At 35.0% G+C, this 144,179-nt stretch overlaps 3 protein-coding genes across 3 annotated transcripts in view; 2 read left to right on the plus strand and 1 right to left on the minus strand.

The window, feature by feature from the left end:
* Positions 1–41,234: 41,234 nt before the first annotated feature.
* On the plus strand, positions 41,235–117,068 carry LOC139864318 (uncharacterized). The gene is made up of 2 exons (XM_071852896.1): positions 41,235–42,205; positions 116,990–117,068. The coding sequence occupies exons 1-2, from the start codon at positions 41,235–41,237 to the stop codon at positions 117,066–117,068; spliced, it is 1,050 nt and encodes a 349-aa protein (XP_071708997.1).
* A 22,837-nt stretch (positions 117,069–139,905) lies between these two features.
* LOC139864873 (transcription factor bHLH10-like) lies at positions 139,906–141,511 on the plus strand. Its single transcript, XM_071853437.1, has 3 exons — positions 139,906–140,508; positions 140,841–141,293; positions 141,410–141,511. Exons 1-3 carry the CDS (start codon positions 139,906–139,908, stop codon positions 141,509–141,511), a joined length of 1,158 nt encoding a protein of 385 aa, XP_071709538.1.
* Positions 141,512–142,690: 1,179 nt separating this feature from the next.
* Positions 142,691–144,179, minus strand: part of LOC139861257 (protein transport protein SEC23 C-like) — a 6,190-nt gene continuing 4,701 nt past the window's right edge. The window contains exons 10-12 of the mRNA XM_071849587.1: positions 144,090–144,179; positions 143,004–143,108; positions 142,691–142,917 (exon numbers count right to left, since the gene is read on the minus strand). The exon at positions 144,090–144,179 is cut by the window's right edge and continues 174 nt beyond it. Coding sequence (XP_071705688.1) covers positions 142,774–142,917; positions 143,004–143,108; positions 144,090–144,179 — 339 coding nt within the window. The 3' untranslated portion in view covers positions 142,691–142,773. The remainder of the gene's footprint in view (positions 142,918–143,003; positions 143,109–144,089) is intronic.

The following is a 144,179-nucleotide window of genomic DNA, read 5'->3' on the forward strand; positions in this document are numbered from 1 at the left end:
ATAGGAATAGTGAGAATAATGGAACAGAAGAGTTTAATTTATAATGGAAATATCAGACAGAGTAATCAAGGCAGATCACCGTATTTAATTATAGAGATCTTAATTTCTTTACTCGCCGAAGAATCAAATCTTTTAGATTTCGAAGATTTTCTTTAAATCCCTTGAATTCCAGAATTCAACCCTGACTCTGTCAAAAGTTAAGATGAATCTTTACTTTCCTATTTCACTCTTTGGTGATAGCATCATTCGCACTCTTCGAATAATCGAATTATTTTTATCCATATTACTCAATGATGATAAAACTCAAATTATCAACTCATATTCATCATGAAAACATTTTTATTGTTAGCCATGACCACCTCACTCAAATTTCGGGACGAAATTTCTTTAACGGGTAGGTACTGTGACGACCCGGATATTTCCGACCAAATTTAAACTTAATCTTTATATGATTTTGACACGATAAGCAAAGTCTGTAATGTTAAGTCCCAAAAGAATTTAAACTGTATTCATGTAATCATTTGAACCTCGACCAAATCCCGACGATTCACGAATAATTATTTGTAAATAAATATGTATATATTATATAACTATAAATATAAGAATATATAATATTTTGATTAGATAAAGTATACTTTAAACCATTAGAATTTAAAATGTAAAATAACAGTTAGAGTAATTAAGTAATGTTAATAGATATAAATATGTACATGTTAATATATAATATATAATTAATAATAAATGATAATAAATTTAATTATAAGATAAATTAGTCATTATATTAATATTATTAGTACTTTCAATATTAAATACTTGTATTATTAAAATTATTATTTAAAATAGATGACTTATAAGAAATGAAAATGAATATAGGTTTATATACCAATGTATATATGTATATATATTTTTATATATGTATATATATATATATATATATATATATATATATATATATATATATATATATATATATATATATATATATATATATATATATATACACATTGTGATATTATCATTATTAATAATATTATCATCAATAATAATGTAAATATTATTATAATTAGTATAGTATTATTATTATCATTAATAATATTAATATATTTATAGCTAGTATTATTATTATATATTATCATTAAGAACCATTATTATTAAATATTATCATTATTATTATTATTATAAAAATAATACAATTTAGTAACATTATCATTAATAATATCATTATAAACATTATTATAACTATTATTATTATTATTATTCTAAATATTAATATTATTATGACAATTGTTATTTCAGTATTATTAAATTATTATTTCAGTATTATTATTAATGATTAATAATAGGATTATTAGTATTAATATCACTTTTATATAAAAATAAATCATAAAAAAAACCCAATTCTGTTAAACTTAGCTGTCAAGACATTTTATAAATTGTTATATATCTGTAAACTAGTACGATTGGATTCCTAATCTGTTCCATTAGCAAACAATTAAAGTTAAAAGTCGAATATTTTTTCAATCATCCTTCTGACAGAATAAATTTTATGTCACGTCAATTCAACTACAAAACAAGCTTAAATGAACCTGATTACATTATTTGAACTCCATTATATTTTATAAGTCTGTATTTTAATTCAATCAGTGAAAATAAAACAGAAAAGAGAAAAGAAGAGTCACGACACCCTGTTGTTCAACTTTTTCACAAAAATTCGAATTCGATATCAATTGCAGAAACTAAAAATGTAGAGTGGTTAGGAATCGTGTCTTTAAAATATCTGCAAAGTTTCGAGTTCCAATTTTTGATATTGAATTCCAATTTTTGAGTCAAAGTTTTAAGAGTAAAAAGTCAAACTATGTTCTTCATTTAAATTTGAATTTTGTATTACGAATTAAGTGAAATTGAAGTTTGATAAAGATTATAGGAAAGTTTTAAAACATTTTTCGTGTAGGAAGCTTGAGCTAAATCATTCTAAAAATTCAAAAGCGAATTTTTTTTAAAACCTATAACAGCGACGAGCTGGAGCTGTTGCTGTCCTCTTTTATTTTTTTCTATCAAATTAATCACGAATAGGTGTTTATGTGTTGCATATAAACTCCTAAAATCGATTTTCGCATTTACTAGTAAGATTAAATGGATTTGTGGTTTGACTTGATATTGATGATGATGAAGAAGAAGATAAGACTCGGTTATGGGTTAAATAAACTTTGGGTATAAACTACAACAGAAAATTGAGAACAGATGAATGGTTGTGGGTGTTTAGGGTTAAGCGGGAGGTCATGAGTTCGAGTCTGGGTGGATGCATTTTTTTTTAGAAACTGTTTTAAAGGTAGATTTCATTTTTAAAGTTTATTATTATTATTATTATTATTGTTATTATAATAACTGATAATACAACAAGTATTAAAATTGTTATGGTTATTATTATTATTGTTATAATTATTATCAATTGTATTATCATTAATTTGATTGTTATTATTATTAGTAGCATTATTAATTAACACTTATTATTAGCATGATTATTACTACTAAATATTATTATTATTGTTACTAGTATTGTTATTATTAGTATTATTACTACTACTATTATTATTAAGGATTATCATTATTTCTATTATCATCATTGATTCATTGATATTATGAACATTATTAATATTATCATTATTATTAAAATCAATATTTTTAGAAGTATCGTTATCATTAATCAAACTAGGAGTATTATCATTACCGTTAACTCTAATATAAGTATTATAATCACATGTAGGATTGTTATTATTATTATTATTATTATTATTATTATTATTATTATTATTATTATTATTATTATTATCATTATTATGAAAGTAATATAAATTATTATCATTTTCGTAAATATTAGTATTAATATCTTTTTCTAAATAATAGAAGTGTTAATATTGACATAAATAATAATATTATCACTAGTATTATTATGTAAGTGCTAAAATCATTATCATGACTATCATTAACAGTAAAATCAATATTATTACAAGTATTATTATTAATATCACTATTATTATTACTATGATTTTTATTAAAATTATCATTATAAGTAATGATACCTATAGATATGAATATAATATATATATATATATATATATATATATATATATATATATATATATATATATATATATATATATACAATTATTATATAAATATTCATAGAAAACAAATTAGGTATTTTTTATATATATGTATATATAACTATATAAATAATAATCATTTTCAAACATATATACAAATTAAATAAATAATACATAAAGTTATAATATATGAAATTGTTCGATTACGATTATATGTATTAATGAATATATAAATGATATAGGTTCGTGAATCCGAGGCCAACCCTGCACTTGTTCAATGACGTTATATGTATTTTTACTACAAAATACAGTATTGTGAGTTTCATTTTCCTTTTTACCCTTTATATTTTTGGGCTGAGAATACATGCGTAATTTTTATAAATGTTTTATGAAATAGACACAAGTAATCGAAACTACATTATATGGTTGAATGATCGAAGCCGAATATGCCCCTTTTTGCTTGGTAACCTAAGAATTAGTAAACCGCATCTACTAATTGACGCGAATCCTAAAGATAGATCTATTGGGCCTAACGAACCCTATCCAAAGTACCGGATGCTTTAGTACTTCGCTGTTGTTTATATCATATCCGAAGGATTTCCCGGAATGATAGGGGATATTCTTATATGCATCTTGTTAATGTCGGTTACCAGGTGTTCAATCCATATGAATGATATTTTTGTCTCTATGCATGGGACGTATATTTATGAGAACTGAAAATGAAAATATTGTGGTCTATTAAAATGATGGAAATGATTATTTATGTTAAACTAATGAACTCACCAACCTTTTGGTTGACACTTTAAAGTATGTTTATTCTCAGGTACGAAAGAAATCTTCTGCTGTACATTTGCTCATTTTAGAGATATTACTTGGAGTCATTCATGACATATTTCAAAAGACGTTGCATTCGAGTCGTTGAGTTCATCAAGATTATTATTAAGTCCTTGATAGTTTGATATATTATGAAATGTGATGCATGCCTGTCAACTTTTGATGTAAATGAAAGTTTGTCTTTTAAAAACGAATGCAATGTTTGTAAAATGTGTCATATAGAGGTCAAGTACCTCGTGATGTAATCAACTATAGTGAATCATTTATAATCGATATGGACTTCGTTCAGATGGATTAGGACGGGTCATGAAATTGCTACCCCATGGGAGGAATTCAAAGGGGCCCTGATTGAGGAATATTGTCCTAGGACCGAGATCCAGAAGATGGAGATTGAGTTTATGCAGTTAAAGGTTGTGGGAAACAATCTCGATGGTTACAATCGTAGGTATTTGGAACTAGCCCTGATGTGTCCTACCATGGTTACCCCAGAGTTCAAGCGTATGGAAGATATTTGTGGGGACTTCCTAAGTCCATTAAGGGAAATGTCACCTCGTCTAAGCCACCTAATGTCCCGGAGGCAATGCGCATGGCGCATACTTTAATGAACCAAATCAACATCGATGAACCAGAAAAGGCTAAGCCCGAAGCGGGTAGTAGTGAAAAGTGCAAGTGGGACAACAACAACAAAGGGAGAGCCTATGATCAAAACCCAGCGAAGCGACATGAGGGTTTCAAAGGAAACAACAACTGTGGGAACCCCAACCTGAACACTGGCTCAAACCCCAACTACAAGGGTACTCTACCACAGTGCAAGAGGTGCTACAAGCACCATACCGGGTACTGTAACGTTGTTTGTGAAAAATGTAAAAAGACCGGGCATATTGGCAGGGACTGCAAGATCACCACCATGACTGGGAAGCCAAACACCAATGGACTGAGAAAGTGTTATGAATGCGGACAAACGGGCCACTTCAGAAATGAGTGTCCCAACAAGCGAAAGGACGGCGGACCACCGCGTGGATGAGCTTTCAATGTTAATGCAAGGGATGCTCGTGAGAACCCCGACTTGGTGATAGGTATATTCACTATCAACAATCTATTAGCTTCTGTCCTATTTGATACTGGTGCCGATAGAAGTTATGTATGTAGACACTTTTGCGATAAGATAAATTGGTCGTTAGTTCCTTTAAAGGAGAGTATGATTGTAGAGGTAGCCAATGGAAAACTTGAGAAAGTTTACCATATTAGTCGAGGAGCCATTATCAACATAGCTGGTGTGGATTTCGAGATTGACTTGATACCCATTAAGTTAGGAAGCTTTGATGTTATTGTCGGTATGGACTGGTTGACCAAGATAAGGGCTGACATTATTTGTGGAGATAAAGCTCTTCGTATACCACACGGGGACGGCGAGCCACTGATCATTTACGGAGAGAGATGTACCTCGAAGCTGAACCTCATTAGTTGCGTGAAAGCACAAAAGATCATGAAGAAGGGACGTCTTGCTGTTCTAGCACATGTGAAAACATTAGAAACCGAGGTGAAGAGTGTGAACGATGTTCGAATCGTGAACGAATTTTCCGATGTATTTCCAGAGGAATTGCCTGGATTACCGCCACCGAGAGCAGTAGAGTTTCAGATCAACTTAGTGCCAGGAGCTGCACCTGTAGCTCACGCACCTTATCGACTCGCACCTTCTGAAATGCAAGAGTTGCAGAGTCAATTACAAGAACTGCTAGACCGTGGATTCATCCAACCAAGTTTCTCGCCTTGGGGCGCACCTGTTTTATTTGTGAAGAAGAAGGACGGATCATTCCGCATATGTATCGACTATCGTGAACTCAACAAATTGACGATCAAGAATCAGTATCCTCTTCCCCAAATTGACGATCTTTTTGATCAACTACAAGGATCGAGTGTTTACTCTAAGATCGATTTACGATCCGGTTATCACCAGTTGAGGGTGAAAGAGAGAGATGTGATGAAGACTGCATTCAGAACTCGTTATGGTCATTATGAGTTTCTCATGATGCCATTCGGTTTAACCAACGCACCTGCCATGTTCATGGATCTCATGAATCGTGTCTGCAAGCCATACCTGGATAAGTTCGTTATCGTCTTCATAGATGATATCCTCATCTACTCCAAGAGTGAAGAAGAGCATGAGCAACATCTTCGATTAGTGCTTGAACTCTTGAGACAAGAACAACTTTACGCCAAATTCTCCAAGTGTGAATTTTGGTTGAAGGAAGTCCAATTTCTGGGTCATGTTGTGAGCGACCAGGGTATCAAAGTTGATCCCGCCAAGATTGAAGCTATCAGCAAGTGGGAAACCTCCACTACTCCGACTCACATTCGCCAATTTCTAGGTCTCGCCGGTTACTACCGAAGATTTATTGAAGGTTTCTCTCTGATTGCGCGTCCTTTGACCGCGCTGACTCACAAGGGGAAGAAGTTCATTTGGGAACCCGCACACGAATCAGCATTCCAAACTTTGAAGAAGAAGTTAACCACCGCACCTATCTTATCTCTTCTTGAAGGCAATGACGATTTCGTCATTTATTGCGATGCTTCGAAAAGTGGTTTTGGTTGTGTACTGATACAAAGATCAAAGGTTATTGCCTATGCTTCTCGTCAACTGAAGATTCATGAAGGAAACTACACTACTCACGATCTCGAACTTGGAGCCGTTGTCTTTGCACTCAAATTGTGGAGACACTATCTTTATGGAACTAAGAGCACTATTTTCACCGATCACAAAAGCCTCCAGCACATCTTTGATCAGAAACAACTGAATATGAGACAACGTCGATGGATCAAGACGCTGAACGACTATGATTGTGAACCTCGTTATCATCCTGGTAAGGCAAATGTTGTAGCCGATGCCTTGAGCCGAAAGGAGAGGATGACACCTCTTCGTGTTCGGGCACTGAACATCACCATTTATTCGAATCTCAACAGCCAGATCAGAGTAGCCCAAGATGAGGCTCTCAAGGAGGAGAATATATCTCATGAACATTTGAACATTCTCGTCTCTCGATTCGAGGTTAAGGAGTCTGGACTCCGATGCTATGCCGGAATAATTTGGGTACCTCTTTATGGAGATCTACGGAACCTTATACTAGATGAAGCCCACAAGTCGAGATATTCGATTCATCCTGGAGCGGGCAAAATGTACCACGATCTTAAGGAACAGTATTGGTGGCCCAATCTTAAGAAGGACGCCGCAACTTATGTTGGTAAGTGTTTGACTTGTTCGAAAGTTAAGGCCGAACATCAGAGGCCCTCTGGATTGCTTCAACGACCGGAAATCCCACAATGGAAGTGGGAAAGGATCACAATAGATTTCATCACCAAGCTACCAAAGACGGTGGGCGGATACGATACCATCTGGGTTATCGTTGACCGTCTTACCAAATCTGCACACTTCTTAGCGATGAAGGAAACGGATACGATTGAGAGACTTGCTCAACTATACATCAAAGAGGTTGTATCTTGGCATGGTGTACCTTTGTCGATCATCTCAGATCGCGATCCCCGTTTTGCTTCTAGATTTTGGCATTCTTTGCAAGAAGCCATGGGAACTCGTCTCGACATGAGTACTGCTTATCACCCACAGACCGACGGGCAAAGTGAACGAACGATTCAGACCTTGGAAGACATGTTGCGTGCATGTGTTATTGATTTCGGAAAGGCCTAGGAAAGGCATTTGCCATTCGCCAAATTTTCTTACAACAACAGTTATCACTCGAGTATTAATGCCACCCCTTTTGAAGCGTTGTATGGCCGCAAGTGCCGATCTCTTATTTTTTGGGCCGAGGTAGGCGAAAAGCAAATCACCGGACCCGAGGTAGTCCATGAAACAACAGAGAAGATTGCCCAGATTCAAGCTAGACTTAAAACGGCCCATGATCGTCAGAAGAGTTATGCCGATCTTAAACGTAAAGACTTTGAATTCAACGTGGGCGACCGTGTAATGTTGAAGGTTACACCTTGTAAATGTGTGATCCGTTTTGGAAAATGTGGAAAGTTAAACCCGCGATATATTGGTCCTTTTGAAATCTTGGAACGTGTTGGACCCGTTGCTTACCGTTTGGATCTTCCAACTCAATTGACCTCAGTTCATCCTACCTTCCACGTGTCAAACTTGAAGAAGTGCCTTGCTGCACCCAAACTTGTCATACCACTGGAAGAACTTACAATTGATGACAAACTCCACTTTGTGGAAGAACTTGTCGAGATTATGGACCGTGAGGTCAAAACTTTGAAACACAACAAGATTCCGATCGTCCGAGTTTCAATGAAATGCCAAACGAGGACCTGAGTTTACCTGGGAGCGAGAGGATCAAATGATGCAGAAGTATCCTCACCTTTTCCCAACTCCTCCATCTACCCCAGCTTAAAATTTCGGGACGAAATTTTCTTTAACAGGTGGGTAATGTAACGACCCTGGTTTTTCCAACGTTTAATTAATAATATTTATTATTAATACTTGTGTTCTAACGAATGTATTTTATTACATTTACTTGTCACCATGATTGACTTTTAATTGCCCGACACGTCTTTGTGACACACGAACTTTTCACGAATAATATTCCGGATATTATTTGCGTTCATGATTAAGTTTTATTAATCATTTTTATTTAACAAAGGTTACTAGTTAATTACTTGGGCTTTGTTGGATTAATTTGTTAATTACTTGAACTTGGGCTTTTATTATTTGATATGGACTTAGAAGCCCACCCTACTTATCTTAATGGATTAATTTAGGAGCCCTTTTGTTGTAAGTAGTCCATTAAGACTTAACTAGTTAGTTAGTGTCATGTGAAGACTAGTTACTTGTTCTATTACAACACTTTCCCATAACAACTCACTTTATTACTACTTTGAGCCAAATACATGCATATAACTTGTGGACTTTTCCCTCCCCCCCTTTTCTTTTGAAACCGTCGGCCTAGAGGGTCTTGGAGGGTGGTTTTGTTTTCAATTTTTGTTCACTTAATTACTTGTATTCCATCTCATTTCTTCACACACACAAACTTGCATTTTCCTCTCAACTTTCTCTCATTTCTTCTCTCTCAAATATTGTAAGTAACATGAGCTTCTTTTCTTCTTGTCCAAAACCGAATATATACATATACATCATCATCATTTGTTGTTTTGTTACTTGTTCTTATTGTTGATTAATTTCTTGTTCTTTTGTTATTATTATATACTTACTAGTAGTTAAGAATCAAACTCTCTAGTTTGTTCTTCATTTTATCTTGTTCATACAAGAACAAAACTTTCTAGTTTATGTTCTACACTTAATGTTTTAAAAGATTGTAAGTTCATGAGTTATAATCATACTTGTGTTCATGATGTAAACTTAAAGTTTACTTTCTTAAGGATCAAAGCTTAGGCTTGAATCTTTCCAAGTATGAACAACCAAGAACTTATTACTTGTAGATTTAACTTACTTCTTCATTTTATGTACTTTAAAGTTGTAATTTGGTCAAGTATTACTAGTTAATCTTGATCTCATATTTCTTGAACTAAAGTTAACTTTATAATTTCAAGAACATGGAAGTATAACTTTCTAGTTATAACTTCACATACTTATGAAAGATCTAAGTTTCTATAGCTTATGGTCTACTTATTTTGTCATAATCAAGAGCTCATAAGCTTACATACACTTTACAAGATGAAAATCTAAGTTTCATAACTTATGGTTTCATTAAAGTAAAGATTCAAGTGTTATGACTTAGGATTTAACTTAGTAACTTTAGATCTAGACTTTTGGGTCTTGGATCTTCAAGATCTAACTAAGAACTATGTTCTACAACTTAAGATCTTGATTAGTTAGTTTACTTTCAAGTTTGTAGCTAAATATTACTTTTAGAGTTCATGTATGTGTCGGATCTAAGATCTTGATGTAACTTTGGTTCATCAAACTACTTGCAACACTTAATTGAGTTGTGCTACTTATCTTAGACTTACACTTGTGTTATGATGGTCAAAACTTGGTAAATATGATGTAAACACATCAACGAGTTGTACACTTGAAGCTATATGCATCAAGGATGAGAACCGTGATGAACATCAAGCACCAAGAACCCACCGGAACACACTGTTTACTGTTTTATGGAACTGATAAGAATACCTGGGCTACTTTAAAGTTGATTTTCAGTTAGCTATGTTCGAGTAGATAATTTTTCGTTTAAGACTCGTCTTAATCCGAGTTACGGTTTAGGATCTATGGCCCTCCGAACGTCACTATGTCCTTTTAACGTTGTGCTGAAAATTCTGACCTACTCGCACTTAAACCGTCGCCATGGTCAAACGAAGACTAGTTTGGTTCTGGAATTTTTACAACAACTAAGGGACTCATATACGGAACCATGGCTACTGGTCTCACCTTATTTCAGTAGGTATAGAGGCCGTGGTGACTGATCGAAGTCAGCCTTTGTTTTAAACTCTTTTCTAGAATGAAACATACTTTATACTTTTGTTTGATGATGAATGATGATGACCCTTAAGACCTAATTTACATACATTTAAACCTATTGGGACGATTTACTGACTTAGTAATATTTGACCTAGGTTGAGGACTTTCCGGACCTACATACTTGCTTACTTCCCGACTCAACTTTACTACTACTTTTCCACTGTGAGTTATAGCATCCCTTTTTACTTTAACTATTTTGGGAACTGAGAATACATGCGCATTTTACATTTTACATACTAGGCACGAGTACTTAAACTTTATATATGTGTGGTTTATACAACGGCATAAACTTTCCCCTTAGCTCGGTAACGTTTAGTCATTAGTTTTTGAACCGGTGAACGCGAATCTTAGATATGGATCCATAGGGTTTGACATCCCCACTCGGGCTAGTAGCACTAGCATTTAACGGGTGTTTAATACTTCGTAAACATACGCACTTGCCAAGTGTACTTTCAGGGGGTTATAAACGTTAAGTTAGTTACCAAGTGCCCACGGTTAAACATATACTTTACATACTATTTTGAAACGCTTGTTGAAGCACTGAAATCTCGTGGCCTACTTACATTACTGTTATACTTAAACTATAGCTCACCAACCTTTGTGTTGACATTTTTAAGCATGTTTTTCTCAGGTGCTTAAGGTTACTTGCTTCCGCTGTTGTACTAGTCATGCCTTATAGACTTCCGCTGTGCTTACTAGAGACGTCACCGCATGAAACATATTATCTTGCATTCAAACTATGTCACCTTTTGAAACAATGATTTGTAATGACCATTGGGTCACGTACTATTACTAATTGCTTCTGTTCATTGAAGCATACTTTTGTTGTAAGATATTTGATGTCGGTTAAGACATCACCTTTATTCATGAATGAAAACTTCTTTTGAAACCGCATATAGTATTTGACCTTGTAATGATCCTGTTGTTGATGATTCGTACACGATGGTTTTGTACGGGGCATCACATCAATGTTCAAAATATATGTGTATCAATAAAAAGAATGAAAAATATTAAATAAGAAATGTGGAACATGGAAAAATCTGAAGTCCATTTTAAGACTTTGACGAGTAACAATGCCAAACCGAAGTGGTGGAATGCCGGACCTCTCAAAATGGAACTTTGAAAAAAATGTGATGGATTACCAATGCTCCTAGTGCTCTATGAATTTACCCTATTTTATATACACTTTTAGTTTTAGTATATTTTAGTGACTATAGAAAGAGTAAACAGTCTTTCTCTTCTTCTTTCATTACCATTGTTGTTACTTCATTGTAGGGAGACTGCAGTCACCAGTTCCACCTTGTGTCGTTGCTTCTTTGGTTCTCTGACTCCTTTATTGTTCCTTTATTTTGTTACGTTAGGTGTTGATAGTTGTGGGAGATCAAGGGTTCAAGGGTGTATTTTTCGGAGACCCCTGTTATGTTTTCCTACGCCTAGCTCCAGCTGAGATTCTCGATGTTCATTTGTTGTGGTTATTATCCAGTGTGTGGAAGTGGAATCGTTGTTTATGAGTATATGGGTGATTCCATTTTTGAGTCCAAGTGGTTTGCGGTATGTTCGAGACTTCGGTTATGTGGGTCATTTGGTGTTAGTTGTATTAGGAAGCTCGAGAGTGTTGGATGACATTTCTTGATGAAGCTCGATTTTGAGGCGGCTTCATTTTGGTTAATGCTTGTCTTCGATGTGTCAGCAATTGTTCAAGATTGTTCACGATTTCTGTTTTTTTGTTCAATATGTGCTGTATTTGCGCTTTGTGTGTATTGTTGCATTAGTTTTGTTTCTTAATGATCATGATTCTTTAAATCATGCTTGTGTATTACTTTAGTTGAAAGAAAATGTAGTTTGATCAAGTAGATAGTAAGATCTATTTTATATTTAAGCAATATAGTTTAATCTACATTCTCTAACTTCTAAGATTATTGTATCTGCTTTTATTTAATTTACCTTTTTTAGATTTTTTTTGTTCCGCTAGTCCCTATATTATGCCTCATGTTGCTAATAGAGTCTCTCGGGCTTAATTTTGCCTTTAGAATTATTTGTTTCTAAAATATTTGTAAACAACATTCTTCTGTCTAAATTTCGTTAAACATTTCTGTTAACTCTTGACACGTGCATTGCATGTGAGGGTAAAATCGTTTTTTTACTCTTTTTTCTTACTTGTCTTCTGACTTCTCCCTCTTCCCCAAATAAACATCGCCATCGCCGTTTACTTTCATACGAGTAATAAATAACTAAACTCCATTACAGCTTCCGCTTCTCCATCTCTTAATAAATAGTCTTGATTTTAAAAATACATATTCAGTTTCACAACTACATTAATACATATGTATATGAAGGTTGAACTGCTTCATCAACGTCATCATATCATATTCAAGTTCATCTTCAGAATCTAACCAAAAATACATTATGTTTGATGTAGGTTTGATGAAAAGGTGAAGGTTTTGAGGAACGGGTGAAGGTTTTGACGAAACAACATCCTTTAATAAGGTGATGGTTTTTAGCAACAAGTAGTATCTGATTTGTTTTTTAGATTTTCAAGAATTCGATTTTTGTTAATCACTGCCGTCATCTCCTTCGGTTATTTGTAGTCATGATGTTTAATTAGGTTTTTGTTAGGTATTCATCTGATGTTGCAATTAGGTATATGAAGTTTAGTTACACTTCTTTTATTTAAATATGCTGATATGATATGATGATATGATGAAGTTAAAAATAAATTAAATTAAAAAATAAATAAATTAAAAATAAAAATAATACTAAATTAAGTTAAAACAAAAGTATTTATAAATTTAAAATATAAATTTTTTTGCGCCGGTGATATCTCGCTTTTAGTGAAGAAAGAAGTAAAATGATAAATTTACCCTCACATGTAAGGTAAATGTTTAGGGTTAACGAACATTTTTAACAAAATTTAGACGGAGGGATGCTGATTGCAAATTTTTAAAAAACAAAAATTTTTAAATGCAAAAAAAATGGGGTATAATCAGTGTTGCAAAAGTCGACTGTCTTGGCCGACGCGTCAGCTGACGCGTCATTTTTTAGGCATGGTCGATGCTTCATTGCTAAAAAGTCGGTCAAAGGTTAAACGTCGGTCAAATTCGGAAAAAGTCGGTCAAAGTCGGTTAATTTTTTTTATTTTTTTTGTAATATTGTTAATAATTGTTAATTGTTCATGTTTATTGTAAATATACTTTATATTTTAAGATTCGATTTATATAATATTATATATAAATAAATATATATTAAAACTATTTTGTAAAGTCAACAGTAGTCAATACCCGTTGCGTCACCGTTGCGTCACCGTTTCGTCCGACGCGTCGTTTTTTAGGCATAGCTGACGCGTCCTCGACTCTCGTATTTTACAACCTTAGGTATAATACACCCTATTACCACTTTTTCAAAAAAAATACGGAGTATATAAAGATTATCCCTAATTCCCTAATATAGATATAAACTAGTAGAGGAGCCCTCGCTCCGCGTCGGGACTCCGTTTCGGATATAATTTGTTGTGTTTGGTTCGTAAAATTATTTCGTGTTTAACGGTTATGTCGGTTAAACCTATATTAAGTCGTACGAAAATTTAAAGGCGGTTAAAAATTTAGGTGGATTTGTTGGGGAGTTTTATGAAAAATAAAGAAGTTACGATTTGGCCCTTGAACTTTAACTTTAGACCTCTATGAAGTTTACATTTTTTACCCCTACGAATTTATATTTGGCGCCCTAAAGTTTATAATGGTTCTCAATGTTTAGTGTGGTGTCATTTTTTGCACGACGTATAAGCATGGGGAAGAACTATTCATAAAGCCTTTATCTTTTAGAGATGTAGAGAATAATATATATATATATATATATATATATATATATATATATATATATATATATATATATATATATATATATATATATAATGAGTTACGTAGTTAATTTATAACAATAAAAAAAGTTAAACAATAATAAAGTGAAAAATTATGTGGTTGATTTAATAATAATAATGATAATAATAATAATAATAATAATAATAATAATAATAATAATAATAATAATAATAATAATAATAATGAATAGTTGTTAGTAAAAATTATGGGGTCGATTTATAATGAATGAGAAGTGTAATGGTTAAAGTATAAAATGTGAAAACTATGTGGTAAATTTGTAAAAGCTATAAAGTTAAGTGTTATAAAGGGCGGGATTGAATTGTGAAAACATAAAAAGTTTGAGGGGTGTTTGTGAAACTATTGAGGGCAACTATTCATTTGCTCTATATCATTTAGATAAAAATAGTGTTCGAACCCTCGCTTCGCGTCGGGGTTCGGTTTTCAATGTATTATATTGCGTTTAGTTTGTAAAATTATTTCGTGGCTAACGATGATATCGTTGAAGTGCAACTCGAGTCGAACTAAAAGGTATAATCCGTGAAAGATTTAAATGTTATTTTAAATTAACAATATATGCACATCTCCGCGTTTCACTATGGAATTGTCGATTCTTAAAAATATAACGCAAAATCGACGTGTATGAAAAGTACCTCAAATATTTAGCGTTTTTTAAAAAAGCGTCTGTATTGCGTATAGTTAGTGACAGTGTGCTCCTAAAATTATTTCGAGTTTAACGATGGTGTCAGAAAAATTTAACTCGTTGCGAGCGAGAAGATATGACCCGTTGAATATTTGGGTGGAGTTTATTTAAAATTTTTTTTTTATGAAAATGAGTATTTGACACCATACCCCCTGTTTGGGGGATCGATTTTAATATTTGAACAAACTATGGGGCCTTTTTTTAAAAAAAAAAGGTGGAAAAGGGAGAAAAAAAGTGAAAGGATGAAAGCGCCCCTAGTGACTATTAATCGTTTTTGTTTATTAGGTAGTATATAAAGTATGTGGTCGATTTATAATTAATGAGAAGTTTAATGATTAAAGTATAAAATGTTAAAAGTTTGTGGTAAGTTTATAAAAAACATAAAGTTAACGATTGTATATTTTGGGGCTAAAATGTAAGTAAGTTAAAGATTGGGGGTAGTTTGTGAAACTTGTGAGGTTTACTATTCACTTTAGCTATGCCTTTTAGATATGATGATATATAGATATAACTAGTTGTGGCGCCCTCGCGATGCAGCGGAAGAACGTTAGCTAAATTCGATTATGAAAAGTAAAAAAAAAAAAATAGAAGCAAATGACATAAACTGAAATGGGTAAAAAAAAACTCAAAGTAAAAAAAAAAAATCAAATAATAACAATAACATAACAATAACAATTATATTAATAGTAGCAACATTAACGATTTGTAATAAGTGAAAAGTTATGTGGTTGATTCTTAGTAAATGGAATGTTATGTGTTTGATTTCTAATAAACGTAAAGTTAAACTATAATAATGGTTGTGGTTGAATTACGGAAGATTGAAAGTTTGTTGTAAAATTATAGAAACCATAAAGTTCACTATCTATAAGGTCTTACATTTTAGTATATAGGTATAATTATGTGGTCGATTTATAATGAATGAGAGGTTTTATGGTTAAAGTATAAAATGTGAAAATTTTGTGGTAACTTTATAAAAGCTATAAAGTTAACTATTATAAACGGCGTGGTTGAATTTAAAAAAAAAAAAAATTGTTGTAAGTTTGCGAACCTTATGAAGTTCACTATTCATTTCTCTTATGTCTTTTAGGTATATAGAGTAATAATAGTAATGATGATGATGATAATAATAATAATAATAATAATAATAATAATAAAAAAAAAAATAATAATAATAATAATAATAATAATAATAATAATAATAATAATAATAATAATAATAATAATAATAATAATAAATGGTTATTAGATATGAAAAATTATGTGATCGATTTATAATGAATGAGAAGTTTAATGGTTAACTTATAAAATGAGAAAAGTTTGTGGTAAGTTTAATGATGATAATAATAATAATAATAATAATAATAATAATAATAATAATAATAATAATAATAATAATAATAATAAATGGTTATTAGATAGGAAAAATTATGTGATTGATTTATAATGAATGAGAAGTTTAATGGTTAACTTATAAAATGAGAAAAGTTTGTGGTAAGTTTAAAAAAACTATAAACTTAAATATTAGAAAGAGTGTGTGTGAATTATAATTGTAAAAAAATAAAAAGTTTGGAGTAAGTTTGTGAAAATTATAAAAGTTACTAGTTGTGGAGCCCTCGCTTCGTGCCGGGGGCTCCGTTTTGAATGCGAGTTAAAAAAAAGTCTTGATTTATTTTGTAAAAAAGAATTTTTTCGACATAACATTGAAGGGTTGTTCCTTTTCTGAAAGTTGCTTCTTTTAGCGTTCGAGTTTAATTTTTAAAAAAAAAAGTTAGTAAAGTGGGGGTTCGATTTGTATTTTAATAAAAGTTAGTGGGTTAAGTTTGTGAAATTTGAAAAAAATTTACGTATAAAGTGGGGGTTCGATTTGTATTTTAATAAAAGTTAGGGGGTTAAGTTTGTGAAAATTGAATATTAGTAAAAAAAAAATTAGTAAAGTGGGGGTTCGATTTGCATTTTAATAAAAGGTAGGGGGTTAAGCTTGTGAAATTTGGGAAAAAATATACTTATAAAGTGGGGGTTCTAGATGTATTTTAATGAAAGTTAGGGGGTTAAGTTTGTGGAAATTGAAAAAGGAATAGTACTATTCATTTCCCCTTTACCTTTTATATGTAGGTATATAATAAAATAATAAGGAGTAATATGTCACAACCCAACAACTTTGTGGCCCAACCCACTAAGATTATAACCCAAATCATGGAAGGCCCAAGAAGCATATGGAAGATATCTAGAATTCTCTCCTTGATTCTTCCATGAAATGGTATGGAAACTCCATAGATATTTCTAGGTCATGAAATTTCTAGTACTTAGATCATATCCATTGATTTAGTTTAATCATAGCCATCCATTTTGATGTAAGAGTAGTATAAATAGGGGTGGCCTCATTTAGCACACCACACTTCAAATCTCAAACATTCTCTCTTGTAAAGCATTCTCAAGCAATATAAGTATTTTCTTCAATTTCACTTGTTCTATAATATTATCTCTTTTGGTTACTTGAATCATTATAAGGTCCGAGTAAGGCTGACTTAGTAAAGACTAAGTGCCGCACGTGAGCTTATCGAAATAAGTCCGTGACATTTGGTATCAGAGCAAGGTCGATTCAAGGAGATGGCAACCGAGACCGAGAAGAATGTGAGCGCAACAAGTGGTGTGATGGGTGATAAGACTCATGGACGGGTAGAGACTCGCCAAGGAGCCAAGAAGAACTGAGGTACGTCCAAAGACTTTGTCGCAAACTTGGACAAAACGATCATGGATGTAGAGACATCCATGGACGACGTGAAAGCAAAGGTCGAAGATGTCCACCAACGTTTGGATGGTTTGGACGGGGACTTTGACGAATTGAAAGATGATTGCAAGAGTGCAATCAACGTGCTAGACGTTGACATGCGACGTGAGATCCATGACTTAAGGGGTATGCTCATGGGTGAGATTACGAAGTTGCGAGGCGAAATGGAGGGGGAGGTCTCCACTATTCACCAACGCCTCGTGGATTTACAAACCAACATGAACTCTTGTTTGAGATTCATGGCTAGTGGGGGTGGCAACACTGGATGCAATGCTCTGAAGGTGGACGTTCCCAAGCCGTCACCGTTCGTGGGGAAGCGGGAAGCCCGAGCGGTTGATGATTTTATATGGGAGATGGAACAATACTTGGAGGGAGTCAACATAGTGGATGATGCAATGAAGATCAAGACGGCAACCCTTTACCTCAAGGATACTGCAGCGTTATGGTGGCGGCGTCGATATGGAGATATCGAGAAAGGTACGGTTACTATTGATACTTGGGATGATTTCCTTACCGAACTTAAGAATCAATTCTACCCCAAGAATGCTCAAAAGGATGCGATGAGTTGTCTACGTAAATTACATCATTCCGGGACGATCCGGGAGTATATTAAAGAATTCACGAACCTTAGCCTGGAGGTCTCAGATATTCCCGATGATATTCTCCTCTTCTATTTTCTCGATGGTTTGCAACCTTGGGCTAAAATGGAGTTGGAGAGACGAGGAGTCCAAGACCTTGCCACCGCAATTGCTCAAGCGGAGGCACTAGTTAACCATGCTAATAGGAAAGATTCGTTCAAGTCAAAAGATAAGAAGGTGAGCCATGAGAAAGGTGGGGGAGATAAGCCAGCCCAATCAAGGAATGATAATACACGTAAACCACCAACCGGGAATAACAAGAGCATAAAAACTTCTTACAAGGATGATGGATGTTTCATATGTGATGGACCGCATAGAGCCCGAGATTGTCCGAAGAAAGCTAGCCTTCATGCTATGGAAGCTCAAAAGGCGGGTTGTCAGGATGAGGATGTGTGCATGGGATCGATGCAAATACTCAACGCTATCAAGGCCAAGATGGAGGTACCCAAAGTAATGGCTAAAGGACTCCAATTCGTGGAAGTTTATGTTCGAGGAAACCGGGTACGAGCTTTGGTAGATACGGGAGCTACTCATAACTTTGTCTCCACCGAGGAAGCTAAGAGATTGGGGATTAAAGAGATAAAGGAGGGCGGAATGATGAAGACGGTGAATGCGAATGCTAAACCGATTAGTGGAGTGATAAAGATGTGCAAGTGAAGATTGGAGAATGGGAAGGAACGATTGATCTATCGGTCGTGCTTATAGACGACTTCAAGTTAGTACTTGGGATGGAGTTCCTAGATAAGGTACGCGGTTTCCCTATACCGTTCACTAACTCACTGTGTATCTTGGATGGTGAGAAGACTTGTATGGTGTCAACCAAACGTGGAAGCAAGAGTGCATCCAAGTCACTTTCGGCCATGCAATTCAAGAAGGGGTACAACAAGAATGAGACATGCTATTTAGCGGCAGCAAAGCAAGAGATGGTAGAAGATAAGGGAACACTAGAGGTACCCAAGGAAATTGAGAAGGTCCTTGATGAGTTCAAGGATGTCATGCCCAAGGAGTTACCAAAGAAGTTACCACCTAGGAGGGAGGTTGACCATGTGATCGAGTTGGAGCCGGGATCAAAACCACCTTCCAAAGCCCCATACCTAATGCCACCACCCGAGTTGGAGGAGTTGCGAAGACAACTTAAGGAGTTGCTGGATGCGGGATACATCCGACCGTCAAAATCCCCGTATGGTGCTCCGGTGCTATTTCAAAGAAAGAAGGATGGGTCCTTGCGGATGTGTATAGATTACCGGTGTAGTGACCCGAACTTTTCCATGTTTATATATATTAATTGAGATTGATATTTACATGATTAAATGTTTCCAACATGTTAAGCAATCAAACTTGTTAAGACTTGATTAATTGAAATAGGTTTCATATAGACAATTGACCACCCAAGTTGACCGGTGATTCGCGAACGTTAAAACTTGTAAAAACTATATGATGACATATATATGGATATATATATAGTTAACATGATATTATGATAAGTAAACATATCATTAAGTATATTAACAATGAACTACATATGTAAAAACAAGACTATTAACTTAATGATTTTTAAACGAGACATATATGTAACGATTATCGTTGTAAAGACATTTAATGTATATATATCATATTAAGAGATATTCATACATGATAATATCATGATAATATAATAATTTAAAATCTCATTTGATATTATAAACATTGGGTTAACAACATTTAACAAGATCGTTAACCTAAAGGTTTCAAAACAACACTTACATGTAACGACTAACGATGACTTAACGACTCAGTTAAAATGTATATACATGTAGTGTTTTAATATGTATTTATACACTTTTGAAAGACTTCAATACAATTATCAAAATACTTCTACTTAACAAAAATGCTTACAATTACATCCTCGTTCAGTTTCATCAACAATTCTACTCGTATGCACCCGTATTCGTACTCGTACAATACACAACTTTTAGATGTATGTACTATTGGTCTATACACTCCAATGATCAGCTCTTAGCAGCCCATGTGAGTCACCTAACACATGTGGGAACCATCATTTGGCAACTAGCATGAAATATCTCATAAAATTACAAAAATATGAGTAATCATTCATGACTTATTTACATGAAAACAAAATTACATATCCTTTATATCTAATCCATACACCAACGACCAAAAACACCTACAAACACTTTCATTCTTCAATTTTCTTCATCTAATTGATCTCTCTCAAGTTCTATCTTCAAGTTCTAAGTGTTCTTCATATATTTTACAAGTTCTAGTTACATAAAATCAAGAATACTTTCAAGTTTGCTAGCTCACTTCCAATCTTGTAAGGTGATCATCCAACCTCAAGAAATCTTTTTTTCTTACAGTAGGTTATCATTCTTATACAAGGTAATAATCATATTCAAACTTTGGTTCAATTTCTATAACTATAACAATCTTATTTCAAGTGATGATCTTACTTGAACTTGTTTTCGTGTCATGATTCTGCTTCAAGAACTTCGAGCCATCCAAGGATCCGTTGAAGCTAGATCTATTTTTCTCTTTTCCAGTAGGTTTATCCAAGGAACTTAAGGTAGTAATGATGTTCATAACATCATTCGATTCATACATATAAAGCTATCTTATTCGAAGGTTTAAACTTGTAATCACTAGAACATAGTTTAGTTAATTCTAAACTTGTTCGCAAACAAAAGTTAATCCTTCTAACTTGACTTTTAAAATCAACTAAACACATGTTCTATATCTATATGATATGCTAACTTAATGATTTAAAACCTGGAAACACGAAAAACACCGTAAAACCGGATTTACGCCGTCGTAGTAACACCGCGGGCTGTTTTGGGTTAGTTAATTAAAAACTATGATAAACTTTGATTTAAAAGTTGTTATTCTGAGAAAATGATTTTTACTATGAACATGAAACTATATCCAAAAATTATGGTTAAACTCAAAGTGGAAGTATGTTTTCTAAAATGGTCATCTAGACGTCGTTCTTTCGACTTAAATGACTACCTTTACAAAAACGACTTGTAACTTATTTTTCCGACTATAAACCTATACTTTTTCTGTTTAGATTCATAAAATAGAGTTCAATATGAAACCATAGCAATTTGATTCACTCAAAACGGATTTAAAATGAAGAAGTTATGGGTAAAACAAGATTGGATAATTTTTCTCATTTTAGCTACGTGAAAATTGGTAACAAATCTATTCCAACCATAACTTAATCAACTTGTATTGTATATTATGTAATCTTGAGATACCGTAGACACGTATACAATGTTTCGACCTATCATGTCGACACATCTATATATATTTCGGAACAACCATAGACACTCTATATGTGAATGTTGGAGTTAGCTATACAGGGTTGAGGTTGATTCCAAAATATATATAGTTTGAGTTGTGATAAATACTGAGATACGTATACACTGGGTCGTGGATTGATTCAAGATAATATTTATCGATTTATTTCTGTACATCTAACTGTGGACAACTAGTTGTAGGTTACTAACGAGGACAGCTGACTTAATAAACTTAAAACATCAAAATATATTAAAAGTGTTGTAAATATATTTTGAACATACTTTGATATATACGTATATATTGTTATAGGTTCGTGAATCAACCAGTGGCCAAGTCTTACTTCCCGACGAAGTAAAAATCTGTGAAAGTGAGTTATAGTCCCACTTTTAAAATCTAATATTTTTGGGATGAGAATACATGCAGGTTTTATAAATGATTTACAAAATAGACACAAGTACGTGAAACTACATTCTATGGTTGAATTATCGAAATCGAATATGCCCCTTTTTATTAAGTCTGGTAATCTAAGAATTAGGGAACAGACACCCTAATTGACGCGAATCCTAAAGATAGATCTATTGGGCTTAACAAACCCCATCCAAAGTACCGGATGCTTTAGTACTTCGAAATTTATATCATATCCGAAGGGTGTCCCGGAATGATGGGGATATTCTTATATATGCATCTTGTTAATGTCGGTTACCAGGTGTTCACCATATGAATGATTTTTATCTCTATGTATGGGATGTGTATTGAAATATGAAATCTTGTGGTCTATTGTTACGATTTGATATATATAGGTTAAACCTATAACTCACCAACATTTTTGTTGACGTTTTAAGCATGTTTATTCTCAGGTGATTATTAAGAGCTTCTGCTGTCGCATACTTAAATAAGGACGAGATTTGGAGTCCATGCTTGTATGATATTGTGTAAAAACTGCATTCAAGAAACTTATTTTGTTGTAACATATTTGTATTGTAAACCATTATGTAATGGTCGTGTGTAAACAGGATATTTTAGATTATCATTATTTGATAATCTACGTAAAAGCTTTTTAAACCTTTATTGATGAAATAAAGGTTATGGTTTGTTTTAAAATGAATGCAGTCTTTGAAAAACGTCTCATATAGAGGTCAAAACCTCGCAACGAAATCAATTAATATGGAACGTTTTTAATCAATAAGAACGGGACATTTCAGTTGGTATCCGAGCGTTGGTCTTAGAGAACCAGAATTTTGCATTAGTGTGTCTTATCGAGTTTGTTAGGATGCATTAGTGAGTCTAGACTTCGACCATGTTTACTTGAAAAATGATTGCTTAACAAATTTTGTTGGAAACTATATATTTTTAACATGTGAATATTATGTGATATATTAATCTCTTAACGCGTTTGATATTATGTGATAGATGTCTACCTCTAGAACAAGTCCCATTGACTCACCTAATAATAATGAAGAGTCAAATGTAAATTGGAATGATTCGTGGACTGATTCACAAATTCCCGAAGAGGAACCGGAAGAAGAGTCGGAACCGGAAGAAGAATCAGAACCGGAAGAGGAGGAACCGGATGAAGAAATAGAACCGGTGGGGGAAATAATAAAACGGTTAAGTAAAAGAAAATCCTCAACCAACCGACCAAGGTTAATTATGGTCAATGGTGTTTCCGCCAAGGAAGCAAAATATTGGGAGGATTACCAATTCTCCGATGAATCGGATTCCGACGAGAATTCCGATGATGTTATAGAAATTACCCCAACTGAATTTAAAAAGGCAAAAGAAAATAATAAAGGAAAGGGCATAAAAATAGAGAAATCTAATTCCAACCCCGATGAACTTTATATGTATCGTCAACCCCCGAAGTCCTTAAGTTGTAACAATGACCCGGGAACCTCTAAACCACCCGGTTTTTCTAAACCAATGTGGATAACGACGGCTCGTATTAGGGGAACATCATATATCCCTAGAAACTTGGCAAAATGAACCAAAACCGAAGAAGAAGAAACGAGCGAGTCGGAATAAGATAGTTATATTCGTGTGGTGTAATATATGTAATATAGTGTGCTTATGCTTTATGATATATGTAAAAATTGCTTGTATTAATAAGTATTTTTTTATGAATCTAACTCTTGTCTATTTTACAGTTTAAAAACACAAAATGGATAGACAACCCAATATTTTAAGAGACCTACCCGGAGACATGATTGATGAAATCTTGTCTAGAGTCGGTCAGAATTCCTCGGCACAACTATTTAAGGCGAGATCAGTTTGTAAGACATTCGAAGAACGTTCCAAGAATGTCTTGGTTTATAAGAGACTTTCGTTTGAAAGATGGGGGATATCACATTGGGAAACCCATAAGTTACGATGTGTTTACTTTGACGCATATATTGCGGGGAACCCAAATGCTATTTTACGCAACGGGTTAAGAAATTATTTTGACTCAATATATCCGAATATTGGACTTCGTGATTTAGAAAAAGCGGCTAACATGCAACATAAAGAAGCATGTTATGCTTACGGATTAGTAATGTTCGCTTCTCACCAAAGTGAGAACAAGAACATCGGGCTACAACTATTAAACAAAACGTTTCCACAAGTGACGGAGTCGGTAATTGGGGTAAGAAATGAGGTTTTTAGATTGTTACGGGACTGTTGGACATTACGTAACCCTCGTCCCTTTGACGACGTTACAACACGCTGTCTTATCAACGGCTATAACGGTTATGTTCCACAAGACCAAGGATGGGAAGTAGTCCTAGTAAAACCAGAATGCATGACTTGTTTCTGGACGTATGAATTACGTGTCTTTATTGCCTTTGCTGAACGACTTGTGTACTAGCTAGAATTATCTTCACAACTATCTTGTATCAAAGTTATTGTGTGCTATATTTCATGCTTTATGTAAAATAAGCGGTATTGTAAGTTTGTAAAATATTGTATAAAAGTTTGAACGCGAAATATTATTATAATCAGTTTTTCATATAGAATTGTAGTAGTTGAATTGTATATTAGCTACTAAGTATGAACTTAACGGGTAGGTACTACCCGAATTTAAACTTATAAAACGCTAATATGAAGAAAAAGCTTTTATAAATGAGTTCATATTATGCTACGAAACACTATTAACTACTCTTAATATTCTGTATGATTAACTTGTTCCATTTGACTATTTTGAAGGAAATGGCACCGACTACTCGACACACCGTGAATATGAATGAAGAGGAATTCCGTACTTTTCTAGCTTCAAACATAGCCGCAGTACAGGCTGCGCTACATACCAACAATAACCTTGGATCTAGCAGTACAGGAAATCGTGTAGGATGCACCTACAAAGAATTCACTGCCTGCAAACCTTTGGAATTTGATGGAACCGAAGGACCGATCGGATTGAAACGGTGGACCGAGAAGGTCGAATCGGTGTTTGCCATAAGTAAGTGTACTGAAGAGGACAAAGTGAAGTACGCTACGCATACCTTCACAGGTTCTGCGTTAACATGGTAGAATACCTATCTAGAGCAAGTGGGACAAGACGATGCGTACGCACTACCGTGGTCAGCATTCAAGCACTTGATGAACGAGAAGTACCGTCCCAGAACTGAGGTCAATAAGCTCAAGACAGAACTTAGAGGGTTACGAACCCAAGGATTTGATATTACCACGTACGAAAGACGATTCACAGAATTGTGCCTATTATGTCCGGGAGCATTCGAAGATGAGGAAGAGAAGATCGACGCATTTGTGAAAGGATTACCGGAAAGAATCCAAGAAGATATAAGTTCACACGAGCCCGCCTCCATACAACAGGCATGTAGAATGGCTCACAAACTAGTGATCCAGATTGAAGAAAGAATTAAAGAACAGACTGCTGAAGAGGCCAATGTGAAGCAAGTCAAAAGAAAGTGGGAGGAAAACGGTGATAAGAATCACCAATACAACAACAACAGTAATTACAACAATAATCGCAACAATTATCCCAACAATCGCAACATCAATCGCAACTACAACAAACGGCCCAACAACAACAACAACAACTACAACAATCGTCCCAACAACAATAATAACCGCAACAACAACAACAATCAGAAGCAGCTATGCCAAAGGTGTGAAAAGTATCACTCGGGGTTCTGCACCAAATTTTGCAACAAGTGTAAAAGAAACGGTCATAGCGCGGCGAAGTGTGAGGTCTATGAACCAGGGGTTAATAGAACGAAAGGAACAAATGGTGTCGGAACGAGTAATGGCGGAGCAAGTAGTGTCGGAGCAAGTTATGCCAATGTAGTTTGTTATAAATGTGGAAAACCAGGCCACATTATTAGAAATTGCCCGAACCAGGAGAACACGAATGGACAAGGCCGCGGAAGAGTTTTCAATATTAATGCGGCAGAGGTACAGGAAGACTCGGAGCTTGTTACGGGTACGTTTCTTATTGACAATAAATCTGCTTACGTTTTATTTGATTCGGGTGCGGATAGAAGCTATATGAGTAGAGATTTTTGTGCTAAATTAAGTTGTCCATTGACGCCTTTGGATAGTAAATTTTTACTTGAATTAGCAAATGGTAAATTAATTTCAGCAGATAATATATGTCGGAATCGAGAAATTAAACTGGTTAGCGAAACATTTAAGATTGACTTGATACCAGTAGAGTTAGGGAGTTTTGATGTGATAATCGGTATGGACTGGTTGAAAGAAGTGAAAGCAGAGATCGTTTGTTACAAAAATGCAATTCGCATTATACGAGAAAAAGGAAAACCCTTAATGGTGTACGGAGAAAAGGGCAACACGAAGCTACATCTTATTAGTAATTTGAAGGCACAAAAACTAATAAGAAAAGGTTGCTATGCTGTTATAGCACACGTCGAGAAAGTACAAACTGAAGAAAAGAGCATCAATGATGTTCCCATTGCAAAAGAATTTCCCGATGTATTTCCGAAAGAATTACCGGGATTACCCCCACATCGATCCGTTGAATTTCAAATAGATCTTGTACCAGGAGCTGCACCAATAGCTCGTGCTCCTTACAGACTCGCACCCAGCGAGATGAAAGAACTGCAAAGCCAATTACAAGAACTTTTAGAGCGTGGTTTCATTCGACCAAGCACATCACCGTGGGGAGCTCCTGTTTTGTTTGTCAAGAAGAAAGATGGTACATTCAGGTTGTGTATCGACTACCGAGAGTTGAACAAACTTACCATCAAGAACCGCTACCCACTACCGAGAATCGACGACTTATTTGATCAACTACAAGGCTCGTCTGTTTATTCGAAGATTGACTTACGTTCCGGGTATCATCAAATGCGGGTGAAAGTAGATGATATTCCAAAGACTACTTTCAGAACACGTTACGATCATTACGAGTTTATGGTCATGCCGTTTGGTTTAACTAATGCACCAGCTGTGTTCATGGACCTTATGAACCGAGTGTGTGGACCATACCTTGACAAGTTTGTCATTGTTTTCATTGATGACATACTTATTTACTCAAAGAATGACCAAGAACACGGTGAACATTTAAGAAAGGTGTTAGAAGTATTGAGGAAGGAAGAATTGTACGTTAAGTTTTCAAAGTGTGCATTTTGGTTGGAAGAAGTTCAATTCCTCGGTCACATAGTGAACAAAGAAGGTATTAAGGTGGATCCGGCAAAGATAGAAACCGTTGAAAAGTGGGAGACCCCGAAAACTCCGAAACACATACGCCAGTTTTTAGGACTAGCTGGTTACTACAGAAGGTTCATCCAAGACTTTTCCAGAATAGCAAAACCCTTGACTGCATTAACGCATAAAGGGAAGAAATTTGAATGGAATGATGAACAAGAGAAAGCGTTTCAATTATTGAAGAAAAAGCTAACTACGGCACCTATATTGTCATTGCCTGAAGGGAATGATGATTTTGTGATTTATTGTGACGCATCAAAGCAAGGTCTCGGTTGTGTATTAATGCAACGAACGAAGGTGATTGCTTATGCGTCTAGACAATTGAAGATTCACGAACAAAATTATACGACGCATGATTTGGAATTAGGCGCTGTTGTTTTTGCATTAAAGACTTGGAGGCACTACTTATATGGGGTCAAAAGTATTATATATACCGACCACAAAAGTCTTCAACACATATTTAATCAGAAACAACTGAATATGAGGCAGCGTAGGTGGATTGAATTATTGAATGATTACAACTTTGAGATTCGTTACCACCCGGGGAAGGCAAATGTGGTAGCCGATGCCTTGAGCAGGAAGGACAGAGAACCCATTCGAGTAAAATCTATGAATATAATGATTCATAATAACCTTACTACTCAAATAAAGGAGGCGCAACAAGGAGTTTTAAAAGAGGGAAATTTAAAGGATGAAATACCCAAAGGATCGGAGAAGCATCTTAATATTCGGGCAGACGGAACCCGGTATAGGGCTGAAAGGATTTGGGTACCAAAATTTGGAGATATGAGAGAAATGGTACTTAGAGAAGCTCATAAAACCAGATACTCAATACATCCAGGAACGGGGAAGATGTACAAGGATCTCAAGAAACATTTTTGGTGGCTGGGTATGAAAGCCGATGTTGCTAAATACGTAGGAGAATGTTTGACGTATTCTAAGGTCAAAGCTGAGCATCAGAAACCATCAGGTCTACTTCAACAACCCGAAATCCCGGAATGGAAATGGGAAAACATTACCATGGATTTCATCACTAAATTGCCAAGGACTGCAAGTGGTTTTGATACTATTTGGGTAATAGTTGATCGTCTCACCAAATCAGCACACTTCCTGCCAATAAGAGAAGATGACAAGATGGAGAAGTTAGCACGACTGTATTTGAAGGAAGTCGTCTCCAGACATGGAATACCAATCTCTATTATCTCTTATAGGGATGGCAGATTTATTTCAAGATTCTGGCAGACATTACAGCAAGCATTAGGAACTCGTCTAGACATGAGTACTGCCTATCATCTACAAACTGATGGGCAGAGCGAAAGGACGATACAAACGCTTGAAGACATGCTACGAGCATGTGTTATTGATTTCGGAAACAGTTGGGATCGACATCTACCATTAGCAGAATTTTCCTACAACAACAGCTACCATTCAAGCATTGAGATGGCGTCGTTTGAAGCACTTTATGGTAGAAAGTGCAGGTCTCCGATTTGTTGGAGTGAAGTGGGGGATAGACAGATTACGGGTCCGGAGATTATACAAGAAACTACCGAGAAGATCATCCAAATTCAACAACGGTTGAAAACCGCCCAAAGTCGACAAAAGAGCTACGCTGACATTAAAAGAAAAGATATAGAATTTGAAATTGGAGAGATGGTCATGCTTAAAGTTGCACCTTGGAAAGGCGTTGTTTGATTTGGTAAACGAGGGAAATTAAATCCAAGGTATATTGGACCATTCAAGATTATTGATCGTGTCGGACCAGTAGCTTACCGACTTGAGTTACCTCAATAACTCGCGGCTGTACATAACACTTTCCACATCTCGAATTTGAAGAAATGTTTTGGTAAAGAAGATGTCACTATTCCATTAGATGAAATCCAAATCAACGAAAAACTTCAATTCATCGAAGAACCCGTCGAAATAATGGATCGTGAGGTTAAAAGACTTAAGCAAAACAAGATACCAATTGTTAAGGTTCGATGGAATGCTCGTAGAGGACCCGAGTTCACCTGGGAGCGTGAAGATCAGATGAAGAAGAAATACCCGCATCTATTTCCAGAAGATTCGTCAACACCTTCAACAGCTTAAAATTTCGGGACGAAATTTATTTAACGGGTAGGTACTGTAGTGACCCAAACTTTTCCATGTTTATATATATTAATTGAGATTGATATTTACATGATTAAATGTTTCCAACATGTTAAGCAATCAAACTTATTAAGACTTGATTAATTGAAATAGGTTTCATATAGACAATTGACCACCCAAGTTGACCGGTGATTCACGAACGTTAAAACTTGTAAAAACTATATGATGACATATATATGGATATATATATAGTTAACATGATATTATGATAAGTAAACATATCATTAAGTATATTAACAATTAACTACATATGTAAAAACAAGACTATTAACTTAATGATTTTTAAACGAGACATATATGTAACGATTATCGTTGTAAAGACATTTAATGTATATATATCATATTAAGAGATATTCATACATGATAATATCATGATAATATAATAATTTAAATTCTCATTTGATATTATAAACATTGGGTTAACAACATTTAACAAGATCGTTAACCTAAAGGTTTCAAAACAACACTTACATGTAACGACTAACGATGACTTAACGACTCAGTTAAAATGTATATACATGTAGTGTTTTAATATGTATTTATACACTTTTTAAAGACTTCAATACACTTATCAAAATACTTCTACTTAACAAAAATGCTTACAATTACATCCTCGTTCAGTTTCATCAACAATTCTACTCGTATGCACCCGTATTCGTACTCGTACAATACACAACTTTTAGATGTATGTACTATTGGTCTATACACTCCAATGATCAGCTCTTAGCAGCCCATGTGAGTCACCTAACACATATGGGAACCATCATTTGGCAACTAGCATGAAATATCTCATAAAATTACAAAAATATGAGTAATCATTCATGACTTATTTACATGAAAACAAAATTACATATCCTTTATATCTAATCCATACACCAACGACCAAAAACACCTACAAACACTTTCATTCTTCAATTTTCTTCATCTAATTGATCTCTCTCAAGTTCTATCTTCAAGTTCTAAGTGTTCTTCATATATTTTACAAGTTCTAGTTACATAAAATCAAGAATACTTTCAAGTTTGCTAGCTCACTTCCAATCTTGTAAGGTGATCATCCAACCTCAAGAAATCTTTATTTCTTACAGTAGGTTATCATTCTTATACAAGGTAATAATCATATTCAAACTTTGGTTCAATTTCTATAACTATAAAAATCTTATTTCAAGTGATGATCTTACTTGAACTTGTTTTCGTGTCATGATTCTGCTTCAAGAACTTCGAGCCATCCAAGGATCCGTTGAAGCTAGATCTATTTTTCTCTTTTCCAGTAGGTTTATCCAAGGAACTTAAGGTAGTAATGATGTTCATAACATCATTCGATTCATACATATAAAGCTATCTTATTCGAAGGTTTAAACTTGTAATCACTAGAACATAGTTTAGTTAATTCTAAACTTGTTCGCAAACAAAAGTTAATTCTTCTAACTTGACTTTTAAAATCAACTAAACACATGTTCTATATCTATATGATATGCTAACTTAATGATTTAAAACCTGGAAACACGAAAAACACCGTAAAACCGGATTTACGCCGTCGTAGTAACACCGCGGGCTGTTTTGGGTTAGTTAATTAAAAACTATGATAACTTTGATTTAAAAGTTGTTATTCTGAGAAAATGATTTTTACTATGAACATGAAACTATATCCAAAAATTATGGTTAAACTCAAAGTGGAAGTATGTTTTCTAAAATGGTCATCTAGACGTCGTTCTTTCGACTTAAATGACTACCTTTACAAAAACGACTTGTAACTTATTTTTCCGACTATAAACCTATACTTTTTATGTTTAGATTCATAAAATAGAGTTCAATATGAAACCATAGCAATTTGATTCACTCAAAACGGATTTAAAATGAAGAAGTTATGGGTAAAACAAGATTGGATAATTTTTCTCATTTTAGCTACGTGAAAATTGGTAACAAATCTATTCCAACCATAACTTAATCAACTTGTATTGTATATTATGTAATCTTGAGATACCGTAGACACGTATACAATGTTTCGACCTATCATGTCGACACATCTATATATATTTCGGAACAACCATAGACACTCTATATGTGAATGTTGGAGTTAGCTATACAGGGTTGAGGTTGATTCCAAAATATATATAGTTTGAGTTGTGATCAATACTGAGATACGTATACACTGGGTCGTGGATTGATTTAAGATAATATTTATCGATTTATTTATGTACATCTAACTGTGGACAACTAGTTGTAGGTTACTAACGAGGACAGCTGACTTAATAAACTTAAAACATCAAAATATATTAAAAGTGTTGTAAATATATTTTGAACATACTTTGATATATACGTATATATTGTTATAGGTTCGTGAATCAACCAGTGGTCAAGTCTTACTTCCCGAAGAAGTAAAAATCTGTGAAAGTGAGTTATAGTCCCACTTTTAAAATCTAATATTTTTGGGATGAGAATACATGCAGGTTTTATAAATGATTTACAAAATAGACACAAGTACGTGAAACTACATTCTATGGTTGAATTATCGAAATCGAATATGCCCCTTTTTATTAAGTCTGGTAATCTAAGAATTAGGGAACATACACCCTAATTGACGCGAATCCTAAAGATAGATCTATTGGGCTTAATAAACCCCATCCAAAGTACCAGATGCTTTAGTACTTCGAAATTTATATCATATCCGAAGGGTGTCCCGGAATGATGGGGATATTCTTATATATGCATCTTGTTAATGTCGGTTACCAGGTGTTCACCATATGAATGATTTTTATCTCTATGTATGAGATGTGTATTGAAATATGAAATCTTGTGGTCTATTGTTACGATTTGATATATATAGGTTAAACCTATAACTCACCAACATTTTTGTTGACGTTTTAAGCATGTTTATTCTCAGGTGATTATTAAGAGCTTCCGCTGTCGCATACTTAAATAAGGACGAGATTTGGAGTCCATGCTTGTATGATATTGTGTAAAAACTGCATTCAAGAAACTTATTTTGTTGTAACATATTTGTATTGTAAACCATTATGTAATGGTCGTGTGTAAACAGGATATTTTAGATTATCATTATTTGATAATCTACGTAAAAGCTTTTTAAACCTTTATTGATGAAATAAAGGTTATGGTTTGTTTTAAAATGAATGCAGTCTTTGAAAAATGTCTCATATAGAGGTCAAAACCTCGCAACGAAATCAATTAATATGGAACGTTTTTAATCAATAAGAACGGGACATTTCAACCGGGCACTCAACAAGGTAACTATCAAGAACAAATACCCAATCCCATTTATTGCTGATTTGTTCGATCAACTTGGGAAGGCGAGATACTTCTCCAAGTTAGACTTGAGATCGGGATATTATCAAGTCCGAATTGCCGAAGGATATGAGGCTAAGACCACATGCGTGACGAGGTATGGTGCTTATGAATTCCTAGTCATGCCCTTTGGTTTAACCAATGCCCCTGCCACATTTTGTACTTTGATGAACAAATTATTCCACCCGTTCCTCGACAAGTTTGTCGTGGTGTACTTGGATAACATAGTCGTGTATAGCGACACCATGGAAGATCATGTGAGGCACTTGAAGAAAGTATTCCAAGTACTAAGGGACAACGAGATGTATGTGAAGCTAGAGAAATGTTCATTCGGATGAGAGGAGGTGGATTTTCTTGGACATAGAATTAAAAATGGGAAGTTACTCATGGATGGGGCTAAGGTCAAGGCAATTCAAGAGTGGGAGGCACCAACGAAGGTGACTGATTTACGATCTTTCCTTGGTTTAGTAAACTACTATCGTCGTTTTATCAAGGGATTCGCCCATCAAGGGATACTCGGCGAAAGCAGCTCCATTGACAGAATTGTTAAAGAAGAATAAAGCTTGGTTGTGGGATGAGAAATGTCAAGCAGCATTCGAGGAGTTGAAAGGAGCTGTCATGGAAGAACCGGTGTTGAGACTTCCGGATGTGACCATTCCGTTCGAGTTACACACAAACGCATCGGACTTTTCTATTGGAGGAGTTCTAATGCAAGAAGGTCACCCAATCGCGTTCGAAAGTCGAAAACTTAACGAGGCGGAAAGGAAGTACACTGTGCAAGAGAAAGAGATGACAGCGATTATTCATTGTTTGAGGACATGGAGGCATTATCTTTTGGGATCAAGGTTCGTGATCAAGACGGATAATGTGGCAACGAGTTATTTTCAAACCCAAAAGAAGTTGTGTCCCAAACAAGCTCGTTGGCAAGACTTCTTAGCCGAATTTGACTATGTGTTGGAGTATAAGCCTGGGAAGCTAATGTGGTAGCTGATGCCCTAAGTCGTAAGGCGGAGTTTGCAGCGATCACAAAACCACAATTCTTCCTTCAAGATCGTATAAAGGAGGGATTAGAGCATGATCCTATAGCCAAAAGCCTTGTTGGATTGGCTCGAGATGGGAAAACGCGAAGGTTTTGGCTCAAAGGTGATCTATTATTCACCAAAGGAGACCGGTTATATGTGCCTAAGTGGGGTGATCTTAGACGGACAATCTTGAAGGAGTGTCATGATTCAAAGTGGGCTGGTCATCCAGGTATCAAGAGGACGCTGGCATTAGTAGAAGGCACTTATTATTGGCCAAGGATGGAAGACGACGTAGAGACGTACGTGTGGACATGCCTAATATGCCAACAAGACAAGATAGAGCAACGCCAACCAGGAGGACTATTACAGCCGCTACCTACACCGAAAGGACCATGGGAGAGTGTTTCCATGGACTTCATTACTTGCTTACCCAAGTCGGAAGGGTGTGGGAGTATTATAGTCGTGGTAGACCAGTTTTCTAAGTATGGTACCTTCATAGGCGCATCATCCGAAGTTACCGCGGATGAAACCGCAAAACTATTTTTCAAGAATGTGGTGAAGTATTGGGGGATACCGCATGTGATAGTAAGTGATCGAGATCCGAGGTTCACGGGGCGTTTTTGGACAGAGTTGTTCAAGATCATGGGGACAGACTTGAATTTCTCCACGACTTTTCATCCCCAAACGGATGGACAGACGGAAAGGGTGAATGCACTATTGGAGCTCTATCTTCGACACTATGTAAGTGCAAATCAACATGATTGGGCTAAGCTTCTTGATATTGCTCAGTTCTCTTATAACATGCAAATGAGTGAGTCCACGGGGAAGAGTCCTTTTGAGTTGGTGACAGGACGTCAACCTTTGACCCCGAATGCTTTGGCCGCTTCATATGATGGAAGCAGCCCAGCCGCTTATAGAACGATGAAGGAGTGGCACGAACAAGCCGACTTGGCGCGAGCATCACTAGATAAGGCGGCCAAGAAAATGAAGAAATGGGCGGATGAGAAAAGACGACATGTTGAGTTCAAAGTTGGGGACCAAGTGATGGTGAAGCTTTTACCTCAACAATTCAAAACATTTAGGAAGGTGCACAAAGGATTGATCCGGAGATATGAAGGCCCATTCCCGGTAATTGGACGTGTTGGGAATGTATCTTATCGAGTTCAACTACCGCCCAAATTAAAGATTCATCCAGTGTTCCACGTAAGCTTTCTAAAACCTTATCATGGAGACGAGGAAAATCCAGAACGAGGAGTTTCCAAACGTGTACCAATGGCAGTTGCGACTTCGTTTGATCGTGAGGTGGAAGATATCTTGTTGCATGGAACTGTGCGGAGACGAGGTGTGCCGAGCTATAGAGAATACCTAGTTAAGTGGCGTAACTTGTCCGATAGTGAAGCAAGCTGGGAAGCCGAAGACTTATTATGGCAGTTCACAGACAAAATCAAGAAGTATCACGAGGATCACACGACGAGGACGTCGCGAGCTTAGGTGGGGGAGAATGTCACAACCCAACAACTTTGTGGCCCAACCCACTAAGATTATAACTCAAATCATGGAAGGCCCAAGAAGCATATGGAAGATATCTAGAATTCTCTCCTTGATTCTTCCATGGAATGGTATGGAAACTCCATAGATATTTCTAGGTCATGAAGTTTCTAGTACTTAGATCATAGCCATTGATTTAGTTTAATCATAGCAATCCATTTTGATGTAAGAGTAGTATAAATAGGGGTGACCTCATTTGGCACACCACACTTCAAATCTCAAACATTATCTCTTGTAAAGCATTCTCAACCAATATAAGTATTTTCTTCAATTCCACTTGTTCTATAATATTATTTCTTTTGGTTACTTGAATCATTATAAGGTCCGAGTAAGGCTGACTTAGTAGAGACTAAGTGCCGCACGTGAGCTTATCGAAATAAGTCCGTGACAAATAAATAAAATAAAATAAAATAAAAGATGGGAAAAGCTTCTGGTTTAAACCCTGTTTGGTTTCACCACTTACCACCGTGTCGCCGTCGCTTTACCTACATCTCCTGAATATACTCTCTATTATCCGGTTATCTATTCTCAAAATTAACCACCTTTTATCATAATCTGTTTCAATACTTTAATCTGTTGTGTTGTTCATAGCTCTTACTTCTGAAAACCTAATCTCTCCAAGGTCAGTTCATTTAATTGCAACCTTAATTTTTATCATCGATTTATTTATTACAATTTTCATATTAGGGTTTAGCTTTGTATCTAACCCGTTAAATTAACCTTAGTCGATCATCAACCCATTAATCACCAACGCACAAGTGACCATTTCATAAAAGCTCTGCCTTTATCATAATCTTATAATTTGATTTAAGGTACTGTAAATTGATTTCACCTCCATGGATTGTTGTTAATTAGAGTTTCGGATTCGGATTTCTGAGAGTCGTGTAATCACTTTCAGATCAAAGTATTTCGATGGTACTATCGAAATCTCTAATCGGATAAAACTAAGAATTGTTGAACAAAGAAAATGTGTTTTTGTATATCTGAATTTGATTAAATGTACCAGACTAACTAACCAAAAACGGGAGTTCCATAACTGCCGAATAGCAGTTCTATAGCTGCCGAATGGCAGTTTCATAACTGCTAAAAAGGTTCAAATCCAGGTTTTTTTATATTTTGGGTCAAACCGGGTCAAAATCGAATTTTAACACATTTTTAATAAAGCGATGTTAACCCAAATAAAAAATTTCCAGCCAGGGGCTCTGCCCCTTGGACCCCGCCAGGGGTTGCCACCCCTTGGACCCCGTTATCGGGGGCGCTGCCCCCGAACCCCGTCATAATCAAGATAAGTTCAAACAAGTGTGCACTCTACACTTTCCCGAACTTGTTCGATATTTATCAAGATTATTTTGGTTAACAAATTAATCCCATTACACTTAAATCATATTGGTGACGCAAATCACCAACATGGATGAAATATGAAATGCTGTGATTTTAAATGTTGAACTGTCTGTTTTATTTTCTGCCATAATTAATACTCGGATATATGTTCATGATGTACCAGTCATTTTTTTTTATGCTGCTTAGTCTGAATTAAACATGAATGTGTGGGCGTTAAAAGTTTTTTAAAGAAGTGAACTAAAGATATTCTTGCTCGATCTCAAAACAGTTCGTTGTTACTTAATATTAGCTGTTAATTATGTTAGATTTGAATCATCCTTGTCAATTTCTATTATTAACTTATGACTGGCAATTTGCTTTTAATGTGTTGGTCCGTGATGTTAGCCAACGAACAAAATATTACATATGGTGTTGTAATTGTAATGTTTATTTGTGCCTCACCGAAGTGTGAAATACGATTAAAACATTATACTAGTATGTTAGTTATTTGTTATGAGACTTATGATAGAAATCAAAATAGGCAAGGGTGCAAAAATTGCTCCTCGGGGAGTACTCGGTCGGGACTTTTCAGGGAGTACTCGGCAAATCCAGGAGTACTCAGATGTTGATCAGGTTTGACTTTGACCGATTTTGACTGATTTCCCGAGTAATCCTGAGTTTTGACCGAGTTTGACCGAGTACTCCACGAGTTGTAAAAACCGGGTACTTGCCCAGTTCTGCATTTAGGTATTTTGATTTTCGATATAATATTTGGGTATATTATGTACTTGCAACCTAAAATGGGACTGTGCTATTAGTTTCTGTTGAAAGTACCAGAAGACGAGTGAATATAGATTGTTTTGAATTAAGTTTACTAATTTGAGTTGAATTTTGGATACTTTAGAGTTGAAACCCCTCCAAAGCAAGTTCTGCAGTCTGCAAAACAAAGCTAATAGGACACAATTACTGTTACATTATATTACCTTGAACAGTTGAACTACAGGTTGCAAATGGGCGGGTCAGTTGAACTAAAGACGGATTGTGTTGGGTTAATGGGTAATGCCTTTCTCCAAATTTTCAAGATGTTGTATAGTCAGTCTCTCGATGCGTTGCAAGTTATATTATTTTAATTAAGAACACAATATTTTGTATAAAATGATTTAGGAGGTTCTTCACTTGTACTAAAAACACACTTGATCACTTCTATCAAAAGCACACTTTAGACGACTTTCAACCTGTTTGACTAGTATCCTTTTTATAAAGTTTGGTAATGATGAAACATAACCCAAATCGACTCTTCCGTAATCAAATAGGTTGATATTCCCACCCCTTCTTTTAAAGTAAACCATGGGTACTATACTTAAGATCATCCCGTACCATTGAGCATATTCTGCGTTATTTATGATGTCTTATAGAAGTTACAACAGTTGACTTGAAACAAAGTTGACGTTATTTATTATTTGTGTACGATTCTTAAACGAGGATGAATAAAGAAAGCTTGTGTACTTTCATAACTAATTGCTAAACAGTTTTTTTTTTTTTTTTTTACTTTCTCAATATTTCATTCAGACATGGTACTAGGATGTTGTTTTCTAATGCCATTTTTTTGTGTTTTTTATATATTCCAGCAAACATAGAGGCAATGTCGAAAGGACTTATCTGGGCAACTGCAGAGGATTTGGCAAGAAATAGGGGAAAAGTTCTTTCGTTATATCGACAAGTACTGAGGAGCCTGAATTCGCCCGATTTGCCATTAAATTTAGCAGCCAGATTGCACAGGAAAGCACAAGCACGAGCCATTTTCATGTTAGCTGCCGAGGAACGATCCATTCACAACATTAAAGATCTTATCGATATAGCTGAGTACTCTTTATCTCTTTTAAGAAAAGGAGAAATCCCAAAATATATACAGTGAATTTTTTAATTTGATTAATCTCATTCAAAGTTTTGCTGTTGGTAATTTGATCATAAGATATGTACACTTTGGAAGTGATGCTACGTATATCCGAACTTGATACTTATTACCCAATTGCGTGTAATTTCAATGTGTTTGAATGGATGTCAAATAAGTGACGATCGCTGTGATCATAGTTCGAAGATGGTTGAATGGGTTCCCATTTTCGTTATTAGTGTTTTAGTTGTGATTTAATTTTCTTGATGACCTTTTTATGATCCATTAGTTGTTATCAGTGATTTAGTTTACTTTTTATTTTTATTATTTGTTATCAGTGATTTAGTTTACTTGATGAGCTTTTTATGATACTCATAAAGTTTGGGCACGAACGAACTTTTCATTTCCTGCTATATATGTAAATGTCAGTTTGATTGTTTCTCAGTTGAATAACATTTAATGTGTTTGTTAGGGACATATAAATGACAAAAAAATAACATTAAACCGTTATTCAGAGTTGATATACTTTTTTTTTTTTTTTTTTTTTTTTTTTTTTTTTTTTTTTTTTTTTTAACTATTTAGCCCCTCTATTGTCTTTAATATCTTTTTAAATTATGTTTAGAACACTTTTTAAATAAATATAGTCTTATTTATTCATTTAGAAGATAAATTCATTATTTTACATCATTTATAAATGTTCATTCATAATTATTACTCCTATTGTCGTTTAAAACTGCATCGATCGTAACTTTTGAACGATTCAGATTTTGAACTATTTATCGCTTAATTAAGTTGTTTTATTAAACGTACCCTAATTTTGTATTGCGGATAAAATACTTTAGGTAAACCCGAACTCCGTTAGATGGTTCAAATTTATAACAAAGATCCGACCCAGATCCGAAAATTCTACCTAGATTTGTTCCAAACAATTATCTTTGCTACTACTACATACTCCATCGCAAGGTTTAATGAAACATGTAATACAAAATAGATTTTTTTTTTTTTAACAACTACTTTAAGGACTTTCGCTAAGATGCATCAAATTGTCGTATTAAGGAGTTTTATATTGACTTTCAAATGATGATTATTCAGATGTACAGTATGTTTATGCATTTAAACGACAATAGTCACCGTTAGAAAACTTTATAAATTAAAATCCAGTAGGTTTAAAAATATAACCCTTTTCAACAATAAAGTTAACGATGAGTATAAAAGTATATTTTGATACATACCATGAAAAAATGTTATCATATAATCTCTACGTCCCATTATAACTTTATAATTGTCTACTAATTGATTTTTGTTTCTTCTCAATTTTAACCTTAATATTTTAATTTTCGTGTTGTATAATATGTGCTGAAAATTTTATAGATGAATTAACTTATAAATGTGTTTTCGTTAACATAACTTTTATTAAGTATTATATAATATAAATGAAGATTTTTTATTGTAATTAAAAAATAAAGACTTTAAAAAATTAATACACTTATAAGTTATAAGAGATGAATAGATCGAGTAATAAAAGTTTGGTTCGTTAATATTACTCATACAAATTTGTATGAAGATCATATATAATCTTTTGCCTAGGCCTTAGTCAAAATATGAAGCACATACTTATTTTGAGTCAAACTAAAATTGCTTAGATGACACCTCAAACGTGAGAGGACGGGTTATGATCATATAATAAATTCTAAAAAGATCAAAATATTGAGACATGAACCAAAGAATTTGATGTCCAAAGTTTTTTTCAAATCTATTTTAAAAGCAAATAACAGAAGGCCGGTTGAATAAAAAAACAAACATGAAGATGTTGCCTCCTAAGAACCATCTAATTTGATGCCTATAAAACCGAGTTAGTTATATTGTTGGCAAATTTACAACAATCCACATTCATTCATGTATTTAAGATACAAGTATTTATTATATATAGTTTCTAGGATATTTGATACGAGTAAATGACATTCTAGTTAGCATCTTATTATCATCCAAAAAGGTATCATATTAAGAGAAAATATCATTCGTTTATCCGTTTTTTTTTTTTAAATGGAACAAAAAAGTATGCTACGGAAGAGCCGTTAAGATCGAAAGAATAAACTAACACGTAACTGATGTCTGTTTGAACCAACTATGAATATAAAGAGATTTGTGTCCATGGATTTAGCATTATGTTTATTGCCTTGTTATCATAAGAACTTGAACTTACTATCCTACTTACAATTGTTATTTATTTATTTATTTTTTTAGAGCGGTCCCAACGGGCATCGCCCACCTCCGCCCAAAAACTCGCCCACGAGGGCCTTGATGGCACGACCGCGCCCAGGTCGGCGCCCAGGGGTCGCCCAGCCCGTCGCCCACGATCTCGTTCTTTTACAACATATATGTGGACGGATTTTTGAGACATTTAGCCGTTAGGAAAAAAAAAATTTAATAAAAATTATACAACGGCTAGCAACGGCTAGTTGTATATATATATATATTTTTTTTATTTAATCAATTTTACACTATATAAACACCAACCATTTACTTCATTTTACACACTCAAATATATATTTCTTTTATATTTTCACCACTCTCAATTTATATATTCTACCTTTTTTCATCATTTTGTTCACCCAAATAACAAAATGAGTTCCAATAACGAAAATCCCGATCAAAAAGAGGTAAATATGATATTATCGATCACGAAGACCACTACGAATCGAGCACTCGAACAAATTGATTTGTTAGATGAATTGAGTGATAACGAAGAAGTAGAACCAATACCACGGGCACCTAGAAGATATTTACATAGAGATCGTCAGGGGCGTGCACAGTTACTATGGAATGATTATTTTTCCGACAATCCCACATATCCGGACGATTATTTCCGTAATCGTTATCGAATGAGCAAACCTCTATTTCTTCGTATATGTCAAGGTATATTAAACTTTTCTCATACTCCAGTTCCACCATATTTTACTTATTTTACTCAAAGACGTAATGCTACGAGATTACTTGGTTTTAATATTGTTCAAAAAGTAACATCCGCCATACGTCAACTAGCTTATGCCGCTTCGGCCGATGTTTTTGATGAGTATTTGCATATGGGTGAGCAAACCTCATATGATTGTTTAAACAATTTTTGCAAATGTGTTTACCACTTGTTCGGACCCGAATATTTGAGAAAACCAACTGCACAAGATGTGCAACGTTTGACCACAAAACATGCTCAAATACATGGTTTTCCGGGGATGTTAGGAAGTATTGATTGTATGCATTGGAGATGGAGAAATTGTCCGGCCCGTTGGAAGGGTCATTATACACGAGGTGACCATGGTTACTCGTCTATTATGCTTGAAGCGGTAGCATCGTACGATGGATGGATTTGGCACGCTTTTTTTGGTACGGCTGGTTCAAACAATGATATCAACGTACTTAATCAATCCGATTTGTTTAGCGAGTTATTAGCCGGTGAAGCACCACCATGTACGTATACGGTTAACGGGTGTACGTTTTCTAAGGGTTATTATTTGGCGGATGGAATTTACCCGGAATGGTCTACATTAGTTAAGGCGTTTAGAAATCCGATAGACCCGAAACAAAAAAAATTCACAAGGTATCACCAATCGGCAAGAAAAGATATTGAACGAGCATTTGGAATTCTACAAGGCCGATGGCAAATTGTTCAACGTTCGGCACGACCGTATTATATTCGCAAAATTAGAAGAATTTTGTTAACATGTGTGATATTAAATAATATGATAACCGAGGACAACGGCCGTGCATTTTGTGGACTCGAGGACAATTATCGTTCCGTTCGACGAAGATCGGGCTCATTCCAAGAAAGGGTTGATATGCATATGCGAATGGACGCCGAACTTAGAGATGTGGGCCTTCATCGACTACTACAACGTGTAACGACCCTGGAATTTCCAACGTTATTTTATTAATAATTATTATTATTAATACGTGTGATTAAACGAATGTATGTTATTACATTTACGTGTTGCCATGATTGCCCGTACTTGACTTTTAAGAGCCCGAAACGTCTTTGTGACACACGAAACTTCACGAATAATATTTTCAAATATTATTTACATTCATGATTAATTTTATTAATCATTTTAATTAACTATGGTGACTAGTTAGTTACTTGGGCTTTATTTGGCTTAACTTGTTATAATTGGAACTTGGGCTTGTTGTAAGCTAATGGACTCTTGAACTTGGGCTTATAAGCCCACCCTACATTTATTAATGGACCTTTAGCCTACTCTTTCAACTTGTAAGTATTAGTTTGAATGGTAACTAGTTGTTTTGATCAATAAGAATCTAGTTTGCTCATTATCCCCATGTAATCACCTCTTTTATCCAACTTTAGAACCTTTAGCACACTAGTAACCATGAAACTCTTTCCCTCTCCCCTTTGAGGCTGCTGGCCGTAGGTTGGGATGGCAATAAGGGGTGTTTTATTTTTCAATTTTGCTTACTTACTCACTCACATAACTCTCTCATTTTCTCACACTTCACCTTACTTGCAATTTGCTCTCCTTTCTCTCTAAAACTAGTAAGTAACTTAAGCAATATTTCTCTTATTTCCTTGCCACAAAACCGAATTCAAACATCCCATTAATCATCATCATCTTTTGTTACTTGAATACTTGTTTGTTATTATTACTTACTTACTTTGTTGTTTGTTATTTACTTACTAGCTTTCAAGAATCTAACTCACTAGTTTGATTCTTCATTTTTATCTTGTTATAACAAGAACAACAAGAACATAATCTATCTAGTTATGTTCTACCCTACTTGTTTCAAAAGATTATAAAGTTCATGGTTGAAAGACATACTTGAAGTTCATGAAGTAAACTTTAAAGTTTACTTTCTAAAGATCAAACTTTGGTTTGAATCTTTAAAGTATGAACAACCATGAATCTTTCTTGTTTATTTAAGTTTACTACTTCATTTATGCACTTCAAATTACTTGTTTGTTGGTTTGTTGGTCAAGAACTACAAGTTAGTCTTGATCTCATTTCTCTTGAACAAAAGTTAACTTTATTAAGTTTCAAGAACATAGAAGTATAACTCTTTAGTTATAACTTCACATACTTGTAATGGATCTAAGTTTTATAGCTTATGATCTACATGTTTTGTTATAAACAAGAGCTTTAAAGCTTACATACACTTTACTAGTTGATAATCTAAGTTTGTAACTTGTTTTTACTCTTAAAGTTCATGTAAGTGTTAGAACTAAGACTTTGATGTAACTTTGGTTCATCAAACTTCATACAACTCTTAAGTGATTTGATCTACATGTCTTAGACTCACACTTGTGTTATAATTGTCAAAACTTAGTTGTATTACTTTCATATTTCATGTATGTGTTAAAACTAAGACTTTGATGTAACTTTGGTTCATCAAAACACTTACAACTCTTGAGTGAAGTTGTGCTTCATGTCTTAGACTTGCACTAGGGTTATGATGGCCAAGACTTGGTTAAGATGATGTAGATACATCAATGAGTTGTACACTTGAAGCTATATGCATCAAGGATGAGAACCATGATGAACATCAAGCACCAAGACCACCGGAACCCTTTTAAACTCACTGCTTCTGTCCAAAACCTACTGACCTGTTGCTTCTGGAACATACCAGTAGACCTAGGCTGTTCTAACCTTGATTTTTAGATAGAACATTTCGAGTAGATAACTTTTCATATAGGACTCGTCTTAATCCGAGTTACGGTTTAGGATTTATGGCCCTCCGATCGTTACTATGTCCTTTAACGTTGTGCAGAAATTTCTGACCTACTCGCACTTAGACCGTCGCCACGGTCAAACCAAGACGAGTTTGCTTCTGTAAATTTTAGCACACTTAAGGGACTCATAGACGGAGCCATGTCCACTGGTCTCACCTTAATTCAGTAAGGGTAGAGGCCGTGGTGACGGACTGAAGTCAGACTTTGTTGAAAACTGCTTTCATAGACGAAACTTACTTTACGCCTTTTGTTTAATGATGAATGATGATGACCCTTAAGACCTTAATTACATACTTTTAAACCTATTAAGACGATTTACTGACTTAGTACTATTTGACTTAGGTTGAGGACTTTCGGACCGTTTACTTGCACACCTTTACCGGACCGACTTTACGACTACATTATCATTGTGAGTTATAGCATTCCCTTTTTACTTTAACTTATTTTGGGAACTGAGAATACATGCGGATTTTATGTTTTACATACTAGGCACGAGTACTTAAACTTTATATATGTGTGGGTTATATAACGGCAGAAACATTCCCTTTAGCTCGGTAACGTTTAATCATTGGTTTTTGAACCATGAACGCGAATCTTAGATATGGATCCATAGGGTTTGACATCCCCACTCGGGCTAGTAGCGCTAGCATTTAACGAGTGTTTAATACTTCGTAAATATACGCACTTGCCAAGTGTACTTTCAGGGGGTATAAACGTTAAGTTAGTTACCAAGTGTCCACGGTTAACATATACTTTATCATACTGTTTTGAAACGCTCTTTGTAGCACTGAAATCTCGTGGCCTACCTTACATACTGTTATACTTAAACTATAGCTCACCAACCTTTGTGTTGACGTTTTTAAGCATGAATTTCTCAGGTGCTTGAGGTTGCTTCCGCTGTCTTACTTGTTGTGCTGTAGACACCCGCTGCTTAGAGTTGTCCACACATGAACTACTTTACTTTACATTCAAACATTCGTACTTTTGAACTATGACCTGTAACGACCATTGTGGTCACATACACTTATTATTTGCTTCTACTTAGTGAAGCATGCTTTTGAAATGTAAAACATTTGATGTCGGTTATGACATCACCTTTTTTATCGTGAATGCAACTTCTTTAATTACAGCATATAGTACTTAACCTTGTAATGATCCTGTTGTTGATGATTCGTACACGATGGTTTTGTACGGGGCATCACATTTGGTATCAGAGCATTGGTTGTAGGGAATTAGGTTGCATTAGTGAGTCTAAGACCGACCCGAGTAGGATTCACTAATAGGACTAATCTATAACTTGCTAGTTTACTTGTTTCCGCTGAACTTACTGCATACTGCTGCTTACTTTTTCCGCTATATGCCGTATGCTACTACATGATTTCACTACTGCATGATGCTACTTGCTTTTGATTGCATGCTACTTTCATACGAATTGCTGTTATTGCCATGATAGTTACTGTTATACATGATTTAAACTGTTGGCTTATTATTTGCTTGCTTTATGACATACTGACATGGAAAATTTATTTTTCCTTGTTCAGATGTCGGATGTTCCACCTGCTGGCATTTCGGGCAGTACAGACTCAGACCCCGTCGCCCTACCTACTGCTACACCTGCTGCTGCTACTGCCGATACACCGGCCCCGACACCCACTAGTGATCCCGGCGCTTCTACTTCCGGAGCTGGTACTAGTGCACCTGCCCCAGTGTCTGCTCCCGGACCCTCGAGGTCACAGCCCCGCATTGGTAGTATTGAGATCCCCGCGGAGTTCGGGGAAGGGCCGTTTCGTAACCACATGCGCACGCCCTGCCGACGCACTCCTGACGGACGTTTAGTCGTGATTCCGCCAGGCAGACACAGACAGATGTTGGCCTCCTTCGGATGCTTCGGATTACCAGCTCAGCCACCAGTGTCACCACCACACGATTCGGATGACTCATCATCCGCCGATTCTTCATCATCAGACGACTCCAGCGATGATGAGGATCCTGCTGATAGACCTATTCAGGCACCCTCCACCCTGCCGAGGAAGCGGTACCGTTTCGACGGCACCGTCATTCCAGGGGTGAATGGAGGTCGTGCTTTTACTGACGCATTTGGCCATCGTCGTAGGGTTATTGCTCGTAAACGAGTTGTGCCATACCCTGCCGACCCACAGATACGTAAGGTTCCCCGTTACGTATTGACTATTCCTGGAACCGTACCACCTAGATTTAGATACGGACCACTTACATCTAGGGACGTACCGTCTACATCCGGAGCTGGACCATCTACATCAGCACCACCGGCACCACCCGCCCCACCTGCACCGCCTGCCCCACCAGCTCCCTCTAACGAGGAACTGATGAGGGAGATTGAGACTCTCCGAGCTCGAGTCACTGAGCTCGAGGAGCAGTTGGCTCGAGGAGCAGTTCACCCGCCTTCACCGTAGGACTTTGTATTTAGATTTCATAATGTAATCTAGTTATAGTTTCATGTATTTCATATGTATTATACGAACTTATTCAGATGTATGAAACTTATTATTATTAATGAATGGAACTTTGCGTTATTTAATTCTTGCACGATGTTCTATTTACATTGCTGTACGATGATTCTGTGGTATTTGTACCTAGATGCATTATTTAATAACATGTGATGTTTTGATTCCATGTTGGTCACTATATACTGTATTATTACTACTTGCATACTGGATTTTGACTTGAGTCAAAAATTTTGTTTAGAATACCATGGCTAACGGAAGATCCACACCTACTGAAATGTCCCGTTCTTATTGATTAAAAACGTTCCATATTAATTGATTTCGTTGCGAGGTTTTGACCTCTATATGAGACGTTTTTCAAAGACTGCATTCATTTTAAAACAAACCATAACCTTTATTTCATCAATAAAGGTTTAAAAAGCTTTACGTAGATTATCAAATAATGATAATCTAAAATATCCTGTTTACACACGACCATTACATAATGGTTTACAATACAAATATGTTACAACAAAATAAGTTTCTTGAATGCAGTTTTTACACAATATCATACAAGCATGGACTCCAAATCTCGTCCTTATTTAAGTATGCGACAGCGGAAGCTCTTAGTATTCACCTGAGAATAAACATGCTTTAAACGTCAACAAAAATGTTGGTGAGTTATAGGTTTAACCTATATATATCAAATCGTAACAATAGACCACAAGATTTCATATTTCAATACACATCCCATACATAGAGATAAAAATCATTCATATGGTGAACACCTGGTAACCGACATTAACAAGATGCATATATAAGAATATCCCCATCATTCCGGGACACCCTTCGGATATGATATAAATTTTGAAGTACTAAAGCATCCGGTACTTTGGATGGGGTTTGTTAGGCCCAATAGATCTATCTTTAGGATTCGCGTCAATTAGGGTGTCTGTTCCCTAATTCTTAGATTACCAGACTTAATAAAAAGGGGCATATTCGATTTCGATAATTCAACCATAGAATGTAGTTTCACGTACTTGTGTCTATTTTGTAAATCATTTATAAAACCTGCATGTATTCTCATCCCAAAAATATTAGATTTTAAAAGTGGGACTATAACTCACTTTCACAGATTTTTACTTCGTCGGGAAGTAAGACTTGGCCACTGGTTGATTCACGAACCTATAACAATATATACATATATATCAAAGTATGTTCAAAATATATTTACAACACTTTTAATATATTTTGATGTTTTAAGTTTATTAAGTCAGCTGTCCTCGTTAGTAACCTACAACTAGTTGTCCACAGTTAGATGTACAGAAATAAATCAATAAATATTATCTTGAATCAATCCACGACCCAGTGTATACGTATCTCAGTATTGATCACAACTCAAACTATATATATTTTGGAATCAACCTCAACCTTGTATAGCTAACTCCAACATTCACATATAGAGTGTCTATGGTTGTTCCAAAATATATATAGATGTGTCGACATGATAGGTCGAAACATTGTATACGTGTCTATGGTATCTCAAGATTACATAATATACAATACAAGTTGATTAAGTTATGGTTGGAATAGATTTGTTACCAATTTTCACGTAGCTAAAATGAGAAAAATTATCCAATCTTGTTTTACCCATAACTTCTTCATTTTAAATCCGTTTTGAGTGAATCAAATTGCTATGGTTTCATATTGAACTCTATTTTATGAATCTAAACAGAAAAAGTATAGGTTTATAGTCGGAAAAATAAGTTACAAGTCGTTTTTGTAAAGGTAGTCATTTCAGTCGAAAGAACGACGTCTAGATGACCATTTTAGAAAACATACTTCCACTTTGAGTTTAACCATAATTTTTGGATATAGTTTCATGTTCATAATAAAAATCATTTTCTCAGAATAACAACTTTTAAATCAAAGTTTATCATAGTTTTTAATTAACTAACCCAAAACAGCCCGCGGTGTTACTACGACGGCGTAAATCCGGTTTTACGGTGTTTTTCGTGTTTCCAGGTTTTAAATCATTAAGTTAGAATATCATATAGATATAGAACATGTGTTTAGTTAATTTTAAAAGTCAAGTTAGAAGGATTAACTTTTGTTTGCGAACAAGTTTAGAATTAACTAAACTATGTTCTAGTGATTACAAGTTTAAACCTTCGAATAAGATAGCTTTATATGTATGAATTGAATGATGTTATGAACATCATTACTACCTTAAGTTTCTTGGATAAACCTACTGGAAAAGTGAAAAATTGATCTAGCTTCAACGGATCCTTGGATGGCTCGAAGTTCTTGAAGCAGAATCATGACACGAAAACAAGTTCAAGTAAGATCATCACTTGAAATAAGATTGTTATAGTTATAGAAATTGAACCAAAGTTTGAATATGATTATTAACTTGTATTAGAATGATAAACTACTGTAAGAAACAAAGATTTCTTGAGGTTGGATGATCACCTTACAAGATTGGAAGTGAGCTAGCAAACTTGAAAGTATTCTTGATTTTATGTAACTAGAACTTGTAGAATATATAAAGAACACTTAGAACTTCAAGATAGAACTTGAGAGAGATCAATTAGATGAAGAAAATTGAAGAATGAAAGTGTTTGTAGGTGTTTTTGGTCATTGGTGTATGGATTAGATATAAAGGATATGTAATTTTGTTTTCATGTAAATAAGTCATGAATGATTACTCATATTTTTGTAATTTTATGAGATATTTCATGCTAGTTGCCAAATGATAGTTCCCACATGTGTTAGGTGACTCACATGGGCTGCTAAGAGCTGATCATTAGAGTGTATATACCAATAGTACATACATCTAAAAGCTGTGTATTGTACGAGTACGAATACGGGTGCATACGAGTAGAATTGTTGATGAAACTGAACGAGGATGTAATTGTAAGCATTTTTGTTAAGTAGAAGTATTTTGATAAGTGTATTGAAGTCTTTTGAAAGTGTATAAATACATATTAAAACACTACATGTATATACATTTTAACTGGGTCGTTAAGTCATCGTTAGTCGTTACATGTAAGTGTTGTTTTGAAACCTTTAGGTTAACGATCTTGTTAAATGTTGTTAACCCAATGTTTATAATATCAAATGAGATTTTAAATTATTATATTATCATGATATTATCATGTATGAATATCTCTTAATATGATATATATACATTAAATGTCTTTACAACAATAATCGTTACATATATGTCTCGTTTAAAAATCATTAAGTTAGTAGTCTTGTTTTTACATATGTAGTTCATTGTTAATATACTTAATGATATGTTTACTTATCATAGTATCATGTTAACTATATATATATCCATATATATGTCATCATATAGTTTTTACAAGTTTTAACGTTCTTGAATCACCGGTCAACTTGGGTGGTCAATTGTCTATATGAAACATATTTCAATTAATCAAGTCTTAACAAGTTTGATTGCTTAACATGTTGGAAACATTTAATCATGTAAATATCAATCTCAATTAATATATTTAAACATGAAAAAGTTCGGGTCACAACAGTACCTACCCGTTAAATAAATTTCGTCCCGAAATTTTAAGCTGTTGAAGGTGTTGACGAATCTTCTGGAAATAGATGCGGGTATTTCTTCTTCATCTGATCTTCACGCTCCCAGGTGAACTCGGGTCCTCTACTAGCATTCCATCGAACCTTAACAATTGGTATCTTGTTTTGCTTAAGTCTTTTAACCTCACGATCCATTATTTCGACGGGTTCTTCGATGAATTGAAGTTTTTCGTTGATTTGGATTTCATCTAACGGAATAGTGAGATCTTCTTTAGCAAAATATTTCTTCAAATTCGAGACGTGGAAAGTGTTATGTACAGCCGCGATTTGTTGAGGTAACTCAAGTCGGTAAGCTACTGGTCCGACACGATCAATAATCTTGAATGGTCCAATATACCTTGGATTTAATTTCCCTCGTTTACCAAATCGAACAATGCCTTTCCAAGGTGCAACTTTAAGCATAACCATCTCTCCAATTTCAAATTCTATATCTTTTCTTTTAATATCAGCGTAGCTCTTTTGTCGACTTTGGGCGGTTTTCAACCGTTGTTGAATTTGGATGATCTTCTCGGTAGTTTCTTGTATAATCTCCGGACCCGTAATCTGTTTATCCCCCACTTCACTCCAACAAATCGGAGACCTGCACTTTCTACCATAAAGTGCTTCAAACGGCGCCATCTCAATGCTTGAATGGTAGCTGTTGTTGTAGGAAAATTCTGCTAATGGTAGATGTCGATCCCAACTGTTTCCGAAATCAATAACACATGCTCGTAGCATGTCTTCAAGCGTTTGTATCGTCCTTTCGCTCTGCCCATCAGTTTGTGGATGATAGGCAGTACTCATGTCTAGACGAGTTCCTAATGCTTGCTGTAATGTCTGCCAGAATCTTGAAATAAATCTACCATCCCTATCAGAGATAATAGAGATTGGTATTCCATGTCTGGAGACGACTTCCTTCAAATACAGTCGTGCTAACTTCTCCATCTTGTCATCTTCTCTTATTGGCAGGAAGTGTGCTGATTTGGTGAGACGATCAACTATTACCCAAATAGTATCAAAACCACTTGCAGTCCTTGGCAATTTAGTGATGAAATCCATGGTAATGTTTTCCCATTTCCATTCCGGGATTTCGGGTTGTTGAAGTAGACCTGATGGTTTCTGATGCTCAGCTTTGACCTTAGAACACGTCAAACATTCTCCTACATATTTAGCAACATCGGCTTTCATACCCGGCCACCAAAAATGTTTCTTGAGATCCTTGTACATATTTCCCGTTCCAGGATGTATTGAGTATCTGGTTTTATGAGCTTCTCTAAGTACCATTTCTCTCATATCTCCAAATTTTGGTACCCAAATCCTTTCAGCCCTATACCGGGATCCGTCTTCCCGAATATTAAGATGCTTCTCCGATCCCTTGGGTATTTCATCCTTTAAATTTCCCTCTTTTAAAACTCCTTGTTGTGCCTCCTTTATTTGAGTAGTAAGGTTATTATGAATCATTATATTCATAGATTTTACTCGAATGGGTTCTCTGTCCTTCCTGCTCAAGGCATCGGCTACCACATTTGCCTTCCCCGGGTGGTAACGAATCTCAAAGTTGTAATCATTCAACAATTTAATCCACCTACGCTGCCTCATATTCAGTTGTTTCTAATTAAATATGTGTTGAAGACTTTTGTGGTCGGTATATATAATACTTTTGACCCCATATAAGTAGTGCCTCCAAGTCTTTAATGCAAAAACAACCGCGCCTAATTCCAAATCATGCGTCGTATAATTTTGTTCGTGAATCTTCAATTGTCTAGACGCATAAGCAATCACCTTCGTTCGTTGCATTAATACACAACCGAGACCTTGCTTTGATGCGTCACAATAAATCACAAAATCATCATTCCCTTCAGGCAATGACAATATAGGTGCTGTAGTTAGCTTTTTCTTCAATAACTGAAACGCTTTCTCTTGTTCATCATTCCATTCAAATTTCTTCCCTTTATGCGTTAATGCAGTCAAGGGTTTTGCTATTCTGGAAAAGTCTTGGATGAACCTTCTGTAGTAACCAGCTAGTCCTAAAAACTGGCGTATGTGTTTCGGAGTTTTCGGGGTTTCCCACTTTTCAACAGTTTCTATCTTTGCCGGATCCACCTTAATACCTTCTTTGTTCACTATGTGACCGAGGAATTGAACTTCTTCCAACCAAAATGCACACTTTGAAAACTTAGCGTACAATTCTTCCTTCCTCAATACTTCTAACACCTTTCTCAAATGTTCACCGTGTTCTTGGTCATTCTTTGAGTAAATAAGTATGTCATCAATGAAAACAATGACAAACTTGTCAAGGTATGGTCCACACACTCGGTTCATAAGGTCCATGAACACAGCTGGTGCATTAGTCAAACCAAACGGCATGACCATAAACTCGTAATGACCGTAACGTGTTCTGAAAGCAGTCAATATCATCTTCTTTCACCCGCATTTGATGATACCCGGAGCGTAAGTCAATCTTTGAATAAACAGACGAGCCTTGTAGTTGATCAAATAAGTCGTCGATTCTCGGTAGTGGGTAGCGGTTCTTGATGGTAAGTTTGTTCAACTCTCGGTAGTCGATACACAACCTGAATGTACCATCTTTCTTCTTGACAAACAAAACAGGAGCTCCCCACGGTGATGTACTTGGTCGAATGAAACCACGCTCTAAAAGTTCTTGTAATTGGCTTTGCAGTTCTTTCATCTCGCTGGGTGCGAGTCTGTAAGGAGCACGAGCTATTGGTGCAGCTCCTGGTACAAGATCTATTTGAAATTCAACGGATCGATGTGGGGGTAATCCCGGTAATTCTTTCGGAAATACATCGGGAAATTCTTTTGCGACGGGAACATCATTGATGCTCTTTTCTTCAGTTTGTACTTTCTCGACGTGTGCTAGAATAGCATAGCAACCTTTTCTTATTAGTTTTTGTGCCTTCAAATTACTAATAAGATGTAGCTTCGTGTTGCCCTTTTCTCCGTACACCATTAAGGGTTTTCCTTTTTCTCGTATAATGCGAATTACATTTTTGTAACAAACGATCTCTGCTTTCACTTCTTTCAACCAGTCCATACCGATTATCACATCAAAACTCCCTAACTCTACTGGTATCAAGTCAATCTTAAATGTTTCGCTAACTAGTTTAATTTCTCGATTCCGACATATATTATCTGCTGAAATTAATTTACCATTTGCTAATTCGAGTAAAAATTTACTATCCAAAGGCGTCAATGGACAACTTAATTTAGCATAAAAATCTCTACTCATATAGCTTCTATCCGCACTCGAATCAAATAAAACGTAAGCAGATTTATTGTCAATAAGAAACGTACCCGTAACAAGCTCCGGGTCTTCCTGTGCCTCTGCCGCATTAATATTGAAAACTCTTCCGCGGCCTTGTCCATTCGTGTTCTCCTGGTTCGGGCAATTTCTAATAATGTGGCCCGGTTTTCCACATTTATAACAAACTACATTGGCATAACTTGCTCCGACACTACTTGCTCCACCATTACTCATTCCGACACCATTTGTTCCTTTCGTTCTATTAACCCCTGGTCCGTAGACCTCACACTTCGCCGCGCTATGACCATTTCTTTTACACTTATTGCAAAATTTGGTGCAGAACCCCGAGTGATACTTTTCACACCTTTGGCATAGCTGCTTCTGATTGTTGTTGTTGTTGCGGTTATTATTGTTGTTGGGATGATTGTTGTAGTTGCTGTTGTTGTTGTTGTTGTTGTTGTTGTTGTTGTTGTTGTTGTTGTTGTTGTTGTTGTTGTTGTTGTTGGGCCATTTGTTGTAGTTGCGATTGATATTGCGATTGTTGGGATAATTGTTGCGATTATTGTTGTAATTGCTGTTGTTGTTATATTGGTGATTCTTATCACCGTTTTCCTCCCACTTTCTTTTGACTTGCTTCACATTGGCCTCTTCAGCCGTCTGTTCTTTAATTCTTTCTTCAATCTGGTTCACTAGTTTGTGAGCCATTCTACATGCCTGTTGTATGGAGGCGGGCTCGTGTGAACTTATATCTTCTTGGATTCTTTCCGGTAATCCTTTCACAAACGTGTCGATCTTCTCTTCCTCATCTTCGAACGCTCCCGGACACAATAGGCACAATTCTGTGAATCGTCTTTCATACGTGGTAATATCAAATCCTTGGGTTCGTAACCCTCTAAGTTCTGTTTTGAGCTTATTGACCTCGGATTCTGGGACGGTACTTCTCATTCATCAAGTGCTTGAATGCTGACCACGGTAGTGCGTACGCATCGTCTTGTCCCACTTGCTCTAGATAGGTATTCCACCATGTTAACGCAGAACCTGTGAAGGTATGCATAGCGTACTTCACTTTGTCCTCTTCAGTACACTTACTTATGGCAAACACCGATTCGACCTTCTCGGTCCACCGTTTCAATCCGATCGGTCCTTCGGTTCCATCAAATTCTAAAGGTTTGCAGGCAGTGAATTCTTTGTAGGTGCATCCTACACGATTTACTGTACTGCTAGATCCAAGGTTATTGTTGGTATGTAGCGCAGCCTGTACTGCGGCTATGTTTGAAGCTAGAAAAGTACGGAATTCCTCTTCATTCATATTCACGGTGTGTCGAGTAGTCGGTGCCATTTCCTTCAAAATAGTCAAATGGAACAAGTTAATCATACAGAATATTAAGAGTAGTTAATAGTATTTCGTAGCATAATATGAACTCATTTATAAAAGCTTTTTCTTCATATTAGCGTTTTATAAGTTTAAATTCGGGTAGTACCTACCCGTTAAGTTCATACTTAGTAGCTAATATACAATTCAACTACTACAATTCTATATGAAAAACTGATTATAATAATATTTCGCGTTCAAACTTTTATACAATATTTTACAAACTTACAATACCGCTTATTTTACATAAAGCATGAAATATAGCACACAATAACTTTGATACAAGATAGTTGTGAAGATAATTCTAGCTAGTACACAAGTCGTTCAGCAAAGGCAATAAAGACCCGTAATTCATACGTCCAGAAACAAGTCATGCATTCTGGTTTTACTAGGACTACTTCCCATCCTTGGTCTTGTGGAACATAACCGTTATGGCCGTTGATAAGACAGCGTGTTGTAATGTCGTCAAAGGGACGAGGGTTACGTAATGTCCAACAGTCCCGTAACAATCTAAAAACCTCATTTCTTACCCCAATTACTGACTCCGTCACTTGTGGGAACGTTTTGTTTAATAGTTGTAGGCCGATGTTCTTGTTCTCACTTTGGTGAGAAGCGAACATTACTAATCCGTAAGCATAACATGCTTCTTTATGTTGCATGTTAGCCGCTTTTTCTAAATCATGAAGTCCAATATTCGGATATATTGAGTCAAAATAATTTCTTAACCCATTGCGTAAAATAGCATTTGGGTTCCCCGCAATATATGCGTCAAAGTAAACACATCGTAACTTATGGATTTCCCAATGTGATATCCCCCATCTTTCGAACGAAAGCCTTTTATAAACCAAGGCATTCTTGGAACGTTCTTCGAATGTCTTACAAACTGATCTCGCCTTAAATAGTTGTGCCGAAGAATTCTGACCGACTCTAGACAAGATTTCATCAATCATGTCTCCGGGTAGGTCTCTTAAAATATTGGGTTGTCTATCCATTTTGTGTTTTTATACCGTAAAATAGACAAGAGTTAGATTCATAAAAAAAATACTTATTAATACAAGCAATTTTTACATATATCATAAAGCATAAGCACACTATATTACATATATTACACCACACGAATACAGCTATCTTATTCCGACTCGCTTGTTTCTTCTTCTTCGGTTTTGGTTCATTTTGCCAAGTTTCTAGGGATATATGATGTTCCCCTAATACGAGCCGTCGTTATCCACATTGGTTTAGAAAAACCTGGTGGTTTAGAGGTTCCCGGGTCATTGTTACAACTTAAGGACTTCGGGGGTTGACGATACATATAAAGTTCATCGGGGTTGGAATTAGATTTCTCTATTTCTATGCCCTTTCCCTTATTATTTTCTTTTGCCTTTTTAAATTCAGTTGGGGTAATTTCTATAACATCATCGGAATTCTCGTCGGAATCCGATTCATCGGAGAATTGGTAATCCTCCCAATATTTTGCTTCCTTGGCGGAAACACCATTGACCATAATTAACCTTGGTCGGTTGGTTGAGGATTTTCTTTTACTTAACCGTTTTATTATTTCCCCCACCGGTTCTATTTCTTTATCCGGTTCCGATTCTTCTTCCGGTTCCGATTCTTCTTCTGGTTCCGACTCTTCTTCCGGTTCCTCTTCGGGAACTTGTGAATCAGTCCACGAATCATTCCAATTTACATTTGACTCTTCATTATTATTAGGTGAGTCAATGGGACTTGTTCTAGAGGTAGACATCTATCACATAATATCAAACGCGTTAAGAGATTAATATATCACATAATATTCACATGTTAAAAATATATAGTTTCCAACAAAATTTGTTAAGCAATCATTTTTCAAGTAAACACGGTCGAAGTCCAGACTCACTAATGCATCCTAACAAACTCGATAAGACACACTAATGCAAAATTCTGGTTCTCTAAGACCAACGCTCGGATACCAACTGAAATGTCCCGTTCTTATTGATTAAAAACGTTCCATATTAATTGATTTCGTTGCGAGGTTTTGACCTCTATATGAGACGTTTTTCAAAGACTGCATTCATTTTAAAACAAACCATAACCTTTATTTCATCAATAAAGGTTTAAAAAGCTTTACGTAGATTATCAAATAATGATAATCTAAAATATCCTGTTTACACACGACCATTACATAATGGTTTACAATACAAATATGTTACAACAAAATAAGTTTCTTGAATGCAGTTTTTACACAATATCATACAAGCATGGACTCCAAATCTCGTCCTTATTTAAGTATGCGACAGCGGAAGCTCTTAGTATTCACCTGAGAATAAACATGCTTTAAACGTCAACAAAAATGTTGGTGAGTTATAGGTTTAACATATATATATCAAATCGTAACAATAGACCACAAGATTTCATATTTCAATACACATCCCATACATAGAGATAAAAATCATTCATATGGTGAACACCTGGTAACCGACATTAACAAGATGCATATATAAGAATATCCCCATCATTCCGGGACACCCTTCGGATATGATATAAATTTCGAAGTACTAAAGCATCCGGTACTTTGGATGGGGTTTGTTAGGCCCAATAGATCTATCTTTAGGATTCGCGTCAATTAGGGTGTCTGTTCCCTAATTCTTAGATTACCAGACTTAATAAAAAGGGGCATATTCGATTTCGATAATTCAACCATAGAATGTAGTTTCACGTACTTGTGTCTATTTTGTAAATCATTTATAAAACCTGCATGTATTCTCATCCCAAAAATATTAGATTTTAAAAGTGGGACTATAACTCACTTTCACAGATTTTTACTTCGTCGAGAAGTAAGACTTGGCCACTGGTTGATTCACGAACCTATAACAATATATACATATATATCAAAGTATGTTCAAAATATATTTACAACACTTTTAATGTTTTAAGTTTATTAAGTCAGCTGTCCTCGTTAGTAACCTACAACTAGTTGTCCACAGTTAGATGTACAGAAATAAATCGATAAATATTATCTTGAATCAATCCACGACCCAGTGTATACGTATCTCAGTATTGATCACAACTCAAACTATATATATTTTGGAATCAACCTCAACCCTGTATAGCTAACTCCAACATTCACATATAGAGTGTCTATGGTTGTTCCAAAATATATATAGATGTGTCGACATGATAGGTCGAAACATTGTATACGTGTCTATGGTATCTCAAGATTACATAATATACAATACAAGTTGATTAAGTTATGGTTGGAATAGATTTGTTACCAATTTTCACGTAGCTAAAATGAGAAAAATTATCCAATCTTGTTTTACCCATAACTTCTTCATTTTAAATCCGTTTTGAGTGAATCAAATTGCTATGGTTTCATATTGAACTCTATTTTATGAATCTAAACAGAAAAAGTATAGGTTTATAGTCGGAAAAATAAGTTACAAGACATTTTTGTAAAGGTAGTCATTTCAGTCGAAAGAACGACGTCTAGATGACCATTTTAGAAAACATACTTCCACTTTGAGTTTAACCATAATTTTTGGATATAGTTTCATGTTCATAATAAAAATCATTTTCTCAGAATAACAACTTTTAAATCAAAGTTTATCATAGTTTTTAATTAACTAACCCAAAACAGCCCGCGGTGTTACTACGACGGCGTAAATCCGGTTTTAAGGTGTTTTTCGTGTTTCCAGGTTTTAAATCATTAAGTTAGAATATCATATAGATATAGAACATGTGTTTAGTTGATTTTAAAAGTCAAGTTAGAAGGATTAACTTTTGTTTGCGAACAAGTTTAGAATTAACTAAACTATGTTCTAGTGATTACAAGTTTAAACCTTCGAATAAGATAGCTTTATATGTATGAATTGAATGATGTTATGAACATCATTAATACCTTAAGTTTCTTGGATAAACCTACTGGAAAAGTGAAAAATGGATCTAGCTTCAACGGATCCTTGGATGGCTCGAAGTTCTTGAAGCAGAATCATGACACGAAAACAAGTTCAAGTAAGATCATCACTTGAAATAAGATTGTTATAGTTATAGAAATTGAACCAAAGTTTGAATATGATTATTAACTTGTATTAGAATGATAACCTACTGTAAGAAACAAAGATTTCTTGAGGTTGGATGATCACCTTACAAGATTGGAAGTGAGCTAGCAAACTTGAAAGTATTCTTGATTTTATGTAACTAGAACTTGTAGAATATATAAAGAACACTTAGAACTTGAAGATAGAACTTGAGAGAGATCAATTAGATGAAGAAAATTGAAGAATGAAAGTGTTTGTAGGTGTTTTTGATCGTTGGTGTATGGATTAGATATAAAGGATATGTAATTTTGTTTTCATGTAAATAAGTCATGAATGATTACTCATATTTTTGTAATTTTATGAGATATTTCATGCTAGTTGCCAAATGATAGTTCCCACATGTTTTAGGTGACTCACATGGGCTGCTAAGAGCTGATCATTGGAGTGTATATACCAATAGTACATACATCTAAAAGCTGTGTATTGTACGAGTACGAATACGGGTGCATACGAGTAGAATTGTTGATGAAACTGAACGAGGATGTAATTGTAAGCATTTTTGTTAAGTAGAAGTATTTTGATAAGTGTATTGAAGTCTTTTGAAAGTGTATAAATACATATTAAAACACTACATGTATATACATTTTAACTGAGTCGTTAAGTCATCGTTAGTCGTTACATGTAAGTGTTGTTTTGAAACCTTTAGGTTAACGATCTTGTTAAATGTTGTTAACCCAATGTTTATAATATCAAATGAGATTTTAAATTATTATATTATCATGATATTATCATGTATGAATATCTCTTAATATGATATATATATACATTAAATGTCTTTACAACAATAATCGTTACATATATCTCTCGTTTAAAAATCATTAAGTTAGTAGTCTTGTTTTTACATATGTAGTTCATTGTTAATATACTTAATGATATGTTTACTTATCATAGTATCATGTTAACTATATATATATATCCATATATATGTCATCATATAGTTTTTACAAGTTTTAACGTTCGTGAATCACCGGTCAACTTGGGTGGTCAATTGTCTATATGAAACATATTTCAATTAATCAAGTCTTAACAAGTTTGATTGCTTAACATGTTGGAAACATTTAATCATGTAAATATCAATCTCAATTAATATATTTAAACATGGAAAAGTTCGGGTCACAACACCTACCGCCGCCCAGATTGAGGACATGATCAACGAACGGGTCACTGCAGCCCTAGCAGAAAGAAATCTCGAAGCTCCACCGCCACCACCACCGGTTATTCCACCCGTTCGAAATGGGTGTACATACAAGGAATTCCAGAGCTGCAAACCGCATAACTTCAGCGGCACCGAGGGACCAGTTGGTCTCACCAGATGGTTCGAGAAACTTGAATCAGTATTCTGAGTTAGCAACTGTTCGGAGGATAATAAAACCAAGTTTGCTTCTTGCACGCTATCTGACGGCGCGCTGACGTGGTGGAACACGTTAGCTCAAGCGAAAGGTATCGATGAGGCGTATGCTACGCCATGGGAGGAATTCAAGGCGGCTATGATTGATGAGTATTGTCCGAGAACCGAAATTCAGAAGATGGAAATTGAATTCATGCAGTTGAAGGCCGTAGGGAACGACCTTAACAGTTACAATCGTAGGTTTTTGGAGTTGGCTCTTATGTGTCCAACCATGGTCACCCCCGAATTCAAGCGCATGGAGAAATACTTCTCGGGACTTCCTAAGTCCATCAAGGGTAATGTCACCTCATCCAAGCCACCGAATGTTCCCGAAGCAATGCGCATGGCGCATACTCTCATGAATCAGATTCTTATTGATGAGCCGGAGAAGGCTAAGTTTGAAGCCGGTAGTAGTGAAAAGAGGAAATGGGACAACAACCACAACAACAATAACAGGGGGAGAAACTACGATCAGACCCCCGCCAAGAGGCACATCAACGGTGGAAACCCTAATCCCAACACCAGCACCAACACCAACCCGAACTACAAAGGAACCTTACCACAATGCAAATGGTGCTACAAACACCACACTGGGTATTGCAATGTTGTCTGCGAGAAGTTCCAACGGGCTGGGCATATCGGGAAAGACTGCAAGGTCACCACTTTGAATGGGAAGCCGAACACCAATGGACCGAAGAAGTGCTACGAATGTGGACAGACGGGCCATTTCAGAAATGCGTGCCCAAATAAGCGAAAAGATGGCGGGCCACCCCGTGGTAGAGTTTTTAATGTTAATGCAAGGGATGCACGCGATAACCCCGACTTGGTGACAGGTATATTCAAAATCAACAATCTTTTAGCTTCTGTCTTGTTTGATACTGGTGCGGATAGAAGTTATGTATGTAGACATTTTTGCAATAAGATTAATTGGTCATTAGTCCCGTTAAAAGAGAGTATGCTTGTCGAGGTCGCCAATGGAAAACTTGAGAAAGTTGACCATATTAGTCGTGGAGCTATTATCAACATAGCTGGTGCAGATTTCGAAATTGACTTGATACCAATCAAACTGAGAAGTTTTGACGTGATCGTTGGTATGGATTGGTTGAGTAAGATAAGGGCCGATATTATCTGTGGAGATAAAGCACTTCGCATACCACAAGGAGATGGCCAACCACTAGTTATCTATGGAGAGAGATGTACCTCGAAGTTGAACCTCATTAGTTACGTGAAAGCGCAAAAGATTATGAAGAAGGGACGTTTTGCTGTCCTAGCACATGTGAAAGCGGTAGAAACTGAGGTGAAGAGTGTGAACGACGTTCGAATTGTGAACGAATTTTTCGATGTCTTCCTAGAGAAATTGCCTGGATTGCCGCCGCAGAGAGAAGTAGAGTTTCAGATCGATTTAGTGCCAGGAGCTGCACCTGTAGCTCGCGCACCTTATAGACTCGCACCTTCCGAGATGCAAGAATTACAGAGTCAACTACAAGAACTACTTGACCGTGGATTTATCCAACCAAGTTTCTCGCCTTGGGGCGCACCTGTTCTGTTTGTGAAGAAGAAGGATGGATCCTTCCGTATGTGTATCGACTACCGTGAAATCAACAAACTGACTATCAAGAATCGGTATCCTCTTCCACGAATTGACGATCTTTTTGATCAACTACAAGGATCGAGCGTTTATTCAAAGATCGATTTGTGATCCGGATATCACCAGCTGAGGGTGAAGGAAAGTGACGTGATGAAAACTGCATTCAGGACCCATTATGGTCATTATGAGTTTCTCGTGATGCCATTCGGTTTGACAAATGCACCTGCCGTGTTCATGGACCTCATGAATCGTGTTTGCAAGCCTTACTTGGACAAGTTTGTTATCGTCTTCATAGATGATATCCTCATCTACTCTAAGAGTGAAGAAGAACATGAGCAACACCTCCGATTAGTGCTTGAACTCTTAAGACAAGAGAAACTTTACGCCAAATTCTCCAAGTGCGAATTTTGGTTGAAGGAAGTACAGTTTCTGGGTCATGTTGTGAGCGACCAGGGTATCAAAGTTGATCCTGCCAAGATTGAAGCCTTCAGCAAGTGGGAGACCCCCACTACTCCAACGCATATTCGCCAATTCCTAGGTCTCGCCGGTTATTATCGAAGGTTTATCGAAGGTTTCTCTCTGATTGCGCGTCCTTTGACCGTGCTGACTCACAAGGGCAAGAAGTTCATTTGGGAACCCGCACACGAATCAGCATTTCAAACTTTGAAGAAGAAGTTAACCACCGCACCTATCCTATCACTTCCTGAGGGCAGTGATGACTTTGTTGTTTATTGTAATGCATCGAAGAGTGGTTTTGGTTGTGTACTGATGCAACGATCGAAGGTTATCGCTTACGCCTCCCGACAATTGAAGATTCACGAATGGAACTACACTACTCACGATCTTGAACTTGGAGCCGTTGTCTTTGCGCTCAAATTGTGGAGACATTATTTGTATGGAACTAAGAGCACTATTTTCACCGATCACAAGAGTCTCCAACACAACTTTGATCAGAAGCAACTGAATATGAGACAGCGTCGATGGATCGAGACGCTCAACGACTACGACTGTGAACTCCGTTATCACCCTGGCAAGGCCAATGTTGTAGCTGACGCTTTAAGCCGAAAGGAGAGGACGGCACCTCTTCGTGTTAGGGCTCAGAACATCACCATCCATTCGAACCTCAACAGCCAGATCAGAGTAGCCCAAGTTGAGGCTCTCAAGGAGGAGAACATATCTCACGAACATTTGAACATACTTGTCTCTAGATTCGAGGTTAGGGAGTCTGGACTCCGATGTTATGCCGGAAGAATTTGGGTACCTCTTTATGGAGATCTACGGAACCTGATACTTGATGAAGCACACAAGTCAAGATATTCAATTCATCCTGGAGCGGGTAAAATGTACCACGACCTTAAAGAACAGTATTGGTGGCCGAATCTTAAGAAGGACGTTGCAACTTATGTTGGGAAGTGTTTGACTTGTTCGAAAGTTAAGGCCGAACATCAGAGACCTTCTGGGTTATTTCAACAGCCGGAAATCCCACAATGGAAGTGGGAAAGGATCACAATGGATTTCATTACTAAGCTGCCGAAGACGGTGGGCGGATGCGATACTATTTGGGTTATTGTTGACCGCCTTACCAAATCTGCACACTTTCTAGCGATGAAGGAAACTGATACAATGGAAAGACTTGCTCAATTATACATTAAGGAGGTTGTATCACGACACGGTGTACCTTTATCGATCATCTCCGATCGCGATCCCCGTTTTGCTTCTAGATTTTGGCGTTCTTCGCAAGATGCCATGGGAACTCGTCTCGACATGAGCACTGCTTATCATCCCCAGACTGACGGGCAAAGTGAGCGAACGATTCAGACCTTGGAGGACATGCTGTGTGCATGTGTCATTGATTTTGGAAAGGCCTGGGAAAGACATTTTCCACTCGCCGAATTCTCGTACAACAACAGTTATCACTCTAGCATTAATGCTGCACCTTTTGAAGCATTGTATGGCCGTAAGTGCCGATCTCCTATTTGTTGGGCCGAAGTAGGCGAAAAGCAAATCACCGGACCCGAGGTAGTCCACGAAACCACGGAGAAGATTGCTCAGATCCAAGCTAGACTTAAGACTGCCCGTGATCGTCAAAAGAGTTATGCCGATCTTAAACGTAAAGACTTTGAATTCAATGTTGGTGATCGTGTAATGTTGAAGGTTGCACCTTGGAAAGGTGTGATCCGTTTTGGAAAACGTGGAAAGTTAAACCCACGATACATTGGTCCTTTTGAAATCTTGGAACGTGTTGGACCCGTTGCATACCGTTTGGATCTACCAGCACAATTGAGCTCAGTTCATCCTACCTTCCATGTGTCAAACTTGAAGAAGTGTCTTGCTGCACCAGAACTTATCATACCACTGGAAGAACTTACAATTGATGACAAACTCCACTTTGTAGAGGAACCTGTTGAAATTATGGATCGTGAGATCAAAACTTTGAAACGCAACAAGATTCCGATCGTCTGAGTACGATGGAATGCCAAACGAGGACCTGAGTTTACTTGGGAGCGAGAGGATCAAATGATGCGGAAGTATCCTCACCTTTTCCCGACTCCTCCATCTACGTCAGCTTAAATTTCGGGACGAAATTTTCTTTAACAGGTGGGTAATGTAACGAACCTGAAATTTCCAACGTTATTTTATTAATAATTATTATTATTAATACGTGTGATTAAACGAATGTATGTTATTACATTTACGTGTTGCCATGATTGCCCGTACTTGACTTTTAAGAGCCCGAAACGTCTTTGTGACACACGAAACTTCACGAATAATATTTTCAAGTATTATTTACATTCATGATTAATTTTATTAATCATTTTAATTAACTATGGTGACTAGTTAGTTACTTGAGCTTTATTTGGCTTAACTTGTTATAATTGGAACTTGGGCTTGTTTTAAGCTAATGGACTCTTGAACTTGGGCTTATAAGCCCACCCTACATTTATTAATGGACCTTTAGCCCACTCTTTCAACTTGTAAGTATTAGTTTGAATGGTAACTAGTTGTTTTGATCAATAAGAATCTAGTTTGCTCATTATCCCCATGTAATCACCTATTTTATCCAACTTTAGAACCTTTAGCACACTAGTAACCATGAAACTCTTTCCCTCTCCCCTTTGAGGCTGCTGGCCATAGGTTGGGATGGCAATAAGGGGTGTTTTATTTTTCAATTTTGCTTACTTACTCACTCACATAACTCTCTCATTTTCTCACACTTCACCTTACTTGCAATTTGCTCTCCTTTCTCTCTAAAACTAGTAAGTAACTTAAGCAATATTTCTCTTGTTTCCTTGCCATAAAACCGAATTCAAACATCCCATTAATCATCATCATCTTTTGTTACTTGAATACTTGTTTGTTATTATTACTTACTTACTTTGTTGTTTGTTATTTACTTACTAGCTTTCAAGAATCTAACTCACTAGTTTGATTCTTCATTTTTATCTTGTTATAACAAGAACAACAAGAACATAATCTATCTAGTTATGTTCTACCCTACTTGTTTCAAAAGATTATAAAGTTCATGGTTGAAAGACATACTTGAAGTTCATGAAGTAAACTTTAAAGTTTACTTTCTAAAGATCAAACTTTGGTTTGAATCTTTAAAGTATGAACAACCATGAATCTTTCTTGTTTATTTAAGTTTACTACTTCATTTATGCACTTCAAATTACTTGTTTGTTGGTTTGTTGGTCAAGAACTACAAGTTAGTCTTGATCTCATTTCTCTTGAACAAAAGTTAACTTTATTAAGTTTCAAGAACATAGAAGTATAACTCTTTAGTTATAACTTCACATACTTGTAATGGATCTAAGTTTTATAGCTTATGATCTACATGTTTTGTTATAAACAAGAGCTTTAAAGCTTACATACACTTTACTAGTTGATAATCTAAATTTGTAACTTGTTTTTACTCTTAAAGTTCATGTAAGTGTTAGAACTAAGACTTTGATGTAACTTTGGTTCATCAAACTTCATACAACTCTTAAGTGAGTTGATCTACATGTCTTAGACTCACACTTGTGTTATAATTGTCAAAACTTAGTTGTATTACTTTCATATTTCATGTATGTGTTAAAACTAAGACTTTGATGTAACTTTGGTTCATCAAAACACTTACAACTCTTGAGTGAAGTTGTGCTTCATGTCTTAGACTTGCACTAGGGTTATGATGGCCAAGAATTGGTTAAGATGATGTAGATACATCAATGAGTTGTACACTTGAGGCTATATGCATCAAGGATGAGAACCATGATGAACATCAAGCACCAAGACCACCAGAACCCTTTTAAACTCACTGCTTCTATCCAAAACCTACTGACCTGATGCTTCTGGAACATACCAGTAGACCTGGGCTGTTCTAACCTTTATTTTTAGATAGAACTTTTCGAGTAGATAACTTTTCATATAGGACTCGTATTAATCCGAGTTACGGTTTAGGATTTATGGCCCTCCGATCGTTACTATGTCCTTTAACGTTGTGCAGAAATTTCTGACCTACTAGCACTTAGACCATCGCCACGGTCAAACCAAGACGAGTTTGCTTCTGTAAATTTTACCACACTTAAGGGACTCATAGACGGAGCCATGGCCACTGGTCTCACCTTAATTCAGTAAGGGTAGAGGCCGTGGTGACGGACTGAAGTCAGACTTTGTTGAAAACTGCTTTCATAGACGAAACTTACTTTACGCCTTTTGTTTGATGATGAATGATGATGACCCTTAAGACCTTAATTACATAATTTTAAACCTATTAATACAATTTACTGACTTAGTACTATTTGACTTAGGTTGAGGACTTTCGGACCGTTTACTTGCACACCTTTACCGGACCGACTTTACAACTACATTATCATTGTGAGTTATAGCATTCCCTTTTTACTTTAACTTATTTTGGGAACTGAGAATACATGCGGATTTTATGTTTTACATACTAGGCACGAGTACTTAAACTTTATATATGTGTGGGTTATATAATGGCAGAAACATTCCCTTTAGCTCGGTAACGTTTAATCATTGGTTTTTGAACCATGAACGCGAATCTTAGATATGGATCCATAGGGTTTGACATCCCCACTCGGGCTAGTAGCGCTAGCATTTAACGAGTGTTTAATACTTCGTAAATATACGCACTTGCCAAGTGTACTTTCAGGGGGTATAAACGTTAATTTAGTTACCAAGTGCCCACGGTTAACATATACTTTATCATACTGTTTTGAAACGCTCTTTGTAGCACTGAAATCTCGTGGCCTACCTTACATACTGTTATACTTAAACTATAGCTCACCAACCTTTGTGTTGACGTTTTTAAGCATGTATTTCTCAGGTGCTTGAGGTTACTTCCGCTGTCTTACTTGTTGTGCTGTAGACACCCGCTGCTTAGAGTTGTCCACGCATGAACTACTTTACTTTGCATTCAAACATTCGTACTTTTGAACTATGACCTGTAACGACCATTGTGGTCACATACACTTATTATTTGCTTCTACTTAGTGAAGCATGCTTTTAAAATGTAAAACATTTGATGTCGGTTATGACATCACCTTTTTATCGTGAATGCAACTTCTTTAATTACAGCATATAGTACTTAACCTTGTAATGATCCTGTTGTTGATGATTCGTACACGATGGTTTTGTACGGGGCATCACACAACGTATGCTTGTCGATCACATATACAATCTTTCACCAAATTATCGCATACGATCTGACCCGACACAAAACCCAAACAATCAAGATGACGCTGGACCTTCACACATTTCCGATGACGAGGATGAAGAAGATGAAGAAGAATATGAAGAAAACGACGACGAGTAGTTTTTTAATTATTGTAATTTTTTAAATTATTAATTTAAGGATTGTAATTTTTTTTTGTTTTTAATTGTCGTAATGTTTAATTTTTAATTATTGTAATTTTTTTTTATTTTTAATGAAATGGTAGTTTTATGTTTGTTATTTAAAATGTATTTTATAAATATTAATAATTATTTGATAATATAAAAAATAAAAAAAAAATGGAAGGAGGAGTGTCATGGTTGGCAGTGGTTAGTCCAGGTTTAGTCCTGGAAAAGGAGGTGAGAAGGAGGTGCTGATGTGGCGCTGAATTATTGGTTAGTCCTGGAGGAAGTTGTGTCTTTGTTGGGAGCGCTCTTAGAACAGCCAAAATTTTTTAAAAAACCCAAAAGGCTACTCTAGTAAGGAGCTAGGGAAGGCCCGAGGAATCAAATTACAACGACTTTAGGTGCCAATCATTCCAATTTAAAATATCTTTGCCTCTATTCCTATTCCTATTCCTATACCAATTAAAAGAAAAAAGACAAATAGAATCAAATAAAATACAACGTTTCAACGGGCTAGGATGAAAAAGACGACTATTCCGGAACTTTCAAATATGCCAAACCAAAGAAGCCACAATGATGCACAATTTCGTTTTCATATCTTGAGATTCCCGCCAATCTTCAAACCATGCTATCCAATCAGTCCATTCTGTGAAACTGGGTAAAGAGACATCCACCCAAACACGCACTTTTCTCCATAAATCGGTAGCAATCTCGCATTCGAACATTATTTGATGCACTGATTCGATACGATTGCTATAAGATACACACTCAATCGACTCAATTTCGATGCCACGACGTGATAAATTAAGCCGAGTGGGAAGTCTATCTAACGCTAGCCTCCAAATAAAAATATTAATTTTCTGAGGAATCTGTTTAAACCACATAGTATAAGACACACGCATAGTCCATGTGGTTTGCTCAGGTTTGCTCAAAAACACACAGATAGTCCAAACTCTATTTTTTCAACTTAATAGTCCAGAAATTTGCACCTTTTACACGAATAGTCCAATTTTATCACGTCCGTTAGTTCTCTCCGTTAACTCAAGACATGTGCATCACACATGAGGGTCTTTCTGTCATTTCAAGCCTTTCTTTTGCAAAAACATAAGAGCAACTTGAATAGTTATTTTTTATCTCTCTAACTAAGCAAACTCAAAAATCTCTAAACTTCCATAAAATTAAAGGGTTGAGGCTATCGAATAGTTTCATATTTTTATTTTGTTCTAATGTAGGCTATATACCCGGAAAAATACGAGTGTACGTCACATACTTTCAAATAGTGTTATAATATAGGCTATGGTGACCGTTTACCTGAGTGTGCAGTCCATGGGGCTAACGGACGTTAACAAGAAGCATTCATAGATCGAATTGATCAGAGTTTCAGGTTTCTAATTACTCCTTCAAACTTCGTGCTGCATTAGATCGTCTTAAAATTCATGTTTGAACATCAGATCGAAAAGTCAAAGTTTATGAGATTTTGGTCAACAATTTAATTGGATCGTTTTTCGAATTTTTAAGTCTTGATTTTAGTTCACGAGTGTTTGGTGATGGAATTATAACAACATTCATGAAGAAATTGTATCCTAAAAACTTCTAAATTTTAACGTCTGTTAGCTTCAAGGGCTGCACACGCGAGTAATCATTCACCAATAGCATACATTAGAACACCTTTTGAAATTATGTGACCTACACTGGTATTTTTATGGGTATGTAGTCTACATTAGAACAAAAATAAAAGTAAGGTAGCCTTAACTCAAAATTAAACAATCTCTGTTACAAATTAAACATTCGTTCACTCATATTTCAACAATCGATCTCTAAAATCAAACTAAATTGTCAAGATTACAAGGATTAAAAAAAAGATGTTAATGGATGAGTGCACACTAGAAAAGAAATAAACAATAAACTCTCTGATGGTGTTCATTAACAAATTCAAAACCCATTTGTTCAAAATATACGAAACCATTTATCCGATTTTTGGATCTACTCAAACCTATTTGTAAATCCATTTCTGAAATCATCCTGGTTTGTTATTGATACGGGAAGTATCAGGTTTCTGAAATCCACCACTAATCCATACCATTGCAAAACCTCCGTCGATCCACACCTTAGAAAACCCGGATGGTGAGATCCGTCACATTCATCATTATCACAACCACCAATGTAAATCCGATAGTTAAAACTAGGGATGGCAATCGATCGGATATGGATCGGGTAATGTCGTATCCATATCCATATCCATATTCATATCCATATCTATTTAGTTTTTGTTCATCCATATTCATATTCATTTAATTTAGGTTCATCCATCCATATCCATATCAAATGGATTAAGCGGATTAATGTATATCCATTGGAGATTAAAAAATATTATAATAATATGCGATGAAAACAAAGACGTGGTATAGCAAAAATAAATATAACATGACATAATTAAAATCTATCCACAAGAATGTGTAATCTTTGTCAAAGATAGGATAAAATTTGTTGAATTACTATTAGAAATAGATTATGATAAATTAAATATGTAATTTGTATGTTTGTTTCGTTAGATTACGTATTTTATTGTAATATATCATAGTTATTTCATTATAAGATTACAAATAAAATGTAAATCTAACGGTAAATGCATTTGTAATAGTAAATATGTAAGCATATATCTATATTTATGTATTTGTATATGTATTTTGGGTGTTAGTGGATATATTCATGGATGATTTTTTTCATCCATGTCCATATCCATTTAAGTTCATCTATATCCGTATTCATATCCATTTAGGTTCATCTATATCTATTACGAGGCGGGTGAATCGGGTGGATATCTATTTGATAGGGTGGCAATTGCCATCCCTAGTTGAAACCCTACGAAATCAAATAAGTGTTCGATGGTTAAATTCCAATCTGGGTCACCACCATAATGGTTGCTACATGGATGATGACATAGACGATGGATGATGACAGTAAAAACCCAAGATTAAATATATCATAGGTTTAAGCGTGTGGAACCAAATATAGAGCGGCGAATTTGAAGACGGGAAATCTGGTATTGCAGATGCCCGAATCTGCTGCTACAAGGATGATGAAAAAGGCGATGGATGATGATGATGATGATACATGGATGATATATGTATTGTATCTATGTATTGTATGGTTAAGTTTCAATAGATACCCATTTGAAACTACTTGCTTTCAATGGCGGATCTAGGAATGGTGGTCACCGGTTAAAACTTCAAAAAAACTTCCTACTAGAGGGCTTATTTCAATTGTGTCACTCAAAAAAATTTACACTATCCACCATTGTCCTTAGTTAAAAATCGAAAAAGATTTCTAATATATCGCATATTTCACTGGTGTCCCGTGCAACCACTCAATATATACTACATCCGCCATGCTTGCTTTCATTATTTTAATTTGAATGGATTTGTGTTGATATTAATTTAGCGTTCAAATGGTATTGAGATTTGGTATGGAAGAAGGTAAATTGATAAAGGATGAATCAAATCGGGAAAAAAGGGAAGAAGATGATAAAATGACGGTTTTACCCTCTTGTGCTTGTCACATGTCATGACTTAACAGAGACATTCAACGGACATTACAAAATTGGACTAGCCGTGGAAAAGGTACAAACTTCTGGACTACTGAGTTGAAAAAATAAAGTTTGAACTATCCGTGTGTTTTTTAGCAAACCACAAAGACTATTCGTATAAATTTGTCTCGTTATAACAACTAACTAGTTGATAACCCGTGTTATCATGAGATTTAAATATGACTTCATTTTGTAAGTATGTAGAAGTGTTTTTTTAATGATGTCTTTGATAATCGTAACTTATATTAACTGTTTAGACTTTAAGAATCAAGTATAAATTGTTTGTAAGTGTGTATAGAGATGATACTTGCGTGCTACATGACGGTATGTATCTCTTATGTTGTCGTACATTCACCATGAGTTTTTCCTTATTCGTCGTGTCCTGTATACCTATCAACAAGTAAATTATTTTTGCCCATGTCAGTAGCCTGTAGGTACCTACAACCCGCGATGGGCACTAACGACCCGCGAGAAAACCTGCATGTTATTAGAATATACATTTTAACTAATCACAAAAGCTAACGGGACAAAAACTAACTTCAAAGGAGTTCGTGGATTTGATCCCCATGAGCTGAAAACTCTTTAAGTTACCCGCCATTTCATTTATGTGCCTTAAAGGTATTTCATTTTATTTTATTATAATTGTTTGATTATAGCACTATATGTAATACCTAATCCCACATCGGATAGAGTAAAAAATATTGGTCCTTTATAAGCTTAAAGTTGTGGCTATTTAATATCTTTCACCATGGTTTTAGTTGTTAACCTGGAGATATTCGATTAGTCCACTGCTTTAGCTTATGAAGGGCGATTGTCTCTCGGGTTGTGATGGGCAAGCGGCTCGTGCATCTCTTGAGACCGATCTAAGGGTCGTTTCATATGGTATCAGAGTCATAAGCCTCTCAGGGTGTGACGAACACTCGGTTCGTGCATCTCCTGAGATATCCTCACGGGGTGCGACGTGCACAATGCTCATGTATCTCATGGGGTATGGATTCGGGGTATTGATTATGTTTCGGTCTGATGAGGACGTCAGGAATTTAAGTGGGGGAGTTTGTAATACTCCATCCCACATCGGATAGAGTAAAAAATATTGATCCTTTATAAGCTTAAAGTTGTGGCTAATTAATATCTCCCACCATGGTTTTAGTTATTAACTTGGAGATATTCGATTAGTCCACCGCTTTAGCTTATGAAGGGCGACTGTCTCTCGGGTTGCGACGGGCACGCGGCTCGTGCATCTCTTGAGACTGATCTGAGGGTCGATTCACTTAATTTCAAAAAGTTTAAATGGATAGCTAGATTATAGGGGTATTGATTGTAATTTGCCTAAATAAATGATTGAAAATTAATTTTAAAATAAATAATTTCTCTATTATTTTTTTAATATATAGGGGGTGTTTGGATTTGAATTTTGAAAATTGATTAAGCGTTTTAGATAATTATAATCAAATAATCTGCGGTAGCAAAACGTGGTATAAATTAATGGTGTTTGATAGTGATTATGTTGTTTGAAAATGCCATAATATAATAATAAGTTTTGTAAATGTTTGGTAAGTTAGATTATTTGATAAATTAAGAAAAATTAGGAAGAAAAAATAATCAGGTAATCAAATAATCACGTTTTGCTGCAGTAAGGGGTGATCTACTTTTTCATTTTCACGTTCTGAGTATCTAAAAACGCAATTAATTGGTTTTCAAATTGAATTTACCAAACACTATTTATTGATTACTTACAATTTGAAAACGTAATAATAAAATAATCACCTTCAAATCGCTAAGCCAAACACCCTCATAGTAAAGAAGTAAAAAAAAACAGAGGAAAGAACTCGTAAAATATATTAGCTAGTTAACGATTGATTAATATACTAACAAATATGTGTAAAAGTTTGTTGAAATTCTGGAAATGTAGAATAAACAGTCATATATAGGTTATGCTTTGAAAATTATTGAAAAAACAAACATTAAATGTATTGAAAGATTTACAACTTGATTTTATAATGTTCAATATTTAAAAGCTAATGACAGTATATAACAAAATCATTATTATTTTTTATTTTCTTGGAAGAGGGTAAAATAAACTACATATAATTCATAATCCATAATCCATATAATTTCTTAGAAAACGATAATTTAGATAAATAAAAATGAAAACGAAATGGTAGTTGCATGAGTTAGTTAGGGTGGTCAGTTTACATGAGAGGGAAGGCAAATGGGACCCACTAAGATTAACACCAGGTAACAAGTTAAATCAAATTGCAGCTCCCCAACTAACATACTTTTGGTGAATGGTTGCAAATTGTGTGATTTCTTTCTTAATTCACACAACAATGATTACAGTAATGGCATTCTCCTAAACTCATTTGCATATACCATCTCGATCTAAAAAACTACGTGTATAACTGAATTTATTGACTCCTGTGGTAGTGGTCTGCTTCTTTAGGGAGAGGTCAGGAGTTCGACTCTCGTAGAATACAACATTGCACACAAGGTTGCCCCTTAACTCTTGAATTCTACCCAGGGTGCCTTCCACACATCAAGTTGCGGGGGCAGTGGGGAAGGGCAGTTTACCGCTCATACCCTCGAATTGGGCCGGGTTTTCCTGGGCATCATGAAACAACCCAACCCGTACTCCGTACGATATATATATTTTTTTAAAATATAATACACATTTACGCGCCAATTAAATATGTAACTCATTCCACAAGATTCGTCAAAACACACTACGAGTTTAATGTCTACAAAAAGGCACAAAGGCCATTAACGAATGTGATACTAGTTTGACCAACAACAAATGATAGTTTATAATTCAAACGACACTCGAGCATGGTTTGGGGCTAAACTACCCAAAACGTTAGGCCACTTCAAAAGCTATCCCAAAAGCATCCCCTGTCCACACAAACGGGAGACAACTAATCCAACCGTATGCCCTTACCCTTGTCCAAGCCGGAACCTATAAAATGGTAAACAACGAGAGGGTAAGCAATGCTTAGTGAGTGCAACAATTATACATACATATATATAACCTACTTACTTGCAAACACTTACCAAATCCGCATACATACTAGTTACATACTTAGCATACATTTCACAAGTATAACGCTAAGTACCACGATAGCAAGGCTAGTATAACAATAGCATATATCACAACAACACATTATGCTAAAATACAAGTATAACGATGATGTTCACAACATCCATAGTACTCAAGATCTCAAGGCTAGTCCAACGAATGGTATCGTTGTAATGACCCGTCAAAATCGCTATTGACGCGGCACATTAATCATTGATTCCACAGTGAGGTTTTGACCTCTATATGATACGTTTTGATAAAATGTTGCATTCATTAAAATAAGTGACTTTCTAAACATAGAAAGTTGTAAACATGTGGGCGAGTGCTTAGGTATAAGCAAAACCCCGAAATACATAAGTCTTTAATTTACAGGTTGACATCACAGTCCAATTATTTATTACACAACGCAGTTTTATTTTGAATGCAATAAAATTTGTACAAAGCATGAGAGACTCCATGCAGGCAACAAGCACATCACAGCGGAAGCATTCTAAGGACCTGAGAATAAAACATGCTAAAAAGTCAACACGAATGTTGGTGAGTTATAGGTTTAATTGCTCGAGTCATAAACATATATAAAGATAGACCACAAGATTTCATCAAAAGTTTATCAATAGATTCTACGTAACAGAGCACCCTGGTAACTAAACTTAACGCTATAGTGATAATTACCCCATTCGTTTTAATACACGCAAACCAACGTGTCTTAAACTCAAATAACATACGTCCGTTAAAAGGCTAGCGCTCTAGCTCGGACGGGGATGTCAAGCCCTATGGATCCATATACAATTATTCGCGCCCACCAGTCCATATCCTATGTACTGGCAGCTACTAGTTACCAAAGCTAAGGGATTTTCGGTTTAACTCAGTGTAGAATTTTGTATGTACTTGTGTCTTATTGCGTTTAAAATAAATTGCATGTATTCTCAGCCCAAAAATATTTAAAGTATTTAAAAAGGGAGACTATAACTCACAGTTCAATATTGCGATTCAATATTGTAGGCAAATTGCGTAGACGTAATGATGGTAGACGACTGTATGGTTGGCCTTGGATTCAAGAACAATACCCCGAACAATACCCAATATTTCCTTATTTTAAAACGGTTTGAAACCCGAATTAAAAATACCCTCGAATATACTTTATTATTATTAAACTTAAAATTAAAATTATAATTAAAATTATAAATATAAATTTTAAGTACAAAATAAGAATGAAAAAAAACGTCGAGCAAAACTGACCTTTTATAGTACTTTTCGATTTACTGTAGCTCATGCGATCGCATGAGTTTTTAGTGTTTTTGCCATGCGATCGCATGGCCGCCTTTTCTGTTTTTGTTTGCTAGTTCGTCGACATCAAATAGTATTTTACTGTAGCAAATAGTGTTTTACTGTAGCAAATAGTGTGTTACTGTAGCAAATAGTGTTTTACTGTAGCAAAGTCATTTTTACTGTAGCAATTAATGTTTTACTGTAGGAAAGTCGTTTTTACTTGTACATCTTATAATATATATATATATATATACATACATATATGTATATTTACATAATATTAAATCATAAAGAGAATTGGTTTAAATTAGTCAAAATTTTTCGGTTCATCACAGTACCTCCCCGTTAAAGAAAATTTCGTCCCGAAATTTTGAGTAGTACCTGTTTCATGAGCGATATCAGTGAACAAATGTGGATACTTTTGCTTCATTTGATCCTCACGTTCCCAAGTAAACTCGGGTCCTCGTCTAGCGTTCCAACGAACTCTAACTATCGGTATTTTGCTTTGTTTTAATTGTTTGACCTCACGGTCCATGATTTCAACAGGTTCTTCGACAAAATGGAGTTTATCATTGATTCGTATTTCGTCAAGAGGAATTATGACATCCTCTTCAGCTAAACATTTCTTCAAATTTGACACGTGAAATGTGTCGTGAACACTACTAAGTTCTTGTGGTAGCCTTAATCGATAAGCAACTGCTCCAATTCTTTCGGTGATTTCAAAGGGTCCTACGTACCTAGGACTTAGCTTTCCTCGTTTACCGAATCGTACAACGCCTTTCCAGGGTGACACTTTCAACATGACTTTGTCGCCCACTTGAAATTCTAGCGGTTTTCTTCTTACATCAGCATAACTCTTTTGGCGACTCATGTCCGTTTTCAATCGCTGTTGTATTTGAATGATCTTTTCGGTGGTTTCGTGAATAATTTCTGGTCCAGTAAGTTGTCTTTCTCCTACTTCACTCCAACAGATAGGAGATCTGCACTTTCTACCGTAAAGTGCTTCAAATGGCGCTGCGTTGATGCTCGTATGATAGCTGTTATTGTATGAAAATTCTGCCAACGGTAAGTGTCGATCCCAACTGGTTCCGAAGTCAATCACGCATGCCCGTAACATGTCTTCCAATGTTTGTATTGTTCTTTCACTTTGACCATCTGTCTGTGGGTGATAAGCGGTGCTCATATCTAATCGAGTTCCCAATGCTTTTTGTAATGACTGCCAGAAACGTGATGTGAATCGGGTGTCACGATCAGATATGATGGAGATAGGTACACCATGCCTGGAAACTACTTCCTTCAAATATAGGCGTGCTAATTTCTCCATACTGTCTGTCTCCTTTATTGGTAGGAAGTGAGCTGATTTAGTTAGACGATCAACTATCACCCAAATAGTATCATGACTACTTGCAGTCCTTGGCAATTTCGTAATGAAATCCATGGTTATTCTTTCCCATTTCCACTGCGGAATTTCTGGTTGTTGCAGTAATCCTGACGGCTTTTGGTGCTCAGCTTTAACCTTTGCACACGTCAAACATTTGCTTACATAAGTAGCAATTTCTGTCTTCATATTAGGCCACCAATAGAACTTCTTGAGATCGTGGTACATTTTCCCATTTCCTGGGTGAATTGAGTACCTCGTTTTGTGTGCTTCATCTAGTACCAGTTGCCTTAGGTTACCATGTCTTGGTACCCATATCCTACCAGCAAAATACAGGGTTCCATCGGCTTTTACTTCAAGTTGTTTTTCTAACCCTTTGCTCATTTCACCTTTTTCATTTTCTTCTTTTAAAGCTTCTAACTGTGCTGCTTGAATTTGCTTTGTGAGATCAGTACGAATTGTAATATTCAAAGCTCGGACCCTAAGAGGTTTTACTCTTTCTTTTCGACTTAGGGCATCAGCTACAACATTAGCTTTTCCGGGGTGGTAACGGATTTCACAATCGTAATCGTTTAACAACTCTACCCAGCGACGTTGCCTCATATTGAGTTGTTTTTGATCAAAAATATGCTGAAGACTCTTATGGTCAGTGTACACTGTACACTTGGTGCCATATAGATAGTGTCTCCATATTTTGAGTGCAAAAACTACTGCTCCAAGTTCCAAATCGTGCGTCGTATAGTTCTTTTCATGAATTTTTAGTTGTCGTGAGGCATATGCGATGACTTTTGTGCGTTGCATTAATACACATCCTAAACCTTGGCGTGAAGCATCACAATAGATCACGAAATCATCATTTCCTTCTGGTAATGACAAAATGGGTGCAGACGTTAACTTCTTCTTTAATAACTGGAATGAGGATTCCTGTTCCGTGGACCAATCATACTTTTTTCCCTTTTGAGTCAATGCAGTTAAGGGTTTGGCGATTCTAGAGAAATCTTGAATGAATCTTCGGTAGTAACCAGCAAGACCTAAGAATTGGCGAATTTGTGTTGGAGTCTTCGGGGTTTCCCATTTACTAATGGCTTCGATCTTGGCGGGGTCAACTTTAATTCCATGTTTACTGACAACATGGCCCAAAAATTGTACTTCTTGTAACCAGAAATCACACTTCGAAAATTTTGCGTACAATTCTTCTTTCTTGAGTATCTCCAGTACCAGTCTTAAGTGTTGCTCATGTTCTTCCTTGTTCTTCGAGTAAATCAATATGTCGTCGATAAAAACAATGACAAATTTGTCTAAATACGGTCTACAGATGCGATTCATTAGATCCATGAATACTGCTGGAGCATTAGTTAATCCAAAAGGCATGACTAGAAACTCATAGTGACCGTAACGGGTTCTGAACACGGTTTTAGGAACATCTTCTTCCTTCACTCTCAGCTGATGATATCCGGAGCGTAGATCAATCTTAGAATAAACACTTGATCCTTGCAATTGATCAAACAAATCATCAATCCTCCGTAATGGGTACCAATTCTTGATCGTTAATTTGTTTAATTCTCGGTAATCTATGCACATTCTCATAGATCCATCCTTCTTCTTGACGAACAGAATAGGAGCACCCCAAGGTGAAAAACTAGGACGAATAAATCCACGGTCCGATAATTCTTGCAACTGGTCTTGTAATTCTTGCATTTCTGAAGGTGCAAGTCTATATGGGGATCGGGCTACAGGTGCGGCTCCTGGTATGAGATCAATCTGGAATTCTACACATCTGTGTGGAGGTAGCCCCGGTAATTCTTCTGGAAATACTCCGGGATATTCTCTTACAACCGGCATATCATTAATGCTTCTTTCTTCAGTATCGATCTTCTTTATGTGTGCCAGAATAGCATAACAACCTTTTCTTATAAGTTTCTGGGCCTTCATACAGCTGATAAAGTTCAGCTTTGAGTTGCTCTTCTCCCCATAAATCATTAATGACATTTCATCCTTACGAGGGATGCGAATTGCTTTCTCAGTGCAAACAACTTCCGCTTTTGTTTTGGACATCCAGTCCATGCCAACAATTACGTCAAAACTTCCTAATTCTACGGGTATCAAATCGATTTTGAAGGTTTCACCAGCGAGATTCATTTCGCAACCATGGCAAATTTTATCGGCTTTTATCAGTTTACCATTAGCTAATTCTATAGTATATTTATCGTCTAGAGGTAATGATGCACATTTTAGTTTAGAACTAAAGTCTTTACACATATAACTTCTATCAGCACCCGTATCAAACATAATAGAAGCTAGTTGATTATTAATGGTAAACGTACCCGTTACAAGATTAGGATCCTCACGTGCTTCACTGGTACTAACATTAAATGCCCTCCCACGTGCGGGTTCTTTGTTCTTCTCCTTATCAGGGCATTGATTTATAAAGTGACCAGACTTCCCGCATCCAAAACATTTCTTGACATCGGTCAGTTTTGTCTTTACTTCAGAAACGGTGGCATAACAATCTTTTGCCACATGTCCTTTCTTGTTGCACTTATCACAGACCACTTGACAATAACCTGCATGATGTGTGTAACATCTTTTGCAGAACGGATGGGGTCCCTTATAGTTTGGACTTGCAGTTGCCCCATCTTGTTTACCTTTAAAAGTTTCTTGTTTCTTCAGGTGAGTACCTTTGCCCTTATAGTCTTCCCATTTCCTCTTTCCTTCAGTTGTCTTGACTTCAGTAATAGGTGCCTTAATCGAACTCTCTGTGATCTGGTCCATGAGTTGGTGTGCCATTGTCATGGCTTCCTGCATCGTATTCGGTTTGGACGATGTAACATTTCCTTTGATATTGATCGATAAACCGTCAATATACATTTCTATCTTTCGTTTCTCGTTTGGCACCAATTCGGGACACAACAAGGCTAGTTCCATGAAACGCTTTTCATAGTTATTGAGATTCGCGCCGATAACCTTCAGATTACGTAACTCAGATTCCATTTTTCTGATCTCGTTTCGAGGACAGTACTCCTCGATTAGCATCTTTTTCAGTTCTTCCCAAGAGATATCATATGCCGTATCTATTCCTTCTGCTTTAGCATAATTGTTCCACCAAGTAAGTGCACCATCTTGCAATGTGCACGAAGCATACTTTGACTTGTCTCCGTTCGCACAATTACTGATTTTGAAAACGGACTCCATCTTTTCAAACCATCGGGTTAGACCGACTGGTCCCTCGGTTCCACTAAACGTCTGTGGTTTGCATCCTTGAAAAGTTTTGTATGAGCATCCGTTTCGTGAGTTTGTGTTTACGGCTGCTGCTTTGGCTGCTGCTTCGGCTGTTGCTTTTGCTGCTTCGGTTGCAGCAATTCTTTCATTCACACGTTTCTCGACCAGTTGCTCAAACTCAGCATCCGACATTTGAGACATGTTTCTTCAATAAACACAACAGATATAATTTAATCATATAGAATATTATAGGTAAAATGAGTTGTCAATAGTTAATCGTAGCATATTAATAATATGAACCGATTATTATAAAAGCCTTTTCTTCTTATTAGCATTTTATAATTATTTCTAGAGTATTACCTACCCGTTAAGTTCATACATAATAGCTAGTACCAGAAATTAACTACTAAAATCCTAATAATATTCCACTATGAAAAATTATAGCGAGTTACTACATTATTATGTATTAATAATAATAAGAAGTAGTAATAATACAAATAATCATTCCATGCATTTATTATTAATAAACCAAAATAATACAATACCATACAATACTGATATTTTACATATGCTTATTTTACATAACAAGATAGAGTAGCACACATAAGCAATAAAATAGCGCATGGAAGATTTATGGTTGCGAGGTCGTTCATTCAGAACTATCAGAAACTTCTTCCCATTTGGTTCTCTCTGCCAATTGTTTGTGTGCACATGGTCCGACAGACATTCTGGCAGTGTATTTTATTTTTAGTTGGGGTTTTGAGGTACCCGTTGCCTCAGTGGGTTTAATACAATAAGGGTGGTTACGGATCGAATGGTCCTGTTCTTTTTTAATAACTAAGGACATTTTATTATTGTGGTTGTTTTTATTATCTATAGCAAGTTGAAATTTCTCCTTAGTGATCTCTTTTATTTCATTAGCGAAATCCTCCTCCTTACTGATCTCGTCTGATGACGAACTGTCTGAGTCATGTGTAGGAGAATATGATGACGAACTGCAAGAATATGTACCGGTGGTCATGAACCGAAATCTGCCAGGCGTAATCGGCACAACCCGCCCGTCGGCGGTATATCTGGACCAATGTCCATATTTGTTTAGAAATGGACGATCCTCTTTTACTCCAGGGATCATGGGTCCATGCCAACGATACTGTGGCTCCGGAAAACTAAAGCTGGGTGGAGCTGGAACCTCCTCTGGGTTTACCGGGAGTTGAGATTCCCCGGCTAACACAATTTCTTCTTTAATAGGTATTGGAACGCCCTTTTCAGTTGTGGATAGAATAGATTCAGTGTCCGATTCCGAGTCGTACAAAATGATAGGATTAGAGGAAGTCATCTATCACATAATTGAAACAACAATTACGTTAGCATATAAATATATCACATATAATGTTTTTGACCAAATAATAAGCAAAAATCAGGAAAAACAGATATGGTCATAGTCCAGACACACTAATGCATCCTAACAATTACCAGTTAAACACAATAATGTAATTTCTGGTTCCCTATGACCTCAAGCTCTGATACCAACTGTAATGACCCGTTAAAATCGCTATTGACGCGGCACATTAATCATTGATTCCACAGTGAGGTTTTGACCTCTATATGATACGTTTTGATAAAATGTTGCATTCATTAAAATAAGTGACTTTCTAAACATAGAAAGTTGTAAACATGTGGGCGAGTGCTTAGGTATAAGCAAAACCCCGAAATACATAAGTCTTTAATTTACAGGTTGACATCACAGTCCAATTATTTATTACACAACGCAGTTTTATTTTGAATGCAATAAAATTTGTACAAAGCATGAGAGACTCCATGCAGGCAACAAGCACATCACAGCGGAAGCATTCTAAGGACCTGAGAATAAAACATGCTAAAAAGTCAACACGAATGTTGGTGAGTTATAGGTTTAATTGCTCGAGTCATAAACATATATAAAGATAGACCACAAGATTTCATCAAAAGTTTATCAATAGATTCTACGTAACAGAGCACCCTGGTAACTAAACTTAACGCTATAGTGATAATTACCCCATTCGTTTTAATACATGCAAACCAACGTGTCTTAAACTCAAATAACATACGTCCGTTAAAAGGCTAGCGCTCTAGCTCGGACGGGGATGTCAAGCCCTATGGATCCATATACAATTATTCGCGCCCACCAGTCCATATCCTATGTACTGGCAGCTACTAGTTACCAAAGCTAAGGGATTTTCGGTTTAACTCAGTGTAGAATTTTGTATGTACTTGTGTCTTATTGCGTTTAAAATAAATTGCATGTATTCTCAGCCCAAAATATTTAAAGTATTTAAAAAGGGAGACTATAACTCACAGTTCAATATTGCGATTCAATATTGTAGGCAAATTGCGTAGACGTAATGATGGTAGACGACTGTATGGTTGGCCTTGGATTCAAGAACAATACCTCGAACAATACCCAATATTTCCTTATTTTAAAACGGTTTGAAACCCGAATTAAAAATACGTCCGTTAAAAGTCATTTTCACTGTAGCACTGTAGCAAAATACGGTTTCACTGTAGCAAATAGTGTTTTACTGTAGCAAAGTCATTTTTACTGTAGCAATTAATGTTTTACTGTAGGAAAGTCATTTTTACTTGTACATCTTATAATATATATATATATATATATATATACATACATATATGTATATTTACATAATATTAAATCATAAAGAGAATTGGTTTAAATTAGTCGAAATTTTTCGGTTCATCACAATCGTCAACATCGAACTTAAACCCCATTCGCCTACATTAAAGTGGTATCGTCAACACCGAACTTTAAACCCACATATGAGGTATCGTCAACAACGAACTTTAAACCCTCATCACAACACAATATACTCTAGTGTATGGTATCGTCAACAACGAACTTTAAACCCACACCCCACAAGTAAATAAATTATATATATACACATATAATTATTCCACTCACCTTGTCACAAGGATGATTTAGCACTTCCGAGCTTCAACGCAATGTACCTAAATCATTAAGTGCACATTCAATTTCACAACTAGTGGGATTTACCACAATACTCCCACTTGAGCATTTAATGACCCAATTTGCATTAAATGACTCGACTACACACAACCGTCCATAAATGGCCAAGACTCGACTTTAGTCACTAAGACTAGTGAATTAAAGTCTATTAACTTCAATTAACACAAAACTTAAGGTAATCCATACCCATTTCATCGAATTAGGTCAACTAGTACATTTTGACCCATTTTAACACTTAAACTCGCAATCAAGTCAAACTCACCTATTAACACCTCTTTCATAATTCTTAAAGTGCATTAGTGGCTAACAACACCAATTGACACTTACAACCTCAAATCACAAGGCCATAACCCTAGATTATGGCTATTAGGGTTTAATTACAACAACATAACCCAAACTCACCCATTTTACCCTCAAATGGGTCATACAAATCACTAGTACCCAAAACCCTAGTCATTAACCAATAAAAACTCAACTTAGAGTTAGAACTTACCGAGACTATCAACGCGTAGCTAGAGACACAAGGAACAACTTTAAATCTCGCTCCTAGGTTTGATTCACAAATCTCCAACTTCAAATCTCAAGATCAAGCTAGGTGGGTTTTGTGTTTTGGGAGAGAAATAGGAAAGAAAATGGAAATGAAAATGAAATAAATGGATGTGTGGTGGGGAGTTAATGCTCCCACCAGATTTACATGTCAAATTACCATTTTGTCCCTCAAAGTCATTTAATTTAAGCTAAAACCGGAATAAGAACTGCAGAATTGCCGCGACGCGGCGCTAAATATCGCGGCACGACGTTACAAAGGAAAAACCACCACTCTTAACTCAACTTCTGATCCTGGTTTGCTTGCTTTGCCGCGGCGCGGACCCATTTGTCGCTGCGCGGCTTAAGGCACGATCTGGTCAGCTCGACCATCTTAAACACAAAAAAAAAAAATCGTTTTACACAACATTAATTCGTTCAAGCCTTCAATACACGTATAACTCTCATATCTAAGTCTCACAAGACTTAACACTATCCGAAGCTCCTTTAAGACTTATTTACACACACATTAACAAGTACATATATATATATATATATATATATATATATATATATATATATATATATATATATATATATATACACAATTACGCATAAACAATGAGTTACATACGTACAAATGATTAAGTATGTACCTTTCGATATGTACGGGAAAAACGGGATGTTACACATCAGTTGAGGGCAGGTTATGCAACTGTAGGAGATGAACGCGTGAGTGGTTTAGTCCCCCTGGGTGATCCCGAACTCCTGTTAAAAAATTTAATTAAAGTTTAACAAAATAAATAATTGAAATTAAAAAAGAGTTGAAACCAACCATGGTAGAAAATTTAATATTATTTATTAATTATTATTTATTAATGAACAATTATATACTCTCACCAACCCATAAAAATAGTCCAATTTATTGTTATTGTTATAAAAGTAATAATTGGATGATAATTTTATTATTATTATAGATATTGCATAGTATATTTTTTTGAGTATAAATAGGTGTGTTGAGTTAGAGTTTATTGTATGTATTTTTTGGTTAACAAAAACACTCTCTCTCTCTAGATTCCAAATGCCACCAAACTCTCATTGTACATTTTTCTATAAATAAAAAACCAATTACTCATACCTTTTGTTCAACCTTTGTTTTCTCCGTTTTACAGTATCTCTATCTCTATATACCTTTTACAGTCAAGAACCACTAAAGGTAGTTATAAGCCTACTGAATTATAACACGTTATCAGCACGATTATCTCAACATTTATACTAAATATGGTTGGCTCTGCCACCTAACTAATATATGGTCGGTTATACCACCTAAATGATATATGGTCGACACTGTCGCCTAATTTACATTTATGTTATCTAACATTTATTTATGTATACTAACATTTACATTTATGTTATCTAACATTTATTTATGTATACTAACATTTACAGTTATGTTCACTAACATTTATATTTATGTTATTTAAGTTATATATGGTCGGTTATACCACCTGAATTATATTTTCTGTAATCTAACTCTTATTAACTTCACTAACATTTATATTTATGTTAATAAGACCTCATGATTGTACGCAACACGTCATTTGACAACACGGTACTTTATGTACGCAACACGTCATTTGACAACACGGTACCATGGGTCGAGATTAATTCCGATCAATACGAATACGACGGGGTCTTTATATGTTATCTAACATTTATGATTACTTATGCAATTAATCATTATTTATTTCATGCATACTAATGTTTATTCTTAAATTTATAATTTTAAAAGTTAAAATAAAAAAAATAGTTTGTATTTTTATTAAAAGTAAATCTTAAAAGTTAAAATAAGAAAAAGTAGTTTGTACTTTTATTAAAAGTAAATCTTAAAAGTTAAAATACAAAAAGTAGTTTGTATTTTTATTAAAAGTAAATCTTAAAAGTTAAAATAAGAAAAAGTAGTTTGTATTTTTATTAAAAGTATATCTTAAAAGTTAAAGTAAGAAAAAAAAGGGGATGGTAAAATGGAATAGTTTTTTTTGTCAAAAATAAAGTATTGAAAATGAAGTGGTCTCCTTCTATAACTAAAAAAAAATATATATACTTTTATCAAATGAATTTTTTTGTGGCCGACAATTTCAAACACGAGTCCGTGTTTAGTTTATCAAGGATATCTCTTGCTTTGGTGAAAGGTCACGATCACGATATCAGGTGTTGTGAAAGAATTAAAAAATTGGTCAAGTGGCCTTTTAAAAACTAGAAAAAAAATTTAAACAAAAAGTTTTTTTTTATATATTTATAATTTACAGGTAACGTAAAAAAAAGGAAGTTTTTTTAAAAAAAAAAACAAAGAAAGTGTTTAAATGAGTTTTACAGAAAGGGGGAAAGCAAAGTAAAAAAAAACTTTTTTCCAAACAAAGATAAATGAAAGTAGGACTTAATACAAGAAAAAAGTAAACATCTCCTAGACGTGATAAAATCTATCAATGATAAGTATTAGACTTGATGAGCTAAATGTGACAAAAATGTTTCAACATGTCTTATGTTAATTTTCTAAAATAAGTTATTATTATTTCGAGTTTAACACATATACATATGTTAATTAAAAACAACCTTTTTGTTCTTATGTAGTGTTGGGTTGCAATTTTGGTTGTATGCCATAATTCCATCCAGTAGAGTGACAATAGAAAACTTTTGATGATAATCAATAAAAAACTTTTTTCCAAACTTGTCAAATGTTTTGTTAAAAACGTGACCGTTGAAAAAAGGAGGTTGAATAATAAAACTTAAAAAACAAATTATTTTTTAAGAGTGTGCATCAAAATGGCCCGTTTAATAATGGGGAGTAAAAATATAGTCAAATTGTTTCAACGAACAAGGGTTCAATTGGATGTCTCTTAAAAAAAAATCCGCGGGTACGGGTGATGGATCCAATGGATCCGCATCCACGACCCGCGGGTGCTATCCCTAATTGTGACAAGTACAAATCAACTAAAAGTCTAAAAAATAAATGCTCTTATAGGGACCAAATGTTCACAATAATTGCCTAAGCTAGATATGAAACAAATAGTTCATAAAAAAAAAAGGTCGTTGTGCGTTTTCGGGATGATAGCCGAAATACACTTACAAAAGTAGGTCAGCCGTCAATTCTTTATGGCCATATCAACGTAGATCAATAAAATCATTTATGGTTTTGATAAAAGATTAATTAAAAATTAATTGTTTTTTGGTCTTGGATTCTCGGTAACAAAAGCAAAGGTTGTTTTTGGTTGCCACAACAAACAAGACAGAGGTTGTTGACTTTTGTTGTTAAACATGGCACAAGTGAACAATAACAATAGATTATTGTTTTTGAAAAGAATAATGATGCGTTAATTTTATTGTATAAAATAAAATTAAAGAAAATGGTTTTCATTGATGACTATGAACAAACGCAAACAAAGTGTTTGTGGTATTTGGTGATTAAAAAAAAAAGTGCATCTAAAGCTTCTACTGAAAATAATATGCATCTAAAGCTTCTACTGAAAATTAATGTGCAAGGTACAACGTATAACTATATGGTCAAATTCATTTGAGCCTTCGGAGTCACAAGTATATGATGTATATATATATTACTCAATTAACAAAATAGTAAATCTAAATTAATTCATATGAATAGTAAAACAAAATTAATTAATTTACTATTCACATAAAAAAGCGCATATGATAAAAAGCGCATCGCATATGATAAAAAGCGAATATGATGAAAAGCACAACGCATATGATGAAAATCGCATATGATTAAAAGCGCATATGGTGAAAAACACAGCGCATATGATTAAAAGCGTATATGGTGAAAAGGATATATGATAAAAAAAAAAACACATATGGTGATTTATAAAAAAAAAACACATATGGTGATTAATGGAAAGCACATATGGTGATTAATGAAAAGTATATTGTGAAAAAGAATCACAAATGTTTCTTGAAAGAATTCAAGGTAAGATATATGAACCAATTCATCCATCATGTGAACCATTTTGATATTTCATGGTTCTAATAGACGCATCTAGTGGATGGTCTCATATTTGTATGTTATCAAGCCGTAATATGGCATTTGCAAAGTTTCTTGCACAAATTATTAAATTGAGAACACATTATTCTGATTACACCATTAAAAGGATGAGACTTGATAATGCTGGTGAGTTAACATCTCAAGCATTTAATGATCATTATATATCTACAGGGATTGTTGTTGAACATCCAGTTGCTCATGTGCATACACAAAATTGGTTTAGCTGAATCAATAGATAAACGCTTACAGCTAATAACTAGACAATTGATAATGAGTACAAATCTCTCAATATTTATATGTGGACATGTAAATTTACATGCTGCGACATTAATTCGCATTATACCATGTGGAAGTCGTAAATATTTTCACTTAATACTTGATTTTGGCCAAGAGCCAAATATTTTCTACCTTAAAACATTGGTTGTGCAGTGTATGTTCCAATTGTATCACCACAACACAATAAAATGGTTCTTCAAAGAAAGATGATAATATATTTTGGATATAAAACATCTTCAATCATAAGATATATTGAACCCATGATAGGTGATGTTTTTACAGCACGTTTTGCTGATTGTCATTTTAATAAAACATTGTTCCCTAGATTAGGGGGAGAAATAAAAAAAATAAAAAAATGATGCTTCATGATGTGAACATCAATTAAGGTATATTGAACTCGCACAAAAGAATGTGAAACGAAAGTTCAAAAATAATGCATATGCAAGAACTTGCAAATTAATTACTTTATGCATTTACAGATATAAAAAAGTGACTAAATCATATATACCAGCGATAAATGCTCCAGCTCGAACTGAAATTCCAAAAGCTAGAAATAATGTCACTGTTGAGTCTTTGCCACGCATCAAACGTGGAAGATCAATTGGTTCCAAAGATAAAAATCCTCGGAAAAGAAAATCAGCTGATAATGAAGTAAAAGAAAGTGTTCAAGAAGAACTACAAATCAATACTCCTTCTGCAGAGGAGATTGATGATGTCAATACGGAATTTTCAATCAATTACGCACATTCAAAAATATTATGGAACCGAAATGAAATGAAAAATCTTGATGAGATATTTTCATATAATGTTGCATATGACATCATGAATGATGATGATGATCCAGAACCAAAATCTGTCATGGAATGTCAAAATAGACATGATTGGGATCATTGGAAAGGAGCAATACAAGCTGAATTTGAATCACTCAATAAAAGAAAAGTTTTCGGATCAATCATTCTCACACCTAAAGATGTGAAACCTGTGGGATATAGATGGGTTTTTGTGCGAAAAAGAAATGAGAAAAATGAAGTTACACAGTATAAAGCTTGACTTGTAGCTCAAGGTTTTTCTCAAAGACCGGGAATTGATTATGAGGAAACTTATTCTCCTGTTATGGATGCAATTACTTTTAGATACTTAATCAGCCTGGCAGTTTCTGAAAATTTAGAAATGCATCTCATGGATGTTGTGACTGCTTATCTTTATGGATCACTTGATAGTGATATATATATGAAGATACCTGAAGGATTTAAGGTATCAGAAGCAACCAATGCAAAACCCAAAAAATGTACTCAATCAAGTTACAAAGGTCTTTATATGGGTTGAAACAATCGGGTCGCATGTGGTATAAACGATTAAGTGATTACTTGATAAGCAAAGGGTATACCAATAATCTTATTTGCCCATGTGTTTTCATTAAGAAAACAACATCCGGATATGTGATCATAGCTGTTTATGTTGATGATCTTAATATCATAGGTACAAATAAAGAGATCCATGAAGCCATTCAACTTCTAAAGAAAGAATTTGAAATGAAAGATCTAGGAAAAACCAAGTATTGCCTTGGTTTACAAATTGAACATATGCCTAATGGTTTACTTGTACATCAAACAACATATACTGAAAAGATTTTAAAACGTTTTAATATGGACAAGGCAAAACCATTAAGTACTCCTATGGTTGTTAGATCACTTAATGTTGACACTGATCCATTTCGTCCCTGTGAAGATCATGAAGATATCCTGGGACCAGAAGTACCATATCTTAGTGCAATTGGAGCTCTTATGTATCTTACAAATTGTACAAGACCTGACATTTCTTTTGCAGTTAATTTGTTGGCAAGGTTCAGCTCAGCTCCTACCAAAAGACACTGGAATGGGATCAAACACATATTTCGATATCTTCGAGGAACTACTGATTTAGGATTATTTTATTCTAACGAATCAAAACAAGATTTGGTTGGTTATGCAGATGCAGGTTATTTATCTGATCCACATAAAGCTAAATCTCAAAATGGATATGTATTCCTAAATGGAGGTACCGCAATATCATGGCGTTCTCAAAAACAAACACTTGTTGCAACATCATCAAATCATGCCGAAGTAATTGTATTACATGAAGCCAGTCGGGAATGTTTTTGGTTGAGATCAATGACACAACTCATTACTGATTCTTGTGGACTAGAACGCAATAAAAGTTCAACAACTATCTATGAAGATAATGTAGCTTGCATAACACAGATGAAAGAAGGGTATATCAAAAGTGACCGAACAAAACACATACCCCCTAGATTCTTCTCATACACTCAAAATCTCATTAAGGACAACCAGATTGAAATGAGATATGTTCAGTCCAGCAAAAACTCTGCTGACCTTTTCACCAAAGCACTTCCAACTGCTATTTTCAGAACACACGTTCATAATATTGTCATGAGGCATGTTCAGAAGATGTAACAACTCAGGCGTTGCCTACTTGAGGGGGAGTCAACTCTATGCTGCACTCTTTTTCCCTTAGCTAAAGTTTTATCCCAAAGGGTTTTCTTTAGCAAGGTTTTTAACGAGGCAGTACTAGTTATTCACTAATAAAATTATCATCCAAGGGGGAGTGTTATAAAAGTAATAATTGGATGATAATTTTATTATTATTATAGATATTGCATAGTATATTTTTTTGAGTATAAATAGGTGTGTTGAGTTAGAGTTTATTGTATGTATTTTTTGGTTAACAAAAACACTCTCTCTCTCTAGATTCCAAATGCCACCAAACTCTCATTGTACATTTTTCTATAAATAAAAAACCAATTACTCATACCTTTTGTTCAACCTTTGTTTTCTCCGTTTTACAGTATCTCTATCTCTATATACCTTCTACAGTCAAGAACCACTAAAGGTAGTTATAAGCCTACTGAATTATAACAGTTATATATATATATATATATATATATATATATATATATATATATATATATATATATATATATATATATATATATATATATATATATATATATATATATATATATCATGCTAATTATCTTTTATCTGAAATAATACAAAAAAAAAAATCATAAAGTACCAATCATACCCTTTTCTTATAAATGAAAAAGAACCAAATCATAACAATTACGAGTAATAAGGATATGGAAACGTTGGCTGTTAGTATGTACTGGTACTCCGTAAAATTTACTACATAGATGAATAAACAACATTCAACTTAATTGATTAAACAGTTTATTGCATAAAGAAATACGAGTAACACAATTACGTAACCAACAAACTTACAAATTAAACAAACTAATAAATATAATTGAACTTTGCTGTCATTATTTCTTACAATAAATTGTTATTGATTCAAATGCTAATTCACTTAATCTTTTATGCGTTAGGAGCATATAGTTCCTTTCTTTTTACTTACTTTTTTACTTACTTAGTAATTGTTATAACATACTTAATATATTCGAATGTAAATTGAATATAGTGGAAAAATAACATGACACTCAAGAAGCCTACATTTTAACTTTCTGCTTTCGTTCTAATTTTCCAGTATATTCAAAATGCAAACTTGCTTACATTTATAATACTTAAATACTAAAGAATAAAAACAACCACTAACAATATAATTCCTAATGAACCAATACTCACTTACCTTACATTATAACTCACTCACCCACGTGCAACACTAATTTCGATTAACGTATTACTATTTCAAACTACCATCCACTTACTATTACAAATTAATTAAGCTAACAAATAATTAATTTTTAACGTTCAATATTACCTAACATTCACCCCCGTAATTTTAATACGAGTCTCTTTCGATCACGTCCTTCATTAAATTAAAACGGTCTTGATCTTCTTTCTTTGATTGCATAAGGTTGCAATCAACCACTTCTTCTTTCTTAGGTAATCTATCGGTCTTGTTTACATTTTACGTTCGCCGATCTTCGATCTACGGCCTTCGGTCTACGGTCTTCGGTCTAGATCGGTCTTTGATCTAGACTTTCTTTCTCGGTCTAAACACATTTTTCGGTCTAGGTGCCTTTTTCGGTCTGAGTGTTTTTCTCGGTCATTTGCACCTCTTTGGTCTTCTTTCTTTCTTTCGCTCTTTCTTCTTGATCAACAATGATGATCACATGCTGCATCCTTCTTTTTTGCTTGTAACCTGAATCATCCTGCTCTGATACCAATTATTGGAACAAATAGTACATTTTTTACTTACTTTCTTAGTAATTGTTATAACATACTCAATATATTCAAATGTAAATTGAATATACATAAAAAATAACAAAACATTCAAGAAGACTACATCTTGACTTTCTACTTTCTTTCTAATCTTTATGTATATTAAAAAATGTGATATTGCTTACATATATAATATGGCAAATGACCTGAGAAGGTGACATAAGTTACCCGATTTGACAATAAAGATAATATGAGTTTTACTGATACCCGAAAAAGATTATCTGTTTCAATATATGCCCGAAAAGGATTTTGATTTGAATAAATGTGCAATTGAGGTAATATTGTCAAATTCATTAACGACCGTTAGTCAAATTTCGTTAAATGCTCACATGTGCTTGGCATGTGAGGAACAAAATTACACGATTGATCCCCGAACCTTATAAAAATAAAAAATAATAAAAATAAAAATTGGAAAAAAATAAATTTTATTATTGAATTTTTATTATTTTTTAATAAAACTAAAAAAGAAAAAAATTCAAACAAATTTTAAAAATAAAAATTAAAGAATAAATAATAATAAAAATTAAAAAAAAATTGATTATTATTATTTGATTTACTTTTAATTTTTTTATTTCTTAATTATTTATTTAAATTGTTTATTTTTTTTTTATTTTTATTAATATTTTTCATTTTCTATTTTCAGGGCCTAACCGTGTAATTTTTTCCCTCACATACCAGCCACATGTGAGCACTTAATAAAATTTGACTAACGATCGTTAATGAATTTGACGATATTACCTCAATTGCACATTTTTTTGAATCATAATCCTTTTTGAAAAAAAAACTGAAACATGTAATCCCATTCGGACGTCAGCAAAACTCATATTAACTTTATTGACAAATCGTGTAACTTATATTACCTTTTATGACCATTTGCCCTTTATAATACTTAAATACTAGAGAATAAAAACCTACTAACAAAATAATTTATCCTTGGATTACATTATACTCACTCACCCACGTGCAACACTAATTTCAGTCAACATATTATTCTTTCAAACTACCATTCACTTACTATTAAACATTAATTAAGCCAATATTTAACTTTTAAAATTACTCAACATTATTTTCTCCTCACAATCGATTTGTAGCGATAGATTTTCTTGTCTGTCCAACTTACCCTTACCAATATATGGTATTTTATAATTTTTACCTTCTCGAACCTTCATAATTTCTTTCATGCATGCTTGTAATGTTAAAAATACACGCATTCGTCAATTGTTCCAAAAAACTTTTGGTCTTAAAGTGACTGAATTGCTCGAAAAAACAATATCTGGTACATTTAAATCTGGGCTATTTGGTGGTTGGAAACAAAGCCGAATATCAAATCCATCTCGATATTCTTGTCAAGAAACTCACTATCATTGACATCAATGTGCAGCTTTGCGTTGCCTTGTTGTATAAAAATTAGACTCGTATTTTCTTGTGGCCATTTAGCTCTTATTAATGGTAGAAATATTTCGATTAAACACAATCTTGTTACTTGCTTAGTCACTGAAAAAATATGTTTCGTCTCTATTGTCCATGCAACACGATATTCGTTAGAACGTATAGCCAGTTCTAATGATGTGAAAGAAAAAATACCAATCCTACCCGATAATATTTCATTTCCATATGCATCAAGTCTCCGGCGAGCAACTGCAGCTAAAAACATGACTTTTGTGATAATATTTTACTTTTACACATTCTTAACGGTTCATTTTCACCTGGAAAAAGGTAATAACGTATTAAAGCTTTTGTAAGATAAAACCTCTTTTCATCAATATAGACAACATTAAAAATATCAATGAAAGTTAAAGCATTACTTGATAACGATCAGGTAGCTATTGATAAACAAATTCTAACCTTGTTCTTTTATTAGCTTCTGATAATTCTGGTTTAATGACATTAGTGTGTGGTTGAAGTGCACATTCTTTTACTCTTCTATGTAAAGTTGATTTTGTAACACCAATTGATTTTGCAATTGAGCGAATATTAGTTCGGTGAAGAAAGGGAAGATTTGAAATTTCCTTGAAATTTATTTGCAACTCTTTTGGTCCAACATATCCTGACTTCCTTGAAGACATGTCAATCATCGATTCTTCATTTATATGAAGTTTTGCTCTGCCCCAAATGCGACTTATGGTCTTCGTAGATACAAAATATGAATTTGTCAAATTACTTATGGGCCCCGTTTTAAGTTATCCATTAGAACTTTGTTGCAATAAATTTTCGTATATTGCTTGGCGTTGAACATTGGTTAAGTTTTTTTTTTATTTAATATAAACTTGTTGAACGCTTCATTTTCTTAAGCAGAAATAAAGGGACAGAGAAAATGACTTATTATGAGATTCGAATTACATTCTATTTGAATGAATGTACTGATTTAAATTGAATGTTTAATTTAATGTTTCCATATGAATAAGACTTTGGTGAAAAATGAAAATTGATTTAGTAAAATTTGTATTCCGTAAAAAACATTTGTTGGTGGAAATTTTGCTACCAAATTTTTTACGAGTATTTTTTGGTGGAAAAACTACAATTCGAGAGTACTAGTCACTGTATTTGTATAATTGTTCGGTGAGAATTTTTCCACCAAAATATATATGGTACTACATTTAGTTACTTTATTTAAAAAGTTAGCACACACACACGCACGCACGCATGCACACACACACACACATATATGTGTGGGGGGGGGGGGCGCATAAAGGTGGATACTATTTTTGAGACGGTGAGAGTATTATTTACTGTCTTAAAAGTTTAACATTCTATTGAACGTACAAGATCAATGCTAATAAACCATGCATATATCTAAAACGTATGGATTAATTACAAATCACTGGAAACTAAATACATAGCCAGAGATGCTTCAAGAAGAAGTTTCTTGTTAGTAATTTTAACAATTACAAAATGGTAGATTCCAGGTCTGTTATGGAACAGTTACATAAAAACCATTGTGGGAGATATCAGTTAGTCGCAACTTTAATCTTATAATAGACCATTAGTGTCTTTCTCAATCTGACGTGGGACAAGTTGCTACAAATTCCACTTAAATAACTGATGTCCTCGTCAGCCTGAAACATTATCTCAAGATCACTCATGTCTACGGTCAATGTGAAATTCGCCTAAAGTCATCGTCCTCAGTAAGGTTTGCCCCCACCTGCCCGTATGGCACATTAGTGGCTCTGATACCAACTGAAATGACCCCCAAATTGGCTCCAAGAGATGTACGAGCCTAGTGTACATCACAAATCGAGAGACAATCGCCCCTCACAAGCTAAATCGGTAGACTAACCAGGTATCTCCAAGTTTCAACTAAAAATTATGGTGAGAGATATTAGTTAGCCACAAATTTAAGCTTATAAGGAACTATTACTTTATTTCTTTATACAACGTAGGAGAGGTTGTTACAATGAAGTTCTGAGAATTTAGTTTACACAAAATAACTTAACGATGAATGAATTTATCTTTGTGTATTGTATCATAGACACACTGCCTCCATTGTGATGACCCAAAAATTTCTGAACAAATTTAAACATTAATCTTTACATTATTCCTACATGATAAGCAAAGTTTGTTAAATTAAATCTCAAGGATTTTAAACTATGTTCATACATTCATTTAACCTCGACCAAATTCCAATGATTCACGAACTATTATATGAACGGACATGATTATATATGTATAAGTAAATATATTATAACTTGACACATTGACAAAGTGTTTAAATAAGTAATACCTTACATGAATATATTTGTTTAATAATTATCGATGGAATTAGAAGATGTTATCAAATGATTGATTTAATAGTTACATTGAATTATGATTACGAGTCTCTGTTGTGAGGTCCACTATGATTTGAGAAATCTATTCTTTTTAACCCTATTCGAAAATTGATAAAGTGACTCTACAAATAAGAACAAAGTGTCGTTAACGAGAGTTAGTCAAAAGTTAGTAAACATTCTCATTTAAACTTCAAAAGTGTGCTTTACTTTGATTAACTCGTGTCCCTTGATAATTCAATTATTTAGTTTTCATATTAAAAACATTATTTGGTAAAATAACTACTATTGTTTAAAAACGAGTTAAATAAAACGAACTTTGAAATATATTTGATTTTGAAAAACTAAATAAAATATCATTAGTTAAAATATTTCAAATATATTTATTATGTACAAATTTACAATTCTAAATAAAAATATATATATATTTTAACTTAGTCATAAAACATCCTGATTTAAAATAATATATTTTGACAAACAACGAGTCAATGATTTATAGAAGCGAATGACCACAACGCTCAATTTTATAAGTTACATTTTTTATAAGGAAATTTATTGATGAGTAAGTCAAATTATTAATAAGGGTACATGTCGCGTAACGTAAAAGACTAGTTTTCTAAACGTACGAAAGTGCGCTCGAAAAACCGAAAGTGGTACATGAGTCAAGTGACAACGTCCGTGTCATTTGAGTAAAAATTACATTTTTACCATGCTCGTAAATATAATATATTATATAAATAATTATATAGATTAAATAATTAATTAATTATAATAATAAATAAGTGTGTCGGCAGTCCTTAATGAGTGGATATGTGCTGTAAAGATGCTTCATGCGATCGCATGGTGTAGCCACACCAAATCCATGCAATCGCATGGTGAAAGGTTGGTGACTAAATACTTTAAAAACCGAACTCAACACATTCTGGTTCATTTGCATCTTCTTTCTATTACGGAGTATTATGTATATTAATTAAATTAATAATATTATTATTATTAATCTTATTATTATTATTATTATTATTATTATTATTATTATTATTATTATTATTATTATTATTATAATTAGTATTTAGTATTATTATTAGTACATGTTATACATAAAATACTACGACAAGGGGTACGCGCGAGTTATCTTAAAACACGTTTTGGGAGCGGGATAGGGCTAAGGAAATTATAGGTTATGGCTATGGAGGCGATGGGTATGTGTAATGACCCTGGATTTTCCAACGTTTAATTATTAATAATTTATTATTAATGCTTGCTTTTTATTAAACGTGTTCTTATACGTGCTACTTGTTACCGTATTTAACTTTTCATGGCCCGACTTGTCTTTGTGACACACGTACTTTTCACGAATAATATTTTCGAATATTATTTACGTTCATCATTATTTATTATTAATCATTTTAATTAACTAAGGTTACTAGTTAATTACTTGGGCTTGATTTATTTAATTGCATACTTACTTGGACTTGGGCCTTTATTATTGGAAATGGACTTGGAACCCCACCCTACACTCTTAATGGACTTGTAAGCCCATGATATATGCTAGTATTACATTAAGATAAAAGTAGATTAGTTAGTTATATGTAAAGACTTGTTACATGCATACTTACACCATATTCCCACGCCATTTAGCTTTAATACCACTTCAAGCTTACACCATTCTCCCATGTTGGAAAGTAGATTTGAACCCTTCCCCTTTTGTTGTTGAAACCGTCGGCCTTGAGAGGTGTAGAGGGAGTTCAATTTTTTTTTTTTTACTTTGTTACTTATTCACTAGTTTCATTTCATTTTTCACACACAACTTACTTGAAACTTCTCTCACTCTCTTTTTCTCTCAACCTGTAAGTAATAAGGCTTTAATTTTCTCTCTTTTTCTTCCTCTAAAAACCGCTACCATCATCATTAAATTACTTGTTCTTTGTTGTTGTTTACTTACTTGTTGTTTAGTGTTGTTAAAGATCAAGTTCTATAACTTGTATCTTCATGTAATCTTGGTTACTTCCATCTTTTCTTTGATGAAGAACCAAGAACAAGAATCTAAACTTTCTAGTTTATGGTTCTACACTTAAATGTTTTAAAGATTTAAAGTTCATAAGTTCCATTATCATACTTGTGTTCATGTTTGTAAACTTAAGGTTTACTTTCTTAAAGATCAAAGCCTTGGCTTGAATCTTTCTAAGTATGAACAACCATGAACTTATTACTTGTAGATTTAGTTTATCTCTTCATTTTATGTACTTTAAAGTTGTGATGTTGTTAAATTGGTCAAGTATTACTAGTTAATCTTGATCTCATATTTCTTGAAACTAAAAGTTTACTTTATAAGTTCAAGAACATGGAAGTATAACTTTCTAGTTATAACTTCATACACTTGTGTTGGATCTAAGTTTCTGTAGCTTATGGTCTTCTAATTATGTTGTAAATAATAGCTTACAAGCTTACATACATTTATCAAGTTGAAAATCTAAGTTTCATAACTTATGGTTTCATTAAAGTGTAGATCCAAGTTCTATAACTTAGGATCTAACTTAAGAACACTAGATCTAGACTTTCTAGTCTATGATCTTTAAGATCTAGCTAATATCTAAGTTCTACAACTTAAGATCTTGATTATTTAGTTTACTTTCAAGTTTATAGCTTAATATTACTCTTGTAACTCATGTATGTGTTGGATCTAAGATCTTGATGTAACTTTGGTTCATCAAACTACATACAACTCTTAAGTGAGTTGTGAAACTTATCTTAGACTTACACTAGTGTTATGATGGTCAAACCTTGGTTAATATGATGCAAACCCATCAACGAGTTGTACACTTGAAGCTATACGCATCAAGGATGAGAACCGTGATGAGCATCAAGCACCAAGAACCCACCAGAACACCTTTCTTACTGTTTTCTGGAACTGATAAGACTACCTAGGCTACTGTAAAGTTTATTTTCAGTTATTTTGGTTTGAGTAGATGATTTTCCGTTTATACCTTGTCTTAATTCGAGTTACGGTTTAGGATCTATGGCCTCTCGAAAGTCACTACACCCTATTAACGTTGTGCTAAAATTTCTGACCTACTCGCACTTAAACCGTCACCACGGTCAAACAAAGATGAGTTTGGTTCTGGAAATTAGTCAGCCCCTAGGGGACTCATATACGGAGCCATGGCCACTGGTCTCACCTCATTTTAGTTTGTATAGAGGTCGTGGCGACTGAACGAAATCAGCCCTTGTTTCAAACCCTAGTCTTGACTTGAAACTTACTTTACACTTTTTGTTTAATGATGGATGATGATGGTACTTAAGACCTAATTTACATACATTTAAACCTTTGGGAACGATTTACTGACTTAGTAACTTTTGACTTAGGTTGAGGACCTTCCAGACCAACCACTAGCTTACTATTCCCGCGTATCGACTTTTACTACTTTCCACTGTGAGTTATAGCATCCCTTTTTACTTTAACTATTTTAGGAACTGAGAATACATGCGCATTTTACATTTTACATACTAGGCATGAGTACTTAAACTTTATACATGTGTGGGTTATACAACGGCATAAACTTTCCCCTTAGCTCGGTAACGTTTAGTCATTGGTCTTTGAACCGATGAACGCGAATCTTAGATATGGATCCATAAGGTTTGACATCCCCACTCGGGCTAGTAGCGCTAGCATTTAACGGGTGTTTAATACTTCGTAAACATACGCACTCGCCAAGTGTACTTTTAGGGGGGTGTTACTTACGTTAAGTTAGTTACCAAGTGCCTACGGTTATACATATACTTTTCATACTGTTTTGAAACGCTGTTGAAGCACTGAAATCTCGTGGCCTACCTTACATTACTGTTATACTTAAACTATAGCTCACCAACCTTTGTGTTGACGTTTTTAAGCATGTTTTTCTCAGGTGCTTAAGGTTTGCTTGCTTCCGCTGTACTAGTCATGCTTTGTAGACACCCGCTGCACTTATTAGAGATGTCACCGCATGAAACATTTTTTTTACATTCAAACTATATTACTTTTGAAACGATGTATTTGTAACGACCTATGTCACGTACTATTATTGCTTGCTATTCGTAGAAGCATACTTTTGGTTGTTAAACATTTGACGTTGGTTAAAACGTCACCTTTATTCATGAATGCAAACTTGTTTTGAAACAACATATAGTATTTGACCTTGTAATGATCTTGTTGTTGATGATTCGTACACGATGGTTTTGTACGGGGCATCACATTTGGTATGAGAGCATTGGTTGTAGGGAATTAGGTTGCGTTAGTGAGTCTAGACCGGACCGAGTAGGATTCACTAATAGGACTAATCTACAACTTGTTAGTTTACTTGTTTCTGCGGAACTTGCTGCATGCTGCTGCTTACTTAATGCTATATGCCGTATGCAACTACATGATTTCACTACTGCATGCTATTATCTGTTTTCGATTGCATGATACTTATCGTTATTGCCATGCTACTTACTGCTATACATGATCTAGATTGTCGTAGTTACTTTGCCTAATACATGCTTGCTTTATGACTTACTGACATGGAAAAAGTTATTTTTCCTTTTTCAGATGTCGGATATTCCACCTGTTATCATTTTAGAGAGCGACTCGGACTCATCCGCCACCTCGCCTGCAATTATTGCCGATTCTCAGATCCCGTCGTCGACACCCTCCAGTGACTCTGGCGCTTCATCCTCTGGAGCCAGTAGCCATGCACCCAACCCAGTGATCACCTTAGACGGAGCCGAGGACCTACAGGAGATTCCAGCTCCACTTGTCCCAGGACCCTCGGAGCCACAGCACCATCCCGGTGGTGCTGTGATTCCCGCAGAACTTGGGGAAGGTCCGTTCCGTAATGAGCATAACCATTGGTGCCGACGCCTTCCTGATGAACGTCTCGTGCCTATCCCGCCTTTTAGATACCGACTGATGATAGCCGGCCGAGCAGAGTCACGCCACCCCCAGATGATTCCAACGACTCATAATCCGACGACTTATCCTCTGATGACTCAAGTGACGAGGATTCCGACGAGGATCCCGAGGAAGCACCCATGCATCCACCCTCTACCCCGCCGAAGAAGCGGTATCGTTTCGACGGTACTGTTATTCCTGGGGTTAGCGGAGGGAGATCGTCCGTTAATGCACATGGACTGAGGACTAGAGTTACCGCCCGTAAGCGGCTTGTGCCGTATCCCGCTGATCCATTCATACGTAAGGCTCCCAGTTACGCAGCATCTACTTCTGGTGCCAGACCGTCTGCACCACCAGCTCCACCAGCACCATCAGCACCGCCTGCTCAATCAGCCTCTCCCTCTGTCGAGGAACTGATGAGGGAGGTGGATATCCTCCATGCTCAGGTAACTGAGCTCTAGGATCAGGTGTCCTACATGATGGACATCCTTTACCCACCTTCACCATAGGGCTTTTGTATTAGATTTTATTATGTAATTCATTTGTAGTTTCATGTTTTACTTATGTACTGTGCGAACCTATGCGGATGTATGCAACTTTTTATTAATGAATGAAACTTAGTGTTGTTTAATCTTTATACGGTGTTCCATTTACGTTACTGTATAATGATTTTGTGGTATCTGAATCTATTTGCGTTACTTAATTAACATGTGTTGTGTTGATTCCATGTTGGTTACCATATACTGTACTACTATTATTTGAATACTGGATTTTAACTTGAGTCAAAATTTTTGTTTAGAACATCAATGGCCAATGGAAGATCAACGCCCACAGCAGCACAGATCGAAGAAATGATCACTGAACGAGTCGCCGCAGCTTTAGCAAAAATGAACCCACAAGCTCCACCAGTTAACCTGTAACGACCCGCACTTTTCCGATCGTTCTATACTTATGAGATTAATATTTACATAAATTAAACCTTACCAACATGATAAGCAATCCAAATTGTTGAGACTTATGTTTTTGAAAAGAGTTTTACACAACGTTTGACCGTCTAGTTTGACCGATGATATCACGAACTATACAATATATGATAATTATACATACATATTTAACATGATCTAAGGATGTTTTAATATCTCATTTTGTATTAATAACAAAAAGTCATAAGTATATTTTGAAACTACTAACTTAAGTTTTCAAAACAATAACCTACGTAACGTTATTTGACATAAATACTGATGATTTATAATGTTTATACATATATCGTATAAGTAATGTATTTAATCATTTTTAAAGGGCTTTTATACATAAAACAATACAAGTATATTTACAAAAGATAGTTATATTTGAATTCTCGTTCCGTTTCCTCAATAATCCTATACGTATATCTAGGGTACTATACACAGCTTCTAGAAGTATTTACTATTGGTATATACCAATAGAAATCTTCAATTATTGGAATAATATGTCATTCATGACATAATAAATTTTAACTTATCTTAGATATTTTCACTAAAAACCAAATTTTCAAGCCTATAAATAAGCACCATTTCTAACTCATTTTTACACATTCATTTTCCAAATTTTACTTCCAATTTTCACACACACTTGCAAGAACTCTCTCAACTTTTATTTTACTACTTCTTTCCAGCAACTTTACATTTTAAACTTGAGGTAAAAACTCTACTTCAACTCTTTTTCAATTCATATATTTAAAGCTATATATATAAGAGTTTATAAACTAGAACATAGTTTGAATGATTTCAAACTTGTTCGCAAACTAAATAGATCCTTCTAACTTAACTTTTAAAATACTTCAAGACCTGTAACATATCTTAATTATATGCTAACAAGGTATAACTTGGTTTTTCAAAGAACACCTTAAAAACTGAATTTACGACGTCGGAGTGCAACCGGGGGCTGTTTTGGGTTGGATAATTAAAAACCATCTTAAACTTTGAATTGGAGGTTTATTTTCTGGAAAAATGATTTTTACTATGAATATGATAACACATAAAAATTTCATGATTTAACTCAAAGTATAAGTATTTTTAGAAAAATAATCATTTGAGGTTGTTTACATGATGGAAAATGATTAACTTCATAAGTTTCACTAAAGTTTGACCTATGCCGTGTGATTTTGAATACAAACTAAGGTATTTACAGTTCATAGTCTTAAAGAGGGACTCGATCCAAGGAGATGGCAAGTTGAATCAACGAAAACGGAGTTGTAACGAAGAAACTATGACCGAAACAAAATCGGATATCCAAGACTAGTTTAGCCACGAAAATAATTGGGAAAAAATTAAATAAATCACATCTTTTTAAGTTAACATGATATTTTATATATATGTACTTATAATTCAATTTTATATGGTTCAGGATCACCCGTAAACAACACGAGAAGATTAATCATAAGATACCATGATTGTACGCAACACGTCATTTGACAACACCGGTACTTTATGTACGCAACACGTCATTTGACAACACCGGTACCATGGGTCAAGATTAATCTCGACCAATACATATACGATGGGGTTTTATTTATTTCGTTGGGGGTTTTATTTATTTCATTGCGGGTATATTAAACATCTAAAAATGAACCATTAAAATTGAATTACTAACAACGAACTGCTAACTACGGACTAAGGAATTATTCAAAGTATTAAAAGTATAACAAGTATATATATGTGACGTTTGTTTAAAAAGAAAAAGGTATTGATATATTATATATGGATAGGTTCGTGATATCAACCGGAGACCAAGTCAAATTATATATATATCTTCAAGACGAAAGTGAGTATATAGTCCCACTTTTAAACTCTAAATATTTCGGGATGAGAATACATGTATTTTATATTTTACGTTATGGACACAAGTAACTGAAAATATATTCTACGTTGAGTTGTACCACTGGCATACTTCCCTGTAGCTTGGTAACTAATATTTACAGCGGTATTGTAAACGCGAATCCTGTTGATAGATCTATCGGGCCTGACAACCCCAACCGGACTGGACGATCAGTATTCAACGGTTGCACAGTACTTCGTTTTGTGACTACACTTGGTACGGTGTAGTAAGATTTCATATTAAAGGGAATATGCGACGTGATTAAATGTTAAGTATGGTTACCAAGTGCTCAACCACTTAGAATATTTTTATGAAAATGTTTATATATGAAATCTTGTGGTCTATATATATATATATTGCTGCCGGCACTAAACCTATATCTCACCAACTTTATGTTGACGTTTTAAACATGTTTATTCTCAGGTGATAATTAGAAGCTTCCGCTGCATTATGTTGAATTTGAGCAAGATCTTGCGTACGCATATATGTGTCAAAAACAAAACTGCATATCCAAGAACTTGTGTTGTAAAATATGCTAGAAATCGGGTTGTTATTATCATTTGTAAAGTTTGTAAGTCTAAGATTATCGCTAAACGATAATCATCTTTATTTTGTCCAAAGCTTGTATCAAAAATAAGGATCATGGTTTGTAATGTATAATATATGCAGTTTTTCTTTTAAAAATGTCGCATATAGAGGTCAATACCTCGCAATGAAATCATACGTTATCTAACACGTTCTTATGGTTAAGGACGGGTTATGACATAACCCGCCCATTCGTAATGGGTGTACTTATAAGGAATTCCAAAGCTGTAAGCCCCACAACTTTAGTGGAACTGAGGGGCCAATTGGTCTCACTAGGTGGTTTGAGAAATTAGAATCGGTGTTCCGCGTTAGTAACTGCTCAGAGACGAACAAAACCAAGTATGCCTCATGTACGCTGTCAGACGGTGCACTAACCTGGTGGAACACACTGGCTCAAGCAAAGGGTATTGATGAGGCGTATGCTACCCCATGGGAGGAATTCAAAGGGGCCATGATTGAAGAGTATTGCCCTAGGACAGAGATACAGAAAATGGAGATTGAGTTTGGGCAGTTGAAGGTTGTGGGAAACGATCTCGATGGTTACAACCGTAGGTATCTGGAATTAGCCCTGATGCGTCCTACCATGGTTACCCCGGAGTTTAAGCGCATGAAAAGGTACTTGTGGGGACTTCCCAAGTCCATTAAGGGAAATGTCACCTCATCTAAACCACCAAACGTCCCGGAAGCAATGCGCATGGCGCACACCTTAATGAACCAAATTATCAGCGATGAACCGGAAAAGGCAAAATCAGAATCGGGTAGTAGTGATTAGCGTAAGTGGGACAACAACAAGTGGAGAACCTATGATCAAACCCCCGCTAAAAGGCACAACGATGGGAGGAACCCCAATCCGAACCCTAGCTCGAACTCCAACTACAAGGGTAGTCTGCCACAGTGCAAGAGGTGCTACAAACACCATACCTGGTACTGTAATGTTGTCTGTGAAAAGTGCAAAAGGACCGGGCATATCGGCAAGTACTGCAAGATCACCACCATGACTGGGAAGCCGAACCCCACTGGACCGAGAAAGTGCTATGAATGTGGACAGACGGGCCACTTCAGAAATGAGTGTCCCAACAAGCGAAAGGACGGCGGACCACCGCGTGACAGAGCTTTCAACGTAAACGCAAGGGATGCCTGTGAGAACCCCGACTTGATCACAAGTATATTCACTATCAACAATCTATTAGCTTCTGTCCTGTTTGATACTGGTGCTGATAGAAGTTATGTATGTAGAAACTTTTGCTCTAAGATAAATTGGTCGTTAGTTCCTTTAAAGGAGAGTATGCTTGTAGAGGTAGCCAATGGAAAACTTGAGAAAGTTGACCAAGTTAGCCGAGGAGCTATTATCAACATAGCTGGTGTGGATTTCGAGATTGACTTAATACCCATTAAGTTGGGAAGCTTTGATGTTATTGTCGGTATGGACTGGTTGAACAAGATAAGGGCCGACATTATTTGTAGAGATAAAGCTCTTCGTATACCACACGGAGATAGTGAGCCACTGATTATTTACGGAGAGAGATGTAGCTCGAAACTGAATCTCATTAGTTGCATGAAAGCGCAAAAGATCATGAAGAAAGGACGTCTTGCTGTTTTAGCACATGTGAAAACGTTAGAAACCGAGGTGAAGAGCGTGGATGACGTACGAATTGTGAACGAATTTTCCGATGTATTTCCGGAAGAATTGCCTGGATTACCGCCACCAAGAACAGTAGAGTTTCAGATCGATTTAGTGCCAGGAGCTGCACCCATAGCTCGCGCACCCTATCGACTCGCACCTTCCGAAATGCAAGAGTTGCAGAGCCAATTACAAGAACTGCTAGACCGTGGATTTATCCAACCAAGTTTCTCGCCTTGGGGCGCACCTGTTTTATTTGTGAAGAAGAAGGACGGAGCATTCCGCATGTGTATCGACTACCGTGAACTCAACAAATTGATGATCAAGAATCGGTATCCTCTTTCCAGAATTGACGATCTTTTTAATCAACTGCAAGGATCGAACGTTTACTCTAAGATCGATTTGCGATCCGGTTATCACCAGTTGAGGGTGAAAGAGAGCAACGTGATGAAGACTGCATTCAGAACCCGTTATGGTCATTATGAGTTTCTCGTGATGCCATTCGGTTTCATCAACGCACCTGCCGTGTTTATGGACCTCATGAATCGTGTATGCAAGCCATACTTGGATAAGTTCGTTATCGTCTTCATAGATGATATCCTCATCTACTCCAAAAGCGAAGAAGAACATGAGCAACATCTTCGTCTAGTGTTGGAACTCTTGAGACAAGAGCAACTTTACGCCAAATTCTCCAAGTGTGAGTTTTGGTTGAAGGAAGTCCAATTTTTGGGTCACGTTGTGAGTGATCAAGGTATCAAAGTTGATCCAGCAAAGATTGAAGCTATCAGCAAGTGGGAGACCCCCACTACTCCGACTCACATCCGCCAATTTTTAGGTCTCGCCGGTTACTACCAAAGATTTATTGAAGGTTTCTCTCTGATTGCGCGTCCTTTGACCGCGCTGACTCACAAAGGCAAGAAGTTCATTTGGGAACCCGAACCGGAATCAGCATTTCAAACCTTGAAAAAGAAGTTAACCACCGCACCTATCTTATAACTTCCTGAAGGCAGTGACGATTTCGTCGTTTATTGCGATGCTTCAAAGAGTGGTTTTGGTTGTGTACTGATGCAACGCACAAAGGTTATCGCTTACGCCTCCCGACAACTGATGATTCACGAATGAAATTACACAACGCATGATCTTGAGCTTGGAGTCGTTGTCTTTGCATTAAAACTGTGAAGACATTATCTTTATGGAACTAAGAGCACTATTTTCACCGATCATAAAAGCCTCCAACACATCTTCGATCAGAAGCAACTAAATATGAGACAGCGTCGATGGATCGAGACACTGAACGACTATGATTGTGAACTTCATTATCACCCTGGCAAGGCCAATGTTGTAGCTGACGCTTTGAGCCGAAAGGAGAGAATAGCACCTCTTCGTGTCCGAGCACTGAACATCACCATTCATTCAAATCTCAATAGCCAGATCCGATCAGCCCAAGATGAGGCTCTCAAGGAGGAGAATTTATCTCATGAATACTTGAACATTCTCGTTTCTCGATTTGAAGTTAAGGAGACTGGACTCCGATGCTATGCCAGAAGAATTTGGGTACCTCGTTATGGAGATCTACGGAACCTTATATTAGATGAAGCCCACAAGTCGAGATATTCGATTCATCCAGGAGCTGGTAAAATGTACCACGATCTCAAGGAACAGTATTAGTGGCCTAATCTTAATAAGGACGTTGCAACTTATGTTGGGAAGTGTTTGACTTGCTCGAAAGTTAAGGCCGAACATCAGAGGCCTTCTGGATTACTTCAGCAACCAAAAATCCCGCAATGGAAGTGGGAAAGGATAACAATGGATTTCATTACGAAGTTACCAAAGACGATGGGCGAATACAATACCATCTGGGTTATTGTTGACCGTCTTACTAAATCTGCACACTTCTTAGCCATGAAGGAAACAGATACGATGGAGAGACTCGCTCAACTATACATAAAAGAGGTTGTATCTTGTCATGGTGTACCCTTATCGATCATCTCAGATCGTGATCCCCGTTTTGCTTCTAGATTTTGGAGTTATTTACAAGAAGCCATGGGAACCCGTCTCGACATGAGTACCGCGTATCACCCACAGACCGATGGACAAAGCGAACGCATGATTCAGACTTTGGAGGACATGTTGCGTGCTTATGTTATTGATTTTGGAAAGGCTTGGGAAATGCATTTGCCGCTAGCCAAATTCTCTTACAACAACAGTTATCACTCGAGTATTAATGCCGCACCTTTTGAGGTATTGTATGGCCGCAAGTGCCGTTCTCCTATTTGTTGGGCCGAAGTAGGCGAAACGCAAATCACCGGACCCGAGATAGTCCATGAAACAACTGAGAAGATTGTCCAAATTCAAGCGACACTCAAGACGGCCCGTGATCGCCAAAAGAGTTATGCCGACCTTAAACGTAAAGACTTCGAATTCAGCGTGGGTGACCATGTAATGTTGAAGGTCGCGCCTTGGAAAGGTGTGATCCGTTTTGGAAAACATGGGAAGCTCAATCCGCGATCCATTGGTCCTTTTGAAATCTTGGAGTGTGTTGGACCCGTTGATTACCGTATAGATCTTCCGACTCAATTGAGCTCAGTTCATCCTAATTTTCATGTATCGAATTTGAAGAAGTGTTTTGCTGAACCGGAACATGTCATACCATTAGAGGAACTTACGACTGATGACAAACTCCACTTCGTGGAAGAGCCTGTCTGAGTACGATGGAATGCCAAACGAGGACCTAAGTTTACCTGGGAACGAGAGGATCAAATGATGCAGAAGTATCCTCACCTTTTCCCAACTCCTCCATCTACCTCAGCTTAAAATTTCAGGATGAAATTTTCTTTAATAGGTGGGTGATGTAACGACCCTAGATTTTCCAACATTTAATTATTAATAATTTATTACTAATGCTTGCGTTTTAATAAACGTGTTCTTATACGTGCTACTTGTTACCTTATTTAACTTTTCATGGCCCGACTTCTCTTTGTGACACACGTACTTTTCACGAATAATATTTTCGAATATTATTTACATTCATGATTATTTATTATTAATCATTTTAATTAACTAAGGTTACTAGTTAATTACTTGGGCTTGATTTATTTAATTGCATACTTACTTGGACTTGGGCCTTTATTATTGAAAATGGACTTGGAAGCCCACCCTACACTCTTAATGGACTTGTAAGCCCATGATATATGCTAGTATTACATTAAGATAAAACTAGATTAGTTAGTTATATGTAAAGACTTGTTACATGCATACTTACACCATATTCCCACACCATTTAGCTTTAATACCACTTCAAGCTTACACCATTCTCCCATGTTGGAAAGTAGATTTGAATCCTTCCCCTTTTGTTGTTGAAACCATCGGCCTTGAGAGGTGTAGAGGGAGTTCAATTTTTTTTTTACTTTGTTACTTATTCACTAGTTTCATTTCATTTTTCACACACAACTTACTTGCAACTTCTCTCACTCTCTTTTTCTCTCAACTTGTAAGTAAAAAGGCTTTAATTTTCTCTCTTTTTCTTCCTCTAAAAACCGCCACCATCATCATTAAATTACTTGTTCTTTGTTGTTGTTTACTTACTTGTTGTTTAGTGTTGTTAAAGATCAAGTTCTATAACTTGTATCTTCATGTAATCTTGGTTACTTCCATCTTTTCTTTGATGAAGAACCAAGAACAAGATTCTAAACTTTCTAGTTTATGGTTCTACACTTAAATGTTTTAAAGATTTAAAGTTCATAAGTTTCATTATCATACTTGTGTTCATGTTTGTAAACTTAAGGTTTACTTTCTTAAAGATCAAAGTCTTGACTTGAATCTTTCTAAGTATGAACAACCATGAACTTATTACTTGTAGATTTAGTTTATCTCTTCATTTTATGTACTTTAAAGTTGTGATGTTGTTAAATTATTACTAGTTAATCTTGATCTAATATTTCTTGAAACTAAAAGTTTACTTTATAAGTTCAAGAACATGGAAGTATAACTTTCTAGTTATAACTTCATACACTTATGTTGGATCTAAGTTTCTATATCTTATGGTCTTCTAATTATGTTGTAAATAAGAGCTTACAAGCTTACATACATTTATCAAGTTGAAAATCTAAGTTTCATAACTTATGGTTTCATTAAAGTGTAGATCCAAGTTCTATAACTTAGGATCTAACTTAAGAACACTAGATCTAGACTTTCTAGTCTAGGATCTTTAAGATCTAGCTAAGATCTAAGTTCTGCAACTTAAGATCTTGATTATTTAGTTTACTTTCAAGTTTATAGCTTAATATTACTTTTGTAACTCATGTATGTGTCGGATCTAAGATCTTGATGTAACTTTGGATCATCAAACTACATACAACTCTTAAGTGAGTTGTGCAACTTATCTTAGACTTACACTAGTGTTATGATGGTCAAACCTTGGTTAAGATTATGCAAACCCATCAACGAGTTGTACACTTGAAGCTATACGCATCAAGGATGAGAACCGTAATGAGCATCAAGCACCAAGAACCCACCGGAACACATTTCTTACTATTTTCTGGAACTGATCAAACTACCTGGGCTATTGTAAAGTTGATTTTCAGTTAGTTCGGTTCGTGTAGATGATTTTCCGTTTAGACCTTGTCTTAATCCTAGTTACGGTTTAGGATCTTTGGCCTCCCGAAAGTCACTACACCCTATTAACGTTGTGCTGAAATTTCTGACCTACTCGCACTTAAACCGTCACCACGGTCAAAAGAAGACGATTTTGGTTCTGTAAATTGGTCAGCCCCTAGGGGACTCATATACAGAGCCATGGCCACTGGTCTCACCTCATTTTAGTTTGTATAGAGGTCGTGGAGACTGAACGAAATCAGCCCTTGTTTCAAACCCTAGTCTTGACTTGAAACTTACTTTACACTTTTTGTTTAATGATGAATGATGATGGTACTTAAGACCTAATTTACATACATTTAAACCTTTGGGAACGATTTACTAACTTAGTAACTTTTGACTTAGGTTGAGGATCTTCCGGACCAACCACTTGCTTACTATTCCCGCGTATCGACTTTTACTACTTTCCACTGTGAGTTATAGCATCCCTTTTTACTTTAACTATTTTGGGAACTGAGAATACATGCGCATTTTACGTTTTACATACTATGCACGAGTACTTAAACTTTATATATGTGTGGGTTATACAACGGCATAAACTTTCCCCTTAGCTCGGTAACGTTTAGTCATTGGTCTTTGAACCGGTGAACGCGAATCTTAGATATGGATCCATAGGGTTTGACATCCCCACTCGGGCTAGTAGCGCTAGCATTTAACGGGTGTTTAATACTTCGTAAACATAGGCACTCGCCAAGTGTACTTTTAGGGGGGTGTTACTTACGTTAAGTTAGTTACCAAGTGCCCACGGTTATACATATACTTTTCATACTGTTTTGAAACGCTGTTAAAGCACTGAAATCTCGTGGCCTACCACATTACTGTTATACTTAAACTATAGCTCACTAACCTTTGTGTTGACATTTTTAAGCATGTTTTTCTCAGGTGCTTAAGGTTTGCTTGCTTCCGTTGTACTAGTCATGCTTTGTAGACACCCGCTGTGCTTATTAGAGATGTCACCGCATGAAACGTTTATTTTGCATTCAAACTATATTACTTTTGAAACGATGTATTTGTAATGACCTATGGGTCACGTACTATTATTGCTTGCTATTCGTAGAAGCATACTTTTGGTTGTTAAACATTTGACGTTGGTTAAAACGTCACCTTTATTCATGAATGCAAACTTGTTTTGAAACAACATATAGTATTTGACCTTGTAATGATCCTGTTGTTGATGATTCGTACACGATGGTTTTGTACGGGGCATCACAGTATGGTTCATGGGTATGCCCGTGAGGTCAAATTTAGTGTTGTCATCTCCGTTGCGTCTACGTACCTTTCCTGCAATATTGAATCTCAATATTGATATGTGAGCACTCATAACTTAACTTTTATTTATTAATAGTGTATCCCTGACTAGTGCTCGAGTATTTAGGATTACGCATGCTTGTACTTTTGATAATGCCTTTAGTTAGGTTATGTTGAATCCTGAATTAGTTATTTATGCGGTTGAGATAAGGTATAAGATATGCATGTCGTTGGAAAGCTAGCAAAAAATTAAGAACTTTTCCTTTAGATATCGAATGGTTTCGATGAACGAATTTGAAGTTATAGTCAATCGAATTTTTGTATTATTATTAAAAATAATTATTATTATCGTCGTTCTAGTTTTATCTTATTATTATTATTATTATTATTATTATTATTATTATTATTATTATTATTATTATTATTATTATTATTATTATTATCTTTATCAATAAAAGGATTTATCATTAAAAATTGTTATTTTTATTATTATTACTATCGTTATTATCGTTAAAGTTATAATTATTATCTAATTATTATTATTATTATTATTATTATCATTATTATTATTATCATTATTAATATATATATCATTATTTAAAAATGGTTATTGTTATTGTTATTATTATTATTATTATTATATTATCATTAAAATAATTATTAGTATTATCGTTAATAATGTCATAGTAATTATCATTATTAGTATTATTAAAACTAATATTAGTAACACCTAATTATTTTGATTACTATTATTATCATTATTATGAACACGATATAAAAGTCGATTAAAAGCTATTAAACGAAAAGATTAGAAAATAATGAGTATGAGTATCTTGATGAAATTAAAATATTGTAAGATATTGAGTTAGATAAAATTATCGTTCTTATTATGTTTATTATTACTATTATTATTAAAAGTATCGTTAGTATTAAAACTATCATTTTAACAAAAATTATCATTTTAATAAAAATGTCATTGTTACTATAAAATATCATTATTATTATTATCATTCTAAATAGAATTATTATTTTAAAAATAATATTAAAATGTATTGTAAATATTAAAGTTATCATAATTAGAATTATCGTTTTATCATAATGTCATCTAAGTAATTATAAATATGGATATTTTTATAATAATAATTATTATTACAAAATAATACAACTTTTACTTACTATTATTATAGATATTATTTTATCAAATAAATATGTGATACAAACATATTTTACTACGTGTAATAAATTACTTTAATAATACCTATCATATTATCTTTATGATATTAAATGAACTCTATAAATTTTATTACTTAATATATATAAAAGTATATTTTATTATGTAAATTTTAATATAAAATTTTATTTATTAATAAATGAATTATATTATTTACTCTAATAAATCTTTTAAAAATATTTAAAAATATAAAATGACGATATTTAAAATATATTATAATCATGTATAGATTTTGGAAATCATTTTGAGTCAAATTGATTTTTGTTGATTTTTGCATATTAGTCTCGAGCATTAGGATTGTGGTACACTATGACCTGACCTAATTTATTAGACAAATATTGATCAACATACAAATATATATATTTAACTTAGGTTCATGAATCCGAGGCCAACCTTGCACATGTTCAATGACGTTATATGTATTTTTACAACGAAATACAGTATGGTGAGTTTCATTTGCCTTTTTACCCTTTATATTTTTGGGCTGAGAATACATGCGAAATTTTTATAAATGTTTTACGAAATAGACACAAGTAATCAAAACTACATTATATGGTTGAATGATCGAAGCCGAATATGCCCCTTTTTGCTTGGTAGCCTAAGAATTAGGGAACATCACTCATTTTGAGAATTAGTGCACGCCTAATTGACGCGAATCCTAAAGATAGATCTATTGGGCCTAACGAACCCCATCCAAAGTACCGGATGCTTTAGTACTTCAAATTCGTTTTTATCATGTCCGAAGGATTTCCCAGAATGATAGGGGATATTCTTATATGCATCTTGTTAATGTCGGTTACTAGGTGTTCAATCCATATGAATGATTTTTGTCTCTATGCATGGGACGTATATTTATGAGAACTGGAAATGAAATTCTTGTGGTCTATTAAAATGATGAAAATGAATGATTCTGATAAACTAATGAACTCACCAACCTTTTGGTTGACACTTTAAAGCATGTTTATTCTCAGGTATTAAAGAAATCTTCCGCTGTGCATTTGCTCATTTTAAAGATATTACTTGGAGTCTTTCATGGCATATTTCGAAGAACGTTGCATTCGAGTCATTGAGTTCATCAAAGATTATTATTAAGTAAATTTATAGTTGGATAGTGGATATTATGAAGTGGTATGCATGCCTATCAATTTTTGATGTAAAGAAAGTTGTCTTTTAAAAACGAATGCAATGTTAGTAAAATGTATCATATAGAGGTCAAATACCTCGCGATGTAATCAACTATTGTGAATCGTTTATAATGTATATGAATGGGTCCTTTCATCCATCATGTAGGAATACATACACACAGTGAAATATAAGAAATGGAAAATGTCTTTAACTAATTTGAGAGGCGACTTACGTATTGAGAAATCAGTACGGGTTCTAGAAAGTGGACAGGGAAATTGTAAAGAAGTGAGATCATCAATTGTTAACATGATAGAGGATGGTTACTGTGAGAACAAAAACAACAATAAAAGATTCAATGAAATTAAACTCACATGTTAAGGGAAAATGATGGTTCTAACAAGAAGGATAAAAAGACTTGTTGGAAGTGAGGCATATGATCATTTCAAAAGAGATTATCATGTTGGAAAGAACAGTTGTGGAGCAAGAACTTCGGGTTTGGGGAAATGGTCTAAGGACGAAGTTCTTAACCAAGGTCAACATTTTTGATTGTATTATAAATTTCGTCACGAATTATGTGTCACATATATCTAAATCATTTTATGTGAAGAACGATCACTTTGCTTGTAGATTGATTCTGGTGCCATATGTCATGCTTGAAAGATCAGTGTTGGTACAAGACATCCAACCGGAGAATTATGTACTTCACATGGGAAACGAAGCAATCGCTCATGTTCTATGTCATGGAAATTTTGTTTTATAATTTAGTTATGGAAACACAATTACTTTTATTAATGCATAATATGTACCGGATGATAAAAATTCTTATTTCCAATCCTATATTGAATCAGTGTGGTTACAAACAAGTATTTGTATCCAACAAGTATATATTGTCGAAAGATGATGTGTTTATTGGATTATGTTATTATAATAATGATGTTTTTATGTTGAATCTCAAAAATGCTCACGTTGTTGATATTTCTGCTTATATGATTAGTTCTTATTCAAATGGTTCTTTTTGTGACATGCATGTTTAAGACATGTACATTACAGATTAATGTTTGAAATGTCTAAAGAAGAATTGATTCCTAGTTTTGACATGAATTTGGAAAACTGTAAAATATGTATGCTGAATAAAATCACAAGGAAATATTATAAAGATATAAATAGGACTTCTTCGTCTCTGTAACTAATTCATAGTGATCGTTGTGACTTCCATGCTACCCCCATTTAGAAAATAAGAAGTATGTGGTCATATTTATAGATGATGCGTCTAGGTTTTGCTATGCATATCTTTTACATGGTAAAGATAATACCTTAGAAAAATTTAGAATTTATAATAATGAAGTAGAATTGTAACAAAATGGATTGATTAACACCTTGCACACTGATAGATGTGGCGAATACTATAACCCAGTTTCTATTCAATATGTAGTGATTATTCATCAAACTATAGCTCCTATACACCACAACAAAATGGTGTAGCTGAGAGAAAGAATAGATTTCTCAAGAAAATGGTGAATTGCATGTTGTCTGGTATGAGTGAGGGGGTTTTGGGGAAAGTCATGTTGACGTCTTGTTATCATTTGAATACGTTTCCTTACAAAAGAGGAAATACTACTCCTAATGAAATTTGATACAAGTAACGATCAAAGTTGCATTATTTGCGAGTTTGGAAATGTCGCACTGTCATTAGAATAATTGAACCCAAAAGGAAGACACTGTATGAAACATGTATTGACTGTATCTTCATGAGCATTACAAGGCTTATAGATTGTATGTTATAAAACCTAATGATTTTGTTTCAGTAATACAGTTTTAGAATCAAGAGATGCAATTTTTGATGAATCTTTTGTTACTTGAATACATGGACCAAAGGATGTAGTTTCTCATTCGAATGAAACTATACAAGGATTTCACTTGGAGGTAATACCTAGCGAAATACCCGAACCTCGTAGACGAAGTAGAATAAGGACAATTAAGTCTTATGAATATGATTTATAGCTTTAACTACTTGAGGGATTTAGAGATGGAATTTCATTACAATTCTCATACCGCTATAGTATGAAAGAGGACCTAGAACCTTTGATGAGTCTATGAATCTCATGATGTCGGATTTTGCAAAGAAACAGTCCGTGCAAAATAACACTTGGGTGACTGAGTTACCACCGGGTTGCAGACCATTGGGTAACAAGTGAATCTTCAAACGAAAGATGAAAGTCGAATGAAACATTGACAAGTTCAAATATAGATTGATTATCCAAGGCTTTATACAGAGGGATAGTTTTGATTATTTCAATACCTATATTGTGGTTGCTTGTATCACCACTGATATCGTCTAAAAAATCACGTTTTAACCCCCGATATTAAGCCCTAAAATAATAATTTGATTTAATTTATCAAAGTTTTTGCGTTTTTTTTTTTTTGCTTTGTTGTGTAGATCAAGTGAATACGAAGGCGATGCAAGAAGAATGAAAGAAAAAGGGCTTAAAACGAAGAATCTAGAGCGAAAACGATGAAAATCTAGTTACGACTCCGAAAACCAAGTTACGATCTCAAAAATTAAGCTGCGATGCAAGAAACAAGCTCGAGACAAGCCAAAACAAGCCACACGGTTGGTCTACCTGGGGTGCCTGCTTTACCCGTGATAGTTCCATGGACTGCCCACACGACTGTTATACCCGAGCATTGTACCCAAGAAGATCATACCGGACACTCGTACATGGATGGCCTACCCGGGATGCTCATTTTGCCCGGCCTCCTCACACACTTGCCCACTGGCAGTATTGCCTATATAAAGGCCACTTGTTTCTCATTTTCAACAAACTTCAAAAAAAAAAAAAAAACACACACACACACAAATACTCCACATTCAATAAAAAATAAAATTAGTTAGTAGCTTCGTAATTTCATTTGGAGGATACTTCTAAGACCCTGGGATAAAGGGGGCGGATTTTTGCACGCTACGCATTTAAGGTTTTAATTTGTTACGCACCTTTTTTTTAATTTAAACTTGTCTCTTATATATTTATTATGTTTAAATATGCGTTTTAGAACTACCATGCTAGCTTAAGGTATTCGTATGATGCTGTGATAGAAAGTTAGGCTAGCGTAATTATGTAAATTTAGTACGATTGATGTTGTTATACTGAGACTGTAATACTGATAGACTTGTATGACTATATCTTAAGGATTGTCCAACTTAAGTTGTGATCGAGACTTATCCATTTATATGAACTTATCTACTTCATAGGAACCAAGACCCTCAGTTATACAATACTTGATGCATCTATGAACTCAGTATGCCCGGTGTTCCCGAAAGGAAACTTTTGCGCTTTCGTGGGCTTCATAGAAGCAAACTTGCATTACAAATTCGACTATGGAGTCTAAATTTATAGCTTTAGTTGTAGCTGGTAATGAAGCTTAATTGTTGAGGAATTTGATCTATGAGATTTCTTTGTGGCCAAAGCGTATATCTCATATCTCCATCTATTGTGAAAAAGCTTGTACTGTGGCTAAATCATATAGTCAAATGTACAATGAAAAATCTAGTCACTTAGGTGTTAGACACAATATAGTTCGTGAGTTGATCATGAATACAGTGATATCCATTGATTTTGTGATAAGGTGAGTCACTAACAAAATATGGTATTCGTAGGTGGGATAGGGTGAGTCACTAACAAAATTTAGTGGACCAACTGACGAAAGGACTAGCTAGAGACATAATGCATAAGTCGGCTATTGGAGTGTGACTGAAGTCCAATTAGATCTTCCAAACTAAGAAATCCAATTTCCTTCTAATACAACGTTGAAAGCTGAATTCAATATGAATTGCTTACTTTCTGAAGATTGAAACACATACATTTTATCATCCAAAAGTATGCATTTAGAACTCCATGTTAAGTTATGTTGAAGTTTATCTTTTAAATAGTTCTTTCTTAATTTCTAATAACAAATGTGGTCACTTTAACGTACTAATATTAGACGATAATAATGCCCAAGTCCGTATGTGAGCTTAGAGTCCATTAGAATTTATTAAGGTTTAAGAATTGTGTAGTCTATAAATACCGTCTTGTGATAATATAATTATTATGGGAAATTTTGTTGTCTAACATGGTATCCGACCATGTTCTCTAACCTAGGCTGCCGACCACCCCGTCAAATCACTCACCCTATCCAGTGGCGGATCCAGGAATCTGTAACACTGGGGGCAGAAATTTTGCAACAGTAATTGTAATAAACCAACTTCACTATTAAACTCTGAAAAAGGCTTAAATACATAAGCATAAGTAAAAAAAAATACAACGTAATAATAGTGGCAAAATAGCTTAGAAATAGCCCCAATGACCCAAAAAATTGCCAAAATCCTCCTAAAAAACTACACAAAATCTGCTTAAAAACTATCCATAGCTACACTTTTTTTTACGGAAACACATCATTTGAAAAACGTTGAGATAAAGAATCATTGAAAAATACAATTTAAGAGAACATTAATAGGCATTGAAGAAGATGGTTCCTTTGTTTTAAGTAAGTTTTTCATAGCTATCAAATTAACACCATTTGATCAATAAACAAAATGAAACAACTAAAATCAAGTTAAAGAACACATTTATTAATTGAATAACGAAACATCAGATATCATCAAAGTTTAGCAGTAACCAAATTTATAACAAGTGACATAAAAAGTTTTAGCCCATAATTTAGATCATTAGCAAATAATTTAGTAGATTAGCAGCTAACCTAAGTGGAGCAAAGTGGCAAACAATATGGAATCTATAACTCGTGGACCAAAGTGGAACTAAAAAAGTGATTATCTATTTATCAATTACCCAATTAATGAGTAAACAAGTTGAGTTGGATTTTGTGGGGTCAAAGTGGGCTGAATATTTTTAATTGGGGTCAAACCTAAAAAGTTATTAATGAAAATTTTCAGATCATGGTGGTCATATGACCCCATTTGTATCTCTTTGCCACCGCCCCTGACCCTATCCCACGTACGGCCGCTGCAAAATATGTGCAACCACCGGCATGTTTTTTGCCAATCTAAATACGATACCTACTTCATAAACAATTCCTTTCAATTAATACTCGGCCGTAACATCTATCACCGTCACAACATCCTTCTTATTTTTATGTATATTTGCCGTTAGCGTACTAGTTAAGTTGTAACCATTAGTTATCTATATACCAAAAAAAATCAAAAAAACAAAACAAACATGGACCTTCATAAATATTGCCTACTGCTCAAGGCCTTCGTTTTCTTTTGGTTATAACTAGTTTTCGAACCTCGCTTCGCGCCGGGGGTTCGACTTTCAATGTATTTTATTGCGGTTAGTTTGTAAAATTATTTCGTGGCTAACGATGATGTCGTTGAAGTGTTATTTCAAATTAACAATATATGTGCATCTTCGCGTTTCGCTATGGAATTGTCGACTTTTAAAAATTTAACGCAAAATCAACGAGTATGAAAAGTATCTCAAATATTTAGCGTTTTTTAAAAAGCGTCCGCTTTGCGTATAGTTAGTGACATTGTGTTCCTAAAATTATTTCGAGGTTAACGATGGTGCCGAAAAATTTTAACTCGTTGCGAGCGAGAAGGTATGACTCGTTGAATATTTGAGTGAAGTTTATTTAAGATTTTTTATGAAAATGGTTATTTGACACTTTACCCCACTGTTTGGGGGGTCGATTTGAATTTTTGAAAAAAGTGTGGGGCTTTGTTGGTGAAATGAAATTTAGGTATAAAAAAATAGTGAAAAGTCGAAAATACCCCTAGTTACTATTCATAACTTTTGTCTATTATGTATAACTAGTCCGGCCCAGCCCGCGCGTTGCGGCGGGGGCTTTCGGCTGCGTATTCATATTTAACGTAGCGTTGTGTATTTACAGAGGGGAACACGGCCCATGTGTTAAGCGACGTTTTAGAAGTCGTTGTGTTAAGCGTTTTTTAAAAAGTATCCGTTTCGAACGTAGTTAGTTTTATTTTGTTCAATAAATTTTTTCGAGTGTAACGGTGCTGTCGGAAAAATTTAACTCGCGGCGAATAGAAAGATACGGGCTGTCGTTGTGTTTAGCGTTTTTTAAAAAGTGTCTGTTTCGAACGTGGTTAGTTTCGTTTTGTTCATAAAATTATTTCGAGTCTGACGCTGCCATCAAAAAAATTTAACTCGTGGCGAGCGAGAAGATACGGGTTGTCGTTGTGTTTAGCGTTTTTTTTTAAAAAATGTCTGTTTCGCCTATAGTTAGTCCCGTTGGGTTCGTAAGATTTTTTCGAGTTGAACGGTGATCTCGGAAAAATTTAACTCGCACCGAGCGAGAAGATAGGGCCCGTTATAAATTCGGGTGGAATTAGCTTCTTTTATTTTAATAAAATTATATATTAACACTTTTAACCCCTGAAAAATTGTAAACTTGAGGGGCCGTTGTGTATATGTAGCCGAAGTTGAGGGACCGTTTGTAATATGAACGCAAACTCAAAACGACAATCCGATATAACTAAAACGACACACATCTCCACCACATTTAGTATATACTAGAAAAGTGGCCCGCGCGATGCCGCGGTGCCTTTCGGGTTACATAATCATAGTTAACGTAGCGTTATGTATTTATGGAAATAAAAACGCTTTGCTACGGGTGTTTTTGAATACACGTCGTTAGTACCTAGTATACCTAATGGCATATGCATTTTTAACGTCAGGAAGATTGTGTAAAAAATGGAAACATTACCATCGATATGATGTAGGTAGTTTGGGTTGTTTATTATAAGTGTATGTATATGTATTGAAGATAGCCCGACGTGTTTAGCGTTTTTTGAGAAGTGTCCGTTTCGCGTATAGTTAGTCCCGTTGGGTTCCTTAGATTTTTTCGAGTTGAACGGCGGTGTCGGAAAATTTAACTCACACCGAGCGAGAAGATAGAGCCTATAAATTCGGGTGGAATTAGTTTCTTTTATTTTAATAAAATTATATATTTACACTTTCTACCACTGAAAAAGTGTAAACTTGAGGGACCATTGTGTATGTTGGTTAATGATCCAATGATAATATTCAAATGTTAATCACTTTGTTTTGATGATGACATAAAAGAGATAAGTGCTTAATCATATGTAAGACGACATGAGTTCATAAGCCTACACTATCTCTAGCAAAAGATCAATACATAAATAATTAACTTGGTAAAAGTGCTATGCGGTTGCACCACGGTCAACCGTGAACCTGACCGTGGATGTCCTGTACCAACGATTTTAAGTTTTTCTAAAACTATCAATCTACGGCTCACCCCACGGTCGACCGCAGTTCTATCGCAGTTTTATCTGTAATCAAATTCATCCACTTTAAGATAGACCACTTTGAGGCATCTATAATTTACAAACCTTTTTAAACATACTTATAATAGTTGTCTTCTTTGATTATAAAAGAGTTTTGAACCAAAAGATGTTAATTTTTACTAATCACACTTAATGACACCTTAATGACAATTTAAGTTGAAATAAGATTAAACACACAAGTGTTATATATTTTTATAATGTCATTTAAACATACTAATAATGGTCATTAAAGTCCCAATTAAAGAGGTGCTCTCCCATTATTTTTAAGTACCATTTGTATGTATGTAAGTGTAATTAATCCAAGCTAGTCAAGGATGTAACAAGAATCAATTAAGTTTCAACTAGATTCAAACTAGTTCAATTAAGGTGCAACAAGGTTCTAAAGAGCTAGATACTTCCATCAAAGAAAAGACAAATGGTTAAAGTCATGGGTTATGAAGTTTGGATGGTTTCTAATTGTCATGGAGCAAAATTCAGCATTTACCTAGAATCAATGACAAAAGTCTCATGAGAAGATGCTTTCCTTATTTGCAAGCAACCAATGAAGCTTGATACTTCGATCAATGTATTGACAACTTATTGAAGACTTAGGATATGTAGTTTGGAGTATTGTGGCTTGTCATAAGACAAGATGTTGACACATGCAAAGAGAATTTGGAAGGTTGCTACTTGTCAAGTACTTACTTGAATATCACATGCATGCTTACAAGAAGTATTTTAGAAGATTACTATTTTTCAAGTATCATATGCATGCTTCCAAGATCAAATGTTGACACATGCATTGAAGGGTTATAATCAATGAATACTTCCAAGACCATTGCAAGTCAAAGAGAATCTTTGTGTAAGTAACATTATGAAGAAACAAGACAAAAGAGATGAAGAAGAAAACTCATCAACGGATATGTGTGCCCACTACTTTGCATTTATATTTGCCTATTTAAACAAGGCCTGAAGACACTTCAAGACCACCTCTTTCCAACATACTTTCAAAGTCATATCCACTAATCTCCCAAGCCTCAAGCACAAATCTATGGAGAGATTACAAGAGAGAAAGAGAGATTCTACTTACACTAAGTAGAATTGTAATGTAAACTTTATGCTTAACATTTGTATCTTTAAGTTTACATTGTGAGATACTTCCTTAGAGGGGTTAAGGAAGTTAAATGATTCTTGCGATAGGAAACATCTATCTTACTTAATGATTTAACTTCCTTAAAGGGATCTAGGAAGTTGATTAATTTCATTGGAAATTAATACTTGTCCAATGTAAAGACACGTTTGATCTAAGTAAGGTTGGTGTGACCTATTGAAGAACTATGGGTGGCTGTAAGCTTAGCTATAAGTTTACTTGTGAGCTGTAGTGACCCGAACTTTTCCATGTTTATATATATTAATTGAGATTGATATTTACATGATTAAATGTTTCCAACATGTTAAGCAATCAAACTTGTTAAGACTTGATTAATTGAAATATGTTTCATATAGACAATTGACCACCCAAGTTGACCGGCGATTCACGAACGTTAAAACTTGTAAAAACGACATGACGATATATATATGGATATACATATGGTTAACATGAGATTATGATAAGTAAGTATCTCCATAAGTATATTAACAATGAGTTATATACATATAAACAAGACTACTAACTTAAGGATTTCGAAACGAGACATATATGTAACGATTATCGTTGTAACGACATTTAAATGTATATATATCATATTAAGATATATTAATATATCATAATATCATGATAATATAATAATTTAACATCTCATTAGATATAATAAACAATGGGTTAACAACATTAATTGAGATCATTAACTTAAAGGTTTCAAAACAACACTTACATGTAACGACTAACGATGACTTAACGACTCAGTTAAAATGTATATACATGTAGTGTAGTTAGATGTATTAAAATACTTTTGGAAGACTTCAAGACATATATCAAAACACTCATACTTAACGAAAATGGTTACAGTTACTTTCCCATTCTTTTCTTTCATCAAGAATTCTAGTCGTATTCTTACCCGTATTATACACAGCTTCAAAACGTACTTACTATGGGTATATACCAATAGGAACTAGCATGGGATTTCACTCTTGATTATGTCATGTATGACTAATCAATTTTAACTTCTACCATGAGCTAGTCAACTAACTAGAACTCCTTTTAACCCCACTCACCACTCACCAATTACCACTCATCATTCACTCCATTTCACTTCCAATTCTCTTTCTAATTCTCTCTCAACACACACACACACACACTATTATGAATGTATTTTTCCAGTATTTAATCATCATCTTCATCAAAAATCACTTCAAGAATCAAGCTATAATCATCATAGGAAGAACACTTCAAGAACACTTCAAAAATCCCTTCAAGGTTACTAATTTACTTCCAAGCTTTCTAATCCATTCCAAGTAATCATCTAAGATCAAGAAACCTTTGTTATATATAGTAGGTTATCTTTCTTATTCAAGGTAATATTCATATTCAAACTTTGATTCAATTTCTATAACTATAAACTATCTTAATTCGAGTAAAAATCTTACTTGAACTTGTTTTTGTGTCATGATCCAACTTCAAGAACTTTCAAGTCATCCAAGATCCTTTGAAGCTAGATCATTTCTTGTCACTTCCAGTAGGTTTACCTACTAAAATTGAGGTAGTAATGATGTTCATAACATCATTCGATTCATATATATAAAACTATCTTATTCGAAGGTTTAAACTCGTAATCACTAGAACATAGTTTAGTTAATTCTAAACTTGTTCGCAAACAAAAGTTAATCCTTCTAACTTGACTTTTAAAATTAACTAAACACATGTTCTATATCTATATGATATGCTAACTTAATGATTTAAAACCTGGAAACACGAAAAACACCGTAAAACCGGATTTACGCCGTCATAGTAACACCGCGGGCTGTTTTGGGTTAGTTAATTAAAAACTATGATAAACTTTGATTTAAAAGTTGTTATTCTGAGAAAATGATTTTTATTATGAACATGAAACTATATCCAAAAATTATGGTTAAACTCAAAGTGGAAGTATGTTTTCTAAAATGGTCATCTAGACGTCGTTCTTTCGACTGAAATGACTACCTTTACAAAAATGACTTGTAACTTATTTTTCCGACTATAAACCTATACTTTTCCTGTTTAGTTTCATAAAATAGAGTTCAATATGAAACCATATCAATTTGATTCACTCAAAACGGATTTAAAATGAAGAAGTTATGGGCAAAACAAGATTGGATAATTTTTCTCATTTTAGCTACGTGAAAATTGGTAACAAATCTATTCCAACCATAACTTAATCAACTTGTATTGTATATTATGTAATCTTGAGATACCATAGACACGTATACAATGTTTCGACCTATCATGTCGACACATCTATATATATTTCGGAACAACCATAGACACTCTATATGTGAATGTTGGAGTTAGCTATACAGGGTTGAGGTTGATTCCAAAATATGTATAGTTTGAGTTGTGATCAATACTGAGATACGTATACACTGGGTCATGGATTGATTCAAGATAATATTTATCGATTTATTTCTGTATATCTAACTGTGGACAACTAGTTGTAGGTTACTAACGAGGACAGCCGACTTAATAAACTTAAAACATCAAAATATATTAAAAGTGTTGTAAATATATTTTGAACATACTTTGATATATATGTATATATTGTTATAGGTTCGTGAATCAACCAGTGGCCAAGTCTTACTTCCCAACGAAGTAAAAATCTGTGAAAGTGAGTTATAGTCCCACTTTTAAAATCTAATATTTTTGGGATGAGAATACATGCAGGTTTTATAAATGATTTACAAAATAGACACAAGTACGTGAAACTACATTCTATGGTTGAATTATCAAAATCGAATATGCCCCTTTTTATTAAGTCTGGTAATCTAAGATTTAGGGAACAGACACCCTAATTGACGCGAATCCTAAAGATAGATCTATTGGGCCTAACAAACCCCATCCAAAGTACCGGATGCTTTAGTACTTCGAAATTTATATCATATCCGAAGGGTGTCCCAGAATGATGGGGATATTCTTATATATGCATCTTGTTAATGTCGGTTACCAGGTGTTCACCATATGAATGAATTTTTATCTCTATGTATGGGATGTGTATTGAAATATGAAATCTTGTGGTCTATTGTTACGATTTGATATATATAGGTTAAACCTATAACTCACCAACATTTTTGTTGACGTTTAAAGCATGTTTATTCTCAGGTGAATATTAAGAGCTTCCGCTGTTGCATACTAAAATAAGGACAAGATTTGGAGTCCATGTTTGTATGATATTGTGTAAAAACTGCATTCAAGAAACTGATTTCGATGTAACATATTTGTATTGTAAACCATTATGTAATGGTCGTGTGTAAACAGGATATTTTAGATTATCATTATTTGATAATCTACGTAAAGCTTTTTGAACCTTTATTTATGAAATAAAGGTTATGGTTTGTTTTAAAAATGAATGCAGTCTTTGAAAAACGTCTCATATAGAGGTCAAAACTTCGCAACGAAATCAATTAATATGGAACGTTTTTAATCAATAAGAACGGGACATTTCAGTTGGTATCCGAGCGTTGGTCTTAGAGAACCAGAATTTTGCATTAGTGTGTCTTATCTAGTTTGTTAGGATGCATTAGTGAGTCTGGACTTCGACCTTGTTTACTTAAAAAGTGATTGCTTAACAAATTTTGTTGGAAACTATATATTTTTAACATGTGAATATTATGTGATATATTAATCTCTTAACGCGTTTGATATTATGTGATAGATGTCTACCTCTAGAACAAGTCCCATTGACTCACCTAATAATAATGAAGAGTCAAATGTAAATTGGAATGATTCGTGGACTGATTCACAAGTTCCCGAAGAGGAACCGGAAGAAGAGTCGGAACCGGAAGAAGAGTCGGAACCGGAAGAAGAATCGGAACCGGAAGAAGAATCGGAACCGGATGAAGAAATAGAACCGGTGGGGAAATAATAAAACGGTTAAGTAAAAGAAAATCCTCAACCAACCGACCAAGGTTAATTATGGTCAATGGTGTTTCCGCCAAGGAAGCAAAATATTGGGAGGATTACCAATTCTCCGATGAATCGGATTCCGACGTGAATTCCGATGATGTTATAGAAATTACCCCAACTGAATTTAAAAAGGCAAAATAAAATAATAAGGGAAAGGGCATAAAAATAGAGAAATCTAATTCCAACCCCGATGAACTTTATATGTATCGTCAACCCCCGAAGTCCTTAAGTTGTAACAATGACCCGGGAACCTCTAAACCACCAGGTTTTTCTAAACCAATGTGGATAACGACGGCTCGTATTAGGGGAACATCATATATCCCTAGAAACTTGACAAAACGAACCAAAACCGAAGAAGAAGAAACAAGCGAGTCGGAATAAGATAGTTGTATTCGTGTGGTGTAATATAAGTAATATAGTGTGCTTATGCTTTATGATATATGTAAAAATTACTTGTATTAATAAGTATTTTTTTTTTTTTTGAATCTAACTCTTGTCTATTTTACAGTATAAAAACACAAAATGGATAGACAACCCAATATTTTAAGAGACCTACCCGGAGACATGATTGATGAAATCTTGTCTAGAGTCGGTCAGAATTCTTCGGCACAACTATTTAAGGCGAGATCAGTTTGCAAGACATTCGAAGAATGTTCCAAGAATGCCTTGGTTTATAAAAGGCTTTCGTTCGAAAGATGGGGGATATCACATTGGGAAATCCATAAGTTACGATGTGTTTACTTTGAAGCATATATTGCGGGGAACCCAAATGCTATTTTACGCAATGGGTTAAGAAATTATTTTGACTCAATATATCTGAATATTGGACTTCGTGATTTAGAAAAAGCGGCTAACATGCAACATAAAGAAGCATGTTATGCTTACGGATTAGTAATGTTCGCTTCTCACCAAAGTGAGAACAAGAACATCGGGCTACAACTATTAAACAAAACGTTCCCACAAGTGACAGAGTCGGTAATTGGGGTAAGAAATGAGGTTTTTAGATTGTTACGGGACTGTTGGACATTACGTAACCCTCGTCCCTTTGACGACGTTACAACACGCTGTCTTATCAACTGCCATAACGGTTATGTTCCACAAGACCAAGGATGGGAAGTAGTCCTAGTAAAACCAGAATGCATGACTTGTTTCTGGACGTATGAATTACGTGTCTTTATTGCCTTTGCTGAACGACTTGTGTACTAGCTAGAATTATCTTCACAACTATCTTGTATCAAAGTTATTGTGTGCTATATTTCATGCTTTATGTAAAATAAGCGGTATTGTAAGTTTGTAAAATATTGTATAAAAGTTTGAACGCGAAATATTATTATAATCAGTTTTTCATATAGAATTGTAGTAGTTGAATTGTATATTAGCTACTAAGTATGAACTTAACGGGTAGGTACTACCCGAATTTAAACTTATAAAACGCTAATATGAAGAAAAAGCTTTTATAAATGAGTTCATATTATGCTACGAAATACTATTAACTACTCTTGATATTCTGTATGATTAACTTGTTCCATTTGACTATTTTGAAGGAAATGGCACCGACTACTCGACACACCGTGAATATGAATGAAGAAGAATTCCGTACTTTTCTAGCTTCAAACATAGCCGCAGTACAGGCTGCGCTACATACCAACAATAACCTTGGATCTAGCAGTACAGGAAATCGTGTAGGATGCACCTACAAAGAATTCACTGCCTGCAAACCTTTGGAATTTGATGGAACCGAAGGACCGATCGGATTGAAACGGTTGACCGAGAAGGTCGAATCGGTGTTTGCCATAAGTAAGTGTACTGAAGAGGACAAAGTGAAGTACGCTATGCATACCTTCACAGGTTCTGCGTTAACATGGTGGAATACCTATCTAGAGCAAGTGGGACAAGACGATGCGTACGCACTACCGTGGTCAGCATTCAAGCACTTGATGAACGAGAAGTACCGTCCCAGAACCGAGGTCAATAAGCTCAAGACAGAACTTAGAGGGTTACGAACCCAAGGATTTGATATTACCACGTACGAAAGACGATTCACAGAATTGTGCCTATTGTGTCCGGGAGCATTCGAAGATGAGGAAGAGAAGATCGACGCGTTTATGAAAGGATTACCAGAAAGAATCCAAGAAGATATAAGTTCACACGAGCCCGCCTCCATACAACAGGCATGTAGAATGGCTCACAAACTAGTGAACCAGATTGAAGAAAGAATTAAAGAACAGACTGCTGAAGAGGCCAATGTGAAGCAAGTCAAAAGAAAGTGGGAGGAAAACGGTGATAAGAATCACCAATACAACAACAACAGCAATTACAACAATAATCGCAACAATTATCCCAACAATCGCAACATCAATCGCAACTACAACAAACGGCCCAACAACAACAACAACAACAATAACAACAACAACAACAACAACAACAACAACAACAACAACAGCAGCAGCAACTACAACAATCATCACAACAACAATAATAACCGCAACAACAACAACAATCAGAAGCAGCTATGCCAAAGGTGTGAAAAGTATCACTCGGGGTTCTGCACCAAATTTTGCAACAAGTGTAAAAGAAATGGTCATAGCGCGGCGAAGTGTGAGGTCTACGGACCAGGGGTTAATAGAACGAAAGGAACAAATGGTGTCGGAACGAGTAATGGCGGAGCAAGTAGTGTCGGAGCAAGTTATGCCAATGTAGTTTGTTATAAATGTGGAAAACCGGGCCACATTATTAGAAATTGCCCGAACCAGGAGAACACGAATGGATAAGGCCGCGGAAGAGTTTTCAATATTAATGCGGCAGAGGCACAGGAAGACCCGGAGCTTGTTACGGGTACGTTTCTTATTGACAATAAATCTGCTTACATTTTATTTGATTCGGGTGCGGATAGAAGCTATATGAGTAGAGATTTTTGTGCTAAATTAAGTTGTCCATTGACGCCTTTGGATAGTAAATTTTTACTCGAATTAGCAAATGGTAAATTAATTTCAGCAGATAATATATGTCGGAATCGAGAAATTAAACTGGTTAGCGAAACATATAAGATTGACTTGATACCAGTAGAGTTAGGGAGTTTTGATGTGATAATCGGTATGGACTGGTTGAAAGAAGTGAAAGCAGAGATCGTTTGTTACAAAAATGCAATTCGCATTATACGAGAAAAAGGAAAACCCTTAATGGTGTACGGAGAAAAGGGCAACATGAAGCTACATCTTATTAGTAATTTGAAGGCACAAAAACTAATAAGAAAAGGTTGCTATGTTGTTCTAGCACACGTCGAGAAAGTACAAACTGAAGAAAAGAGCATCAATGATGTTCCCGTCGCAAAAGAATTTTCCGATGTATTTCCGAAAGAATTACCGGGATTACCCCCACATCGATCCGTTGAATTTCAAATAGATCTTGTACCAGGAGCTGCACCAATAGCTCGTGCTCCTTACAGACTCGCACCCAGTGAGATGAAAGAACTGCAAAGCCAATTACAAGAACTTTTAGAGCATGGTTTCATTCGACCAAGCACATCACCGTGGGGAGCTCCTGTTTTGTTTGTCAAGAAGAAAGATGGTACATTCAGGTTGTGTATCGACTACCGAGAGTTGAACAAACTTACCATCAAGAACCGCTACCCACTACCGAGAATCGACGACTTATTTGATCAACTACAAGGCTCGTCTGTTTATTCAAAGATTGACTTACGTTCCGGGTATCATCAAATGCGGGTGAAAGAAGATGATATTCCAAAGACTGCTTTCAGAACACGTTACAGTCATTACGAGTTTATGGTCATGCCATTTGGTTTAACTAATGCACCAGCTGTGTTCATGGACCTTATGAACCGAGTGTGTGGACCATACCTTGATAAGTTTGTCATTGTTTTCATTGATGACATACTTATTTACTCAAAGAATGACCAAGAACACGGTGAACATTTGAGAAAGGTGTTAGAAGTATTGAGGAAGGAAGAATTGTACGCTAAATTTTCAAAGTGTGAATTTTGGTTGGAAGAAGTTCAATTCCTCGGTCACATAGTGAACAAAAAAGGTATTAAGGTGGATCCGGTAAAGATAGAAACTGTTGAAAAGTGGGAAACCCTGAAAACTCCGAAACACATACGCCAGTTTTTAGGACTAGCTGGTTACTACAGAAGGTTCATCCAAGACTTTTCCAGAATAGCAAAACCCTTGACTGCATTAACGCATAAAGGGAAGAAATTTGAATGGAATGATGAACAAGAGAAAGCGTTTAAGTTATTGAAGAAAAAGCTAACTACGGCACCTATATTATCATTGCCTGAAGGGAATGATGATTTTGTGATTTATTGTGACGCATCAAAGCAAGGTCTCGGTTGTGTATTAATGCAACGAACGAAGGTGATTGCTTATACGTCTAGACAATTGAAGATTCACGAACAAAATTATACGACGCATGATTTGGAATTAGGCGCGGTTGTTTTTGCATTAAAGACTTGGAGGCACTACTTATATGGGGTCAAAAGTATTATATATACCGACCACAAAAGTCTTCAACACATATTTAATCAGAAACAACTGAATATGAGGCAGCGTAGGTGGATTGAATTATTGAATGATTACGACTTTGAGATTCGTTACCACCCGGGGAAGGCAAATGTGGTAGCCGATGCCTTGAGCAGGAAGGACAGAGAACCCATTCGAGTAAAATCTATGAATATAATGATTCATAATAACGTTACTACTCAAATAAAGGAGGCGCAACAAGGAGTTTTAAAAGAGGGAAATTTAAAGGATGAAATACCCAAAGGATCGGAGAAGCATCTTAATATTCGGGAAGACGGAACCCGGTATAGGGCTGAAAGGATTTGGGTACCAAAATTTGGAGATATGAGAGAAATGGTACTTAGAGAAGCTCATAAAACCAGATACTCAATACATCCTGGAACGGGGAAGATGTACAAGGATCTCAAGAAACATTTTTGGTGGCCGGGTATGAAAGCCGATGTTGCTAAATACGTAGGAGAATGTTTGACGTGTTCTAAGGTCAAAGCTGAGCATCAGAAACCATCAGGTCTACTTCAACAACCCGAAATCCCGGAATGGAAATGGGAAAACATTACCATGGATTTCATCACTAAATTGCCAAGGACTGCAAGTGGTTTTGATACTATTTGGGTAATAGTTGATCGTCTCACCAAATCAGCACACTTCCTGCCAATAAGAGAAGATGACAAGATGGAGAAGTTAGCACGACTGTATTTGAAGGAAGTCGTCTCCAGACATGGAATACCAATCTCTATTATCTCTGATAGGGATGGCAGATTTATTTCAAGATTCTGGCAGACATTACAGCAAGCATTAGGAACTCGTCTAGACATGAGTACTGCCTATCATCCACAAACTAATGGGCAGAGCGAAAGGACGATACAAACGCTTGAAGACATGCTACGAGCATGTGTTATTGATTTCGGAAACAGTTGGGATCGACATCTACCGTTAGCGGAATTTTTCTACAACAACATCTACCATTCAAGCATTGAGATGGCGCCGTTTGAAGCACTTTATGGTAGAAAGTGCAGGTCTCCGATTTGTTGGAGTGAAGTGGGGGATAGACAGATTACGGGTCCGGAGATTATACAAGAAACTACCGAGAAGATCATCCAAATTCAACAACGGTTGAAAACCGCCCAAAGTCGACAAAAGAGCTACGCTGACATTAAAAGAAAAGATATAGAATTTGAAATTGGAGAGATGGTCATGCTTAAAGTTGCACCTTGGAAAGGCGTTGTTCGATTTGGTAAACGAGGGAAATTAAATCCAAGGTATATTGGACCATTCAAGATTATTGATCGTGTCGGACCAGTAGCTTACCGACTTGAGTTACCTCAACAACTCGCTGCTGTACATAACACTTTCCACGTCTTGAATTTGAAGAAATGTTTTGCTAAAGAAGATCTCACTATTCCGTTAGATGAAATCTAAATCAACGAAAAACTCCAATTCATCGAAGAACCCGTCGAAATAATGGATCGTGAGGTTAAAAGACTTAAGCAAAACAAGATACCAATTGTTAAGGTTCGATAGAATGCTCGTAGAGGACCCGAGTTCACCTGGGAGCGTGGAGATCAGATGAAGAAGAAATACCCACATCTATTTCCAGAAGATTCGTCAACACCTTCAACAGCTTAAAATTTCGGGACGAAATTTATTTAACGGGTAGGTACTGTAGTGACCCGAACTTTTCCATGTTTATATATATATTAATTGAGATTGATATTTACATGATTAAATGTTTCCAACATGTTAAGCAATCAAACTTGTTAAGACTTGATTAATTGAAATATGTTTCATATAGACAATTGACCACCCAAGTTGACCGGCGATTCACGAACGTTAAAACTTGTAAAAACGACATGACGATATATATATGGATATACATATGGTTAACATGAGATTATGATAAGTAAGTATCTCCATAAGTATATTAACAATGAGTTATATACATATAAACAAGACTACTAACTTAAGGATTTCGAAACGAGACATATATGTAACGATTATCGTTGTAACGACATTTAAATATATATATATATCATATTAAGATATATTAATATATCATAATATCATGATAATATAATAATTTAACATCTCATTAGATATAATAAACAATGGGTTAACAACATTAATTGAGATCGTTAACTTAAAGGTTTCAAAACAACACTTACATGTAACGACTAACGATGACTTAACGACTCAGTTAAAATGTATATACATGTAGTGTAGTTAGATGTATTAAAATACTTTTGGAAGACTTCAAGACATATATCAAAACACTCATACTTAACGAAAATGGTTACAGTTACTTTCCCATTCTTTTCTTTCATCAAGAATTCTAGTCGTATTCTTACCCGTATTATACACAGCTTCAAAACGTACTTACTATGGGTATATACCAATAGGAACTATCATGGGATTCCACTCTTGATTATGTCATGTATGACTAATCAATTTTAACTTCTACCATGAGCTAGTCAACTAACTAGAACTCCTTTTAACCCCACTCACCACTCACCAATTACCACTCATCATTCACTCCATTTCACTTCCAATTCTCTTTGTAATTCTCTCTCAACACACACACACTATTATGAACGTATTTTTCCAGTAGTTAATCATCATCTTCATCAAAAATCACTTCAAGAATCAATCTATAATCATCATAGGAAGAACATTTCAAGAACACTTCAAAAATCCCTTCAAGGTTACTAATTTACTTCCAAGCTTTCTAATCCATTCCAAGTAATCATCTAAGATCAAGAAACCTTTGTTATATACAGTAGGTTATCTTTCTTATTCAAGGTAATATTCATATTCAAATTTTGATTCAATTTCTATAACTATAAACTATCTTAATTCGAGTAAAAATCTTACTTGAACTTGTTTTTGTGTCATGATCCTACTTCAAGAACTTTCAAGCCATCCAAGATCCTTTGAATCTAGATCATTTCTTGTCACTTCCAGTAGGTTTACCTACTAAACTTGAGGTAGTAATGATGTTCATAACATCATTCGATTCATATATATAAAACTATCTTATTCGAAGGTTTAAACTCGTAATCACTAGAACATAGTTTAGTTAATTCTAAACTTGTTCGCAAACAAAAGTTAATCCTTCTAACTTGACTTTTAAAATTAACTAAACACATGTTCTATATCTATATGATATGCTAACTTAATGATTTAAAACCTGGAAACACGAAAAACACCGTAAAACCGGATTTATGCCGTCGTAGTAACACCGCGGGCTGTTTTGGGTTAGTTAATTAAAAACTATGATAAACTTTGATTTAAAAGTTGTTATTCTGAGAAAATGATTTTTATTATGAACATGAAACTATATCCAAAAATTATGGTTAAACTCAAAGTGGAAGTATGTTTTCTAAAATGGTCATCTAGACGTCGTTCTTTCGACTGAAATGAGTACCTTTACAAAAACGACTTGTAACTTATTTTTCCGACTATAAACCTATACTTTTTCTGTTTAGATTCATAAAATAGAGTTCAATATGAAACCATAGCAATTTGATTCACTCAAAACGGATTTAAAATGAAGAAGTTATGGGTAAAACAAGATTGGATAATTTTTCTCATTTTAGCTACGTGAAAATTGGTAACAAATCTATTCCAACCATAACTTAATCAACTTGTATTGTATATTATGTAATCTTGAGATACCATAGACACGTATACAATGTTTCGACCTATCATGTCGACACATCTATATATATTTCGGAACAACCATAGACACTTTATATGTGAATGTTGGAGTTAGCTATACAGGGTTGAGGTTGATTCCAAAATACGTATAGTTTGAGTTGTGATCAATACTGAGATACGTATACACTGGGTCGTGGATTGATTCAAGATAATATTTATCGATTTATTTCTGTATATCTAACTGTGGACAACTAGTTGTAGGTTACTAACGATGACAGCTGACTTAATAAACTTAAAACATCAAAATATATTAAAAGTGTTGTAAATATATTTTGAACATACTTTGATATATATGTATATATTGTTATAGGTTCGTGAATCAACCAGTGGCCAAGTCTTACTTCCCGACGAAGTAAAAATCTGTGAAAGTGAGTTATAGTCCCACTTTTAAAATCTAATATTTTTGGGATGAGAATACATGCAGGTTTTATAAATGATTTACAAAATAGACACAAGTACGTGAAACTACATTCTATGGTTGAATTATCGAAATCGAATATGCCCCTTTTTATTAAGTCTGGTAATCTAAGAATTAGGGAACAGACACCCTAATTGACGCGAATCCTAAAGATAGATCTATTGGGCCTAACAAACCCCATCCAAAGTACCGGATGCTTTAGTACTTCGAAATTTATATCATATCCGAAGGGTGTCCCGGAATGATGGGGATATTCTTATATATGCATCTTGTTAATGTCGGTTACCAGGTGTTCACCATATGAATGAATTTTTATCTCTATGTATGGGATGTGTATTGAAATATGAAATCTTGTGGTCTATTGTTACGATTTGATATATATAGGTTAAACCTATAACTCACCAACATTTTTGTTGACGTTTAAAGCATGTTTATTCTCAGGTGAATATTAAGAGCTTCCGCTGTTGCATACTAAAATAAGGACAAGATTTGGAGTCCATGTTTGTATGATATTGTGTAAAAACTGCATTCAAGAAACTGATTTCGATGTTACATATTTGTATTGTAAACCATTATGTAATGGTCGTGTGTAAACAGGATATTTTAGATTATCATTATTTGATAATCTACGTAAAGCTTTTTAAACCTTTATTTATGAAATAAAGGTTATGGTTTGTTTTAAAAATGAATGCAGTCTTTGAAAAACGTCTCATATAGAGGTCAAAACCTCGCAACGAAATCAATTAATATGGAACGTTTTTAATCAATAAGAACGGGACATTTTATGAGCTACCTTCTTAAAGGGATCTAGAAGGTAGTTGTGATTTCACTAGGTTAGATCATTAGGATCTTGTGGTAAGAGCTTTTGGTGATTTTGAATTCTTCAAAGGGACGTAAGGGTTCATAAGTAGCGGCTTATCGAGGAGCTAGCGTTATATCCCGACACTCCACCGAGTTTGGGGTATCATAGTAAAGAAAACTCTCAATTCTTAGAATTGGGGAGTTGATTAAGGTGGATTAGTTAACATCCACCCGAACCACTATAAATCCTTGTGTTTGTGCATTTTACTTTATTTCATATATAGTCTAACAAACACAAGCATACTATTTTGTTAAAACTAGTTCCTAAGACTTGAAAACAATATCATTGTTGAACACAATATCCACGGTCGCATCTACGGTCGACCGTAGGATATCCTAAATCGAAAAAGTTTTAACAAATTGATTTTTGGAACTATTCACCCCCCTCTAGTTCCTACAGTGTAAATTGAGCCGAAGTTGAGGGGCCGATTGCAGTGTGAACGTAAACTCAAAACGACAATCCAAAACAACTTAAACGACAAAAATCCGGGTGTGTTTAAGTATGTAGGTATAATATATAAGTATTAAAGTATTAATGTATAATTTTTTATTTTTTATTTTTTTCCTTTTTCTTTTGTTTTTATTTTTTTCTTTTAAGTTATGTTTGATTCTTGTTAACCAACAATAATCAACAATAAATCGGCGTGGGGATGACCGCTTAGCTTCTAGGTTCCAAACCCTAAAAAAAAAATATAGTCAAAACTCTTTATTTGCAGCGTTGATGAAGATTGTTATCGTCGACAAAGTTCTCTTTCCAACTTCTGCTCAATACTTAAGCAAAGCAAGCCATGACGTAAAAAAAAGACGTTACGGAAAAGGAAACGCAGTCAAGTAAAACGCAACAATAAGCGCAATCAATCTATTTAGTGCAACAAATGAGAAAAAAAAATCTTTTATTCGCTTCTTTAATGTTTATTATTTTGTTCCAGTCCGAATTTGACGACTGCGACGTTCGGACTGTAGGGAGTGTTAGACAACAATAAGGTTCGAGTCTGTATGTTAGCTTAGAGTCCATTAGAATTTATTAAAGTTCAGAAATTATATATTTTATAATTATAAATACCGTCTTGTAATAATATAATAATGACAGAGAATTCATTGTATAACAACTAAAGCATGTATCATTGTACATTTTCTAACTCATATGGTCACCTGAACGTACTTTTTGTACTATATGCATGTATCGTTGTACATTCTCTAAAACCCTCTTACATTCTTAAATAAAAATCTCTACTATTTAATGAAGTATTTCCTTATATTCTAAAAAAATAAACTTAACATTAAAAATTTTTAATATCACCATTACTTCTTGAATAATATTTCCATCAATAGACATAATGAGGAAGGGTTAAGCATTATTGCTTGGGAGGCCAATGATGCTTGACTCGTATACTAACACTATGTGTATGGAAGCGTGGGGTACAACAAACTTTTCTCGAGCCTTAATTGAAATTTCTGCCGAAAGGGAATTGAAGGAAAGCATACGTGTGGCTACCCCTTGCATGGATGGTGTTAGTCGGACTATTGATATTGTGAAGGTGGAATATGAATGGAAACCTCCGAGGTGTGCTTGTTGTTGTGTTTTTGGTCACTTGGATGCCCAATGTCCGAAACAGATTGTGGTTAAGGAGAAACCTAATGAAGATCAAACAACAAATCTAGATACGGAGGGGTTCCAATAGGTGAAAAAGAAAAAAAGGAAAAGGTCATGCAACAATGGATCAGAAAAAGGGGTACAAAGGGGGTATTGCGGTTGGTAAACCGAAACAAAAATTGGTTTACCGTCCGAAGGTAGATAAAATAATGGGGGATGCTGGGACAAGCAAGAGGTCGCAAGTGAAAACTCAAAATGCGTTCGGAGCCCTTAATAAAGATACATATAACCTTGTTGATGAATTGAGTGACATTAAATCTGACAATGACGAGACGACAAAATTCATGGCAGGAAAGAATAATAGTCCTACGATATCGACTCCATTTGGTATGAAATCGGGTTGGTTATAGTAGTAGTCCTTGTCTTGATGTGTGATTAGGTTTTTGGTTTTGCTAGTCCTTTGTTGTAGGTTCTAGCTTGTTTTTGTGGTTGTTTGAGAGACCACTAGGTGCGTTTGTGGTCGTTATGCTTCATTGTATGTTTATTATTTTTTAATAATATTTACCGGGTAAAATCCTTTAAAAAAAAAAAATAATAATAAATAAAATGTATAACTGGTTTTCGATATTCAAGGCTTTGTAATGGATTCCAAGGTTGTAATAAGATATATGTCGTTTGTTTAAATAAATATCTATATGTACATCTATATAGATATACACTATATCTATTTTTATTATGTACACACAATTTTAGCAATGAAGACTATTAGACCTTCTCTAACGGGAGCGTGCTCCTCGAAGTGTTGGTCCAGCACGCCATTAGCACACTACTAACAAGGCGTGTTGGTGTGTGTGTTGGCCGGCATGCGTGCTTCAAGCACGGGATTAAATTGTGGGGTGCTGAATTTTAATTGGTAGATTTTGTTTTCTTTTTTAGTTTTTATTCACTTTTTCACTTAACTTTCAATCAGATTTTAACACATCACCCAACACTCCACCCCATTATTTACCAGTTTACTAACACGCCTATCAAACACCTCACACCTACCCAGCAACACGCCAACACGCCCATCATTGTTAAAGATGGTCTTAGTATTATGTAAATAGGTGGAACTCTTCAGTCATTCTAACCAATATCCAAACAACAAGCTTCGGTTAGATCTCTAAACGTCTCAAGAAATCATCGATAGAATGGCATCAATGGTTTATAAACCCGGACTTCTTTGTTTCTTCGGCGAATACCAGAGTGGGAATAGGCTAATCATCAAGATTTCGTGGGCTATTTTGCCTCTTGGCTCTAGGTTTTGTTAATCTGTACATAGTATCTTAGGTTGTTTAGCTCTCGTTGTATTTTTTTCTCCTTCTCGATGTACAGATTTTCAAGTTTTTATAAAATGCTTGCTTTTTCAAAAAAAAAAAAAAAAAAAAAAAAAAAAAATTTATTTATATATAACTATAGGTTGTAGTAAGATATACCAGTATATATTTTTAATAATTCTATAAAACTTGACCGGTAAGAAAAAGGATGGGGAATGATGCGAGGAAGAAAGGTGGGTTATGCAGGAGGGTGGGCCCGCCAGAATCCCGCAGTAACAGAATTTCTCATTCTGTTTGATTGCTTTTTTTTCCTTTTCCCTAAAAAAACAATTTTCTATTTTCAAAAATATAAAAATAAATATGTAAATATACAGCCAGCCATATATGTGTGTGTGTATATATATATATGTATATCATCTTCACTTCCAGTCTCCTACTCCCAACCTGCTTCAATTTCTCTCTCTAAAAATATCAATTCCTTTAGTTTCTCTCTCTAAAAACTTTTAGAAAAAAAATGCTTGATAATTCAGAAATGTTTGAATCAACAGCTTTTTATGATCCAAACTCAATCATAACCCAACAAATGCTCAATATTGATCATCAAAATTACTCAAATTTCAACATTGAAAACCAACAACAAATCAATTGGAATACTAATACTAATAATCATGGTAACAACAATTGTTTGACTAGTCAAACACCATCACCAGACCTTCTAAATCTATTCCAGTTACCAAAATGTTCATCATCAATATCATTTTCTAACCCGACCCATATAGATCAAGTTTCGGGTCAAGTAATGTATGACCCATTACTTCCTTTGAATAACCTTTTACCACAACCTCCTTTTTTCAAAGAGCTGATGAATTCGCTTCCAAACGGGTTCAATTTGATGGGTTGCGGGTCGGTTTTTGGGGAAATGGATATGGATAGAGGTGATCATGATCAAATGTATCATGAAGGTGATGCAGTTTTGGAATTTGGTGGTGGGATTATTAAAAACAGAGATGGTCATGGTAATAAAGATACTAAACATTTTGCTACTGAAAAACATAGAAGACAACAACTCAATGGTAAATTTGATGCTTTGAAGAATTTAGTCCCTAATCCTACCAAGGTATGAACAATTCAATCAAACCCCATTTCATAATTTTAGTAAATTTTGAAACTTGCTTGGTTGTTGATTCACTTGCAACAATTGCATACCATTTACTTTTGACATTTTACTATATTATACTATTATAGTAACATAGTAATAGTAATAGTATATAATTTATAATGCTAATAGGGTAAAGGTAAAAATGAGTTACATTTAGTGAAATAAATGAATTTTGGAATTAGACCCTTTTGGTATTTTGATAAAATTGATGTAATTTGAGTAGTCAGGTTTAAATGATTTTTTTGTTGTTGTTGAATTGATTGTGGGTGTGGTGTGATTATGAACGAAAGGCTGACCGGGCATCGATAGTTGGAGACGCGATTGAATACATAAACGAGCTCAAACGAACTGTTGAAGAACTTAAGATTTTGGTAGATAGAAAAAGGTGCATTAGGGGTAGGATGAAAAGGCACAAAACTGAGGACGATTCGACTTTAGATGTCGAGAGTATTTATACGAGGAGTAATGCTGTTGGAGGCGGTGGTGATACGAGTCATGATCAGCAGGCGTATAATGGTAATTCAACTTCTACGATGAGGAGTTCGTGGCTACAAAGGAAATCGAAGAACACTGAAATCGATGTTCGAATCATTGATGATGAAGTTACAATTAAGTTGGTGCAACAGAAAAGGATTAATTGTCTGTTACTTGTTTCAAAAGTTCTTGATGAACTTCAACTTGATCTTCATCATGTTGCTGGTGGACTTATTGGTGATTTCTATAGCTATTTGTTCAATACCAAGGTACAAACTTTTTAACAGGCTTAATGCATTGTTGATTTGTACAGTACAACCCCATTTGTGTGTAAACATTTGTGGTTAATTATTGGAATTTTTTTGATTTTGAATGACATGTGCAGATTTGTGAAGGGTCCTCTGTTTATGCAAGTGCTATAGCCAATAGGCTAATTGAGGTGGTGGACAAACAGTATGCAACTAACCTGGTCACTTCTAGCTACTGAGTAAGGAATTAACATAAGGTACGACTTAATCTGCATAATGTACAGACTATTAAGCTTGAGGTACAACTGTTTTGGGGTCCAATTCATCCAATAGTAAACAGAGGAATGCACTTTTTACATGGTGTTTCTACATTTGCTTATGCAAGTATCCTTTTGTATATATACCATTTTACTTGGTACTTTTAATTTATACTTAAATGCATGTCTATTAGTCTATACATAAACTTACAAAGTCTATAAGAGGTTACAAAGAGTTTGTTAATACATAATTGTGCCTTTTACTTTTTAATCTAATGTGAACGAAATCACGAATCAACTTAATGATATTACAGTATAGCAATAAGTATGTTACTATACAAAACTTCATCTTGTTTTTATAAGTTATTTTATATTTTTATTTTAACTTAAATAATAAATATAATGCTATTTGTTTGTTCATTCATTCTGCAGATTAAAGTGGGAAGACAGCAAGAGTTAGTAGGAAGGAGTTTTTCAGAAAATTTGGGTTTAAGATTAGATACAGACTACAGGAGCAATTTTCACGTAATGAACTAACAAGGAATAAAAACTAAACTAATGTTTGTTTTGATTATGTTGACATTATGTTTTACTTTATTGGTTACTGAATTTGTGGAAACAAAGGCATTAGAATCTCAATTGATCGAAAACTCAAGGATCCAAAATAAGATATATGATGAGGTCTCGTGTTTGAATCTTATTCTGTTTGTAAAATTGCTATTTCTTTATCATTTAATGTTGAACTTAATTTGAAAATTGATCATTTCAGGAGATGTAATCAGTCATCTCCCCAGAATAAATAAGAATAAGAGGCAAATGAAAACATAGCTTAATTCAGAAAAAAACAAACAATCTAATTAATAGTTTTACGTTTGTTCGTTGTCAAAAATTCGATGAGTTTTACAAATTATGTGTGTAACGTTCCTTTTCTAGACCTCAAAATCTATCCGGTCATAAAATTTAAAACATCAAGGTTAAGAATGTGAACCTTTTAAGCAATAAGCAGATAAATAGTATGAGTTACGCGCCTTAACGAAGGAAAAGAAAGAAGAAAAAACTGTTCCAACATTAGAACACAGAGAAAAAAGACATGTCATCTTCTGTATATAAATTGAGACACAAAAATATTACTTAATGGTGCAAGAGAAATGGACTGCAATACTGTACAATCGAAATGGATGATCAATCTTACAAAAATAGAAAACTATGGTGTATACTGTTCTAGTATTCTCTAGAAGTATTATTTATTGAACAGCCAAACGCTGAAGATGGTCTAAAAAGATCTCGAAGCTGACATCATCTGTAAAAAGAACATCACCGCCAGGCATCGGTGGAGCATCCGAATTATATGTAGCCGACGGGTTTAGTTTTGCCAATAGAAAACGAGCCTGCACAAGTTTCTTAAAGTTCATTAGCAGAACAAGAATTAAGAGGAGCTTGTAACAATAAGTTATGAATATTTTACGTTTATTACCTGAGATCCGTGCTGGTCACAAATCACTAAACGTGGTACTGGAAATCGATCCTTTACTATAGCCTCTGCATCATCAAGAGGAGCTTGCAACAATTGAGCAAAAACCTGCAATAAAATAATTATAATCATCTTAGATGGGTATTGATATATCCACTTATCAATTTTATAAATCCACTTATTGCATCCAGTACTTGTACTGTACAAACAGTTATGCATTACAAAGTGGATCTACCAAAATTGTAAGTGGATATATCTAACACCCAAGATAATATCATAGTGTCATGTCAAAACTTATGTTGCAAACCACTTGAATGTGTTTGATAAGGATAATAAACTTGCCAAAACATTCGCCGGTCTAATTAGGCCCTATCAGTACGGGTGTTCAATATTAGGGTTTCAAACGATTAACAAAAAAATCAAACCGAATGAAAATCGGATAAAAACCAAACCGAATTTGAACTGAGTTTTCGGTTTTCAAAACTGAATTCGATTTTCAGTTTGGTTTTCGGTTTTACTTATTCGAATTCGGTTTAACCGAAAAGCGAATTCAAAACCGAATTCAACAAATAATATATTAAATTATTGATATATTTAGACAAAAAACGATTTCAAAATCAATAGTCAATTTATACTTGATTATTTTGGTTAGATTATGAATATTTGTATTTTACTTTTTTAACCGGAACCAAACTAAATTCGAATTCCATTTTCGTTTCGGTTTCAGTTTAGCCTCCGAAATTTTTAAAACCGAAAAAACCAAGGAAACCAAAAATCGAACAGATGAACACCCCAACTTAACAGAATAGGGTTGGGGCAATGAAAAATCGAGTCATGTCATTTAATAGAATTTATATAAACAAGAAATATAAAAAGATATACAAATGTATAGATTTATATGTAAGGGTGCAAACCAAAGTCCCACATCGGTCATGGGATAAAACAAATGTATGTATATAAGTCTAAGGGGAAGTCCCTCTATCACCAATTGGTTTTAGAAAAGGATGGACTCTTGGGCTTATATGGCAGGACATTGTGTTTGGGCTATGCGATCATTACATTATATACTTCAAGTTATGAAAAAAGTACCTTGTGTTCAGGCTCATTCTGGTAACCAGCTTTTCGCCACTGAGCAATAGTCGAACCATGAAAAACGACAACCGTGAAAAACGAATCCAA

The sequence above is a fragment of the Rutidosis leptorrhynchoides genome, chromosome 8, assembly GCF_046630445.1.
Source record: "Rutidosis leptorrhynchoides isolate AG116_Rl617_1_P2 chromosome 8, CSIRO_AGI_Rlap_v1, whole genome shotgun sequence".
NCBI classification, from domain to species: Eukaryota; Viridiplantae; Streptophyta; class Magnoliopsida; order Asterales; family Asteraceae; genus Rutidosis; species Rutidosis leptorrhynchoides.

Coding starts and splice junctions, on each gene's coding strand:
- LOC139864318 (XM_071852896.1), top strand. CDS start 41,235: ATGAGTTCCAATAACGAAAATCCCGATCAAAAAGAGGTAAATATGATA. Junction 42,206..116,989: donor AAACAAAAAAAATTCACAAG/GTATCACCAATC, acceptor TTTGTTGTGTAG/ATCAAGTGAATACGAAGGCG.
- LOC139864873 (XM_071853437.1), top strand. CDS start 139,906: ATGCTTGATAATTCAGAAATGTTTGAATCAACAGCTTTTTATGATCCA. Junction 140,509..140,840: donor TAGTCCCTAATCCTACCAAG/GTATGAACAATT, acceptor TATGAACGAAAG/GCTGACCGGGCATCGATAGT. Junction 141,294..141,409: donor GCTATTTGTTCAATACCAAG/GTACAAACTTTT, acceptor TGACATGTGCAG/ATTTGTGAAGGGTCCTCTGT.